At 49.7% G+C, this 144,179-nt stretch overlaps 1 protein-coding gene across 2 annotated transcripts; it reads right to left on the reverse strand.

Moving 5' to 3' along the window:
• Window positions 1-63,176: 63,176 nt before the first annotated feature.
• LOC142276364 (large ribosomal subunit protein uL1) lies at window positions 63,177-107,074 on the reverse strand. Of its 2 annotated transcripts, XM_075332603.1 has the most exons (6): window positions 106,989-107,074; window positions 100,109-100,183; window positions 89,030-89,110; window positions 87,436-87,584; window positions 87,012-87,184; window positions 63,177-63,384 (listed from the first exon to the last, which is right to left on the reverse strand). In XM_075332603.1, the coding sequence occupies exons 1-6, from the start codon at window positions 106,991-106,993 to the stop codon at window positions 63,214-63,216; spliced, it is 654 nt and encodes a 217-aa protein (XP_075188718.1). In that variant the 5' UTR covers window positions 106,994-107,074; the 3' UTR covers window positions 63,177-63,213. The 2 variants fall into 2 exon arrangements, with proteins under 2 accessions (XP_075188718.1, XP_075188719.1); XM_075332604.1 differs by lacking the exons at window positions 89,030-89,110; window positions 100,109-100,183; window positions 106,989-107,074 and adding an exon at window positions 88,824-88,968.
• Window positions 107,075-144,179: the final 37,105 nt, after the last annotated feature.

The following is a 144,179-nucleotide window of genomic DNA, read 5'->3' on the forward strand; positions in this document are numbered from 1 at the left end:
TGGACCACGTTTGGGAGTGCGCAGCATGGCGGATGGACCACGTTTGGGAGTGCGCAGCATGGCGGATGGAGCACGTTTGGGAGTGCGCAGCATGGCGGATGGAGCACGTTTGGGAGTGCGCAGCATGGCGGATGGAGCACGTTTGGGAGTGCGCAGCATGGCGGATGGAGCACGTTTGGGAGTGCGCAGCATGGCGGATGGAGCACGTTTGGGAGTGCGCAGCATGGCGGATGGAGCACGTTTGGGAGTGCGCAGCATGCCGGATGGTGCACGATGGGGAGTGCGCAGTATGGCGGATGGAGCACGTTTGGGAGTGTGCAGTATGGCGGATGGAGCACGTTTGGGAGTGCGCAGCATGGCGGATGGAGCACGTTTGGGAGTGCGCAGCATGGCGGATGGACCACGTTTGGGAGTGCGCAGCATGGCGGATGGAGCACGTTTGGGAGTGCGCAGCATGGCGGATGGAGCACGTTTGGGAGTGCGCAGCATGGCGGGTGGAGCACGTTTGGGAGTGCGCAGCATGGCGGATGGAGCATGATAGGGGGTGCGCAGCATGGCGGATGGAGCACGTTTGGGAGTGCGCAGCATGGCGGATGGAGCACGTTTGGGAGTGTGCAGCATGGCGGATAGAGCACGATGGGGAAGTGCGCAGCATGGCGGATGGAGCACGTTTGGGAGTGCGCAGCATGGGGGATGCAGCACGATGGGGAGTGCGCAGTATGGCGGATGGAGCACGTTTGGGAGTGCGCAGCATGGCGGATGGACCACGTTTGGGAGTGCGCAGCATGGCGGATGGAGCACGTTTGGGAGTGCGCAGCATGGGGGATGCAGCACGATGGGGGGTGCGCAGCATGGGGGATGGAGCACGATGGGAGGTGCACACCTCCCCCCAACACACACACACACGCGCACTGCACAACACACACACACACACACACACACACTAGGAATCACAAACAACGCCCTACACAGACACCCACACACACAGACAACGCTGCACACACAAATATACGCACATACCGCACAACACACACATTGCTCAAAACATACCTCCCCCAAAACACACCACACACACAAACCGCACAACACACACACACACACAACGCTACAGACACACAGCGCTCCACAAACAACGCAACACACGCAACACACATACAACACCGCTCTCACCCCCCGCGACACTCAGAACATGTACAGCGCCCTACACAAACACTTGGTAACTACACACAACAACATCTATATATATATATATATATATATATATATATATATATATATATATATAACAAAAATCATACATGAACTACACAATACGTAAATTCTAGAATACCCGATGCGTAGAATCGGGCCACCTTCTAGTAGTATATATAAGAAGGAATGATAGTCTGTACTACTGTAAGAATGTATGTATTATAATAGTATATATAAGAAGGAATGATAGTCTGTACTACTGTAAGAATGTATGTACTATAATAGTGTATATAAGAAGGAATGATAGTCTGTACTACTGTAAGGATGTATGTACTATAATAGTGTATATAAGAAGGAATGATAGTCTGTACTACTGTAAGAATGCATGTACTATAATAGTGTATATAAGAAGGAATGATGGTCTGTACTACTGTAAGAATGTGTGTACTATAATAGTGTATATAAGAAGGAATGATAGTCTGTACTACTGTAAGAATGTATGTACTATAATAGTGTATATAAGAAGGAATGATAGTCTGTACTACTGTAAGAATGTATGTACTATAATAGTGTATATAAGAAGGAATGATAGTCTGTACTACTGTAAGAATGTATGTATTATAATAGTGTATATAAGAAGGAATGATAGTCTGTACTACTGTAAGAATGTATGTACTATAATAGTGTATATAAGTAGGAATGATAGTCTGTACTACTGTAAGAATGTATGTCCTATAATAGTATATATAATAAGGAATGATAGTCTGTACTACTGTAAGAATGTATGTACTATAATAGTGTATATAAGAAGGAATGATAGTCTGTACTACTGTAAGAATGTATGTCCTATAATAGTATATAAGATGGAATGATAGTCTGTACTACTGTAAGAATGTATGTACTATAATAGTGTATATAAGAAGGAATGATAGTCTGTACTACTGTAAGAATGTATGTACTATAATAGTGTATATAAGTAGGAATGATAGTCTGTACTACTGTAAGAATGTATGTACTATAATAGTATATATAAGAAGGAATGATAGTCTGTACTACTGTAAGAATGTATGTACTATAATAGTGTATATAAGAAGGAATGATAGTCTGTACTACTGTAAGAATGTATGTACTATAATAGTGTATATAATAAGGAATGATAGTCTGTACTACTGTAAGAATGTATGTACTATAATAGTGTATATAATAAGGAATGATAGTCTGTACTACTGTAAGAATGTATGTACTATAATAGTGTATATAAGAAGGAATGATAGTCTGTACTACTGTAAGAATGTATGTACTATAATAGTGTATATAAGAAGGAATGATAGTCTGTACTACTGTAAGAATGTATGTACTATAATAGTGTATATAATAAGGAATGATAGTCTGTACTACTGTAAGAATGTATGTACTATAATAGTGTATATAAGAAGGAATGATAGTCTGTACTACTGTAAGAATGTATGTACTATAATAGTGTATATAAGAAGGAATGATAGTCTGTACTACTGTAAGAATGTATGTACTATAATAGTGTATATAAGAAGGAATGATAGTCTGTACTACTGTAAGAATGTATGTACTATAATAGTGTATATAAGAAGGAATGATAGTCTGTACTACTGTAAGAATGTATGTACTATAATAGTGTATATAAGAAGGAATGATAGTCTGTAGTACTGTAAGAATGTATGTACTATAATAGTGTATATAAGAAGGAATGATAGTCTGTACTACTGTAAGAATGTATGTACTATAATAGTGTATATAAGAAGGAATGATAGTCTGTACTACTGTAAGAATGTATGTCCTATAATAGTGTATATAAGAAGGAATGATAGTCTGTACTACTGTAAGAATGTATGTACTATAATAGTAAATATAAGAAGGAATGATAGTCTGTACTACTGTAAGAATGTATGTACTATAATAGTATATATAAGAAGGAATGATAGTCTGTACTACTGTAAGAATGTATGTACTATAATAGTGTATATAAGAAGGAATGATAGTCTGTACTACTGTAAGAATGTATGTACTATAATAGTATATATAAGAAGGAATGATAGTCTGTACTACTGTAAGAATGTATGTACTATAATAGTGTATATAAGAAGGAATGATAGTCTGTACTACTGTAAGAATGTATGTACTATAATAGTGTATATAAGAAGGAATGATAGTCTGTACTACTGTAAGAATGTATGTACTATAATAGTGTATATAAGAAGGAATGATAGTCTGTTCTACTGTAAGGATGTATGTACTATAATAGTATATATATAAGAAGGAATGATAGTCTGTACTACTGTAAGAATGTATGTACTATAATAGTGTATATAAGAAGGAATGATAGTCTGTACTACTGTAAGAATGTATGTACTATAATAGTATATATAAGAAGGAATGATAGTCTGTACTACTGTAAGAATGTATGTACTATAATAGTGTATATAAGAAGGAATGATAGTCTGTACTACTGTAAGAATGTATGTACTATAATAGTGTATATAAGAAGGAATGATAGTCTGTACTACTGTAAGAATGTATGTACTATAATAGTGTATATAAGAAGGAATGATAGTCTGTTCTACTGTAAGGATGTATGTACTATAATAGTATATATAAGAAGGAATGATAGTCTGTTCTACTGTAAGGATGTATGTACTATAATAGTATATATAAGAAGGAATGATAGTCTGTTCTACTGTAAGGATGTATGTACTATAATAGTATATATAAGAAGGAATGATAGTCTGTACTACTGTAAGAATGTATGTACTATAATAGTGTATATAAGAAGGAATGATAGTCTGTACTACTGTAAGAATGTATGTACTATAATAGTGTATATAAGAAGGAATGATAGTCTGTACTACTGTAAGAATGTATGTACTATAATAGTATATATAAGAAGGAATGATAGTCTGTTCTACTGTAAGGATGTATGTACTATAATAGTATATATAAGAAGGAATGATAGTCTGTACTACTGTAAGAATGTATGTACTATAATAGTGTATATAAGAAGGAATGATAGTCTGTACTACTGTAAGAATGTATGTACTATAATAGTGTATATAAGAAGGAATGATAGTCTGTACTACTGTAAGAATGTATGTACTATAATAGTGTATATAAGAAGGAATGATAGTCTGTACTACTGTAAGAATGTATGTACTATAATAGAGTATATATAAGAAGGAATGATAGTCTGTACTACTGTAAGAATGTATGTCCTATAATAGTGTATATAAGAAGGAATGATAGTCTGTACTACTGTAAGAATGTATGTCCTATAATAGTGTATATAAGAAGGAATGATAGTCTGTACTACTGTAAGAATGTATGTACTATAATAGTGTATATAAGAAGGAATGATAGTCTGTACTACTGTAAGAATGGCAGGCACGATACTGCTTAAGGAACGTGCCTCTGACTGTGGAGCCCACCTGACCAATCCTAAAGGAAGCAAGGGTCGTGCCCATATCCCCTCTTTCCACCATTCCCTAGGTGAGCCACTAATTGGGATGCCCAGCTGACCAACGGGATCACAAGGGAGAGGGGGGTCCAGCCACACCTACAGGGGTTAAATTCAGTGCCCGGGGTCAGTGATTTCCTCTTTCCCTCTGGCTGCCCCCCTAGGAGCTTTTGTTCGTCACTTCGCTTCTTGCGCGGTCGCAGTTATGAACGGGCCTACCCTCCTCTTCCAGGCCTAGCGTCCTGGCTCCGCCCACCATGAAGCGTCATTCCCGGGCACCGCCCACTCCCCTGTTGCAATGCCAGCAGGCTAGCACCTCCCCTCCTACAAGCTCCGCCCCTCCAGCAGGCTCCGGTGTGATGCCTACACAGGAAGCGGAGATCACCAGTGTAATGTCCACAGCTGCGGGTTCCTCTGCTCGGTCTCTCCTGACTGATCAGAGCTCCCTGCAGCAGGGCTATAACGTTACACACAGTGCACCAATCACCACTGACACACACACAACATCCCCACTAACAGCCCCCCCTCACACAGCCCTTACCAGACATACAATGCCCCCTATACTCCCACTCCTGCCCCCCAGCAATGCTCAGCACACCAGTAACCACGTAATCCCCACTAACTCTCCACATTCAGTGCACATCCCAACATTAACCAGCGGAAACCACTTAGTTACTGCACATAACCCGCCCTGCGAAACGATTAGTACACGTTATAATGTCCCCTCGGTCGCCCCCCAGCGCACCCATAGCCAGAGCAAGCATAGGCATAAGCGTGGCAGGTCCTCCCCAACCTCCTCCGACGAGTCCCGACGCCATTCCCCACATCCCTCTAAAAGGCGATCCCCACATTACCATCGGAGACACAGCTCCCATAGGAGCCGCCACAGATCGCAGTCCTCTAGATGGCGTTCCCCATCATCATCATCACAATGGTCCGACAAATCCGAGAGTCCCAACAGACTAGCCCGGCCTCTCGACCGACGCCAGCGGTCACGAGCCGCATCCATGGCTGTCAGCCAGGGAGACCGGTCATCTCCCAGGGCGCCCGGCGAAATTTACCAGACCATCATCCAAGCAGGAGTCCCTCCACCACCCGGAGTCGCTCCTCCAGCCATCATCCTAGCGGGAGCCGGAGTCCCTCCACCACCCGGAGTCGCTCCTCTAGCCATCATCCCAGCGGGAGCCGGAGTCCCTCCACCACCCGGAGTCGCTCCTCTAGCCATCATCCCAGCGGGAGCCGGAGTCCCTCCACCACCCGGAGTCGCTCCTCTAGCCATCATCCCAGCGGGAGCCGGAGTCCCTCCACCACCCGGAGTCGCTCCTCTAGCCATCATCCCAGCGGGAGCCGGAGTCCCTCCACCACCCGGAGTCGCTCCTCCAGCCATCATCCTAGCGGGAGTCGGAGTCCCTCCATCACCTGGAGTCGCTCCTCCGTCCGTCAATCGAGTGGGAGCCGGAGTCCCTCCATCACATGGAGTCGCTCTTCCTGCATCACACAGCGGTGAGTTCTCCGAGGCCAATGCACACGACACTGTACATAATATCGGGCATAACGCAGTGGGGAACGAGCTAGCGTCAACCATCAAGGCATTAATTCAACAGCTGACGCGCTCTAGCGCTACACCAGAAGATAAAGCTACACCTCAGCTAGCGAGCCTTCACAAGGACGCGTTCTTCTGCGGAATTAGCTCCCTAGGTGCGCACATAGATCAGGAGACAAGAGACAAAATCTGGAATAATGACTATATTGATATATGGTCCTTATTATCCCCCGACCAACTGACTATAGATAAAGAAAGGAGGACAAACGACCGTTCATACGACAGAAATAGACCGAAATTAGCGCAGACGATGAATAATTGGCTACAGGCTTTCGCAGTCTTAGGCTGTATTATAAGCCAGAAGCATCCGGAACGTTGCTCCGAGCTCTATATATATCAGGATCTGATATATAACTCATACAAGGCCCATGGCGGGTCAGCCTGGTGGCGGTATGACGAGGAGTTCCGCAGGCGGCTGGCCCTGCAACCCAGCCTAGGCTGGGGAGTTAAAGCGACAGACGTATGGTTACGAATGATGCTGTCACAGAAGCAGCCCCCCTTTTCATCTACGACCACTAGCTACCCTGCAGCCCAACACTCCGTGGTTGTACGAAAAAACGGGCCCTGCTGGCTATTTAATGAGGGAAATTGCCGTTTCCACGCGTCGTGCAGATACAGACACGACTGCTCTGCTTGTGGAGGAGGACACCCAGCAGCAAGGTGTACCCGTCCAGCAATCAGGGTGCCTACAAGGCAGAACCCCGGTGAGCGTAACCGCAATGGCCCCCTGGTTAAACCTCTACCCTAATAAAGAAGCTGCAAGGCAATTGCACTCCGGCTTTACACACTGTTTTATTATCCCCTTCAAACCTAATAGAACACCAACCCTGGCACATAACCTAAAATCCGCTCGCGAATTCCCCGACATCTTGAAACAAAAAATTCAAAATGAAGTAAACCTAGGCCGAATGGCGGACCCCTTTGAATCAATCCCTTTCCAAAATATCAGGATATCCCCGCTAGGCATTATCCCAAAAAAGGAACCCGGGAAGTATCGTCTAATCCATCATCTGTCCCACCCAAAAGGCGCATCGGTTAACGACGGAATCCCCCCAGAGGAAGCATCGGTAACATACGCGTCCTTTGACAAAGCAGTAGAATTAGTCCGCGCAGCGGGGCCCGGTGCACTGCTAGCTAAATCTGACATAGAGTCGGCATTCCGCCTATTACCCGTGCATCCTGACTGCTTCCACCTGCTAGGCTGCAAGGTGAACGAACACTATTATTACGATATGTGTCTGCCAATGGGATGTTCCATTTCATGTCACTACTTTGAGCTGTTCAGTTCATTCCTGGACTGGGTAGTCCGTTACGAAACAGGCAGCAATTCCCTGATCCATTACCTCGACGATTTTTTATTCGTCGGCCCCGTAAACTCTAAACTCTGCTCCCTCCTCCTCACAAAATTTAAATTTATAGCTCAGCGCTTCGGTGTCCCGCTATCACCCGAAAAAACAGTCGGCCCCTGTAACGTCTTACCTTTCCTCGGCATCGAGATAGACACTAACGCAATTGTTTTTCGCCTGCCAGCAGAGAAAATTCAGAAAACACTGCATATACTGGAGGGTTTCTGTGAGGCGAAAAAGGTTACCCTCCAGCAGATGCAGTCCTTGCTGGGTCTGCTGACATTCGCCAGCCACGTAATGCCCATCCGCAGGGCCTTCTCTCGGAGATTATCACTAGCAACAAAGGGCATTTCCCAACCAGGCCATAGAATCAGGCTCACTCGCTCGCTGAAGGCAGACTTACTAGTCTGGAAGACTTTCCTTCAATCCTTCAATGGCCATACCTGCGTCATGGCTAAAGTGACGTCAAGCACAGACCTAGGGCTCACTGTAGGAGGACGTAATAAAAAGAGCTTTGCGGCAATCTACAAGAACCAGTGGTGTACCGGCAGCTGGCCGGATCTGTGGGCCACATCAAGCTGGGGGAGTGATCCAGCCCTGCTAGAAATATTCACAATAGTATTGTCCATGGAGTTATGGGGTCATCAGCTGGAAAACTCAAACATTCGATTTCCAACAAAAAATCCAATAACGGCGAAGAGCTTAAATCACATGTCGTCTGCGTCACTGCCCTTACTGGCTCTGCTACGCAGGCTCGCCCTTCTATGCCTGAGACACATCTGGTGCCGAGCTCAAATAACGGCGGACATAGACGATAACCTTGTTAACTCTCTTTTATGTTCCGATTGGCAGGCCTTCACAGACCATCTCCCAATGGCGCATCCAGAGGGTATCCCGTGTCCTCCATCGCTATGGGACACTGTAGCCAATCACTAATGCCTCTAATCCGTGCCTCCGTTACACCGGCTACCTGGCAGGTCTATGGTAAGGCTTGGGAGGAGTGGTGTTCACTAATCCAGGGTAGGCCCGTTCATAACTGCGACCGCGCAAGAAGCGAAGTGACGACGGAATTTTTGCTTCGGCTCAAAGAACAAGGGGCGTCGGGCACGTCGGCACAACGGCATTTATCGGGGATAGCCTTCTTTTTTCAATTAGCAGGGTGGGTGGATGTGACGAAGTTCTTTGTCATTAAGCAAGCCATTAAAGGCTGGAAAAGGCTTCAACCGAGTCAGGAATGTCGTCGCCCCATGTCATTGAAATTACTACACGACATGATTGCAATATCCCCCTCAATATGCAAGTCTCCATACGAGGCGTTCCTCATATCAGCAGCCTTCGCTATCGTTTTTTTCGGCGCGCTGCGCATTGGTGAATTGTTACCACGCTCAAAAACAGCATCTGAAGGCGGGTTACTCAACGAGGATTTAGTCATATGCAGCAACGCTCTGCGCATTCGCGTGCGTAAATCCAAATGCAACCCCACCGGGAGGGGCACGTGGGTCCTGGTTAACTCAGCAGACGGCCCAGTGTGCCCACTAAAAATAGTCAAACAGTACGCGCTGATCAGACACGCAAGCAGATTTTTTTTCTTTCCCATACGGACGGGTCCCCGCTTACCAAGTATCAATTTCAAGCAATGTTTAAGCAGTGCTTAGCGAAAGCTGGGGAGAATCCGAAGGAATACGGGACGCATTCTTTCCGAATAGGGGCAGCCACTGAGGCAGCGAGGGCAGGAGTAACGGAGGCTGAAGTGCAGAGAATGGGTCGATAGGAGTCCGCTTGCTTTGCCAGATATATAAGACCGGATTTGCTGAAATAACACGTTTATATATTATAGGCGACTGCAGACCGGCAGTCTGGGTAGTTGGTCATTCTTATATTTACTGGGCAGAAAAAAAAGCCATGAATCGACCAGGAGGAAAGAACCTTGGCTTCAGAAACGTTGAGGTCAATTGGAGAGGCATCAGAGGGCTAAGATGGCAAAAAGTTTTCCCGGAGATGGTGGACATCTCCAGGTCGGCCACAGGGCCGTTGGTAGTGGTGATTCATGCTGGTGGCAATGATTTGGTGAAACACAGTACGGTCGAACTACTAACAGTGATGAAGACGGACATCGAACGTTTGACCTACCTCTTCCCGGATACAGTATGGGTGTGGTCAGAGATAGTACCACGAGCGGTATAGCACGGAGCAAAAAATGCAAATGGCATAGAGCGGTCAAGGAGAAAGATCAATGCGAGAATGGCAAAATTCATGAGAGAAAGATGTGGTATCGTGGTGCGTCACCACCAGTTGGAAGGCGATAACTCCGCACTGTTGAGAGCAGACGGCGTGCACCTTACGGACATTGGTCAAGACATTTTGTTGTCCGGGATACAGGACGGAGTGGATCAGGCCCTGAAGGTGATGGGTGGGGTCGGAGTCCTGTGTAGGCGGTACACATGATCCTCCGTGGCGGAAAAAGGCGGAGAGGGGGCCAAGGTCGTAACCGCTCGTTGGCTGCACGCCGGTCGGTCGCAGACAAGGTTGCGGCGACGAGCTCGTAATGACATGGAAGGCCCCTTCTCTACCTATGAACTTAATAAACTGTGACCGACCTGTTTCACCCCATCTAGCCCTGTCTGTGTTTTCATTTGGGGACTGGGGGGAAGAGGGGAGGGCACCGCTTCAGACATACGGGTCTCCACAGTCTAAGAAGGAATGATGGTCTGTACTACTGTAAGAATGTATGTACTATAATAGTGTATATAAGAAGGAATGATAGTCTGTACTACTGTAAGAATGCATGTACTATAATAGTATATATAAGAAGGAATGAAACATTCTTACAGTAGTACAGACTATCATTCCTTCTTATATATATACTATTATAGTACATACATTTTTACAGTAGTAGACTATCATTCCTTCTTATATACACTATTATAGTACATACATTCTTACAGTAGTACAGACTATCATTCCTTCTTATATACACTATTATAGTACATACATTCTTACAGTAGTACAGACCATCATTCCTTCTTATATACACTATTATAGTACATACATTCTTACAGTAGTACAGACTATCATTCCTTCTTATATATATACTATTATAGTACATACATTTTTACAGTAGTAGACTATCATTCCTTCTTATATACACTATTATAGTACATACATTCTTACAGTAGTACAGACTATCATTCCTTCTTATATACACTATTATAGTACATACATTCTTACAGTAGTACAGACCATCATTCCTTCTTATATACACTATTATAGTACATACATTCTTACAGTAGTACAGACTATCATTCCTTCTTATATACACTATTATAGAACATACATTCTTACAGTAGTACAGACTATCATTCCTTCTTATATATACTATTATAGTACATACATTCTTACAGTAGTACAGACTATCATTCCTTCTTATATATACTATTATAGTACATACATTCTTACAGTAGTACAGACTATCATTCCTTCTTATATACACTAGTATAGTACATACATTCTTACAGTAGTACAGACTATCATTCCTTCTTATATATACTATTATAGTACATACATTGTTACAGTAGTACAGACTATCATTCCTTCTTATATACACTATTATAGTACATACATTCTTACAGTAGTACAGACTATCATTCCTTCTTATATACACTATTATAGTACATACATTCTTACAGTAGTACAGACCATCATTCCTTCTTATATATACTATTATAGTACATACATTCTTACAGTAGTACAGACTATCATTCCTTCTTATATACACTATTATAGTACATACATTCTTACAGTAGTACAGACTATCATTCCTTCTTATATATACTATTATAGTACATACATTCTTACAGTAGTACAGACTATCATTCCTTCTTATATACACTATTATAGTACATACATTCTTACAGTAGTACAGACCATCATTCCTTCTTATATATGCTATCATAGTACATACATTCTTACAGTAGTACAGACTATCATTCCTTCTTATATATACTATTATAGTACATACATTCTTACAGTAGTACAGACTATCATTCCTTCTTATATACACTATTATAGTACATACATTCTTACAGTAGTACAGACTATCATTCCTTCTTATATATACTATTATAGTACATACATTCTTACAGTAGTACAGGCTATCATTCCTTCTTATATACTCTATTATAGTACATACATTCTTACAGTAGTACAGACTATCATTCCTTCTTATATATACTATTATAGTACATACATTCTTACAGTAGTACAGACTATCATTCCTTCTTATATACACTATTATAGTACATACATTCTTACAGTAGTACAGACTATCATTCCTTCTTATATATACTGTCATAGTACATACATTCTTACAGTAGTACAGACCATCATTCCTTCTTATATACACTATTATAGTACATAGCCTGTACTACTGTAAGAATGTATGTACTATAATAGTGTATATAAGAAGGAATGATAGTCTGTACTACTGTAAAAATGTATGTACTATAATAGTATATATAAGAAGGAATGATAGTCTGTACTACTGTAAGAATGTATGTACTATAATCTATATATATAATTGCCTTATTCTGTGTCTCTCATGCTCCAAAATTGTGTCCTTACGGTGACACAAAGCTGATTGGCCGCTGGGCTCGCCATGGCCCCGCCCCCCCCACACGGATTGGCCTCTCGCCCCGGCTCTCTGCAGGCCCCGCCCCCCTCACGCAATGCACGCTCGCTCTGGCCCAACTGACACGGAGCTCCGACTCCCAGGTGAGTACACACACACACATCAGATCACACTCACTCTCACACACACCTCACACATCACATCCACACACTCACAACATCCTGGGATATCGCTTGCTTCTACACCGGCTCCGTCACGATCCCAGCAGCGCCAGACATAACCTTGCGATGCTGGGATCTTGACGGAGGCCGTGAACGCTGGTAACCATTATACACATCGGGTAACTAAGGTCCCTTAGTTACCCGATGTGTATCATAGTTACCAGTGTACACCGGCTCCCGGTACACATGTGCAGGGAGCCGGCATTATACTCCTCTCCCCCCAGGACTACTCCTCCTATTACAGTCCTCCTATTATACTCCTCTCTGAGTATAATAGGAGAACTATTATAGCAGGGGGGATGTAGCACGATGGGGGGTGCGCAGCATGGGGGATGTAGCACAATGGAGTGCGCAGCATGGGGGATGTAGCACAATGGGGAGTGCGCAGCATGGGGGATGTAGCACGATGGGGGTGCGCAGCATGGGGGATGGAGCACGATGGGGGGTGCGCAGCATGGGGGATGGAGCACGATGGGGAGTGCGCAGCATGGGGGATGGAGCACGATGGGGAGTGCGCAGCATGGGGGATGGAGCACGATGGGGAGTGCGCAGCATGGGGGATGGAGCACGATGGGGAGTGCGCAGCATGGGGGATGGAGCACGATGGGGAGTGCGCAGCATGGGGGATGGAGCACGATGGGGGGTGCGCAGCATGGGGGGGGATGTAGCACGATGGGGAGTGCGCAGCATGGGGGGGATGTAGCACGATGGGGAGTGCGCAGCATGGGGGATGTAGCACGATGGTGAGTGCGCAGCATGGGGGATGTAGCACGATGGTGAGTGCGCAGCATGGGGGATGTAGCACGATGGGGAGTGCGCAGCATGGGGGATGTAGCACGATGGGGAGGTGCACAGCATGGGGGATGTAGCACGATGGGGAGGTGCGCAGCATGGGGGATGGCGCACGATGGGGAGTGCGCAGCATGGGGGATGGCGCACGATGGGGAGTGCGCAGCATGGGGGATGGCGCACGATGGGGAGTGCGCAGCATGGGGGATGGAGCACGATGGGGAGTGCGCAGCATAGGGGATGGGGCACGATGGGGGGTGTGCAGCATGGGGGATGGAGCACGATGGGAGGTGCACACCTCCCCCCAACACACACAGGGAACCACAAACACCGCCATACACAGACACCCACACACACAACGCTGCACACACACAACACCCAACACACAAACACCGCGGCATACATAAATATACGCACATACTGCACAACACACACATTGCACAAAACATACTTCCCCCCAAAACACACCACACCCACACAAACCACGCAACACACATACAACACCGCTCTCACCCCCGCCACACCCAAACACCCAGAACATGTACAGCGCCTACACAAACACTTGGTAACTACACACAACATCTATATCTAATATATATATATATATCTATATCTATAACAAAAAATCATACATGAAGTACACAATACGTAAATTCTAGAATACCCGATGCGTGGAATCGGGCCACCTTCTAGTAGTATATATAAGAAGGAATGATAGTCTGTACTACTGTAAGAATGTATGTACTATAATAGTGTATATAAGAAGGAATGATAGTCTGTACTACTGTAAGAATGTATGTACTATAATAGTGTATATAAGAAGGAATGATAGTCTGTACTACTGTAAGAATGTATGTACTATAATAGTGTATATAAGAAGGAATGATAGTCTGTACTACTGTAAGAATGTATGTACTATAATAGTGTATATAAGGAATGATAGTCTGTACTACTGTAAGAATGTATGTACTATAATAGTATATATAAGAAGGAATGATAGTCTGTTCTACTGTAAGAATGTATGTACTATAATAGTGTATATAAGAAGGAATGATAGTCTGTACTACTGTAAGAATGTATGTACTATAATAGTGTATATAAGAAGGAATGATAGTCTGTTCTACTGTAAGAATGTATGTACTATAATAGTGTATATAAGAAGGAATGATAGTCTGTACTACTGTAAGAATGTATGTACTATAATAGTGTATATAAGAAGGAATGATAGTCTGTACTACTGTAAGAATGTATGTACTATAATAGTGTATATAAGAAGGAATGATAGTCTGTACTACTGTAAGAATGTATGTACTATAATAGTGTATATAAGAAGGAATGATAGTCTGTACTACTGTAAGAATGTATGTACTATAATAGTGTATATAAGAAGGAATGATAGTCTGTACTACTGTAAGTATGTATGTACTATAATAGTATATATAAGAAGGAATTATAGTCTGTACTACTGTAAGAATGTATGTACTATAATAGTGTATATAAGAAGGAATGATAGTCTGTACTACTGTAAGAATGTATGTACTATAATAGTATATATAATAAGGAATGATAGTCTGTACTACTGTAAGAATGTATGTACTATAATAGAGTATATAAGGAATGATAGTCTGTACTACTGTAAGAATGTATGTACTATAATAGTGTATATAAGAAGGATTGATAGTCTGTACTACTGTAAGAATGTATGTACTATAATAGTATATATAATAAGGAATGATAGTCTGTACTACTGTAAGAATGTATGTACTATAATAGTATATATAAGAAGGAATGATAGTCTGTACTACTGTAAGAATGTATGTACTATAATAGAGTATATAAGAAGGAATGATAGTCTGTACTACTGTAAGAATGTATGTACTATAATAGTGTATATAAGAAGGAATGATAGTCTGTTCTACTGTAAGAATGTATGTATTATAATAGTATATATAATAAGGAATGATAGTCTGTACTACTGTAAGAATGTATGTACTATAATAGTATATATAAGAAGGAATGATAGCCTGTACTACTGTAAGAATGTATGTACTATAATAGTATATATAAGAAGGAATGATAGTCTGTACTACTGTAAGAATGTATGTACTATAATAGTATATATAAGAAGGAATGATAGTCTGTACTACTGTAAGAATGTATGTACTATAATAGTATATATAAGAAGGAATGATAGTCTGTACTACTGTAAGAATGTATGTACTATAATAGTATATATAAGAAGGAATGATAGTCTGTACTACTGTAAGAATGTATGTACTATAATAGTATATATAAGAAGGAATGATAGTCTGTACTACTGTAAGAATGTATGTACTATAATAGTGTATATAAGAAGGAATGATAGTCTGTACTACTGTAAGAATGTATGTACTATGATAGTGTATATAAGAAGGAATGATAGTCTGTACTACTGTAAGAATGTATGTACTATAATAGTATATATAAGAAGGAATGAGTCTGTACTACTGTAAGAATGTATGTACTATAATAGTATATATAAGAAGGAATGAGTCTGTACTACTGTAAGAATGTATGTACTATAATAGTATATATAAGAAGGAATGATAGTCTGTACTACTGTAAGAATGTGTGTACTATAATAGTGTATATAAGAAGGAATGATAGTCTGTACTACTGTAAGAATGTATGTACTATAATAGTGTATATAAGAAGGAATGATAGTCTGTACTACTGTAAGAATGTATGTACTATAATAGTGTATATAATAAGGAATGATAGTCTGTACTACTGTAAGAATGTATGTACTATAATAGTGTATATAAGAAGGAATGAGTCTGTACTACTGTAAGAATGTATGTACTATAATAGTATATATATATATATATATATATATAAAAGAAGGAATGATGGTCTGTACTACTGTAAGAATGTATGTACTATAATAGTGTATATAAGAAGGAATGATGGTCTGTACTACTGTAAGAATGTATGTACTATAATAGTATATATAAGAAGGAATGATAGTCTGTACTACTGTAACAATGTATGTACTATAATAGTGTATATAAGAAGGAATGATAGTCTGTACTACTGTAAGAATGTATGTACTATAATAGTGTATATAAGACGGAATGATAGTCTGTACTACTGTATGAATGTATGTACTATAATAGTGTATATAAGAAGGAATGATAGTCTGCACTACTGTAAGAATGTATGTACTATAATAGTGTATATAAGAAGGAATGATAGTCTGTACTACTGTATGAATGTATGTACTATAATAGTGTATATAAGAAGGAATGATAGTCTGTACTACTGTAAGAATGTATGTACTATAATAGTGTATATAAGAAGGAATGATAGTCTGTTCTACTGTAAGAATGTATGTACTATAATAGTGTATATAAGAAGGAATGATGGTCTGTACTACTGTAATAATGTATGTACTATAATAGTGTATATAAGAAGGAATGATAGTCTGTACTACTGTAACAATGTATGTACTATAATAGTGTATATAAGAAGGAATGATAGTCTGTACTACTGTAAGAATGTATGTACTATAATAGTGTATATAAGAAGGAGAGATAGTCTGTACTACTGTAAGACTGTATGTACTATAAAAGTGTATATAAGAAGGAATGATAGTCTGTACTACTGTAAGAATGTATGTACTATAATAGTGTATATAAGAAGGAATGATAGTCTGTACTACTGTAAGAATGTATGTACTATAATAGTATATATAAGAAGGAATGATAGTCTGTACTACTGTAAGAATGTATGTACTATAATAGTATATATAAGAAGGAATGATAGTCTGTACTACTGTAAGAATGTATGTACTATAATAGTATATATAAGAAGGAATGATAGTCTGTACTACTGTAAGAATGTATGTACTATAATAGTATATATAAGAAGGAATGAGTCTGTACTACTGTAAGAATGTATGTACTATAATAGTATATATAAGAAGGAATGAGTCTGTACTACTGTAAGAATGTATGTACTATAATAGTGTATATAATAAGGAATGATAGTCTGTACTACTGTAAGAATGTATGTACTATAATAGTGTATATAAGAAGGAATGAGTCTGTACTACTGTAAGAATGTATGTACTATAATAGTATATATAAGAAGGAATGATAGTCTGTACTACTGTAAGAATGTATGTACTATAATAGTATATATAAGAAGGAATGAGTCTGTACTACTGTAAGAATGTATGTACTATAATAGTATATATAAGAAGGAATGATAGTCTGTACTACTGTAAGAATGTATGTACTATAATAGTGTATATAATAAGGAATGATAGTCTGTACTACTGTAAGAATGTATGTACTATAATAGTGTATATAATAAGGAATGATAGTCTGTACTACTGTAAGAATGTATGTACTATAATAGTGTATATAAGGAATGATAGTCTGTACTACTGTAAGAATGTATGTACTATAATAGTGTATATAAGAAGGAATGAGTCTGTACTACTGTAAGAATGTATGTACTATAATAGTGTATATAAGAAGGAATGAGTCTGTACTACTGTAAGAATGTATGTACTATAATAGTATATATAAGAAGGAATGATAGTCTGTACTACTGTAAGAATGTATGTACTATAATAGTATATATAAGAAGGAATGAGTCTGTACTACTGTAAGAATGTATGTACTATAATAGTATATATAAGAAGGAATGATAGTCTGTACTACTGTAAGAATGTATGTACTATAATAGTGTATATAATAAGGAATGATAGTCTGTACTACTGTAAGAATGTATGTACTATAATAGTGTATATAATAAGGAATGATAGTCTGTACTACTGTAAGAATGTATGTACTATAATAGTGTATATAAGAAGGAATGAGTCTGTACTACTGTAAGAATGTATGTACTATAATAGTATATATATATATATATATATATATATATAAAAGAAGGAATGATGGTCTGTACTACTGTAAGAATGTATGTATTATAATAGTATATATAAGAAGGAATGATAGTCTGTACTACTGTAAGAATGTATGTACTATAATAGTATATATAAGAAGGAATGATAGTCTGTACTACTGTAAGAATGTATGTACTATGATAGTATATATAAGAAGGAATGATAGTCTGTACTACTGTAAGAATGTATGTACTATAATAGTGTATATAAGAAGGAATGATGGTCTGTACTACTGTAAGAATGTATGTACTATAATAGTATATATAAGAAGGAATGATAGTCTGTACTACTGTAAGAATGTATGTACTATAATAGTATATATATAAGAAGGAATGATAGTCTGTACTACTGTAAGAATGTATGCACTATAATAGTGTATATAAGAAGGAATGATAGTCTGTACTACTGTAAGAATGTATGTACTATAATAGTATATATAAGAAGGAATGATAGTCTGTACTACTGTAAGAATGTATGTACTATAATAGTGTATATAAGACGGAATGATAGTCTGTACTACTGTAAGAATGTATGTACTATAATAGTATATATAAGAAGGAATGATAGCCTGTACTACTGTAAGAATGTATGTACTATGATAGTATATATAAGAAGGAATGATAGCCTGTACTACTGTAAGAATGTATGTACTATAATAGTATATATAAGAAGGAATGATAGTCTGTACTACTGTAAGAATGCATGTACTATAATAGTAATATATAAGAAGGAATGATAGTCTGTACTACTGTAAGAATGTATGTACTATAAGGCTATGTGTCATTGAATTGGTCGGTGGTTGACCTCCACCTTGCTATGCACCCCAATTTGGGATGTATTCCACCTGTCTAGATTTTGGCGGTTGGTGACTGTTCACATTAAGTCATCAGGCCCTGTCCACAGGCTTGTTACTTCATGCAGCATTTGCTTGGACCTGTCCCGCCCACAGCCATGACTCAGTCATGGGTACGGGATTGAACTAGACCAGGTGAGTGCTGCTAAGAGCAGTTCTACTATTCATATGTGAGGCCGTATGGCACATTTTATAAAAATATTTTAGTGTAGGACTGCCTCAAATGAGATTTGCCATGACGTGGCAGCTCAAGAAATTCCAATTTTTTGCCAAAAATCTCAAAGAAGGGAATTTTGTTTACTTACCGTAAATTCCTTTTCTTCTAGCTCCTATTGGGAGACCCAGACAATTGGGTGTATAGCTTCTGCCTCCGGAGGCCACACAAAGTATTACACTTAAAAGTGTAAACCCCTCCCCTCTGCCTATACACCCCCCCGTGCATCACGGGCTCCTCAGTTTTGGTGCAAAAGCAGGAAGGAGGAAACTTATAAATTGGTCTAAGGTAAATTCAATCCGAAGGATGTTCGGAGAACTGAAAACCATGAACCAAGAACAATTCAACATGAACAACATGTGTACACAAAAGAACAACAGCCCGAAGGGAACAGGGGCGGGTGCTGGGTCTCCCAATAGGAGCTAGAAGAAAAGGAATTTACGGTAAGTAAACAAAATTCCCTTCTTCTTTGTCGCTCCATTGGGAGACCCAGACAATTGGGACGTCCAAAAGCAGTCCCTGGGTGGGTAAAAGAATACCTCGGTAAAAGAGCCGTAAAACGGCCCCTTCCTACAGGTGGGCAACCGCCGCCTGAAGGACTCGCTTACCTAGGCTGGCATCTGCCGAAGCGTAGGTATGCACCTGATAGTGTTTCGTGAAAGTGTGCAGACTCGACCAGGTAGCCGCCTGACACACCTGCTGAGCCGTAGCCTGGTGCCACAATGCCCAGGACGCCCCCACAGCTCTGGTAGAATGGGCTTTCAGCCCTGAAGGAACCGGAAGCCCGGAAGAACGGTAGGCTTCAAGAATTGGTTCCTTGATCCACCGAGCCAAGGTTGACTTGGAAGCTTGCGACCCTTTACGCTGGCCAGCGACAAGGACAAAGAGCTCATCCGAGCGGCGCCGTACGAGAAATGTAGAGTCTGAGTGCTCTCACAAGATCTAACAAGTGCAAATCCTTTTCACATTGGTGAACTGGATGAGGGCAAAAGGAAGGTAAGGAGATATCCTGATTGAGATGAAAAGGGGATACCACCTTAGGGAGAAATTCTGGAACCGGACGCAGAACCACCTTGTCCTGGTGAACCACCAGGAAGGGGGCTTTGCATGACAGTGCAGCTAGCTCAGACACTCTCCGAAGTGATGTGACTGCCACTAGGAAGACCACCTTCTGCGAAAGGCGTGAAAGAGAAATATCCCTCATTGGCTCGAAAGGTGGTTTCTGAAGAGCCGTTAGCACCCTGTTCAGATCCCAGGGTTCTAGCGGACGCTTGTAAGGAGGGACTATGTGGCAAACCCCCTGCAGGAACGTGCGTACCTGTGGAAGCCTGGCTAGACGCTTTTGAAAAAAATCTTAATTACTCACCGGTAATGGGATTTTCAATAGCCCATGACAGCACCACATGAGAGATAGGTTCCGCCCACATCAGGACAGGAAACCCACTGATAAAAAGGCGGTACCTCTCCTCCACATCAGCAGGTTTTCAGAGCCAGAGAGGACCAACAAAACACAAGAAACAGATTAATCATACCACCACCCAAGGAAAAACACCCATAACTAACACTCCCCGAAGGGTGCCCACAACCAGTGAATAGGGGGGGAACTAAGGGTGCTGTCATGGGCTATTGAAAATCCCATTACCGGTGAGTAATTAAGATTTTTCCCTGCCGCCCATGACAGCACCACATGAGAGATTTAAATAGACCAACCACCTTAGGGAGGGACCACCGCCTGCAAGACCCGTCTCCCAAAGGAAAGGTCAGTTGTGGAGGACAAGTCCAGCCTATAGTGCCGAAAGAAAGTCCCAGGAGACGACCGAGTAGCCGCCCGACAGATCTGGTCAAGAGAGGCATCCGCCCTCTCCGCCCAAGACGTAGACACCGCTCTAGTGGAGTGCGCCCTTATGCCCAGAGGAGGAGTGGCGTCTTTAGCCGAGTACGCCAAACCGATGGCATCCCTGACCCATCTGGCCAAGGTAGCCTTAGAAGCCCCATGCCCCCTGGACTGCCCCTGAAAAGTGACAAACAGGACCTGAGACTTCCTCCATTCCCTAGTCCTATCTAGGGACGTGACTAAGGCCCTCCGGACATCCAACGTGTGTAACCTAGCCTCCTCCTCGTTCCGAGGGGGGTCACAGAGGGAACGGAGCACGATCTCTTGGGACCTATGAAAAGGTGTAGAAACCTTGGGCAAGTAGAAGGGATCAGTCCGCAACACTACCCTATCATCCAGAATCTGGGTATAAGGGTGAACCACAGACAAGGCTTGGAGATCCCCCACCCGCCTGGCCGAGGTGAGTGCGACGAGGAGAAAAACCTTAAGGGACAGCAGTTTGAGAGGGACTTCCCCTAAGGGCTCAAACGGAGGCCCTGTGAGGGCATCCAACACTAAATTAAGGTCCCATGGGGGAACCCTGGGAGCCTGAACAGGTACAGACCTGGACTTAGATTTAATGAACCGGCAAATCCATTCATTCTGCGCCAGACTACAATGAAACAGTGCCCCTAAGGCCGATACCTGCACCTTGAGCGTACTGGTGGAGAGCCCCAATTCCAACCCCCTCTGGAGGAATTCTAGAATAGCCGAGATAGGAGGGGGGCCCTCCGCCCGAGCCCCCGACTGAAGGAGAAAGCGCTTCCAGACCCTACCGTAAATGGCCGTGGTGACCACTTTCCTACTGCGAAGAAGAGTATCGATTAGGCAAGAGGAAAACCCCCGTCGAGCTAGCAGCCGCCGCTCAAACGCCAAGCCGTCAAATGGAGAGCCGGGTCGGGGGGGTGACGGACTGGGCCCTGGGACAGGAGATGAGGGGCGTCCGGGAGAACCCAAGGATCCACCAGAGACAGTGTCCGCAGCCAGTAAAACCACGCCCGTTTCGGCCAGAAGGGGGCGATGAGAATAACCTCTGCTCTGTCGGTCCGGATTTTCCGGAGAACCGAAGGCAACAGGATCAGGGGAGGAAACGCGTACAGGAGGCCGTGAGACCAAGACATCTGGAAGGCATCGAGGGCAACAGGATCGTCTCGGGGGTTGAGAGAGCAGAACCTGTCCACTTTCCGATTCGCCTTGGTAGCGAACAGGTCTAGAACAGGGACACCCCATAGAAGCGTGATCTTGCGAAAGACCTCCGGGTCCAAGGACCACTCCCCCTGACGGAGACAGTGCCGGCTGAGGAAGTCTGCCTCCTCGTTGTCCGTCCCCTTGATATGAAGAGCAGTCAAGGAGGAGAGATGTTGTTCGGCCAGCTGGAAGATGTGCATAGTCAGAGTCAGAAGAGAAGGGGATCTGGTGCCGCCCTGATGGTTGACGTACGCCACCGTCACCCTGTTGTCCGAAAGGATCCGAACATGGCGACCTCAAGAAGGGGAGGAACCCCTCTAGTGCCTTGAGAACCGCCATGAGCTCCCTGTAGTTGGAGGACTGTCTGACCAACCGAGCGTCCCAGGGACCCTGGAGCACCCGTTGGCGTAGATGGGCACCCCACCCCCAATGGCTGGCATCTGTGACTATTGTGTCCGTGACCGGGGAAAGCCAAGGAACCCCCATCCTGAGGTGAGAGGGGTCCTGCCACCAACCCAGGGAGTGCAAGGTGTCCGCAGACAGGGTCAATTGTTTCTCCAAACAGCCTCCAAACAGTCTCTGAAACTGAAGGACCTCCATCTGGAGGATTCTGGAACGCAGTTGGGCCCACCACACTCCCGGGATGCAAGAGGTAAGAGTCCCGACCAGCGACATAGCCTGCCGTAAGGACATGCTTGGGCAACTCCTTACGGAAGAGAGAAGGGACAAGATCCTGGCGACCTTGTCCTCTGGCAGGTGGCACAACTGTCTGGTAGAGTCCAAGACGAGACCCAGGAAGACTTGACACTGGAGAGGCTGGAGTCTGGACTTCTGCCGATTCACCACCCACCCCAGGCTTTCCAGGATGGTGATGACCCTGGTCACGTGAGCCGCACATAGAGACTCCGACTGACTCACTATCAGGAGGTCGTCCAGATACGGAATGATCAATATGTCCTGTTCCCTGACATGTGCCATGACCTCCGCGAGGACTTTGGTGAAGATCCGTGGGGCCATGGAAAGCCCGAATGGCAGTGCTGCGAATTGGAAGTGTCTCAGCCTCCCGGAGACGTGTAGTGCGAACCTGAGAAACCGCCGGTGAGACGGAAAAATAGGGATGTGATAATAGGCGTCCTTTAAGTCGAGGACCGCCATAAAACACTCTGGATACAACAGCCTGACAGTTGACTTCATGGTCTCCATTTTGAAGGCTCGCTGCACCAGATGCAAATTCAAGTTCCTCAGGTTGAAGATGGTGCGGAAGGTGGAGTCCGGCTTCCGAACCAGAAAGAGAGTGGAGTAAAAGCCGTCCCCTTCTTGTACTATGGGGACCTCCTGAACGACTTTCCTCGAGAGGAGAGTTAGCACTTCCACTTCCAAGGCCATCTGCCGCTCTGGGGACTGCAAGGAGGTTATCATGAGAGACCCCCGAGGGGGTGAACGGAAGTCCAATTTTAACCCTTCCTCCACAATCTGAAGGAGCCACCTGTTGGAGGAGATTGCCTGCCATGCATGGAGGAAGAGGGACAGCCGACCCCCTACCTGATGATAGGCGTCATTGAGAGGGCTTGGGCTTATTATCGGAGTGCTTGCCAAAGAGAAAGCCCGAGGTAGTCTTTCTACGGTCCTTCCACTGATCTTGCGGTTTTTGAGACTTCTTTGCGAAAAATTGACGTCTCCGAAAGGGCCGGCTGCGAGAGGACGCCACCGGAAAAACTGGAAACCCCTGTTATCGGATGCCTTAGTGAGGAGGTCGTCCAGGCCAGAGCCAAAAAGACAGGCACCTTCACAAGGCATGCTGCATAGTCGCCCCTTGGATTGGACATCACCCTTCCAAGTTTTCAGCCAGAGGGCCCGACGCGCGGAATTGGAAAGCGCCGCCGACCTGGCAAATAGTCTTAAAGAATCAACCGAGGCATCAGCCATAAAGGCAGCAGCACCCTGTATTAAGGGCAAGGACGAGATAATATCTTTCCTAAGAGTGTCATTGCGCAACTGGTCTTCCAACTGCTGAAGCCACACCATTAAAGACCGGGCAACACAGGCGCTGGTCACGGCCGGGCGCAAGCCACCTGCCGTAGACTCCCATGTCCCTCTCAGAAAACCATCAGCCTTCCTATCCAGCTGATCCTTAAGGGACCCCAAGTCCTCAAAAGGCAAGGTAGTGGAACGAGACGCCTTGGCAATAGCGACATCAATTTTTGGGGTTCTATCCCAAGAGGTAGATGCTTCCTCATCCACGGGGTACTTCCTTTTAAGGGAAGAGCTAAGATTCAACCTTTTGTCCACTTTTTTCCACTGGTCAGTAATGAGACTTTGAACCTTCTGGGGAATGGGAAACCCCTTACGCTTCCTGGAATCCAAGCCCCCAAACATGACATCCTGGGTAGATTCGGGCCCCCTGGGGTCCACTATACCCATGGTCGAACGTACTGCCTTCACCAAAGGTCCGACGTCTGCTGTAGGGAAACAAGGGCGACCACCTTCATCGGAAGAGGAAGAGGAGCCAGAATCGGAGGGGAAGGATCCCGAGGATCCCGACGACCGAGAGCCCTGAGCCGAACCCGCCGAGGTATCAGGAGTAGACAGCTTATGATGACGGGACTTCTTGCGCCTCTTGCCCCCCTTAAGGGATTTAAGGGACTCCTGTACTTCCGCTCTGATAATGGAACGTAATTCAGATGAGAACCCCGGCCCCTCTTTGAGTAGGGTCTGTTGGATACAGCCTGCACACAGGGCCTTGGTGTAATCCGAAGACAGGGAGGATTGGCATATGGCACATTCCTTGTGACGCTGCTTGGAGGCACATTTTTTCGGTACCTAACAAGAGAGGGGACACGGAAACGGGGACTTAGAAACATGGAAGACCACGAAGTCCACTCACCCCCACGACTCCAGGCAATACCGGATCAGGAGGCGGATTCTTATCTCCCTTGGACCTCTTGGGACCCACCGACCGAACGCTGCCCGGACTGGATACAGCCTTCCGGGAACGATCCGCAGAGCCGCGTTCCGAGCCCCGCTGTGGCGACTCCTTGCGCTGCTCCTTGCTGCGGGGTGAATCTCCTGCCATAATGGTAACAATGGAGGAGAAAAAACCCACCAGTCCCAAGCGCCGGTCACATTTGTCTCGTTACATGGGCGCCGCCATCTTGGATCCTAGTGCGCATGCGCACACCAGTCACTTCCTGGTCGCATTGCGCACGTCACCCTGGAATCGCGTCACTTCCGGTCGGAGCTCCAGCTTCACTCCAGCGTGCTGCACAGCAGGGACAAGCCTTCCAGCGGCCGCCGTGAGTGCGCACATCCCTGGAGCGACGCCGGGCCGAGCTCCCACTCCAGGCCCGCGCCTCACCGCCGCAGAGGTCTGAGACCGAGGGGGGGTGCATCCAGGCCCGAGCACCGGCTTCAGGTAAGTACCAGGCTTCCACACCGGGTCGGACCTGGGACAGCAATGGGTTGTCCATACCAGGACAGGAAACCAAACTGATGTGGAGGAGAGGTACCGCCTTTTTATCAGTGGGTTTCCTGTCCTGATGTGGGCGGAACCTATCTCTCATGTGGTGCTGTCATGGGCGGCAGGGAAAACACAGAGCGCGCCGAGACTTGTCCCTTAAGAGAGCCGAGAGACAAACCCTTTTCCATTCCGGATTGAAGGAAGGACAGAAAAGTGGGCAAGGCAAATGGCCAGGGAGTAAAACCCTGATCAGAGCACCAGGATAAGAAGATCCTCCACGTCCTGTGGTAGATCTTGGCGGACGTTGGTTTCCTGGCCTGTCTCATAGTGGCAATGACCTCTTGAGATAACCCTGAAGACGCTAGGATCCAGGACTCAATGGCCACACAGTCAGGTTGAGGGCCGCAGAATTCAGATGGAAAAATGGCCCTTGAGACAGCAAGTCTGGTCGGTCTGGTAGTGCCCACGGTTGGCCCACCGTGAGATGCGACAGATCTGGGTACCACGACCTCCTCGGCCAGTCTGGGGCGATGAGGATGGCGCGGCGGCAGTCGGACCTGATCTTGCGTAACACTCTGGGCAGCAGTGCCAGAGGAGGAAATACATAAGGCAGTCGAAACTGCGACCAATCCTGAACTAATGCGTCTGCCGCCAGAGCTCTGTGATCTTGAGACCGTGCCATGAATGCCGGTACCTTGTTGTTGTGCCGGGACGCCATTAGGTCGACGTCCGGCTTCCCCCAGCGGCAACAGATCTCTTGAAACACGTCCGGGTGAAGAGACCATTCCCCTGCGTCCATGCCCTGGCGACTGAGAAAGTCTGCTTCCCAGTTTTCTACGCCCGGGATGTGAACTGCGGAGATGGTGGAGGCTGTGGCTTCCACCCACAGCAGAATCCGCCGAACTTCCTGGAAGGCTTGCCGACTGCGTGTGCCGCCTTGGTGGTTGATGTATGCCACCGCCGTGGCGTTGTCCGACTGAATTCGGATCTGCCTGCCTTCCAGCCACGGCTGGAACGCCTTTAGGGCTAGATACACTGCCCTTATCTCCAGAACATTGATCTGAAGGGAGGACTCTGGCTGAGTCCAGGTACCCTGAGCCCTGTGGTGGAGGAAGACGGCTCCCCACCCTGACAGACTCGCGTCCGTCGTGACCACAGCCCAGGATGGGGGCAGGAAGGATTTCCCCTTCGACAACGAAGTGGGAAGAAGCCACCACTGAAGGGAGGCCTTGGCTGCCCGAGAAAGGGAGACGTTCCTGTCGAGGGACGTCGACTTCCTGTCCCATTTGCGGAGAATGTCCCATTGAAGTGGACGCAGATTAAACTGCGCAAATGGAACTGCCTCCATTGCTGCCACCATCTTCCCTAGGAAGTGCATGAGGCGCCTCAAGGGGTGCGACTGGGCTCGAAGGAGAGATTGCACCCCTGTCTGTAGTGAACGCTGTTTGTCCAGCGGAAGTTTCACTATCGCTGAGAGAGTATGAAACTCCATGCCGAGATATGTCAGCGATTGGGTCGGTGTCAAGTTTGACTTTGGGAAATTGATGATCCACCCGAATCTCTGGAGAGTCTCCAGAGCAATGTTCAGGCTGTGTTGGCATGCCACCCGAGAGGGGGCCTTGACAAGAAGATCGTCTAAGTAAGGGATCACCGAGTGTCCCTGAGAGTGTAGGACTGCTACCACTGTTGCCATGACCTTGGTGAAGACCCGTGGGGCTGTCGCCAGGCCGAAAGGCAGTGCCACGAACTGAAGGTGTTCGTCCCCGATGGCGAAACGCAGGAAGCGCTGATGCTCTGGTGCAATCGGCACGTGGAGATAAGCATCCCTGATGTTGATTGATGCTAGGAAGTCTCCTTGGGACATCGAGGCGATGACGGAGCGGAGAGATTCCATCCGGAACCGCCTGGTTTTCACGTGTCTGTTGAGCAGTTTGAGGTCCAGAACGGGACGGAAAGATCCGTCCTTTTTTGGCACCACAAACAAGTTGGAGTAAAAACCGTGACCCCATTGCTGAAGGTGTTACGGGGGCTGTCTGATTATAAAAACCAAAGAGATATCAGACAGTCAGGGTCCACCGTGCAGAGACTCTGCTGCAGACTATGGCAGAGTGCAATACCTCTGTTAACTCACAGAAGGATATAATAAGTAAGTAAAGCAATTCCTCCCTTACTTGGAGGGTGTGTGGAATGATCTCTGTTAATAATCACAGAGACAAAGGCAATGTGTGCGAAATGGCACCTACCTAGGTCCGCTCTTCTAGTGGTGCAAAAGAGACGAACAGCAGCGTAAGCCGCACAAAGCTCCTACCTCTGTTCGCTCCCCTAGTGTGCGAGGATACGAACAACTGCCAGACGCAGTATAAGGAACGTTACCCTAGCGGCAACGTCCACCTACGAGTCGAATCACAAGGCCCAGCCAGACCATGTGCCTCAGGCACCTGCCTATGTCCGCTCCCCTAAGAGGTAAGGATACGGACAGCAGCCGAAGCTGTAAGGTATAAGAACGCTACCCTGCCGGTAGCGCTCACCTAGCATAGACAGAGAGATGCCTAGAGGAACGTGCACAGAGCGTCTACTCTCATGCATGAACCAAGAGGACTGAGCACCATGCGGCGTGTGTCAGGGTCTTATATAGACTCTGTGCCTCATCCAAGATGGAGGACACCAAAGCCAATCCGCTGCCAGAACGACAGGAGTGACGTCATGCTGGCCTATCACCGAGCAAGGCGTCACAAGCACATGACCAGCGACCAATCGGCATAGAAGGTGTCAGAGACATGTGACCTCGTGTCAGCGATGATGTCACCCGCACATGTGCAATGGCAAGAAATCTGGACTTAGTCTCCAGCGCTCGCACATGTGCAGTAGCAAGAAATCTGGACTTAGTCTCCAGCGCTCGCACATGTGCAGTAGCAAGAAATCTGGACATAGTCTCCAGTGCTCGCAGCAACCGTAACAGTACCTCCCCCTCAAGGGCCCCCCTCCCGGCGACGCAGTTAATCGGCAACTAAGTCGGGAGCATGGACAGCCTCCTCAGGCTCCCAAGAGCGATGTTCCGGGCCATAGCCCTCCCAATCTATCAAGAAGAACCTGCGCCCTCTAACCATCTTAGAACCAACTATGGCTCGTACCTCATAGCTAGAGCGAGAGGAATCAGAGGCAGGAGAGTGCACTTCACGAGCGTGAGGTAAAATAGCCGGCTTTAGCAGTGAGACATGGAATTTGTCATGAATCCTAAGATGGACAGGTAACTTCAATTGGTAGACTACAGGATTTACCTGTCGAAGAACCTCATAAGGACCCAGGAAGCGAGGAGCAAATTTGACAGAGCTCACTCTAAGTCTCACATGTTTTGCAGAGAGCCACACAAAGTCCCCTGGAGAAAAGACAGGAGCCGGGCGACGAAACCGATCGGACACAGTCTTCATACGGTCCTTAGCTGCTTGGATCGACTCTTGAGTCCGATCCCAAACCTCTCTGGCATTAGTTGCCCAGTCGGCCACAAGAGGAGGAGGTGCAGCAGCGGGAAACGGTACCGGTACCCTAGGGTGTTGCCCATTATTGAGTACGAACGGTGTCTGCCCAGTGGCCTCAGCCAGCGAATTGTTAAGGGCAAATTCTGCCCAGGGTAGAAGGGAGGACCAGTTATCGTGATTCTCAGCAACAAAGTGTTGAAGGTATATAATCATAGATTGATTGGTACGTTCAACCAAACCATTGGTCTCCGGATGGTATGCCGAAGAGAGATTCAACTCAATTTGCAGAAGGCTACAAAGATCTCGCCAGAAACGGGAAGTAAATTGCGGGCCTCTATCACAAATGATACGATCTGGCATCCCGTGAAGCCTAAAGACATGCTTGAGGAATAGTTTGGCTAGTACCCTGGAAGATGGGATTCTCGATAACGGTACGAGATGAACCATCCGGGAGAAATGGTCCGTAATGACCCACACAAATCTATGTCCCTGTGAACATGGAAGATCACCCACAAAGTCCATGCCTACCACCTCCCATGGTCTATCTGGCACTGGTAAAGGATGCAAGAGCCCAGCCGGTCTCTGCCGTAATGGACGGTTGCGAGCACACGAGTAGCAGGAACCGACATATCTCTTGACGTGGCTGGCTAAGTGTGGCCACCAATACCACCTCTCCAGTAACTCTCGTGTCCGCCTAATACCAAAATGCCCACCCACCTTTGAGGTGTGGGCCCATGACAGTATATCATTCTGTTGATCAGGCGGAACAAAGGTCTTGCCCGGTGGGATTTGGTCTAACGTCACAGGAGAGAGCGTATGAAAAACCCTGGAGGGAAGGATAAGACGAGGTTCGTCAATCTCTTCCTGGGTAGAAAGCATAGAGCGAGACAGGGCGTCTGCCTTGTTATTCTTACTCCCAGACAGATAGTTGATGGAGAAGTGAAAGCGGGAGAAAAACAAGGACCAGCGGGCTTGGCGAGGATTCAGACGCTGAGCGGTTTGTAAGTACGTCAGATTCTTATGGTCTGTATAGACCTGGAAAGGATGTTTCGCTCCTTCCAGCAAGTGACGCCACTCCTCCAAGGCTAATCTCAAGGCGAGCAGTTCCCTATCCCCAATGGTATAGTTTCTCTCTGCCGGTGAAAAGGTTTTAGCAAAGAAGAAACACGGCCTTTTTCTACCTGCACCGTTCTTTTGATACAAGACCGCACCAGCACCCACTGAAGAGGCATCAACCTCTAAGAGGAAGGGCTTACTCTCATCGGGTCTTTGAAGAACGGGAGCAGTTGAAAAGTGTCTTTTTGCTGCCTCAAAAGCCTGAGATGTCTCAGTAGACCAGGCTTTGGGATTAGCACCTTTCTTAGTCAAGGCCACCAAAGGGGCCACCAAAGTAGAAAAATGGGGTATGAACTGCCTGTAATAATTTATGAATCCTAAGAAGCGTTGCACCGCCTTCAAGGAATGAGGTTCGGACCATTGCAGGACAGCAGAGAGCTTCGCAGGATCCATGGCCAGGCCCTCTTGTGAGATAATGTAACCCAAAAAAGGCAATGAGGACTGCTCGAATACACATTTCTCGAGTTTAGCAAACAATGAGTGCTCCCTTAAACGGGAAAGGACACGAACGACATCCTGACGATGAGTCTCCAGATCAGGAGAAAAAATCAGGATGTCGTCCAGATACACCACTACTGAGGATAACAGTAAATCCCTGAACACATCGTTTACGAAGTCCTGAAATACTGCGGGTGCATTACATAACCCAAAAGGCATGACGAGGTATTCATAGTGACCGTCTCGGGTGTTAAAAGCGGTCTTCCATTCGTCACCCTTTCGAATTCGTACCAAGTTATACGCACCCCGCAGATCCAACTTCGTAAAAACTTGAGCTCCTCTCAGTCTGTCAAAGAGCTCCGAAATTAAAGGTAATGGGTATTTGTTCTTTATTGTGATTGCGTTGAGACCCCTGTAATCTATGCAGGGACGCAAATCACCCTCTTTCTTCCGAACAAAGAAAAACCCAGCTCCCGCGGGAGAGACAGACTTACGAATGAACCCCTTCTCTAAACTCTCTCTTATATAGGTCGACATGGCCTCCGACTCAGGTATCGACAGGGGGTAAACCCTGCCTTTAGGTGGAACCGAACCTGGGATAAGGTCTATGGCACAGTCATACGGCCTATGGGGTGGAAGAACCTCAGCACCCTGTTTGGAGAACACGTCAGCGAAATCCAAATAGGGTGTAGGTATGGGAGAGAGATCAGTTGATGCAACCGCAACGACCTTAGGTGGTAAGGGAAGACATCGGGACTGACATTTCGAACCCCAACTAATAATGCTGTCAGACTCCCAGTCAATGTGAGGAGCATGAGTCCGAAGCCATGGAAGACCCAGAAGGACGTCGTCTATACCCTCAGGCAAAACAAGAAAAGAAATCTCCTCTATGTGACCCTGAGACAGGGAAAGGCGCAAGGGAACTGTCCTCAATGTAATGGAGTCAGACAACATAGTTCCATTAACAACACGGACAGGAATAGGCGCCTCTAACATGATAGAGGGAATATTGTGTCCCTTTACAAATCCTGAGGACACAAAAGTCCCGTCAGCTCCGGAATCCACAAAAGCCATAATAGGCCATGTATTCTCAGATAACGAGAGCTGACCTGGGATACAACACTTAGAGGGTGCAGAAGACATCTCTAGTAACCCCCCTCTAATGGTTACTAGGCCAGGGAGTTTCCCTGACGACTAGGACACTTGTTGGCATAGTGCCCAGCCTGACGACATACGTAACATATAGGAGGACCAGACTTGCGTAGTCTGGAGAACGTATGACCTAACTCCATAGGAGTGGGAGATGTTTCAGATGCTGAGGAAGATGGTAGTGGACCCTCAACAACTGGAATAGCCCGATGCTTAGGGCGTGAGGAAGAGACCTCGAGTCTACGTTCCTTATGGCGTACATCGATCCTCGTTGCTACTGTGATCAAGTCCTCCAGAGAAGCAGGGACCTCACGAGTAGCAAGAGCATCCTTGACATAGCCTGCCAACCCTCTCCAGAAGATAGGAATCAACACCTTCTCTGGCCAATCTAGTTCTGCCACCAGAGTTCTAAAAGCAATGGCATAAGAACTAGTGGATAACGAACCCTGAGATAGATCTAACAGTCTCAGGGCCGCATCATGGGTAACCTGCGGACCCATGAATACCGCCTTAAGAGCATCAAGAAAGTCTTGATGTCTCAGAGTAACCACATCAGAGCGCTCCCATAAGGGAGTCGCCCATTCTAAGGCTTTGTCCTGAAGTAAGGAGATGATAAAGCCTACTCTGGACCTCTCCGTAGAGAAGCGAGAAGAGTTGACCTCTAGGTGTATCTGACACTGACTAATGAAACCACGACATGATCTGGCATCGCCAGAATATCTGTTTGGCAGAGCAAGTCGAGGATCATGTGCAGATGTCACCATGGTCTGAGGTTTATCCTCTATACTCTTGAGCCGTGACTCAAGTACTTGTATGTAACGATGTAACTGCTGATATTCTGCCATAACTGCCAGACCCTTGGCTCAGTCCTAATGTTACGGGGGCTGTCTGATTATAAAAACCAAAGAGATATCAGACAGTCAGGGTCCACCGTGCAGAGACTCTGCTGCAGACTATGGCAGAGTGCAATACCTCTGTTAACTCACAGAAGGATATAATAAGTAAGTAAAGCAATTCCTCCCTTACTTGGAGGGTGTGTGGAATGATCTCTGTTAATAATCACAGAGACAAAGGCAATGTGTGCGAAATGGCACCTACCTAGGTCCGCTCTTCTAGTGGTGCAAAAGAGACGAACAGCAGCGTAAGCCGCACAAAGCTCCTACCTGCGTTCGCTCCACTAGTGTGCGAGGAAACGAACCACTAGATATGGCACCTGCCTAGGTCCGCTCTTCTAGTGGTGCAAAAGAGACGAACAGCAGCGTAAGCCGCACAAAGCTCCTACCTCTGTTCGCTCCCCTAGTGTGCGAGGATACGAACAACTGCCAGACGCAGTATAAGGAACGTTACCCTAGCGGCAACGTCCACCTACGAGTCGAATCACAAGGCCCAGCCAGACCATGTGCCTCAGGCACCTGCCTATGTCCGCTCCCCTAAGAGGTAAGGATACGGACAGCAGCCGAAGCTGTAAGGTATAAGAACGCTACCCTGCCGGTAGCGCTCACCTAGCATAGACAGAGAGATGCCTAGAGGAACGTGCACAGAGCGTCTACTCTCATGCATGAACCAAGAGGACTGAGCACCATGCGGCGTGTGTCAGGGTCTTATATAGACTCTGTGCCTCATCCAAGATGGAGGACACCAGAGCCAATCCGCTGCCAGAACGACAGGAGTGACGTCATGCTGGCCTATCACCGAGCAAGGCGTCACAAGCACATGACCAGCGACCAATCGGCATAGAAGGTGTCAGAGACATGTGACCTCGTGTCAGCGATGATGTCACCCGCACATGTGCAATGGCAAGAAATCTGGACTTAGTCTCCAGCGCTCGCACATGTGCAGTAGCAAGAAATCTGGACTTAGTCTCCAGCGCTCGCACATGTGCAGTAGCAAGAAATCTGGACATAGTCTCCAGTGCTCGCAGCAACCGTAACAGAAGGGGAACAGGGATCACCACTCCTTCTGCCTTCAGAGTGTTCACCGCCTGAAGAAGAGCATCGGCTCGCTCGGGGGGGCGGAGATGTTCTGAAGAAACGAGTCGGAGGACGAGAGCTGAACTCTATCCTGTAACCGTGAGACAGAATGTCTCTCACCCATCGGTCTTGGACATGTGGCAACCAGGCGCCGCAAAAGCGGGAGAGCCTGCCACCGACCGAGGATGCGGTTTGGGGAGGCCGAAAGTCATGAGGAGGCCGCTTTGGGAGCAGTTCCTCCGGCGGTCTTTTTAGGACATGACTTAGACCGCCATGAATCAGAGTTCCTCCGACCCTTCTGTGGCCTGTTGGACAAGGAGAATTGAGACCTGGCTGAGGGCCGAAAGGACCGAAACCTCGATTGTACCTTCCGTTGTTGAGGTCTGTTTGGTTTGGACTGGGGTAAGGACGAGTCCTTTCCCTTGGATTGTTTAATGATTTCATCCAATTGCTCGCCAAACAGGCGGTCGCCAGAAAATGGCAAACCGGTTAAGAACTTTTTGGAAGCAGAGTCTGCCTTCCATTCACGTAGCCACATGGCCCTGCGGACTGCCACTGAATTAGCAGATGCTACCGCCGTACGGCTCGCAGAGTCCAGGACAGCATTCATGGCGTAGGACGCAAAAGCCGACGCCTGAGAGGTTAAAGACACAACGTGCGGAGTAGAGGCACGTGTGACTGCATTAATCTCAGACTGACAAGCTGAGATAGCTTGGAGTGCCCATACGGCTGCGAATGCCGGAGCAAAAGAAGGGAATTTTGTTACTTACCGTAAATTCCTTTTCTTCTAGCTCTTATTGGGAGACCCAGACGATTGGGTGTATAGCACTGCCTCCGGAGGCCACACAAAGCAATTACACTAAAAAGTATAAGGCCCCTCCCCTTCTGGCTATACACCCCCAGTGGGATCACTGGCTCACCAGTTTTAGTGCAAAAGCAAGAAGGAGGAAAGCCAATAACTGGTTTAAACAAATTCACTCCGAGAAACATCGGAGAACTGAAAACCGTTCAACATGAACAACATGTGTACCCGCAAACAAACCAAAAATCCCGAAGGACAACAGGGCGGGTGCTGGGTCTCCCAATAAGAGCTAGAAGAAAAGGAATTTACGGTAAGTAACAAAATTCCCTTCTTCTTCGGCGCTCTATTGGGAGACCCAGACGATTGGGACGTCCAAAAGCTGTCCCTGGGTGGGTAAAGAAATACCTCATGTTAGAGCTGCAAGACAGCCCTCCCCTACGGGGAGGCAACTGCCGCCTGCAGGACTCTTCTACCTAGGCTGGCGTCCGCCGAAGCATAGGTATGCACCTGATAATGTTTGGTGAAAGTGTGCAGACTCGACCAGGTAGCTGCCTGGCACACCTGTTGAGCCGTAGCCTGGTGTCGCAATGCCCAGGACGCACCCACGGCTCTGGTAGAATGGGCCTTTAGCCCTGACGGAACCTGAAGCCCCGCAGAACGGTAGGCTTCAAGAATTGGTTCTTTGATCCATCGAGCCAGGGTGGCCTTAGAAGCCTGCGACCCCTTGCGCTTACCAGCGACAAGGACAAAGAGTGCATCCGAACGGCGCAGGGGCGCTGTGCGGGAAATGTAGATTCTGAGTGCTCTCACCAGATCTAACAAATGTAAATCCTTCTCATACCGATGAACTGCATGAGGACAAAACGAAGGCAAAGAGATATCCTGATTAAGATGAAAAGAGGATACCACCTTCGGGAGAAACTCCTGAATGGGGCGCAGCACTACCTTGTCCTGGTGGAAGACCAGGAAGGGGGCCTTGGATGTCAGCGCTGCCAGCTCAGACACTCTCCGAAGAGATGTGATCGCTACCAGAAAAACCACTTTCTGTGATAGCCTAGAAAGTGAAACCTCCCTCAGAGGCTCGAAGGGCGGCTTCTGGAGGGCAACTAGTACCCTGTTCAGATCCCATGGATCTAACGGTCGCTTGTACGGGGGTACGATATGACAAACCCCCTGCAGGAACGTGCGCACCTTGGAAAGTCGTGCTAGACGCTTCTGAAAAAAGACGGATAGCGCCGAGACTTGCCCTTTAAGGGAGCCGAGCGACAAACCTTTTTCTAACCCAGATTGGAGGAAAGAAAGAAGGATAGGTAATGCAAATGGCCAGGGAGACACTCCCTGAGCAGAGCACCAGGATAAGAATATCCTCCACGTTCTGTGGTAGATCTTAGCAGACGTGGGCTTCCTAGCCTGTCTCATGGTGGCAACGACCCCTTGGGATAAGCCTGAAGACTCTAGGATCCAGGACTCAATGGCCACGCAGTCAGGTTGAGGGCCGCAGAATTCCGATGGAAAAACGGCCCTTGGGACAGTAAGTCTGGTCGGTCTGGCAGCGCCCACGGTTGGCCGACCGTGAGATGCCACAGATCTGGATACCACGCCCTCCTCGGCCAGTCTGGAGCGACGAGTATGACGCGGCTGCAGTCGGATCTGATCTTGCGTAGCACTCTGGGCAAGAGTGCCAGAGGTGGAAACACATAAGGGAGCCGGAACTGCGACCAATCTTGCACTAGGGCGTCTGCTGCTAGAGCTCTTTGATCGCGAGACCGTGCCATGAAGGTTGGGACCTTGTTGTTGTGCCGAGACGCCATTAGATCGACGTCCGGCCTTCCCCATCGGCGACAGATTTCCTGAAACACGTCCGGGTGAAGGGACCATTCCCCTGCGTCCATGCCCTGGCGACTGAGGAAGTCTGCTTCCCAGTTTTCTACGCCGGGGATGTGAACTGCGGATATGGTGGAGGCCGTGGCTTCCACCCACATCATAATGCGCCGGACTTCCTGGAAGGCTTGCCGACTGCGAGTCCCGCCCTGGTGATTGATGTATGCCACCGCTGTGGAGTTGTCCGATTGAATTCGGATCTGCTTCCCTTCCAGCCACTGCTGGAAGGCTAGCAGGGCAAGAAACACCGCTCTGATTTCCAGAACATTGATCTGAAGGCTGGACTCCTGCTGAGTCCACGTACCCTGAGCCCTGTGGTGAAGAAACACTGCTCCCCACCCTGACAGACTCGCGTCTGTCGTGACCACCGCCCAGGACGGTGGTAGGAAGGATCTTCCCTGTGATAATGAGGTGGGAAGAAGCCACCACTGCAGAGAGTCCTTGGCCGTCTGGGAAAGGGAGACTTTCCTGTCCAGGGATTTTGACTTCCCGTCCCATTGGCGGAGAATGTCCCATTGAAGTGGACGCAGATGAAACTGCGCAAACGGAACCGCCTCCATTGCCGCCACCATCTTCCCGAGGAAGTGCATGAGGCGTCTTAAGGAGTGCGACTGACTCTGAAGGAGAGCCTGCACCCCCGTCTGTAGTGACCTCTGCTTGCTCAGCGGAAGCTTCACTATCGCTGAGAGAGTATGAAACTCCATGCCAAGATACGTTAGTGATTGGGTCGGTGACAGATTTGACTTTGGGAAGTTGATGATCCACCCGAACGCCTGGAGAGTCTCCAGTGCAAAATTCAGGCTGAGTTGGCATGCCTCCTGAGAGGGTGCCTTGACCAGTAGATCGTCCAAGTAAGGGATCACAGAGTGTCCGTGAGAGTGCAAGACTGCTACCACTGCTGCCATGATCTTGGTGAACACCCGGGGGGCTGTCGCCAGACCAAATGGCAGAGCCACGAACTGAAGATGTTCGTCTCCTATCACGAAGCGCAGAAAGCGTTGGTGCTCCGTAGCAATCGGCACGTGAAGATAAGCATCTTTGATGTCTATTGACGCTAGGAAATCTCCTTGGGACATTGAGGCAATGACTGAGCGGAGGGATTCCATCCGGAACCGCCTGGCGTTCACATGCTTGTTGAGCAGTTTTAGGTCCAGAACGGGACGGAAGGAGCCGTCCTTTTTTGGAACCACAAAGAGGTTGGAGTAAAATCCTCGGCCCCGTTCCAGAGGGGGGACAGGGATCACGACTCCTTCTGCTCTTAGAGAGTCCACCGCCTGCAGCAGGGCATCTGCTCGGTTGGGGTGTGGGGAGGTTCTGAAGAACCGAAGTGGAGGCCGAGAACTGAACTCGATTCTGTACCCGCGAGACAAAATGTCTGTTACCCACCGGTCCTTGACCTGTGACAGCCAAATGTCGCAAAAGCGGGAGAGCCTGCCACCGACCGAGGATGCGGAGGGAGGAGGCCGAAAGTCATGAGGCAGCCGCCTTGGAAGCGGTTCCTCCATTTGCTTTCCTGGGGCGTGAGTGAGCCCGCCAGGAATCTGAGCTCCCTTGTCCTTTCTGAGTCCCTTTGGACGAGGAGAATTGGGGCTTGCCCGAGCCTCGAAAGGACCGAAACCTCGACTGCCACTTTTTCTGTTGAGGTTTACTTGCTCTGGGCTGTGGTAAGGAAGAGTCCTTACCCTTGGACTGTTTTATGATTTCAGCCAATGGCTCACCAAACAGTCTGTCTCTAGATAATGGCAAGCTGGTTAAGCATTTTTTGGAACCAGCATCTGCTTTCCAGTCCTTTAACCATAAGGCTCTGCGCAAAACCACAGAATTGGCGGCCGCCATAGAGGTACGGCTCGTAGACTCTAGGACAGCATTGATAGCATAGGTCGCAAACGCAGACATTTGCGAAGTTAGGGACGCCACCTGTGGCACTGCTGGATGCATGATAGCATCCACCTGTGCTAAACCCGCTGAAATAGCCTGTAGTGCCCACACGGCCGCAAATGCTGGAGCAAACGACGCGCCGATAGCTTCATAGACAGATTTCAACCAAAGGTCCATCTGTCTGTCATTGGCATCTTTAAGTGAAGCGCCATCTTCTACTGCGACTATGGATCTAGCCGCCAGCTTGGAAATTGGGGGATCCACCTTTGGGCACTGGGTCCAGCGTTTGGCCACTTCAGGGGGAAAAGGATAACGGGTATCCTTAGAACGTTTAGAGAAACGCTTGTCTGGATGAGCGTCGTGCTTTTGGATTGATTCTCTGAAGTCAGAGTGGTCCAAAAAAGCACTTAATTTACGCTTGGGATACAGGAAATGGAACTTCTCCTGCTGTGCAGCTGCCTCCTCTGCAGAAGGGGCTGGGGGAGAAATATCCAACAGCCTATTAATCGCCGATATAAGGTCATTAACCATGGCGTCACCATCAGGGGCATCCAGATTGAGAGGGGCCTCAGGATTAGACTCCTGATCACCGTCCTCAGTCTCATCACAGAGAGACTCTTCTCGCTGAGACCCTGAGCAGTGTGATGACGTCGAGGGTCTTTCCCAGCGAGCACGCTTAGGCTGCCTGGGACTGTCATCTGAGTCAGAGACTTCAGCCTGTGATGCTTGAGACCCCCTTGAAGTACGGATTAGTTCCAACTGAGGGGGACCAGTGAGCATAGCCACAGCAGTGTCCATAGTCTGAGGAACTGGCCTGGCCTGCAAGGTCTCCAGGATCCTTGTCATAGCCTCAGACATTTTATCAGCAAACACTGCAAAGTCTGTCCCCGTCACCGGGGCAGGGTTCACAGGCGTCTCTGCCTGGGCTACCACCACAATAGGCTCTGGCTGGCGAAGTGCCACTGGGACTGAACATTGCACACAATGTGAATCATTGGAGCCTGCTGGTAGATTAGCCCCACATGCAGTACAAACAGTGTACACAGCCCGTGCCTTGGCAGCCTTGCGTTTTGCGGATGACATGTTGCTGCGTCCTCAGAGCAGTACAGAGTGTCCAGCCAGAAGCGACCTTACAGTGCACTATATAAAAATATATATATATATATATATGGTACCAATAAAGAAGTACACTAATATATCACTGAGGCACTAGTGGGGCCTGCACTACTGTGCAGCTTACCACCCGCTGAGGAGCGGTGTGTGGTCGCCAGAAATCCCTCTAGTCTGGGTCTCCCAGAGCCTGCTGCCTCCTTCCAGCCAGATCGCATGTGTAATGGCTGCCGGCGTCCTTGTGGAGAGGGGGGGCGGGCCCTGGGCGTACACCGACGAAGAGCGGGAAGTCTGCTTCCCCTTGTGCCTAGTGAGAGGGCTGGAGCATGTAAATAAGGCTCCAGCCCTCGGCGCAGCCATTGAGCAGCGTCTCTCCCCTACCCTGATTGACAGGGTGGGGGCGGGAACGAAGCGGCGCTAGGCCGCAGAAGCCGGGGGCTAAAGTTAAAAACGCCGCCGCCGTACAAGCGCGGTCGGCGCCAAGCCCCCGGCGCACTACAAGTCGCAGCTGCGCCGCCGCTCCAGGAGCGGTCGGCGCAGTAGTTCCCAACACACAACGTCACTCAGCAAAGCTGCAGTGACCTAACCCCCAGCGTACAGCGCCACTGTCCCCGGCGCACTACAACGCTCAGCAAGCCCTGAGAGTGTCCGTGCCTGCCGGGGACACAGAGTACCTGAAGTTGCAGGGCCATGTCCCTGAACGGCACTCCCGCTCCCAATCCAGCAGGTTCTATGGGTCTGTGGATGGAGCCCGGCCCCAGGGCTTGGGGGCCGGCAGGATCCCACTTCCACAGAGCCCCTCAGGGGGATGTGGAAGGAAAACAGCATGTGGGCTCCAGCCTCCGTACCAGCAATAGGTACCTCAACCTTACAAGCACCATCACGGGTGAGAAGGGAGCATGCTGGGGGCCCTATATGGGCCCTCTTTTCTTCCATCCGATAGAGCCAGCAGCTACTGCTGACTACAAACAGTGGAGCTATGCGTGGATGTCTGACCTCCTTCGCACAAAGCAGAAAACTGGTGAGCCAGTGATCCCACTGGGGGTGTATAGCCAGAAGGGGAGGGGCCTTACACTTTTTAGTGTAATTGCTTTGTGTGGCCTCCGGAGGCAGTGCTATACACCCAATCGTCTGGGTCTCCCAATAGAGCGCCGAAGAAGAAGCGCCTATAGCTTCATAGATGGATTTCATCAGGAGCTCTGCCTGTCAGTGGCATCCTTGAGTGATGAACCATCTGCCACTGCAACTATGGAGCTAGCCGCCAGTCTAGAGACTGGAGGATCCACCTTGGGACACTGAGCCCAACCCTTGACTACGTCAGGGGGGGGAAGGGATAACGTGTGTCATTAAGGCGCTTAGTAAAGCGCTTATCCGGAAAAGCTCGGTGTTTCTGGACTGTATCTCTGAAGTTGGAGTGATCAAGAAACGCACTCCGTGTACGTTTGGGAAACCTAAATTGGAATTTCTCCTGCTGAGAAGCTGACTCCTCAATCGGAGGAGTTGGAGGAGAAAGTTCTAACACCTGATTGATGGACGCTATAAGGTCGTTTACTATGGCGTCCCCCTTCAGGTGTATCAAGGTTGAGAGCGGCGTCAGGATCAGAGCCCTGATCTGCCACCTCCGCTTCATCCTCCAGAGAGTCCTCCTGCTGAGACCCTGAGCAGTGTGATAAAGTCGAGGGAAGCTCCCAGCGAGCCCGCTTAGCCGGTCTGGGACTGCGGTCCGTGTCGGAGTCCTCACCGTGGGACCTATGAGTCGCCCCAGGAGCACTTTGCTGCTCCAACCGAGGGGGGCCTGGGGGCAATGATTCAACAGTGCCCGGGGCCTGTGTTACCGGTCTGGACTGCAAAGCTTCTAGTATCTTAGCAGACCATTTATCCATAGACTCAGACAGTTTGTCAGCAAATACTGCAAACTCTGTCCCTGTCACCTGGACAGTGGCAGCAGGTGGTTCCACCGGGGCCGAGGGTCCCACCAGTGGCTGAGGCTCCGGCTGAGTGAGTGTCACAGGGGCCGAGCATTGCACACAATGAGGGTAGGTGGAACCTGCAGGGAGCATAGCCGCACATGAGGTACAGGATGCAAAATAAGCCTGTGCCTTGGCACCCTTGCTTTTTGCGGACGACATGCTGTTGTCTCCTCTTAGAGCAATCAGTGAGGGTATATAGCCAAAAGCAAATAGTGCGGCCGTACAGAGTAAATGTATACAATATAAGCATATAAATATAACACTTCGGCACCCAGGGGGGCCAGCACCTAGTAACAGGTGCGGCTTACCGACCGCCCTCAGCGGTTGTGTGACCACCAGATTCCCTGTCTGGGCCTCCCAGAGCTGTGGAGCTCGGTGTTGTCTCCCCTCTGAAGTTCTCCAGCGTCAGAAGTGCTGATAGGAATGGCTGCCAGCGTTCTGAGAGGAGGAGGGAGCAGTGGGCGTGCCTCAGAAAGTGCGGGAATCTGGTGCCCCGCAGTGCTCAGTGAGGGGGGAGGAGGATACCTCAGTATGCTCCAGCCCTCACCGCTGACATGCAGTCTAGCGTCCCGCCCTCACCCCTGACTGGCAGGCCCGGGGGCGGGAGTTTGCGGTACTAGGCCGCAAAAGCCGGGGACTAAATTTATTAGCGCGGCCGGCAAACAAGCGCGGTCGGCGCGGTAGTCCCGGCGACGCAAAACACCCGGCAGGTGCTGCAGCGTCCGTTACACAGGCGCTCTATGCGCCGTCCCCAAGGGGACACAGAGTACCTCAGAGGAGCAGGGCCTGTCCCTGACGATACCCGGTCTCCTATCCAGCAGATTCCCTCAGGGGCTGCGGAGGGAGCACGGTCCCAGTGCCTGGTGACCGGTTAGGATCCCACTTCACCCAGAGCCCCTAAGGGATGGGGAAGGAAAACAGCATGTGGCTCCAGCCTTTGTACCCGCAATGGGTACCTCAACCTTACAGCACCGCCGACCAGAGTGGGGTGAGAAGGGAGCATGCCGGGGGCCCTGTTATGGGCCCTCTTTTCTTCCATCCGATATAGTCAGCAGCTGCTGCTGACTAAATTGTGGAGCTTGCGTGCATGTGTGCCTCCTTCAACACAAAGCATAAAAACTGAGGAGCCCGTGATGCACGGGGGGGTGTATAGGCAGAGGGGAGGGGTGTACACTTTTAAGTGTTATACTTTGTGTGGCCTCCGGAGGCAGAAGCTATACACCCAATTGTCTGGGTCTCCCAATGGAGCGACAAAGAAATTTTTATAAGTACAGTTTGGAATTTTTATTGCTGGAGTGCACATTTAGTGCTGGCTTTTTGTTTTTCTTTCCTGTAAGAATGTATGTACTATAAGACTATGTGCGCACTAGGCAGTTTTACCTGTGGTTTTACCTGCGGTTTTGCTGCAGAAATTTCTTGAGAAATGTTTGAAATCTTTCTGCAGACATTTCCCAGCAAAACATATGGGAAAAAAAATAGTTGTGCGCATGCTGCGTTTTTTTCTCAAAAAAGAAGGGAATTTTGTTACTTACCGTAAATTCCTTTTCTTCTAGCTCCTATTGGGAGACCCAGACGATTGGGTGTATAGCTACTGCCTCCGGAGGCCACACAAAGCATTACACTAAAAAGTGTAAGGCCCCTCCCCTTCTGACTATACACCCCCAGTGGGATCACTGGCTCACCAGTTTTAGTGCAAAAGCAAGGAGGAGGAAAGCCAATAACTTGGTTAAACAAATTCACTCCGAGTAACATCGGAGAACTGAAAAACCGTTCAACATGAACAACATGTGTACCCGAAAAAACCCAAAAATCCCGAAGGACAACAGGGCGGGTGCTGGGTCTCCCAATAGGAGCTAGAAGAAAAGGAATTTACGGTAAGTAACAAAATTCCCTTCTTCGTCGCTCCATTGGGAGACCCAGACGATTGGGACGTCCAAAAGCTGTCCCTGGGTGGGTAAAGAAATACCTTATGTTAGAGCTGCGAAGACAGCCCTCCCCTACGGGGAGGCAACTGCCGCCTGCAGGACTCTTCTACCTAGGCTGGCGTCTGCCGAAGCATAGGTATGCACCTGATAATGTTTGGTGAAGGTGTGCAGACTCGACCAGGTAGCCGCCTGGCACACCTGTTGAGCCGTAGCCTGGTGTCGCAATGCCCAGGACGCACCCACGGCTCTGGTAGAATGGGCCTTCAGCCCTGATGGAACCGGAAGCCCAGCAGAACGGTAGGCTTCAAGAATTGGTTCTTTGATCCATCGAGCCAGGGTGGCTTTGGAAGCCTGCGACCCTTTGCGCTTACCAGCGACAAGGACAAAGAGTGCATCCGAGCGGCGCAGGGGCGCCGTGCGGGAAATGTAGATTCTGAGTGCTCTCACCAGATCTAACAAATGTAAATTCTTCTCATACCGATGAACTGCATGAGGACAAAAAGAAGGCAAAGAGATATCCTGATTAAGATGAAAAGAGGATACCACCTTCGGGAGAAACTCCTGAATGGGGCGCAGCACTACCTTGTCCTGGTGGAAGACCAGGAAAGGAGCCTTGGATGACAGCGCTGCTAGCTCAGACACTCTCCGAAGAGATGTGATCGCTACCAGAAAAGCCACTTTCTGTGATAGTCTAGAAAGTGAAACCTCCCTCAGAGGCTCGAAGGGCGTCTTCTGGAGGGCAACTAGTACCCTGTTCAGATCCCATGGATCTAACGGCCGCTTGTACGGGGGTACAATATGACAAACCCCCTGCAGGAACGTGCGCACCTTAGGAAGTTGTGCTAGACGCTTTTGAAAAAAGATGGATAGCGCCGAGACTTGCCCTTTAAGGGAGCCGAGCGACAAACCTTTTTCTAACCCAGATTGCAGGAAAGAAAGAAAGGTAGGCAATGCAAAAGGCCAGGGAGACACTCCCTGAGCAGAGCACCAGGATAAGAATATCCTCCACGTTCTGTGGTAGATCTTAGCGGACGTGGGCTTCCTAGCCTGTCTCATGGTGGCAACGACCCCTTGGGATAATCCTGAAGACCCTAGGATCCAGGACTCAATGGCCACACAGTCAGGTTCAGGGCCGCAGAATTCCGATGGAAAAACGGCCCTTGGGACAGTAAGTCTGGTCGGTCTGGTAGTGCCGACGGTTGGCCGACCGTGAGATGCCACAGATCCGGATACCACGCCCTCCTTGGCCAGTCTGGGGCGACGAGTATGACGCGGCTGCAGTCGGATCTGATCTTGCGTAGCACTCTGGGCAAGAGTGCCAGAGGTGGAAACACATAAGGGAGCCGGAACTGCGACCAATCTTGCACTAAGGCGTCTGCCGCCAGAGTTCCGTGATCGCGAGACCGTGCTATGAAGGTTGGGACCTTGTTGTTGTGCCTGGACGCCATTAGGTCGACGTCCGGCCTTCCCCAGCGGCTACAGATTTCCTGAAACACGTCCGGGTGAAGGGACCATTCCCCTGCGTCCATGCCCTGGCGGCTGAGGAAGTCTGCTTCCCAGTTTTCTACGCCGGGGATGTGAACTGCGGATACGGTGGAGGCCGTGGCTTCCACCCACGTCAGAATCCGCCGGACTTCCTGGAAGGCTTGCCGACTGCGTGTCCCCCCTTGGTGATTGATGTATGCCACCGCTGTGGAGTTGTCCGACTGAATTCGGATCTGCTTTCCTTCCAGCCACTGCTGGAAGGCTAGTAGGGCAAGATACACTGCTCTGATTTCCAGAACATGGATCTGAAGGGTGGACTCCTGCTGAGTCCACGTACCCTGAGCCCTGTGGTGGAGAAAAACTGCTCCCCACCCTGACAGACTCGCGTCTGTCGTGACTACCGCCCAAGACGGTGGTAGGAAGGATCTTCCCTGTGATAATGAGGTGGGAAGAAGCCACCATTGCAGAGAGTCCTTCTGTGAAAAGGATACTTTCCTGTTCAGGGATGTTGACTTCCCGTCCCATTGGCGGAGAATGTCCCAATAAGAGGACGCAGATGAAACTGCGCAAACGGAACCGCCTCCATTGCCGCCACCATCTTCCCGAGGAAGTGCATGAGGCGTCTTAAGGAGTGCGACTGACCTTGACGGAGAGTCTGCACCCCAGTCTGTAGTGACCGCTGCTTGTCCAGCGGAAGCTTCACTAGCGCTGAGAGGGTATGAAACTCCATGCCAAGATACGTTAGTGATTGGGTCGGTGACAGGTTTGACTTTGAGAAGTCGATGATCCACCCGAACGTCTGGAGAGTCTCCAGCGCAACATTCAGGCTGAGTTGGCATGCCTCTTGAGAGGGTGCCTTGCAAGTAGATCGTCCAAGTAAGGGATCACAGAGTGTCCCTGTGAGTGCAAGACTGCTACCACTGCCGCCATGACCTTGGTGAACACCCGTGGGGTTGTCGCCAGACCGAATGGCAGAGCTACGAACTGAAGATGGTCGTCTCCCATCACGAAACGTGGAAAACATTGGTGCTCTGTAGCAATCGGCACGTGGAGATAAGCATCTTTGATGTCTATTGATGCTAGGAAATATCCTTGAGACATTGAGGCAATGACGGAGCGGAGGGTTTCATCCGGAACCGCCTGGCCTCCACGTGCTTGTTGAGCAGTTTTAGGTCCAGAACGGAACGGAAAGAGCCATCCTTTTTTGGCACCACAACCAGATTGGAGGAAAACCATGTCTTGTTCCTGAAGAGGAACAGGGATTACCACTCCTTCTGCGTGCAGAAGAGCATCGGCTCGGTGGGGAGGTGGGGACGTTCTGAAGAATCGAGTCGGAGGACGAGAACAGAACTCTGTCCTGTGCACGTGGGCACAATGTCCCTCACCCACCGGTCTGTGACCTGTGGCAGCTAAATGTCGCCAAAGGCGAACGAGTCTGCCATCAACCGCGGATGCGGAGAGATGAGAGAGCTGAGAGTCATGAGGAGACCGCCTTGGTAGCGGTTCCTCCGGCTGCCTTCCTTGGGCGTGATTGAGCCCCCGGAAACTGAGCCCCTCTGAGGCTTTTCAGCTCTTTTGGACGAGGACAATTGGGACCTGCCCGAGCTTGGGAAGGACCGAAACCTCGACTGTCCTTCCAGGACAGCATTAATAGGGTAAGTCGCAATGCAGACATTGCGAGGTTACGGACGCCCCTGCGGCACAAATGTACATATGCTCAAGACCAGCTGTGTAAGAACAGCTGAAAAGCTTAGGGTGCCCATACGGCTGTAAATGCCGGAGCAACCGACACGCCGATAGCCTCATAGACAGATTTCAACCAGAGTCCATCTGTCTGGCATCTTTAAGTGAAGTCCCATCTCCACTGCAACTATAGCTCTAGCCGCAAGCCTGGAGATTGGAGGATCCACCTTTGGACCCTGGGTCCCGCGCTTGACCACGTCAGGGGGAAAAGGATAACGTGTCTCCTTAATACGTTTGGAGAAAACGCTTATCTGGTAAGCGTGGTGTTCCTGGACTGCTTCTCTGAAGTCAGCGTGGCCAGAAAAATACTCAATATACGTTTGAGCTACTGAAATGGGACTTCTCCTGCTGTGAAGCTGACTCCTCCACTGGGGGAGCTGAGGGAGAAAGATCCAACATTCCATTGATGGACGCTATAGGATCATTCCTTATGGCGTCACCATCCGGTGTATCCGGATTGAGAGCGTTGTCAGGATCAAAGTCCTGATGAGCTACGTCTGCCTCATCATACAGAGAGCCTCCTGGGACCCCCCCCCCCGGAGCAGCGATTTTATTCCCAATGAGGGTGGCCAGGGAGCAATGATCCAGATTGCCCATGGCCTGTCCGGACTGCAAGTCTCTATCCCATTGCAACTCCATCCCTGTCCTTGGACAGGGTTGACAGGTGGTTCCTTTGGCCACGTCTAGTAGAGACCCCGGCTGACCAAGTGCTCCAGGGGAGCATTGCACACAATGGGGTTCAGTGCCGTGGAACAGTATCACATGCAGTAACAACAGCATCGAAAGCCTGTGTTGCTTATATGCTGCTGCCGACTAGCCATCTAGGACATAGAGCTAAGAATGGCGACCGTACAATGCAATGTATAGCATACAAGCATAAAGTACAATGAACACTGCAGCACATGCAATACAAGCAGCATAGAAAGCCTGTGCCTTGGCACCCCTGCTTTTCTGCTGCTGTAGACTAGCCATCTAGGGGAATATAGCCCAGAATATCGACCATACAGTGCAATGTATAGCATACAAGCATAAGTACAATGAACACTGCAACCCCTGCAATACAAGCAGCATAGAAAAAACCTGTGCCTCAGCACCCCTGCTTTTCTGCTGCTGTAGTCTAGTCATTCTAGGCGAAAATAGCCCAGACTAGCGACTGTACAGTGCAGTGTATAGCATTCAAGCATAAATACACATGAACACTTCAGTACATGCAATACAAGCAGCATAGAAAGCCTGTGCCTTAGCACCCCTGCTTTCCTGCTGCTGATGTGTCGCCATCTAAGAGGGCATATAGCCAAAAATAGCGACCTATGCAGTGTAAGCATAAAAATACAAATGGACAACTGCGGTATTTAGTGGGGTCAGCACTTCATGTGCCGCTTACCGCCCGCCTATAAGCGGGTGTGTGGTCGCCCTAGTCCTGTGCCTGGTTGCCCAGAGTCCGATGTCTCAGCTCGGACTGCAGGAATGGCTGCCGGCGTCCTTCTCCAGCTCGTGTGAGTAGGGGCGGGCCGTGGGCGTGCCCCCAAGTCAGAGCGGGAAACCGGCGTCCCACAGTGTCCAGTGAGAGGGCTGGAGCATGTAAATAAGGCTCCAGCCCTCGGCGCTGCTGATTGTACAGCGTCTCTCCCCTACCCTGATTGACAGGGTGGGGGCGGGAACGAAGCGGAGCTAGGCCGCAAAAGCCGGGGACTGGATTTATAAGCGCCGCCGCCGTAGTAAAAGCGCGGTCGGCGCTAAGTCCCCGGCGCACTACAAGTCCCAGCCGCGCCGCCGCTCCCGGAGCGTCCGGCGCGGTAGTTCCCCATACATAAAGTCACTCAGCTAGGCTGTAGTGACTGTAACCCTTTACTGTCCCCGGCGCACTAGCACACCCAGCAAGTCTGGAGTGTGCTGTGCCTGTGTGTACGGGGACACAGAGTACCTGAATGGTGCAGGGCCATGTCCCTGAACGGTACCCAGCTCCGTATCCAGCAGGTTCAATGGGTCTGTGGATGGAGCCCAGCCTCAGGGCTTTGGGGCCGGTAAGATCCCACTTCCTCAGAGCCCCTCAGGGGGATGTGGAAGGAAAGCAGCATGTGGGCTCCAGCCGCCGTACCAGCAATAGGTACCTCAACCTTACAAACCACCAGTGGGGTGAGAAGGGAGCATGCTGGGGGCCCTATATGGGCCCTCTTTTCTTCCATCCGATATAGTCAGCAGCTACTGCTGACTAAACAGTGGAGCTATGCGTGGATGTCTGACCTCCTTCGCACAAAGCAGAAAACTGGTGAGCCAGTGATCCCACTGGGGGTGTATAGTCAGAAGGGGAGGGGCCTTACACTTTTTAGTGTAATGCTTTGTGTGGCCTCCGGAGGCAGTAGCTATACACCCAATCGTCTGGGTCTCCCAATGGAGCGACGAAGAAATTCTGTGTAGACTTTCTTGAGAAAATGTGCATGTCACTTCTTTTCCGCAGCTACCTGCGGAATACCACCGGTATTTCCCTCCATTCACTAATGTAATCGCGAAATACCGGGGGTATACCGCAGGTACCAAATGATGTGCGGTATACCCCCGGTATTTCGCGGTTTACCTGCGGTAATGCTCATCGCTGCCTTCGGTTTTGCAGGTAGTGATGTCATTATGACAGAAGAAGAAGCGGAACAGATTTAACACACACATCACACTCCCTGGACGCCGCACAGAAGCACTTCCGTGTGACCTCCGGCGGGTGCCCGTGCAGTCTGTGTCCCATTCTGGCCCCGCGGCTGCCCACCCTGCAGTGTGTCAGTGTCTGCCCGCAGTGTCAGCAGCTTGTTAGGCTGCAGCGCAGGCAGACACTGACACACTGCAGTGCGTGCAGCCACGGGGATGACGAGCGCTGCTGTCAGGAGGTGAGATGAGATCATTACCTGCTGTGACGATCTCCTGCCTCCTGACGTCACCGCTGTCACTGCCGTCTATGCCCGCGGCCCGAGACTGTCACTAGCGGTGACGTCACGGGCTCTCGCGATACTGTTGAGAACGCGGCATAGACGTCAGTGACAGCGCTGATGGCAGGAGATCATCACAGCAGGTAATGATCTCATCTAACCTCCTGACAGCAGCGCTCCTCATCCCCTGCAGTGACCTGAGCTGACCTATTGATGTTAGCTCAGGTCACATGTCTACTCTCCCAGCCAATGGAAAGAAGGGAATTTTGTTACTTACCGTAAATTCCTTTTCTTCTAGCTCTTATTGGGAGACCCAGACGATTGGGGTGTATAGCACTGCCTCCGGAGGCCACACAAAGCAATTACACTAAAAAGTGTAAGGCCCCTCCCCTTCTGGCTATACACCCCCAGTGGGATCACTGGCTCACCAGTTTTAGTGCAAAAGCAAGAAGGAGGAAAGCCAATGAAGGGAATTTTGTTACTTACCGTAAATTCCTTTTCTTCTAGCTCTTATTGGGAGACCCAGACGATTGGGGTATAGCTACTGCCCTCCGGAGGCCACACAAAGCACTACACTAAAAAGTGCAAGGCCCCTCCCCTTCTGGCTATACCCCCCCGTGGTATCACGGGTTCTCCAGTTTTAGTGCCAAAGCAAGAAGGAGGAAGCCAATAACTGGTTTAAACAAATTAACTCCGAATAACGTCGGAGAACTGAAAAACCGTTCAACATGAACAACATGTGTACCCGCAAACAACAAAAAAATCCCGAAGGACAACAGGGCGGGTGCTGGGTCTCCCAATAAGAGCTAGAAGAAAAGGAATTTACGGTAAGTAACAAAATTCCCTTCTTCTTCAGCGCTCTATTGGGAGACCCAGACGATTGGGACGTCCAAAAGCTGTCCCTGGGTGGGTAAAGAGATACCTCATGTTAGAGCTGCAAAACAGCCCTCCCCTACGGGGATGTCACTGCCGCCTGCAGGACTCTTCTACCTAAGCTGGCATCCGCCGAAGCATAGGTATGCACCTGATAATGTTTGGTGAAAGTGTGCAGACTCGACCAGGTAGCTGCCTGGCACACCTGTTGAGCCGAAGCCTGGTGTCGCAAAGCCCAGTACGCACCCACAGCTCTGGTTGAGTGGGCTTTCAGCCCTGAAGGAACCGGAAGCCCAGCAGAACGGTAGGCTTCCAGAATTGGTTCTTTGATCCATCGAGCCAGGGTGGCTTTAGAAGCCTGCGACCCCTTGCGCTGGCCAGCGACAAGGACAAAAAGTGCATCTGAACGGCGGATAGGCGCCGTGCGAGAAATATAGATTCTGAGTGCTCTCACCAGATCTAGCAAACGTAAGTCTTTCTCATACCGGTGAACCGGCTGAGGACAAAAGGAAGGCAAGGATATATCCTGATTAAGATGAAACGAGGATACGACCTTAGGGAGAAACTCCGGAATGGGGCGCAGCACTACCTTGTCCTGGTGGAACACCAGGAAGGGAGCCTTGGATGACAGAGCTGCCAGCTCAGACACTCGCCGAAGCGATGTGATCGCAACAAGAAACGCCACTTTCTGTGACAGGCGAGAAAAGGAAACGTCCTTTAGAGGCTCGAAGGGCGGCTTTTGCAGAGCAACTAGTACTCTGTTCAGATCCCATGGATCTAACGGCCGCTTGTACGGGGGCACAATATGACAGAACCCCTGTAGGAACGTGCGCACCTTAGGAAGACGTGCTAGACGCTTCTGAAAAAACACAGATAGTGCCGAGACTTGCCCTTTAAGGGAGCTGAGCGACAAGCCCTTTTCCAACCCCGATTGCAGGAAGGAAAGAAAGGTGGGCAATGCAAATGGCCAAGGGGATACTCTCTGTGCAGAGCACCAGGATAAGAAAATCTTCCACGTTCTGTGGTAGATCTTAGCAGACGTTGACTTCCTAGCTTGTCTCATTGTGGCTACGACTCCTTGAGATAATCCTGCGGACGCTAGGATCCAGGACTCAATGGCCACACAGTCAGGTTCAGGGCCGCAGAATTCTGATGGAAAAACGGCCCTTGGGACAGTAAGTCTGGTCGGTCTGGCAGTGACCACGGTCGACCGACCGTGAGATGCCACAGATCCGGATACCACGATCTCCTCGGCCAGTCTGGGGCGACGAGTATGACGCGGCTGCAATCGGATCTGATCTTGCGTAACACTCTGGGCAAGAGTGCCAGAGGTGGGAAGACGTATGGGAGCCGGAACTGCGACCAATCTTGAACTAATGCGTCTGCCGCCAGAGCTCTTTGATCGCGCGACCTCGCCATGAATGCCGGGACCTTGTTGTTGTGCCGGGACGCCATTAGGTCGACGTCCGGCACTCCCCATCGGCGACAGATTTCCTGAAACACGTCCGGGTGAAGGGACCATTCCCCTGCGTCCATGCCCTGGCGACTGAGGAAGTCTGCTTCCCAATTTTCTACGCCTGGGATGTGAACCGCGGATATGGTGGATGCTGTGTCCTCCACCCACATTAGAATGCGCCGGACTTCTTGGAATGCTTGCCGACTGCGCGTCCCTCCTTGGTGGTTGATGTATGCCACCGCTGTGGAGTTGTCCGACTGGATTCGGATCTGCTTTCCTTCCAGCCACTGTTGGAAGGCCAGTAGGGCAAGATACACTGCCCTGATTTCCAGAACATTGATCTGAAGGGTGGACTCCTGCGGAGTCCACGTCCCCTGGGCCCTGTGGTGGAGAAACACTGCTCCCCACCCTGACAGACTCGCATCTGTCGTGACCACTGCCCAGGATGGGGGCAGGAAGGATCTTCCCTGAGACAAGGAGGTGGGAAGGAGCCACCATTGTAGAGAGTCCGTGGCCGTCTGGGAAAGAGAGACTTTCCTGTCCAGGGACGTTGACTTCCCGTCCCATTGGCGGAGAATGTCCCATTGAAGTGGGCGCAGATGAAACTGCGCAAAGGGAACTGCTTCCATGGCTGCCACCATCTTCCCGAGGAAGTGCATGAGGCGCCGTAAGGGGTGCGACTGGCCTTGAAGGAGGGATTGCACCCCTGTCTGTAGGGACCGCTGCTTGTTCAGCGGAAGCTTCACTCTCGCTGCTCGAGTATGAAACTCCATGCCAAGATACGTTAGCGACTGTGACGGTGACAGATTCGACTTTGGAAAGTTGATGATCCATCCGAACGTCTGTAGAGTCTCCAGCGTAGCATGTAGACTGAGTTGGCATGCCTCTTGAGAGGGTGCCTTGACAAGTAGATCGTCTAGGTAAGGGATCACCGAGTGTCCCTGAGAGTGCAAGACTGCTACCACCGCCGCCATGACCTTGGTGAAGACCCGGGGGGCTGTCGCCAGACCGAATGGCAGAGCTACGAACTGAAGATGGTCGTTTCCTATCACAAAACGTAGAAAACGTTGATGTTCTGTAGCAATTGGCACGTGGAGATAAGCATCTTTGATGTCTATTGAGGCAAGGAAGTCTCCTTGAGACATTGAGGCAACGACAGAGCGGAGGGTTTCCATCCGGAACCGTCTGGCGTGCACATGTTTGTTGAGCAGCTTTAGATCCAGAACAGGACGGAACGAGCCGTCCTTTTTTGGAACCACAAAGAGATTGGAGTAAAACCCTCGCCCTTGTTCCTGAGGCGGTACAGGAACCACTACTCCTTCCGCTCTTAGGGAGTCCACCGCCTGCAGCAGGGCATCTGCTCGGTCTGGATGTGGGGAGGTTCTGAAGAACCGAGCTGGAGGACGAGAACTGAACTCGATTCTGTACCCGCGAGACAAAATGTTTGTCACCCACCGGTCTTTGACCTGTGACATCCAAATGTCGGAAAAGCGGGAGAGCCTGCCCCCGACCGGAGATGCGGAGGGGGGGGGCTGGAAGTCATGAGGTAGCCGCTTTGGAAGCGGTTCCTCCATTTGCTTTCTTGGGGCGTGCGTGAGCCCGCCAGGAATCTGAGACTCTTTGCGTCCTCTGAGTCCCTTTGGACGAGGAGAATTGTGTCTTGCCCGAACCTCGAAAGGACTGAAACCTCTGCTGCCATTTTTTCTGCTGAGGTTTGCTTGTTCTGGGCTGGGGTAAAGAAGAGTCTTTACCCTTGGACTGTTTAATGATGTCAGCCAATGGCTCGCCAAACAGTCTATCTCTAGATAAAGGCAAGCTGGTTAAACATTTTTTGGAACCAGCATCTGCTTTCCAGTCCTTTAACCACAAGGCTCTGCGCAAAACTACCGAATTGGCGGACGCCATTGAGGTGCGGCTGGTAGATTCTAGGACCGCATTGATAGCGTAAGACGCAAACGCAGACATCTGCGAGGTAAGGGACGCCACTTGCGGCACCGCTGGATGTATGATAGCATCCACTTTTGCTAAACCAGCTGAAATAGCTTGGAGTGCCCATACGGCTGCGAATGCTGGAGCAAACGACGCGCCGATAGCTTCATAGACAGATTTTAACCAAAGGTCCATCTGTCTGTCATTGGCATCCTTAAGTGAAGCGCCATCCTCCACTGCAACTATGGATCTAGCTGCAAGTTTGGAAATCGGGGGGTCTACTTTTGGACACTGGGTCCAGCGCTTGACCACATCAGGGGGGAAAGGAAAACGTGTATCCTTAGAACGTTTAGAGAAACGCCTTTCTGGATGAGCGTCGTGTTTCTGGATTGACTCTCTGAAGTCAGAGTGATCCAAGAAAGCACTCAATTTACGCTTGGGATAGAGGAAACGAAACTTCTCCTGCTCTGCAGCTGCCTCCTCTGCAGAAGGAGCTGGGGGAGAAATATCCAACAGTCTATTGATGGCTGAGATAAGCTCGTTTACCATGGCGTCCCCATCCGGGGTATCCAGATTGAGAGAGGTTCCAGGATAAGACTCCTGATCACTCTCTTCAGACGCATCACAGGGCGACTGATTGCGCTGAGACCCTGAGCAGTGTGATGACGTTGAGGGTCTTTCCCAGCGAGCTCGCTTAGGGTGGCTGGGGCTATCATCTGAGTCATAATACTCAGCCTGGGAAGCCGGGGACCCCCTTGCAGTCTGGATTAATTCCAACTGAGGGGGATTAGAGGACAGAGACCTCGCCGTGTCCATAGACTGAGCCCCAGTCATGGATTGCAAAGTTTCAAGGATTTTTGCCATAGTCACAGACATTTCATCAGCAAAAACTGCAAAGTCTGTCCCTGACACCGGGGCAGGACTTACAAGCGTCTCAGCCTGGGTCACTACCCCTCCGGACTCCGGCTGGCGAAGCAGCACCGGATCTGAGCATTGCACACAATGGGGGTCTTTGGAACCTGCTGGTAGAGCAGCCCCACATGCAGCACACGCAGTGTACACAGCCCTAGCCTTGGCAGCCTTGCGTTTTGTGGATGACATGTTGCTGCCTCCTCAGAGCGATCTGGGGTATCCAGCCAGGAAGCGACCTCACAGTGCAAGAAATAAATAAATATATATATCTGGTGACACAGTACACCAATGCACACTGAGGCACTAGAGGGGCCAGCTGAAATGCCGCTTACCGCCCGCTTAAGAGCGGGTGTGTGGTCTCCAAAAGCCCCCTAGTCCAGGTCTCCCAGAGCCTTGCGTCCCTCCTCTAGCCAGACTGCATGTAATGGCTGCCGGCGTCCTGGGAGAGGAGGGGGGGGCGGGCCCTGGGCGTTCCTGACTAAGAGCGGGAAGCCTGCTTCCCTCTGTGCCTAGTGAGAGGGCTGGAGCATGTAAATCAGGCTCCAGCCCTCGTCGCTGCTGCGAAACAGCGTCTCTCCCCTACCCTGATTGACAGGGTGGGGGCGGGAACGAAGCGGAGCTAGGCCGCAAAAGCCGGGGACTGGATTTATAAACGCCGCCGCCGTAAAAGCGCGGTCGGCGTGTCCCCGGCGCACTACAAGTCACAGCAGCGCCGCCGGTCCAGTGGGGGTCGGCGCTGCGTTCCCACAACACAAAAGTCCCCCAGTAAACTGCAGGAACACCAACTCAATCGTTACGGTCCCCGGCGCACTACAACACCCAGCCAGCCCGGAGTGTGTCTGTGCCTGCCGGGGACACAGAGTACCTGTATGATGCAGGGCCTTGTCCCTGATTGTACTCCTGCTCCGTATCCATCAGGTGCTATGGGTCTGTGGATGGAGCCCGGCGTCAGAGCTTAGAAGCCGGCAGGATCCCACTTCCACAGAGCCCTACAAGGGGATGTGGAAGGAAAACAGCATGTGGGGCTCCAGCCCCTGTACCAGCAATAGGTACCTCAACCTTACAACACCATCCACGGGTGAGAAGGGAGCATGCTGGGGGCCCTATATGGGCCCTCTTTTCTTCCATCCGAAATAGTCAGCAGCTACTGCTGACTAAAATCTGTGGAGCCATGCATGGATGTCTGACCTCCTTCGCACAAAGCTTGAAAACTGGAGAACCCGTGATACCACGGGGGGGTATAGCCAGAAGGGGAGGGGCCTTGCACTTTTTAGTGTAGTGCTTTGTGTGGCCTCCGGAGGGCAGTAGCTATACCCCAATCGTCTGGGTCTCCCAATAGAGCGCTGAAGAAAACTGGTTTAAACAAATTCACTCCGAGTAACATCGGAGAACTGAAAACCGTTCAACATGAACAACATGTGTACCCGCAAACAAACCAAAAATCCCGAAGGACAACAGGGCGGGTGCTGGGTCTCCCAATAAGAGCTAGAAGAAAAGGAATTTACGGTAAGTAACAAAATTCCCTTCTTCGGCGCTCTATTGGGAGACCCAGACGATTGGGACGTCCAAAAGCTGTCCCAGGGTGGGTAAAGAAATACCTCATGTTAGAGCTGCAAGACAGCCCTCCCCTACGGGGAGGCAACTGCCGCCTGCAGGACTCTTCTACCTAGGCTGGCGTCCGCCGAAGCATAGGTATGCACCTGATAATGTTTGGTGAAAGTGTGCAGACTCGACCAGGTAGCTGCCTGGCACACCTGTTGAGCCGTACCCTGGTGTCGCAATGCCCAGGACGCACCCACGGCTCTGGTAGAATGGGCCTTTAGCCCTGATGGAACCTGAAGCCCCGCAGAACGGTAGGCTTCAAGAATTGGTTCTTTGATCCATCGAGCCAGGGTGGCCTTAGAAGCCTGCGACCCCTTGCGCTTACCAGCGACAAGGACAAAAAGTGCATCCGAACGGCGCAGGGGCGCTGTGCGGGAAATGTAGATTCTGAGTGCTCTCACCAGATCTAACAAATGTAAATCCTTCTCATACCGATGAACTGCATGAGGACAAAACGAAGGCAAAAAGATATCCTGATTAAGATGAAAAGAGGATACCACCTTCGGGAGAAACTCCTGAATGGGGCGCAGCACTACCTTGTCCTGGTGGAAGACCAGGAAGGGAGCCTTGGAAGACAACGCTGCTAGCTCAGACACTCTCCGAAGAGATGTGATCGCTACCAGAAAAGCCACTTTCTGTGATAGTCTAGAAAGTGAAACCTCCTTCAGAGGCTCGAAGGGCGGCTTCTGGAGGGCAACTAGTACCCTGTTCAGATCCCATGGATCTAACGGCCGCTTGTACGGGGGAACTATATGGCAAACCCCCTGTAGGAACGTGCGCACCTTAGGAAGTCGTACTAGACGCTTCTGAAAAAAGACGGATAGCGCCGAGACTTGCCCTTTAAGGGAGCCGAGCGACAAACCTTTTTCTAACCCAGATTGGAGGAAAGAAAGAAGGGTAGGTAATGCAAATGGCCAGGGAGACACTCTCTGAGCAGAGCACCAGGATAAGAATATCCTCCACGTTCTGTGGTAGATCTTAGCAGACGTGGGCTTCCTAGCCTGTCTCATGGTGGCAACGACCCCTTGGGATAAGCCTGAAGACGCTAGGATCCAGGACTCAATGGCCACGCAGTCAGGTTGAGGGCCGCAGAATTCCGATGGAAAAACGGCCCTTGGGACAGTAAGTCTGGTCGGTCTGGTAGTGCCCACGGTTGGCCGACCGTGAGATGCCACAGATCCGGATACCACGCCCTCCTCGGCCAGTCTGGAGCGACTAGTATGACGCGGCTGCATTCGGATCTGATCTTGCGTAGCACTCTGGGCAAGAGTGCCAGAGGTGGAAACACATAAGGGAGCCGGAACTGCGACCAATCTTGCACTAGGGCGTCTGCCGCCAGCGCTCTTTGATCGCGAGACCGTGCCATGAATGTTGGGACCTTGTTGTTGTGCCGGGACGCCATTAGATCGACGTCCGGCCTTCCCCATCGGTGACAGATTTCCTGAAACACGTCCGGGTGAAGGGACCATTCCCCTGCGTCCATGCCCTGGCGACTGAGGAAGTCTGCTTCCCAGTTTTCTACGCCGGGGATGTGAACTGCGGATATGGTGGAGGCCGTGGCTTCCACCCACATCATAATGCGCCGGACTTCCTGGAAGGCTTGCCGACTGCGAGTCCCTCCTTGGTGATTGATGTATGCCACCGCTGTGGAGTTGTCCGATTGAATTCGGATCTGCTTCCCTTCCAGCCACTGCTGGAAGGCTAGTAGGGCAAGAAACACTGCTCTGATTTCCAGAACATTGATCTGAAGGCTGGACTCCTGCTGAGTCCACGTACCCTGAGCCCTGTGGTGGAGAAACACTGCTCCCCACCCTGACAGACTCGCGTCTGTCGTGACCACCGCCCAGGACGGTGGTAGGAAGGATCTTCCCTGTGATAACGAGGTGGAAAGGAGCCACCACTGCAGAGAGTCCTTGGCCGTCCGGGAAAGGGAGACTTTCCTGTCCAGGGATGTCGACTTCCCGTCCCATTGGCGGAGAATGTCCCATTGAAGTGGACGCAGATGAAACTGCGCAAACGGAACCGCCTCTATTGCCGCCACCATCTTCCCGAGGAAGTGCATGAGGCGTCTTAAGGAGTGCGACTGACCTTGAAGGAGAGCCTGCACCCCTGTCTGTAGTGACCGCTGCTTGCTCAGCGGAAGCTTCACTATCGCTGAGAGAGTATGAAACTCCATGCCAAGATACGTTAGTGATTGGGTCGGTGACAGATTTGACTTTGGGAAGTTGATGATCCACCCGAACGCCTGGAGAGTCTCCAGTGCAAAATTCAGGCTGAGTTGGCATGCCTCCTGAGAGGGTGCCTTGACCAGTAGATCGTCCAAGTAAGGGATCACAGAGTGTCCGTGAGAGTGCAAGACTGCTACCACTGCTGCCATGATCTTGGTGAACACCCGGGGGGCTGTCGCCAGACCAAATGGCAGAGCCACGAACTGAAGATGTTCGTCTCCTATCACGAAGCGCAGAAAGCGTTGGTGCTCCGTAGCAATCGGCACGTGGAGATAAGCATCTTTGATGTCTATTGATGCTAGGAAATCTCCTTGGGACATTGAGGCAATGACTGAGCGGAGGGATTCCATCCGGAACCGCCTGGCGTTCACATGCTTGTTGAGCAGTTTTAGGTCCAGAACGGGACGGAAGGAGCCGTCCTTTTTTGGAACCACAAAGAGATTGGAGTAAAATCCTCGCCCCTGTTCCAGAGGGGGAACAGTGATCACGACTCCTTCTGCTCTTAGAGAGTCCACCGCCTGCAGCAGGGCATCTGCTCGGTTGGGGTGTGGGGAGGTTCTGAAGAACCGAAGTGGAGGCCGAGAACTGAACTCGATTCTGTACCCGCGAGACAAAATGTCTGTTACCCACCGGTCTTTGACCTGTGACAGCCAAATGTCGCAAAAGCGGGAGAGCCTGCCACCGACCGAGGATGCGGAGGGAGGAGGCCGAAAGTCATGAGGTAGCCGCCTTGGAAGCGGTTCCTCCATTTGCTTTCCTGGGGCGTGAGTGAGCCCGCCAGGAATCTGAGCTCCCTTGTCCTTTCTGAGTCCCTTTGGACGAGGAGAATTGGGGTTTGCCCGAGCCTCGAAAGGACCGAAACCTCGACTGCCACTTTTTCTGTTGAGGTTTACTTGCTCTGGGCTGTGGCAAGGAAGAGTCCTTACCCTTGGACTGTTTTATGATTTCAGCCAATGGCTCACCAAACAGTCTGTCCCTAGATAATGGCAAGCTGGTTAAGCATTTTTTGGAACCAGCATCTGCTTTCCAGTCCTTTAACCATAAGGCTCTGCGCAAAACCACAGAATTGGCGGCCGCCATAGAGGTACGGCTCGTAGATTCTAGGACAGCATTGATAGCATAGGTCGCAAACGCAGACATTTGCGAGGTTAGGGACGCCACCTGCGGCACTGCTGGATGCATGATAGCATCCACCTGTGCTAAACCAGCTGAAATAGCTTGTAGTGCCCACACGGCCGCGAATGCTGGAGCAAAGGACGCGCCGATAGCTTCATAGACAGATTTCAACCAAAGGTCCATCTGTCTGTCGTTGGCATCTTTAAGTGAAGCGCCATCCTCTACTGCGACTATGGATCTAGCCGCAAGCTTGGAAATTGGGGGATCCACCTTTGGGCACTGGGTCCAGCGTTTGGCCACTTCAGCGGGAAAAGGATAACTGGTATCCTTAGAACGCTTAGAGAAACGCTTGTCTGGATGAGCGTCGTGCTTCTGGATTGATTCTCTGAAGTCAGAGTGGTCCAAAAAAGCACTTAATTTACGCTTGGGATACAGGAAATGGAACTTCTCCTGCTGTGCAGCTGCCTCCTCTGCAGAAGGGGCTGGGGGAGAAATATCCAACAGCCTATTAATCGCCGATATAAGGTCATTAACCATGGCGTCACCATCAGGGGCATCCAGATTGAGAGGGGCCTCAGGATTAGAATCCTGATCACCGTCCTCAGTCTCATCACAGAGAGATTCTTCTCGCTGAGACCCTGAGCAGTGTGATGACGTCGAGGGTCTTTCCCAGCGAGCTCGCTTAGGCTGCCTGGGACTGTCATCTGAGTCAGAGACTTCAGCTTGTGATGCTTGAGACCCCCTTGAAGTACGGACTAGTTCCAACTGAGGGGGACCAGAGAGCATAGCCACAGCGGTGTCCATGGTCTGAGGAACTGGCCTGGCCTGCAAGGTCTCCAGGATTTTTGTCATAGCCTCAGACATTTTATCAGCAAACACTGCAAAGTCTGTCCCCGTCACCGGGGCAGGGTTCACAGGCGTCTCTGCCTGGGCTACCACCACCATAGGCTCTGGCTGACGAAGTGCCACTGGGACTGAACATTGCACACAATGTGGATCATTGGAGCCTGCCGGTAGATCAGCCCCACATGCAGTACAAACAGTGTACACAGCCCGTGCCTTGGCAGCCTTGCGTTTTGCGGATGACATGTTGCTGCCTCCTCAGAGCAGTACAGGGTGTCCAGCCAAGAAGCGACCTTACAGTGCAACTATATATATATATGGTACCAAGAAAAAAGTACACTAATATATCACTGAGGCACTAGTGGGGCCAGCACTACTGTGCAGCTTACCGCCCGCTTAGGAGCGGTGTGTGGTCGCCAGAAATCCCTCTAGTCTGGGTCTCCCAGAGCCTGCTGCCTCTCCCCAGCCAGATCGCATGTGTAATGGCTGCCGGCGTCCTTGTGGAGAGGGGGGGCGGGCCCTGGGCGTACACCGACGAAGAGCGGGAAGTCTGCTTCCCCTTGTGCCTAGTGAGAGGGCTGGAGCATGTAAATAAGGCTCCAGCCCTCGGCGCTGCCATTGAGCAGCGTCTCTCCCCTACCCTGATTGACAGGGTGGGGGCGGGAACGAAGCGGCGCTAGGCCGCAGAAGCCGGGGGCTAAAGTTAAAAGCGCCGCCGCCGTAAAAGCGCGGTCGGCGCAAAGCCCCCGGCGCACCACAAGTCGCAGCTGCGCCGCCGCTCCAGGAGCGGTCGGCGCAGTAGTTCCCAACACACAACGTCACTCAGCAAAGCTGCAGTGACCTAACCCCCAGCGTACAGCGCCACTGTCCCCGGCGCACTACAACGCTCAGCAAGCCCTGAGCGTGTCCGTGCCTGCTGGGGACACAGAGTACCTGAAAGTTGCAGGGCCTTGTCCCTGAACGGCACTCCCGCTCCCAATCCAGCAGGTTCTATGGGTCTGTGGATGGAGCCCGGCCCCAGGGCTTGGGGGCCGGCAAGATCCCACTTCCACAGAGCCCTCCAGGGGATGTGGAAGGAAAACAGCATGTGGGCTCCAGCCTCTGTACCAGCAATAGGTACCTCAACCTTACAAGCACCAACCGCGGGTGAGAAGGGAGCATGCTGGGGGCCCTATATGGGCCCTCTTTTCTTCCATCCGATAGAGCCAGCAGCTACTGCTGACTACAAACAGTGGAGCTATGCGTGGATGTCTGACCTCCTTCGCACAAAGCCGAAAACTGGTGAGCCAGTGATCCCACTGGGGGTGTATAGCCAGAAGGGGAGGGGCCTTACACTTTTTAGTGTAATTGCTTTGTGTGGCCTCCGGAGGCAGTGCTATACACCCCAATCGTCTGGGTCTCCCAATAGAGCGCCGAAGAAACATTCTGTTCTTCACTTACTGGGACAGTGACTATGGTATGGATCGTCGTGAGACCCCCCCCCCCTTATTGGATTATGCTGGACCCGGATTTGATTGTTCTTGTCAATAAATTGGTGAAAGAGGCAATATTTTGGGGAGTGTTTTTTCAAATATAAACTTTTCTGTTGTCTATTTTTTATTTCTTACTGACTGGGTTGGTGAAGTCAGGTATCTGATAGACGCGTGACATCACTAACCCCAGGGCTTGATGCCAGGTGACATTACACATCTGGCATCAACCTCATATTACCCAGTTTGCCACAGCACCAGGGAAATGGGATGAGTTGGGGCAAAACACCAGGATTGGCACGTCTAATGGATGCGACACTTCTGGGGCGGCTGCGGCCTGCTATTTTTAGGCTGGGGAGTGTCCAATAACAGTGGACCTCCCTAGTCTGAGAATATCAGACCCCAGCTGTCCGCTTTACCTTGGCTGGTGATCCAATTTGGGGGGGGGACCCCACGTTTTTCGTTTTAAATTATTTAATGTAAAATAACAGCGTGGGGTGCCCTCTGTTTTGGATTACCAGCCAAGGTGAAGCTGCCAGCTGTGGTCTGCAGGCTGCAGCAGTCTGCTTTACCATAGCTGGCTACAAAAGATGGGGGGACCTCACGTCTTTTTTTTTTTTTAATTTATTTATTTGTTGGCTAAATACAAGGCTAGGCACCCTTTAGTGCCACATAAAAGTCACTAAAGGTGCCAGCTTAGAATATGCAGGGGGGTGGATTATATATAGGTCTTACTCATCCATCTTTCCCTCTATCCATTATCTGTCTATCGATTATCTATATTTAATGCAGTTCAGCATAAAAAAACCGCAGGGACCAACCTGCGTAAAAACCGCATGCGTTTTTCCCACGGTTTGGGTGCGTTTTTTTTACCGCAGGTGCGGTAATCTTAACTCCCAGAAGTTTCTCAAGAAATGTTCTTGAGAAAAATCACTTTTCTAGTGCGCACAGAGCCTTACAAGGACTATTTTGGATTGTGCAGCAGGAACACTATCTCATAGAACGCACTGCACTGTACCAAAATACCTTGAATAACCCATTATTCGCCAGATACCGAATAGTGGCAAATATATTCGCTCACACAAGCACATTGAGGCCACAACCAGAGAAAACTTTATTGTTAGAAATTAGTACAGGCGCTGTGGTTTTCCCATGGTGCTCTTAATATAAAGAGCCCTCACATTCTGCCAATTCTTTTTCAACAAAGACACCAAAAAGTTGATTGCCAGGTGAATGTTGTAGACCAGCTCCTCCTCAGACATTTTCACATGGCCAACAGCAACAGCCAGACACAGGACCTAAAGAGAACAAAAGATTTGCTTTATTTTTGAGTGGTACCATGCTAATCTCTACATCATGATCAATAGGCACAGAGGGCATGTGCACACATAGCTAGCAGCAGACAATCTTGAAACAATGTCTTGTGGGTTGCTATTTTCCTTTTATCTGGATGGGTGAAAAACACAAACAATTGAAACTGCTTCTAAAGAAAAAGCAGCATCTCTTCCCATATTTCCTCAGAGGGAAAGCTTGCGAGTAGGGTACTCACTCCTCTTAAGGCCCAGTCACACTAAACAACTTACCAGCGATCCCAACAACGATACAACCTGATAGGGATCGCTGGTAAGTTGCTAGGAGGTCGCTGGTGAGATGTCACACTAAGCGATGCTCCGGCGATCCCACCAGCAACCTGACCTGGCAGGGATCGCTGGAGCGTTGCTACATGGGTTGCTGGTGAGCTGTCACACAGGCAGATCTCACCAGCAACCAGTGACCAGCCCCCAGCCAGCAGCGACGCACTGAAGCGATGCTGCGCTTGGTAACTAAAGTAAATATCGGGTAACCAACGTGATGTTTACCTTGGTTACCAGCGCACATCACTTAGCGCTGGCTCCCGGCACTCCTAGCCAGAGTACAATTACCCGATGTGTACTCTGCTACGTGTGCAGGCAGCAGGAGCCGGCTTCTGCGGACGCTGGTAACCACGGTAAACATCGGGTAACCAAGAAGCCATTACCTTGGTTACCCGCGTCCGCCGCTCTCAGCTGCCAGTGCCGGCTCCCTGTTCTCTGCACACCTAGCCACAGTACACATCGGGTTAATTACCCAATGTGTAGTCTGGCTATGTGTGCAGAGAGCAGGGAGCCGGCACTGACAGCTGAGAGCGGCGGACGCTCATAACGAAGGAAAGGGCTTCTTGGTTACCCGATATTTACCTTCGTTACCAGCGTCCGCAGAAGCCGGCTCCTGCTGCCTGCACATTTAGTTGTTGCTCTGTCGCTGTCACACACAGCGATCTGTGCTTCACAGCGGGACAGCAACAACTAAAAAAATGGCCCAGGACATTCAGCAACAACCAACGACCTCACAGCAGGGGCCAGGTTGTTGCTGGATGTCACACACAGCGACATCGCTAGCAACGTCACCAAAGTTGTTCCTTAGCAGCGATGTTGCCTAGTGTGACGTGGCCTTTAGTATCTGAATTGTGTTACTCTGTTGACTCATTGTCTGTATATGTCCGCTTTGTATTGTGAAATGCTGCAGATTATGTTGGCACTATTAAAATAAAAAATGATTAATGGGCTGTCTTGTTCCCCAGCCATTTAAATGATGTGGTCGCTAATAAATTGCACATTTTAAGGGTTAAACTGCCATGATCAGCACTAGCAGCTAACCTTCCAGTTGCAGAAGTTTGCTACCTGTATTAACCCCCACTCCTCCAAATGCAGACTCCACTTCTGAACTCAAAACAGGACTACTGTTAGGAGACATCCAGTTCTAGACCGTGTCATTCCTCTTGCAGAGATGCTAGTTTTCTCCACAGGAGAGAGCACAGCGTCCGTGCTCTCAGTCAGGATTCTGGGGCATCAGATTTTTGGTGTGGTCTCCTCCTGAGAACACTTGCATTTCCACAAGCATAAATTGACAAGCTGCAGCTCAGGAAGCAGCGCCACATCTCAGTTCACACTGCATGTAAGAAGCAGAGGGCAGGAGATTTCTACAAATCCTATCCACTGTGAAATGCAGCCTTTTGGAACCAGCGAAAACACACAGTCCAAAAAGCTACTAAACTGATTGTGGGAACATACCCTAAAAGGGAACTAAACATCAGGATTTTTGTATATAAGGTGCAGCCAGTGCAGTACTGGCACTATCAGGCACAGGCTGTACATACTATTAGGGGGCAGCTCGGATGTTTAGGCTTTGAAACCAAAGTTTGTTAAGTTTAAAAATTCATCTTTTTGACTGACAGTTGCACCTCTGCTGATAATATCCGGGCGTGTTATGCACATGGATCCCCCCCCCCTGTTCCTCCCTCGCTCTGGCTCTATGCAAATTTTTCTTTTCAGTAACACTGCGTCAGAGTTGGCGCCTGCGCATAGTGCCCATCTCCGGCACCATGTTTTTGAAGCCCACATTACCTAGTCTTGTGCCTGAGACAGCAGCACATGTGTCCTCGCTTCTTCAGATCTTGTCGTGACCGCGGGAGCGTGCGCGGTCACAACAGGACTGGAGAATAGCTGATCTTACTGATTAGCTGCAGCAGACTGTATCGTAGCAGACGTCTGCGGCAGCTAATCAGTAAGATCAGCTGTTCTCCAGTCCTGTTGTGACTGCGCACGCAGGAACAGGGGGGGGGATCCATGTGCATAACACGCCCGGATATTATCAGCAGAGGTGCAACTGTCAGTCAAAAGAAGGGAATTTTGTTTACTTACCGTAAATTCCTTTTCTTCTAGCTCCAATTGGGAGACCCAGACAATTGGGTGTATAGCTTCTGCCTCCGGAGGCCACACAAAGTATTACACTAAAAGTGTAAAGCCCCTCCCCTTCTGCCTATACACCCCCCGTGCCTCACGGGCTCCTCAGTTTTGGTGCAAAAGCAAGAAGGAGGAAAAGTTATAAATTGGTTTAAAGTAAATTCAGTCCGAAGGAATTTCGGAGAACTGAAACCATTCAACATGAACAACATGTGTACACAAAGAACAACAGCCCGAAAAGAACAGGGGCGGGTGCTGGGTCTCCCAATTGGAGCTAGAAGAAAAGGAATTTACGGTAAGTAAACAAAATTCCCTTCTTTGTCGCTCCATTGGGAGACCCTGACAATTGGGACGTCCAAAAGCAGTCCCTGGGTGGGTAAAATAATACCTCGTAATAGAGCCGTAAAACGGCCCTTTCCTACAGGTGGGCAACCGCCGCCTGAAGGACTTGCCTACCTAGGCTGGCATCCGCCGAAGCATAGGTATGCACCTGATAGTGTTTCGTGAAAGTGTGCAGGCTCGACCAGGTAGCCGCCTGACACACCTGCTGAGCCGTAGCCTGGTGCCGCAAAGCCCAGGACGCACCCACGGCTCTGGTAGAATGGGCTTTCAGCCCTGAGGGAACCGGAAGCCCAGAAGATCGGTAAGCTTCAAGAATTGGTTCCTTGATCCACCGAGCCAGGGTGGATTTGGAAGCTTGTGACCCTTTACGCTGGCCAGCGACAAGGACAAAGAGTGCATCCGAGCGGCGCAGGGGCGCCGTACGAGAAATGTAGAGTCTGAGTGCTCTCACCAGATCTAACGAGTGCAAATCCTTTTCACACTGATGAACTGGATGAGGACAAAAAGAGGGTAAGGAGATATCCTGATTGAGATGAAAGGGGGATACCACCTTAGGGAGAAATTCCGGAACTGGACGCAGAACCACCTTGTCCTGGTGAAACACCAGGAAAGGGGCTTTGCATGACAGCGCTGCTAGCTCAGACACTCTCCGAAGTGATGTGACTGCCACTAGGAAGGCCACTTTCTGCGAAAGGCGTGAGAGAGAAATATCACTCATTGGCTCGAAAGGTGGCTTCTGAAAAACCATCAGCACCCTGTTCAGATCCCAGGGTTCTAACGGCCGCTTGTAAGGAGGGACTATGTGACAAACCCCCTGCAGGAACGTGCGTACCTGTGGAAGTCTGGCTAGGCGCTTCTGAAAAAACACAGAGCGCTGAGACTTGTCCCTTAAGAGAGCCGAGCGACAACCCTTTTTCCAATCCGGATTGAAGGAAGGAAAGAAAAGTGGGCAAGGCAAATGGCCAGGGAGAAACACCCTGATCAGAGCACCAAGATAGGAAAATCCTCCACGTCCTGTGGTAGATCTTGGCGGACGTTGGTTTCCTAGCCTGTCTCATAGTGGCAATGACGTCTTGAGATAACCCTGAAGACGCTAGGATCCAGGACTCAATGGCCACACAGTCAGGTTGAGGGCCGCAGAATTCAGATGGAAAAACAGCCCTTGAGACAGCAAGTCTGGTCGGTCTGGTAGTGCCCACGGTTGGCCCACCGTGAGATGCCACAGATCCGGGTACCACGACCTCCTCGGCCAGTCTGGCGCGACGAGGATGGCGCGGCGGCAGTCGGACCTGATCTTGCGTAACACTCTGGGCAACAGTGCCAGAGGAGGAAACACATAAGGAAGTTGAAACTGCGACCAATCCTGAACTAAGGCGTCTGCCGCCAGAGCTCTGTGATCTAGAGACCGTGCCATGAATGTTGGGACCTTGTTGTGCCGGGACGCCATTAGGTCGACGTCCGGCATCCCCCAGCGGCAACAGATCTCCTGAAACACGTTCGGGTGAAGGGACCATTCCCCTGCGTCCATGCCCTGGCGACTGAGAAAAAGTCTGCTTCCCAGTTTTCTACGCCCGGGATGTGAACTGCGGATATGGTGGAGGCCGTGGCTTCCACCCACATCAGAATCCGCCGGACTTCCTGGAAGGCTTGCCGACTGCGTGTTCCCCCTTGGTGGTTGATCTATGCCACCGCTGTGGAGTTGTCCGACTGTATGCGGATCTGCCTGCCCTCCAGCCACGGCTGGAACGCCTTTAGGGCAAGATACACTGCCCTTATCTCCAGAACATTGATCTGAGGAGAGGACTCTGTCGGAGTCCAGGTTCCCTGAGCCCTGTGGTGGAGAAAGACCGCTCCCCACCCTGACAGGCTCGCGTCCGTCGTGACCACAGCCCATGATGGGGGAAGGAAGGATTTCCCCTTCGACAGAGAAGTGGGAAGAAGCCACCACTGAAGGGAAGCCTTGGCTGCCCGTGAAAGGGAGACGTTCCTGTCGAGGGACGTCGACTTCCTGTCCCATTTGCGGAGAATGTCCCATTGAAGTGGACGCAGATGAAACTGCGCAAAAGGAACTGCCTCCATTGCTGCTACCATCTTCCCTAGGAAGTGCATGAGGCGCCTCAGGGGGTGTGACTGGCCTTGAAGGAGAGATTGCACCCCTGTTTGTAGTGAACGCTGCTTGTCCAGCGGAAGCTTCACTATCGCTGAGAGTATGAAACTCCATGCCAAGATATGTCAGTGATTGGGCCGGTGTCAGATTTGACTTTGGAAAATTGATGATCCACCCGAAACTCTGGAGAGTCTCCAGAGCGACGTCCAGGCTGCGTTGGCATGCCACTTGAGAGGGTGCCTTGACCAGCAGATCATCTAAGTAAGGGATCACCGAGTGTCCCTGAGAGTGTAGGACTGCTACCACTGCTGCCATGACCTTGGTGAAGACCCGTGGTGCTGTCGCCAGGCCGAAAGGCAGTGCCACGAACTGAAGGTGTTCGTCCCCTATGGCGAAACGCAGGAAGCGCTGATTCTCTGGTGCAATCGGTACGTGGAGATAAGCATCTTTGATGTCGATTGATGCCAGGAAGTCTCCTTGGGACATTGAGGCGATGACGGAGCGGAGCGATTCCATCCGGAACCGCCTGGTTTTTACGTGTTTGTTGAGCAGTTTTAGGTCCAGAACAGGCTGGAAGGATCCGTCCTTTTTCGGTACCACAAACAAGTTGGAGTAAAAACCGTGATCCTGTTGCTGAAGAGGAACAGGGATCACCACTCCTTCCGCCTTCAGAGTGCACACCGCCTGAAGAAAAGCATCGGCTCTCTCGGGGGGCGGAGATGTTCTGAAAAATCGAGTCGGAGGACGAGAGCTGAACTCTATCCTGTAACCGTGGGATAGAATGTCTCTCACCCATCGGTCTTTGACCTGTGGCAGCCAGGTGTCGCAAAAGCGGGAAAGCCTGCCACCGACCGAGGATGCGGTGTGAGGAGGCCGAAAGTCATGAGGAGGCCGCCTTGGGAGCGGTTCCTCCGGCGGTCTTTTTAGGACGTGACTTAGACCGCCATGAATCGGAGTTCCTCTGATCCTTTTGAGGCCTTTTGGACGAGGAGAACTGAGACCTTCCCGCGGGCCGAAAGGACCGAAACCTCGATTGTACCTTCCGTGGTTGAGGTCTGTTTGGTTTGGACTGGGGTAAGGATGAGTCCTTTCCCTTGGATTGCTTAATGATTTCGTCCAATCGTTCACCAAACAGGCGGTCGCCAGAAAATGGCAAACCGGTTAAGAACTTTTTGGAAGCGGAGTCTGCCTTCCATTCACGTAACCACATGGCCCTGCGGACTGCCACCGAATTGGCGGATGCTACCGCCGTACGGCTCGTAGAGTCCAGGACAGCATTAATGGCGTAGGACGCAAACGCCGACGCCTGAGAGGTTAAGGACACCACCTGCGGAGCAGATGTACGTGTGACTGCATTAATCTGCGCATGACAAGCTGAGATAGCTTGGAGTGCCCATACGGCTGCGAATGCTGGAGCAAAGGACGCGCCGATAGCTTCATAGATGGATTTCAACCATAGTTCCATCTGTCTGTCAGTGGCATCTTTGAGTGAAGCCCCATCTTCCACTGCAACTATGGATCTAGCCGCCAGTCTGGAGACAGGAGGATCCACCTTAGGACACTGAGCCCAGCCCTTGACAACGTCAGGGGGGAAGGGATAACGTGTATCCTTAAGGCGCTTGGAAAAACGCTTATCTGGACAAGCTCATCTGGACAAGCTCGGTGTTTCTGGACTGCCTCTCTGAAGTCGGAGTGATCCAGAAACATACTCAATGGACGCTTGGGAGATCTGAAACGGAATTTCTCCTGCTGAGAAGCTGACTCCTCAATTGTAGGAGCTGGTGGATATCCAACACCTGATTGATGGTTGCTATAAGGTCATTCACTATGGCGTCACCATCAGGTGTATCCAGGTTGAGCGCGGTCTCAGGGTCAGAATCCTGATCTGCTACCTCCGCATCATCATCCAGAGAGTCCTCCTGCTGAGACCCTGAACAATGTGATGAAGTCGAGGGAATTTCCCAGCGACCCCGCTTAGGCGGCCTGGGACTGCGGTCCATGTCAGAGACCTCACCCTGGGACCCATGGTTCACCCCAGGAGCACTTTGCAGCTCCAAATGAGGGGGGCCTGGGGTCAATGATTGAACAGTGCCCGGGGCCTGAGTTACCGGTCTGGACTGTAAGGCTTCTAGTATCCTAGCAGACCATTTATCCATAGTCTCAGACAGTTTGTCAGCAAATACTGCAAACTCCGTCCCTGTCACCTGGACAGTGGTAGCAGGTGGTTCCACCTGGGCCACTAGTAGCAGAGGCTCCGGCTGAGTAAGTGCCACAGGGGCCGAGCATTGCACACAATGAGGGTCAGTGGAACCTGCCGGCAGTATAGCCGCACATGAGGTACAGGTTGCAAAGTAAGCCTGTGCTTTGGCACCCTTGCCATTTGCGGACGACATGCTGTTGTCTCCTCTGAGTACAATCCAGGAGGGTATATAGCCAAAAATCAACAGTGCGACCGTACAGTGTAGATGTATAGCATATAAGCATATATATATATATATATATATATATATATATATATATGTACACTCTGGCACTCAGTGGGGCCAGCACCGCAGGTGCTGCTTACCGACCGCTCAAAGCGGTTGTGTGATCACCAGCTTCCCTGCCTGGGCCTCCCAGAGCTTTCTCTCCTCTCCAGCGTCAGAAGAGCTGACAGGAATGGCTGCCGGCGTTCTGTGGGGAGGAGGGGGCCGAGGGCGTGCCCTAGAAAGTGCGGGAATCTGGAGCCCCACTGAGCTGAATGAGGGGGGAGGAGGATACAGAGTATGCTCCAGCCCTCAGCGCTGACGTTCTGTGCAGCGTCCCGCCCTTCCCCTGACTGACAGGCCTGGGGGCGGGAATAAGCGCTACTAGGCCGCAAAAGCCGGGGACTAAAGTTATAAGCGCGGCCGGCGCGGTAGTCCCCGGCGCACTAACACACCCAGCAGTGCTGCAGTGTATATGGCACCAGCGCTCCATGCGCGGTCCCCACGGGGACACAGAGTACCTCACAGTAGCAGGGCCTTGTCCCTGACGATACTCGGCTCCTGTCCAGCAGATTCCCCAGGGGCTGCGGAGGGAGCACGGCCTCAGTGCCTGGAGACCGAATAGGATCCCACTTCACCCAGAGCCCATTAAGGGATGGGGAAGGAAAACAGCATGTGGCTCCTGCCTATGTACCCGCAATGGGTACCTCAACCTTAACAGCACCGCCGACCAGAGTGGGGTGAGAAGGGAGCATGCTGGGGGCCCTATATGGGCCCTCTTTTCTTCCATCCGACATAGTCAGCAGCTGCTGCTGACTAAGATGTGGAGCTATGCGTGGATGTCAGCCTCCTTCGCACAAAGCATAAAAACTGAGGAGCCCGTGATGCACGGGGGGTGTATAGGCAGAAGGGGAGGGGCTTTACACTTTTAAGTGTAATACTTTGTGTGGCCTCCGGAGGCAGAAGCTATACACCCAATTGTCTGGGTCTCCCAATGGAGCGACAAAGAAAGGATGAATTTTTAAACTTCACAAACTTGGATTTCGCTGCCTAAACACCCGAGCTGCCCCCTAATCGTATGTACAGATTGTGCCTGTTAGTGCCAGCGCAGTACTGGCACTATGTTATGCACGAAAATCCTGATGTTTGGTTCCCTTTAAAGGGAATCTCAGCAGGTTTTTGCTATGTAATCTGAAAACAGGAAAATCAGGACTAGTGATGAGCAAACTCCTGGATATTCAAGTTTGCCAAACCGCACGGACAATCAAGTGTAGCAGACGAACTTGACCCCGGACAATCAACCCCATAAAAGTCATTGAGGAGCCCAAGTTCAGGGATGTAAAATGGTCATAGTAACGGCTAGTGGACGCCATAGACCACCTATTTAAAGGGAACCTGTCACCACTTTTTTGGACTAAACATTCTAACATGCTGTATATAAGAGCCCAGGCCGCTGTAACAACATAAAAAGCACTTTAGAATACTTACCTAACGGTCAAATAGGGCCTAATGGGCGTCTCTGTTGTCCAGTGCCGGAGCCACCTCTTTCGGCCATCTTTGTTCTCCTTTTCTAGCCGCGGTGCATGATGGGTCCGACGTCATCCACACTTGCCTGCATTCTGGTCTTAAGCAGGTGCACTTTGATCTGCCCTGAGCAGGGCATATAAAAACATTGTAGTGCGCCTGCGCAGGACTGGCCAGTATGTATGACGTAGCCGCATCATGCACACAGGCTTCAGAAAGAGGACGAAGATGGCCGAAAGGGGAGGTGCCCGCACCAGACAACGGAGATGCCCATTAGGCCCTATTCCATCGCAGAGCGACCATAAGGTAAGTGTTTTTTATGTTGTCACAGTGGCCTGGGCTCCTATATACAGCATGTTAGAATGCTGTATATAAAAGAGCTTGGTGGTGGTGGCCGCAGCTTATAGTCCAAAAAAGTGGTGACAGGTTCCCTTTAAATAGAGGGCCCTTACAGAGCCTAGATTCCCAGTTAACCCAAACAGCTAAAATAGACTAAGTTGCTCTATAGCGCAACAATTTTAAAAAGTCCCATAAGTAGTTAATCCACAGAACTGGGGAATTTCAAGCCTTAAACAGCCGAGTCTCAGAACAGCCTGTTCCTGTGGAGGAGGTGGACGAATCTGAGTAATAGTAGGAGAAAACACAGAAGCACAAATCCTCAGTAGTGTTCGTACTAAAACAGTTTCCACCTAATTCTAAGGACACACATCCGGCTTTTCTTCAGTTTGTCGTATCCGGCGCGCTCCTGTACACTGTATACAGTACAGTGGCTGCGCTGCAACTTCCTGGTCACATGCTCCGGTCACATGACCGCACGTGACCGGAGCATGTTGCACAGCCACTGTACTGTATACGCTGTACGGGAGCGCGCCGGATCCGAGAAACAGGAGAAAAGCCGGATGTGTGTCCTTAGCCTAAAGGTGCCATCCCCATTAAACCCAATTGACCCAGTTTCCACTTTTCACCATCACAGCCAAGATTTGGAAGGGTACCCTCACAGAATAACTTTTCCTGAGAGAGCCTGTCTTCCAAGTTCAGACTACAAGAGCCCAATTTTCCATTCCATTGGCATACAGCATAGCATCGAGCTGGTGGGGTGCAGTAGCTGGACATGCTAGTGACAGTCACAGCCCTTTACACTTGAAGTCGCTCACCTACGCTTCTAAATGTCTATCCTGGGAATACAAAGCATTTACTTTGAAACATTATTCAAAGCATGGACCCACTGCTTAACAAGAAAGCTGGGAATAATGGAATAAAACTTACAATTTGTGTTGGGTTTCTGCTGTCCGTACTGCAACTTCATCTCCACTATTGGCTGCTGCTGTTCGCTCCACCTTGTTGCTATATCACATGAGGTGGGGAGCATAATGGCTGAAGCAACCATTCAGCTCAGACAGGCAAGCAGAGCAGCATCAGGGTGAGAGCGCCCAATGTGCGCACAGATGGCTTACACTTTCCGCACAAGCTCTGACATGTTGGTAAATTTTGAGGAAGCTCTGCACCACCTAATTCAGCAGATGCACCAGGAAAAGGATGTGTCAAGCCACCTAAGCCCAGAGCTGTGAGGAGATTGCGTTACTCGGGAACTGACAAAGAACTGCCTGTAGCATGCAGCTTTGCTGCACTACGCAAATATGAGTGATGCAACGCTCTATGGTTTCATAGCTACACAGTAAGGCACATTGGACACTATTAAAGGGAACCCGTCATCAGAAATTTGGCTTTCAGCCTAAATGTTCCCCCCTCTGAAGCTCCTGGGCTGCATTCTAGTGAGGTTTCTATACTTTTTGTGCCCCCTTTTAAACCAAAATAAATACTTTATAAAACTGTACCTTTCGGTTTGAAAATCTTGTAAATCGTCCATGGGGGCGGGCTCTCTGGCGTCCGTTGCTGTATCTTACGCCGTCCCCCATGCTCCAAATCATCCCTCAGGACGCCGCCCACTGCGCCTGAGGTCCCGTGCACGCCGGGACACCTAGTGACGTGGTCGCAGGCACGAGAGTATGGGCGGTGCTGTGATTGCATCGCAAGTGCCCGTCCATACTCTCGTGGGCGCCCTCTCCCCTCTGTACGTCGCTCAGATCCTTTCTGCTTCTCCTGTGGTGGCCTGCTCCGCTCCTCCCATCTATTTCCTGCTGCAGGGTACGATGGGAAGGAGGTGATGTCGGGCCGGCGCAGAACGCTGGAGGCAGTGGGGAAAGGGCGGGCACGAGAGTATGGGCGGGCACTTGCGATGCACACCCCACCTATTGTCTCCTCCCCATAATCCTATAGAATGTAAGCCCGCAAGGGTAGGGCCCTCTTCCCTCTGTACTAGTCTGTCTACTGTAACTTGTATACGTATTTTGTATGTAACCCCCTTCTCATGTACAGCACCATGGAATTAATGGTGCTCTATAAATAAATAATAATAATAATAAATAAATAATAATAATCACAGCGCCGCCCATACTCATGCCTGCGACCACGTCACTAGGTGTCCCGGCGTGCACGGGACCTCTGGCGCAGTGGGCGGCGTTGTGAGGGATGATTTGGAGCATGGGGGGACGGCGTAAGATACAGCAACGGACGCCACACGGCCCGCCCCCATGGACGATTTACAAGATTTTCAAATTGAAAAAGGTACAGTTTTATAAAGTATTTGTTTTGGTTTAAAAGGGGGCACAAAAAGTATAGAAACCTTGCTAGAATGCAGCCCAGGAGCTGCAGAGGGGGAAACATTTAGGTTGAAAGCCAAATTTCTGATGACAGGTTCCCTTTAAGTGCATATATTACACCACTTCAACCCTTCCGTTTAGCATCACTCTGCAGAGCTGCGTGATGCTACAAGCAACTCATCACTTGGAGGTGAACTCACCTCAGATGCTATTTCAGCAGTGTCAACACTGGCTCTTCCAGAAAAGGAAGGAAGGACAGGAAGCTGTCACTTCCTCCATATGTCAATTACGTCCAAAGGAGGGGACAACGTAACAGTCACTGAATGGCAACACATCACATGAAAACTGCAGTCAGCACTGAAACCGTACCAGAGGCGAGTACATGTTATTGTGCAAGGAGAACACCCATGTTTGAGAAGGGGTTGTCCAAGTAGTGGATAACATTAAAGGGAACCAATCATCAGGATTTTGGTGTATAAGCTGCAGCCAGTGCAGCACTGGCACTATCATGCACAGTGTGTACATACCATTGGGGTGCAGCTCGGGTGTTTAGGCAGTGAAATTCATCTTTATAAAGTTTGAAATTTCGTGCACTTTTTGATTGACGTGTGCACCTCTGCAGATAATGTCCGGGCGGGTTATGCAGGAGTTCCCCGCCCCCCACCAGCCTGTTCCTCCCTCTCTCCTGATGTCCGGGCGGGTTATGCACGTGTTCCCCGCCCCCCCCGCGCTGCCTGTTCCTCCCTCCCTCCGGCTGAATGTAAAATGCTAATCTTCAGAAACATGGCGCCGGAGTGGGCCTCAGCGCATAGCGCTTATCTCCGGCGCCATGTTTCTGAAGCCCGCATTACACAGCTTGGTGTCTGCAGAACAGCTGATCGGAGGACGCGATCAGCTGTAGCTATGATGACGTGCCGCCTCAGGACACCGGGCCAGGACAGGAGCCTGCCAGCGACATCGGGGGTCAGGTGAGGTAAGTTCACAATGGACTCACATGACCCCGTGACGGCAGTGCTGCGAGACCCGGTCACGGTAGTGATATCGGGCGGCACTGTCTTCACGGGGTCAGGTGAATGAAATTACTAGCACCTGTGATGTCATTGCCCCAGCAGGCACGCACACATTATACACACACATACACACACTATATATATATATATATATATATACACACACACCCACACTGCTGTGTGTGCGCCCCTGCGTTGACCTGGGCTCACCTTCTCAGTTCCAGGTCACTGCAGGAAAGCACTCACAGCTGTGTGTGTGTATAATGTGTGTATGCGCGTGTGTATAATGTGTGTATGCGCGTGTGTATAATGTGTGTATGCGCGTACGCGTGTATAATGTGTGTGCGCGCGCGTGTATAATGTGTGTGCGCGCGCGTGTATAATGTGTGTGCGCGCGCGTGTATAATGTGCGTGCGCGCGCGCGTGTATAATGTGCGTGCGCGCGTGTATAATGTGCGCGCGCGTGTGTATAATGTGCGCGCGCGTGTGTATAATGTGCGTGCGCGCGCGCGTGTATAATGTGCGTGCGCGCGCGCGTGTATAATGTGTGTGCGCGCGCGTGTATAATGTGTGTGCGCGCGCGTGTATAATGTGTGTGCGCGCGCGCGCGCGCGTGTATAATGTGTGTGCGCGCGCGCGTGTATAATGTGTGTGCGCGCGCGCGCGTATAATGTGTGTGTGCGCGCGTGTATAATGTGTGTGCGCGCACGCGTGTATATTGTGTGTGCGCGCACGCGTGTATGTGTAGTGTGTGCGCGCACGCGTGTATGTGTAGTGTGCGCGCGCACGCGTGTATGTGTAGTGTGTGTGTGTATAGTATGTGTGTATAGTGTGTGTGTATAGTGTGTGTGTATAGTGTGTGTGTGTGTATAGTGTGTGTGTATAGTGTGTGTGTGTATAGTGTGTGTGTGTATAGTGTGTGTGTGTGTGTATAGTGTGTGTGTGTGTGTATAGTGTGTGTATAGTGTGTGTGTGCGCGCGTGTGTGTATAATGTGTGTGCGCGCGCGTGTGTATAATGTGTGTGTGCGCGTATAATATGTGTGTGTGTGTGTGTGCGCGCGCGCGCCTCTCTGCTGGGGCAATGACGTCACAGGTGGAAGTGAGGGGCTGCTCTCACAATCAATGGGGGACTTTTAGTTCTGCATTAAAGGGGTGGTTCACCCATTTTTTTTTTTCCCCCCAATGATCAGATGATATTGGATCCGGATTGGACGGCGCGGGACCCTAACCCAGGATTACTGCGGAGGGGGGTTTATTTCAATAAAGATGGAGTCACTAATTGTGTTGTGTTTTATTTCTAATAAAAATATTTTTCTGTGTGTTGTGTATTATTTTTTTTTTTTATCATTACTAGAAAATCATGGTGGCCATGTCTAATTTTGGCGTGACACCATGAATTTCGGGCTTAGGGCTAGCTGATAATATACAGCTAGCCCTAACTCCATTATTACCTGGCTAGCCACCCGGCATCAGGGCAGCTGGAAGAGTTGGATACAGCGCCAGAAGATGGCGCTTCTATGAAAGCGCCATTTTCTGGGGTGGCTGCGGACTGCAATTCGCAGTGGGGGTGCCCAGAAAGCATGGGCACCCTGCACTGTGGATTCCAATCCCCAGCTGCCTAGTTGTACCCGGCTGGACACCAAAATTAGGCGAAGCTCACGTCATTTTTTTATTTATTATTTCATGAAATTCATGAAATAATTAAAAAAAAAAAAAAAAAAAAAAAAAGGGCTTCTCTATATTTTTGGTTCCCAGCTGGGTACAAATAGGCAGCTGGGGGTTGGGGGCAGCCCGTACCTGCCTGCTGTACCCGGCTAGCATACAAAAATATGGCGAAGCCCACGTCATTTTTTTTTTCTTTTTTGGCAAAAAACTGCATACAGTCCGGGATGGAGTATGCTGAGGCTTGTAGTTCTGCAGCTGCTGTCTTCTCTCCTGTATACACTAGTGAATGGAGGATGCTGAGCCTTGTAGTTCTGCAGCTGCTGTCTGCTCTCATGCATACACTAGTGAATGGAGGATGCTGAGCCTTGTAGTTCTGCTCCCCCTGCCTCTCCCTCCAGCATACAGTCCTGGATAGAGCATGCTGAGCCCTGTAGTTCTGCAGCTGTATGCTCTCCTGCATACACTAGTGGAGAATGAAGAACATATTGAAGAAGGAAATTACTTCAGACCTTTTTTATTTTTTTTTTTCTTTCAACAATCTTTCTCTGATAAAAAAAAGCATAAAAACACAGAGCAAAAAACGCACCAAAACCCGGTAAAAACGCGTCTGTTGTTTGCCACGTATGGTTTTTTGGGGTTTTTTGACGCAAAAAAACGCACAAAAACACCGCTTAAATAAAACGACGCAGTGTGTGAACTTAGCCAAAATCCACACTGTTACTTGTCATGCATGGGACTACAAGGCTCAGCATCCTCCATCCAGGACTGTATGCAGTTTTTTACCCAAAAAGAAAAAAAAAATGACATGGGCTTCGCCATATTTTTGTATGCTAGCCGGGTACAGCAGGCAGGTACGGGCTGCCCCCAACCCCCAGCTGCCTATTTGTACCCGGCTGGGAACCAAAAATATAGAGAAGCCCTTTTTTTTTTTTATTTTATTTCATGAATTTCATGAAATAATTTTAAAAAAAAAATGACGTGAGCTTCGCCTAATTTTGGTGTCCAGCCGGGTACAACTAGGCAGCTGGGGATTGGAATCCACAGTGAAGGGTGCCCAAGCTTTCTGGGCACCCCCACTGCGAATTGCAGTCCGCAGCCACCCCAGAAAATGGCGCTTTCATAGAAGCGCCATCTTCTGGCGCTGTATCCAACTCTTCCAGCTGCCCTGATGCCGGGTGGCTAGCCGGGTAATAATGGAGTTAGGGCTAGCTGTATATTATCAGCTAGCCCTAAGCCCGAAATTCATGGTGTCACGCCAATATTAGACATGGCCACCATGAATTTCTAGTAATGATAGATAAAAAAAAAATACACAACACACAGAAAAATATTTTTATTAGAAAGAAGGGAATTTTGTTTACTTACCGTAAATTCCTTTTCTTCTAGCTCCAATTGGGAGACCCAGACAATTGGGGTGTATAGCTATTGCCTCTGGAGGCCACACAAAGTATTACACTTAAAAGTGTAAGGCCCCTCCCCTTCTGGCTATACACCCCCAGTGGGATCACTGGCTCACCAGTTTTAGTGCCAAAGCAAGAAGGAGGAAAGCCAATAACTGGTTTAAAGACCAATTCAATCCGAGGAAACATCGGAGAACTGAACCATACCACATGAACAACATGTGTACCCGAAAAAACAGAAAAACCCCGAGAAAACAGGGCGGGTGCTGGGTCTCCCAATTGGAGCTAGAAGAAAAGGAATTTACGGTAAGTAAACAAAATTCCCTTCTTCTTTGTCGCTCCATTGGGAGACCCAGACAATTGGGATGTCCAAAAGCAATCCCTGGGTGGGTAAAAGAATACCTCATGATAGGGCCGTCAAACGGCCCTCTCCTACAGGTGGCCAACCGCCGCCTGAATGACTTATCTACCTAGGCTGGCGTCTGCCGAAGCGTAGGTATGCATCTGATAATGCTTGGTAAAAGTAAGTAGACTCGACCAGGTGGGTGCCTGACACACCTGCTGAGCCGTAGCCTGGTGCCGTAATGCCCAGGATGCACCCACGGCTCTGGTAGAATGGGCCTTCGGCCTTGAGAGAACCAGAAGCCCAGTAGAACTGTAGGTTTCAAGAATTGGTTCCTCGAGCCCCCGAGCAAGGGTGGATCTGGAAGCTTGCGACTGTTTACGCCGACCAGCGACAAGGACAAAGAGTGCATCCGGGTGGCGCAGGAGCGCCATGCGGGAAGTAGAACCTGAGTGCTCTCACCAGAACCAACAGATGCAAATCTTTCTGAAATTGATGGACTGGACGAGGACACAAAGAAGGTGAGGTGATATCCTGATTGATATGAAAATGGGATACCACCTTAGGGAGAAATTCCGGAACCGGACGCAGAACTACCCTGTCCTGGTGAAGGACCAGGAAGGGAGTTTGTATGAGAGCGTTGCTAGCTCGGAAACTCTCCTAAGAGACGAGACCGTTACTAGAAGGCCACTTCCCGTGAAAAACGGGAAGGGAGACATCCTTCAAAGGCTCGAAAGGCGGCATCTGGAGAGCAATTAGAACCTTGTTCAGATCTCAGGGCTCTAACGGCCGCTTGTACGGAGTGCTGAGAAGACAAACTCCCCGTAGGAACGTGCGTACCTGAGGAAGTCGTCGTTTCTGAAAAAATACAGATAGCGCTGAGACTTGTCCCTAAAGGGAACTGAGCGACAACCCATTTTCCTACCTAGATTGCAGGAAGGAAGGAAACATAGACGATGCAACCGGCCAGGGAGAAACACCCTGCGCCGAGCACCGAGATAAGAACATCTTCCACGTCCTGTGGTCAATCTTGGCGGACGTTGGTATGGCAGCCTGTCTCATGGTGGCAACCACGTCCTGAGGTAATCCTGACGACACTAGGTTCCAGGACTCAATGCCACACCATCCGGTTGAGGGCCGTAGAATTCAAATGGAAGAATGGCCCTTGAGACAGCCAGTCTGATTGGTCTGGTACCACAACATCCTCGGCCAATTTGTAGCGACGAGGATGGCGCGGCCGCAGTCGGTCTTGATCTAGCGCAGTACTCTGGGCAACAATGCCAGAGGTGGCACCTAAGGTAGCTGGAACTGCGACCAATGCTGAACTAAGGCGTTTGCCGCCAGAGCTCGATGATTGTGAAACCGTGCCATGAAGCTGGCACATTGTTGTTGTGCCGTGACGCCATTAGATCGACGTCCGGCCTCTGTCAGCGGCGCCAGATCTCCTGAAACCCGTCCGGGTGAGGAGACCATACTCTTTCGGCCACACCTCAGCGACTTAGGAAGTCAGCTTCCTAGTTTCCACACTTGGGATGTGAATTGTGGATATGGTGGATGCCGTGTCTTCCACCCACATCAGAACCTGCCGGACTTCCTGGAAGGCTTGCCGGTTGCGCGTTCTTCCTTGGTGGTTGATGTATGCCACCGCTGTGGAGCTGTCCGACTGAAGTCGGATATGCTTGCTTTCCAGCCGCTGTTGGAAGGATTGTAGGGCAAGATACACTGCTCTGTGTTCAAGAACATTGATCTGAAGAGTGGACTCTTGCTGAGTCCACGTACCCTGAGCGCTGTAGTGGAGAAAAACTGCTCCCCACCCTGATAGACTCGCGTCTGTCGTAACTATCGCCCAGGACGGGGATAGGAAGGACCTTCTTTTTGACCAAGAGGTGAGAAGAAGCCACCACCGTAGAGATTCCTTGGCCGCCTGAGAAAGAACGACGACTCTGTTGAGGGACGTCGACTCCTCGTCCCATTGGCGGAGAATGTCCCATTGTAGTGGACGCAGTAAAACTGCGCGAAAGGAACTGCCTCCATTGCTACCATCTTACGTAGGAAGTGCATGAGGCGTCTCAATGTGTGCGACTGGTTCTTAAAGAAGAGCTTGCAGCCCGTAGTGAATGCTGTTTGTCTAGCGGCAGCTTCACTATCGCTGAGAGAGTAAGAAACTCTATGCCTAGATATGTTATCGATAGGGTCGGGGTCGGATCTGACTTTAAAAAGTTGATGATCCACCCAAAACTCTAGAGAGTCTCCAGCGCAACGTTCGGGCAGTGTTGGCATGTTTCCTAAGAGAGTGCCTTGACAAGTAGATCGTCTAAATACGGGACCACAGAGTGACCCTGAGAGTGCAGGACTGTGACTACTGCTGCCCTGACCTTGGCGAAGACCAGTTGGACTGTCGCTAGCCGGAAGGTAGAGCTACGAACAGAGGGTGTTCGTCTCCTATAACGAAGCGTAGAAACGCTAGTGCTCTGGATCAATCGGCACGTGTGGATAAGCATCCTTGATGCCTAATGATGCTAGGAAATATCCTTGGGACCTTGAGGCGATGACATGGCGGAGGGATTCCATCCGGAACCGCCTGGTGTCCACGAGCTTGCTGAGCATTTTTAGATCCAGAACGGGACGGAACGGCCCGTTGTTATAGGTACCGCAAAGAATTTGGGGTAAAAACCGTGACCTTGTTCCTGAAGAGGAACGGGGGTCATCACTCTTTCTGCCTATAGAGTGCACCCTGTTTGCAGAAGAGCAGCGGCCCGGCCGGGAGGTGGAGAAATTCTGAAGAATCGAGTTGGAGGACGAGAAGTGAGCTCTATCCTGTACCCGTGAGACAGAATGTCTCACACTCAATGGTCATTGACCTATGGCAGCTAAATATCGCCAAGGCGGGAGAGCCTGCTACCGACCGAGGCCGCAAGTCATGAGGAAGCCGCCTTGGAAGCGGGTTTTCAGACTGTCGCTTTTTTGGGCGAGACTGAGCCCGCTAAGAATCTTAGCTCCTCTGATCCTTTTGAGTCCACATTGGACGAGGAAAAATGGGACCTGCCCGAGCCTCGAAAAGGCCGAAAACCCCGACTGCCTCTTGCTCTGTTGGGGTTTGTTGTGTCCGGGCTGAGGAAAGGATGAATCCTTACCCCTGGACTGTTTGATGGTTACATCCAACGCTCACCAAACAGTCGGTCAGCAGAAAAAGGCAACTGGTTAGGCAACCTTTTTTGGAAGCAGAATCTGCCTTCCATTCACTTAACGAGCAGACCAGGCTCTGCTTAAAAACACGGAGTAGCGGAGGCTACCGCCGCACGGTTCGCAGAGTCCAGGACAACCTGAATCGCGTAAGAAACAAATGCAGACATTTGAGAGGTTAAGGATGCCACCTGCGGCACAGATGTACGTGTAACCGTGTCAATCTGTGTAAGACAAGCTGAAATAGCTTGGAGTGCCCCAAGGGAGAGAATGCCGGAGCCAACGGTGCGCCGACAGCCTCATAGATGGCTTTCGACCAGAGATCCATCTGTCTGTCAGTGGCATCTTTGAGTTTGCAGTTCCATCTCCCACTGCAACTATGGATCTAGCTACAAGCCTGGAGATTGGAGGATGCCGCTCGGGACATTGGGTCCAGTCCTTGACCAAGTCAGGGGACAGGGATAACGTGTATCCTAAGCCGTTTGGAGAAGCGCATATCTGGATAAGCGTGGTGTTCCTGGACTGCCTCTCTGAAGGCAGAGTGGTCCAGAAAAATACGTGAAGCTGACTCCTCCACTGGAGGAGCTGTGAGAAGTAACCAACATTCTATAGATGGACGCTATAAGATTATTTACTATGGCGTCACGATCAGGTGTATCCAGATTGAGAGCGGTCTCAGGATCAGAATCCTGAGCCGCTACTTCCGCCTCATTACACAGCGAGTCCTTCTGTTAGGACCCTGATGAAACCGAGGCCGCTCATAGCGAGCCCACTTAGGCTGTCTGGGACTGACGTCCGTGCAGAGCCGTGACTCTGGGATGCGTGTGACATTCCCGGAGCTGTTAGTTATTCACACTGAGGGGGGCCATGGATCAATGATTCAACAGTGCCCATATTGTGAGAGACATGTCCGGACTGCTAGGCTTCTAGTATCATAGCCATAGTCTCAGAAAAACTGTCAGTAAATACTGCAGACACCGTCCTCATCCCCTGGCCATTAGTGCATACAGTGGGAGTCTATGTACCTGCCGGCCGTATAGCCGTACATGCTGTACCAGCTGTATAGAAAAACATGTGGTTCTGCACCTTTGTTTTACACAGAGAATATGCTGATAACTCCTCCGCATAATCCAGGAGGGTATATACAACGTGCGGCCAAACAGTGCAATGTATATAGTACAAGCATATCTATAAGTGCACTTCTGCACTAGTGGGGTTAGCACCACAGGTGCTGCTTAACGCCTGTTACAGCGATTGTGTGACTATCAGAATGCCAGGGTCTTCCACACTTGTCTCTGTATCGTACAGAAACTGACACTAATGGCTGCCGGTGTCCTTGTAGAGAAGGAAGCCGTGGGCGTGCCAGAGAAAGTGCGGGAATCCGGATTCACAGTGCACACAGTGAGAGGGGTGGAGTATGCAAAACATACTCCAGCTCTCAGCTCTGCTCTATGCAGCGTCACGCCCCTACCCTGACTGTCAGGGCTGTGGGCGGTAACGAAGGGAGACTAGGCCCAGAAGCCGGGGACTCGAGTTAACAGCGCGGCCGCCGTAAAAGCGCGGGCCGCGCTGAAGTCCCCGGCGCACCACAAGTGCCAGCCGCGCCGCAGTTCCAGCGGCCGGCGCGACCGATTCATAGAAGTGGCCAGCGTCCCGCCCCTCTCCTGACTGGCAGGTCTGGGGGCGGGAACGAACGGAAGCAGGCCGCAAAAGCCGGGGACTCTAGTTATCAGCGCGGCCGCCGTAAAAGCGCGGGCCGCGCTGAAGTCCCCGGCGCACCACAAGTGCCAGCCGCGCCGCTGCCAGCGGCCGGCGCGACCGATTCCTGGAAGTGGCCAGCGTCCCGCCCCTCTCCTGACTGGCAGGTCTGGGGGCGGGAACGAACGGAAGCAGGCCGCAAAAGCCGGGGACTCTAGTTATCAGCGCGGCCGCCGTAAAAGCGCAGGCCGCGCTGAAGTCCCCGGCGCACTACAAGTGCCAGCCGCGCCGCAGTCCCAGCGGCCGGCGCGACCAATTCCCATAAGTGAGCCTGCTTCAGCAAAGCTGAATGAGGCCATGGCACAGGCGCCGCAGCGCTGATGTCCCCCGGCGCACTACAACACCCAGCATGCTGCGGTGTGAGCGCCAAATGCACGGGGACACAGAGTACCTTGAGGAAGCAGGACCATGTCCCTGATGTACTCCGCTCCATCCAGCATCTTCTCCAGGGGCTGTAGATGGAGCACGGTCTCAGTGCCTGGAGACCGGTAAATCCCACTTCACCCAGAGCCCTGTAAAAAGGGATGGGGAAGGAATCAGCATGTGGGCTCCTGCCGCCGTACCCGCAATGGGTACCTCAACCTTACAAACACCTCCGACATACAGTGGGGTGAGAAGGGAGCATGCTGGGGACACTATATGTGTCCTCTTTTCTTCCATCCGACATAGTCAGCAGCTGCTGCTGACTAAAAAGTGGAGCTATGCGTGGATGTGTTGCCTCCTTCGCACAAAGCACAAAACTGGTGAGCCAGTGATCCCACTGGGGGTGTATAGCCAGAAGGGGAGGGGCCTTACACTTTTAAGTGTAATACTTTGTGTGGCCTCCAGAGGCAATAGCTATACACCCCAATTGTCTGGGTCTCCCAATGGAGCGACAAAGAAAAAAACACAACACAATTAGTGACTCCATCTTTATTGAAATAAACACCCCTCCGCAGTAATCCTGGGTTAGGGTCCCGCGCCGTCCAATCCGGATCCAATATCATCTGATCATTGGGGAAAAAAAAAAAAATGGGTGAACCACCCCTTTAATGCAGAACTAAAAGTCCCCCATTGATTGTGAGAGCAGCCCCTGTGACGTCATTGCCCCAGCAGAGTGGCGCGCGCGCGCGCACACACACACACACATTATACGCGCGCACACACACACATATTATACGCGCGCACACACATTATACACACGCGCGCACACACATTATACACACGCGCGCACACACACCATACACACGCGCGCACACACACCATACACACACGCGCACACACACCATACACACACGCGCACACACACACCATACACACACGCGCACACACACACCATACACACACGCGCGCGCACACACACCATACACACACGCGCGCGCGCGCACACACACCATACACACACGCGCGCGCACACACACCATATACACACACACACTATATACACACACACACTATATACACACACACACTATATACACACACACACACTATATACACACACACACACTATATACACACACACACACTATATACACACACTACACTATACACACACACTACACTATACACACACTATACACTATACACCACACACACACTATACACACACACACACACTATACACACACACACTATACACTATACACACACACACACACACACACACACACACTATACACACACACACACGCGTGCGCGCACACACACGCGTGCGCGCACACACATTATACACGCGTGCGCGCACACACATTATACACGCGTGTGCGCACACACATTATACACGCGTGTGCGCACACACATTATACACGCGCGCACGCACACATTATACACGTGCGCACGCACACATTATACACGCGCGCACGCACACACACATTATACACACACACAGCTGTGAGTGCTTTCCTGCAGTGACCTGGAACTGAGAAGGTGAGCCCAGGTCAACGCAGGGGCGCACACACAGCAGTGTGGGTGTGTGTGTATATATATAGTGTGTGTATGTGTGTATAATGTGTGCGTGCCTGCTGGGGCAATGACATCACAGGTGCTAGTAATTTCATTCACCTGACCCCGTGAAGACAGTGCCGCCCGATATCACTACCGTGACCGGGTCTCGCAGCACTGCCGTCACGGGGTCATGTGAGTCCATTGTGAACTTACCTCACCTGACCCCCGATGTCGCTGGCAGGCTCCTGTCCTGGCCCGGTGTCCTGAGGCGGCACGTCATCATAGCTACAGCTGATCGCGTCCTCCGATCAGCTGTTCTGCAGACACCAAGCTGTGTAATGCGGGCTTCAGAAACATGGCGCCGGAGATAAGCACTATGTATGCGCTGAGGCCCACTCCGGCGCCATGTTTCTGAAGATTAGATATTTACATACAGCCAGAGAGAGGGAGGAACAGGCAGCGCGGGGGGGGCGGGGAACACGTGCATAACCCGCCCGGACATCAGGAGAGAGGGAGGAACAGGCTGGTGGGGGGCGGGGAACTCCTGCATAACCCGCCCGGACATTATCTGCAGAGGTGCACACGTCAATCAAAAAGTGCACGAAATTTCAAACTTTATAAAGTTGGATTTCGCTGCCTAAACACCCGAGCTGCCCCCTGATGGTATGTACACACTGTGCATGATAGTGCCAGTACTGCACTGGCTGCAGCTTATACTCGAAAATCCTGATGATTGGTTCCCTTTAACCATCACCAAGCCCAACAGCAAAACCAACCTACCTTTTTCATCTGGAATTTGATGGTGGACTTTACTTCATCAACTTTTGCGACCATGTTTTCATTGTGCGTCAGCAAGGAGGGAAACTTTCCAGCCTTGTTCAAACCGGGTCCCAAGATACGAGGAATCTGTTTGATCAGTGACTCAGAGGCTAAAAATGCATCATATTTTTTAGCTGTGGAGAAAGAGTTTTATATCCTTTAAGTCTTGATGAGCCATATCTGTTTTAACTTTAATCAATCAATGACAATTACTTGGAATATAAAATATGTGGTAGGATTGTAGCCGAGTAATTTGATATTTAGATAATAAAATCACTTGCACTGTAAGTGCAGAAGTTACAAAGGTCAGAGCAAATTACTGAAAAAAATAAAAAAATAGGTAAAAAAAAAAACCAAAACCCCCCAAACACTTCTAGCTACACACCCAGCTTCTTCACCAGCTTCTTGTTCTTGTTTAGCTTCTTCAGGGCTTCTATGTCCATGTGGGGCAGGTCAACTGCTTTTGCCTCATCACAGTGTTGCTGGTCTCCCAAAACACACACTGAAAATTTGGGTCTTGGTGTAGACTTTAGCCTAAAAGGTACAGAGTAAAAAAGGTTAGAGAACACAATAGTTTAAAGGGAACCTGTCATCAGAAATTTAGCTTTAAACCTAAGCGTTTCCCCCTGTGCAGCTCATGGGCTGCTTCTAGCAGGTTCCTGTACTTTTTGTGGCCCCTTTTAAACCAAATTAAATACTTTATAAACTTGTACCTTTTGCTATGTAAATTTTGTAAATCGTCCATGGGGGCGGGCTCTCTGGTGACCGTTGCTGTTCCTCCAGCAGATTTACACCGCCCCCCCAACGCTGAATTTCATATCTCAGGACGCCGCCCCTGGTCCCGCGCATGCGCTGTGCGATTGTAGCGGGACAGTGCACTGTATGCACGTGTGACATTTTGCGCAGGCACGAGGTTATGGGCGGCGCTGTGTCATCAGCAAGTGCCGCCCATAACCTCGTGACCAGGGGCGTGTGAACATGCTAAGAGGGAAGATTTTTCTGGGGAAACCAACATCCCATTAACTAGTCAAAAGCTTTGTTAGCATATTAAAAACAGTTTCTGAAGACTTCTGGAAAAAGCAATTAAATGTCAGGCAGTATAACGAACTGGTTAGGCATGGTATTTACAAATATATAGGTGCTAGTGGGTGGGATGGCGTAAGGTTTCCCTTATTAAAAAAAAAACAACAACACACAATAAGGGAACAGTTATGCTACTTTCACACATCCAGTTTTTGCAGTGCGGCTCAATCCAGCTGTGAAACCTATGCAAGGGATGCGGCGAAAACACTGCATCCTTTGCATACAGTTTTACATGCGGCCCGTCTGTTTTTTTCCGATTGCGGCACGCTACTGAGCATGCGCAGTGGAAGAAACTGCATGCGGTTTTTGCCGCATCCGGCGTCCACAGGCATGCATTGAAAAATGAGCCGCAGCGGCCGGACACGCAACGATGTAGTTTTTTTGCCGGAGCAAAAAACGTGCCAGGGAAAGTTCCATCCGGCCTCCGCATGCGGCAAAAACTGGATGGAACGCAAGTTCATGCAGCACAATGCGGCGCCAATGCTGGAAAAAACAAAACCGGCGGCAAAAAAAAACCTTGATTTTTTCAGCAGAGCGCCGGATTGTGCCGCACTGTTACAGCCGGATGTGTGAAAGTAGCCTTAGCATGTCAAAAGTTTGTTTAACAAAAAAAATAAAAAAACCACAAACCAAAACAGTACTAGCAATTCGTGATGCAAAAAAAAAAAAAAATTACATCTAGGAACAAACCTTGCATAATACCAAAGTATTATTCGGTGGGTATTGGAAGACCAAACCACACCTCCCCTCATATTTTAAGACCCAGGGTGAGGGTCCGTTCAGTCAGCCTTATCACGGTAACTGAACTACCCATATTTGCCACAAGGATTCCACTCCTGCTTTTTTACGTTGTGGAGGGATATGCAAGGCAAAATCTGGGTGAGAAGTGTCCAAACCTGACTGTTCCAGAGAAACGCTTGTCTTTCTGTGGGTCGTAGTTTTTAAGGCTGATCTGGAGCTCCACAGTTTGCAGAAACCTAAAAAGTGAAAGCAGAAATGTAATCATCAACAATTCGGTATTGTCCACAGCACATGTCAATCATCACAGGACCAAACCATCAGAGAACTGTCTGTCATCTTTGGTATTTCAAACTACTACAAAGTATCAACAGTAATAAGTGTGTGTGCGCGCATTAATGTAGCCCCTCATGGTACAGGATGCCAAGACAGACAACCAGAGATAATGATCACAGAACCAGGGCTGTGGAGTTGCTACATTCACACACAGCGTTTTTCCTGCGTTTTTTGAGGATACGTTTTTCAGCTGCAAAATGCTGATCAGCCTTTTAAAAAACCGCATCACCTGAAAGGTTTCTGAGCTCATAGATAATGCTTTCAATAGCAAAAGCAGATTAGAAAAAGGTCACAAACTGACTGCTCATTCTTTGTGAGGATCTGTTTTTGAGCCCAAAATCGGATCCACAAAACGCGGTGTCTGAATGTCCTTTCTTGTCACCCATTGCCTTTGCTGGATGCCGGAGTCACTGCATTCCACTGAATTATTTTGCCATCAATGTTCGATATGTTTGTGACAAGAAAGAAATTGTTAGCAAGACACTGGCAGTAACAGATACTAAAGCCCATCACAGCAGCCAGTTTCTCCAGGCCTTCGTGGAAAAAGTTCTGCAAGATTAGAAACGCAAAAAAGAACAGGTTCTTGCTATTGTAGCGGACAATGCTTCACACATAAGTACAATGAAACTGATGAATGAGAGTAATGAACAGCTAGAAGAACATTTAGGATTCAGTATGTGTGAGATGGAGCCACAGCGCTGCTCATGTAACTGAGGAACAAACAGATATTACAACAGAAGAACAGCAAAATGATACTTTAGAATTAGATCTTGTTGAAGCTGCTTCAAAACACTTTCCTATTCATCACATGCGCTGTGTTGTGCACACACTGCAGCTGGCAATAAGAGATAACCTTAAACCTAGTCTCATGATTATAATCTTTGATACCAGTGCCTTATCTGACCAAAATACCCGTGTGTGTTTGAATTAGAGGCATATTTTCCGTCCTTCTATAAGGTGTGTCTTCCTGTCTATTTTAATATTTATATATTTGATTGCTCAATAAAGTTTTGGGTTTTATCCAAAAAAAAAGCTTATTGATTTTTCTATTTTGCATCGATACACTCTGGGTATCTCGAGTATAATCATGAGACTAGGTTTAAGGTTGTCTAAGTGGACTGATGCTCCTTGATTTAAAGTTGGGACAAATTTGCTAATTAACTAGCAATAAGAGATAGTCTGCAAGAGGGACATGCTGGAAATTGATTGGAAAAGGGAGGAAATTGGTTATTGCTGCCAGAACCCCTAAAATTGATTCCATCTTGAAGAGACGTGCTGGGAAAGGGGCAATTGTTGATCAAGCCACTCGGTGGAGCAGCACTTATTTAATGACTGAGCAATTGCTTGAACCAAGACAGTTACTTATAGATATGGTGAACCCGCAGGCAACTTTAAATGAAGGTTAATGGACACAGGTGGCTGAATTGAAGGAATTGCTTAATTACCCATTTACCATGACTAAAAAAATTACAAGCTGAGGATTTAACTCCTGGCATTTTCATAAGGGAGTGGAAGAACTTGCTATTTTGCCTGTCCCAAAAAGGAGGTCTAATTGCAGATTGCATTTCTGCTTCAATGAAGCGGAGTGAGACACAGCTATTGGAAAATAAAATTCTTCTGGCAGCTGTTTATGTGAACCCAAGTCATCGTATACTGCTTGATGATCAACAGCTTACTAAAGGAAAAGAAGCTGTGACTGAGGTAGCAGTTAGGATGAGCGGCTACAGGACTGCCAGGCGCAAGAGGACTTGGGGCCTGACAGTGCTACTGCTGCCATATCTTCATCCTCATCAGATGAGGAGTTTACCTTTGACAAGTATTTGGATGACACTGAGTAAGCAGTGTTCTTGCGTGTTCAAGCGTGTTCTTGTGTTCGAATACGGAGCTCAGGTGAGATTAAACCGATGTATATCAATGGGCAATCACATGTGGCATAATAGATGACATGGGTGGTATGACATGAAATGTACTCCTTAATTTGAAAGGTACGAGAACCATCGGCAGAGGAAAAGGAGTTCCCCCTGCCGATGTTAACACATGCCACACAGTGTCCGCATGAGACACAACCCCTCCTGGGTGTAGTAACACCAAAAAAGTTTGAAGGGGCTGGTACATAGTGGCTACGCACTAAAAAGTCACATAGGTTTCTGGATCTCCTAGGAGTCATGGAAGGGGCGTCCGGGAGCCAACCTATAAGGTCTCCAGGCTGAACCAGCTATGTTACACTATATATATATAGCCTTTATCATATAAGTGCATATCAGATATAGAATACCCAGTGTCTTGCCTAAGCTTACAAAATGCTTTGACTCTTTTTGGCCTTTTTAAATTTGAGTCCTACTATATTAATTCTTAATAAATGCTGATATACTGTGGTGTACGGGACCTAGGTGTTTAATTCCCTAACCTTGCGCTTGATACGTCCTTTATTCTATTCTTATTTATTGAGATTGAAATAAATTTTCTATATTTGCACTAAAACTCTTTGTGCTCTTGTTTATTATATGCTATTTGGAGTGTGCTGTCTCGTGGCCACACTGGAGGGTCAATGTATACCCTTCCTAGTGTGACCTATACGAGACCTTAAGGTTATAACCATGAGGCTTTTTGTTCGGATATATTATATTATATTACATATATAATACATACACACACACGTAATCTACTGTATATTACAGTGTATTACATATTTACAGTTTTAGGTGGTCTAAAGTTGTATTCCAATAAATATATTTTATGTTCTAAATATCTTGATTATTGTATCATAACTGATAAAATGTCTGATGTTCACATTGCACTACAATAATTTTTTCACTTAAATATAAGCAATATATGTGGGAGTTGGAGTCATGGGGTCTGAGTCGGAGCAAGGGAAATTGAGGAGTCGGAGTCAAAGGTTTGGCTTACTGACTCCACAGCCCTGCACAGAATAATCACACTGATAAAATGTTAGTCGTGTCAAGATTGAGTTCAACCAAACTCCTACACAATGTGAGGGGTCAATTTAAGAACATACAGCATGTGTGAACAGTTAGGCCTAAGTCACACGGTGAGAAAAACTGTGCGAGAAGAGATTGATTAAACATCGCATTCCACTCGGACCAATTTTAGCCTGTGTGTCAGCGCACGAGCGATTTTCTCAGCCCTAATCGGACCGAGAAAACTATCGCAGCATGCTGCAGGTGTAATGCGAGACTTTCTCTCGCACCCATTAAAATGTATGGGACGAGAGAAGAAAAAAAACACAAAAAAACGCACTGCACTCGCATTACACCGGTGTACCGTGCGTGCAGTGAGAGAATGGCAATAGCCTGCTACAGAGGAGAGAGGGAGATAAATCCCACCCTCCCCTCCTCAGCTGAGGTCCGCTCACACGATCAGACCTCAGTTGCAGTGACACTAGCATGACACTCGGCTCTGCTGTACTGCCAGCGTGAGCCGAGTGTCATGCAAGGGGACGCAGTAATCCCTGTGTAGCCCCTGCCTTACTTAACCACTTCACGACCAATGCTGTACCTGCAAGTCATTGGTCGCGTATGGCCCTTTTAGAGCCTGCATTATTCCCCAATCATGTCTGCTGATCAGCAAACGTGCAGCTGACAGGTGTGGGTGGATCTGAGATCTACCTGCGCCTGTTAACCTTTATATTACTCTATTAAACTGACAGCAAGATCTAAAGCGCTTTAGCAGCGATCAGTGGCCCTGTGACACGATCATGGGGTGCCAATGGCAGCATGGGGTCAGATGATGACACCTATCACTATGATGCGTTTCCTGTGATTGCCATCAGAGCAGCATTTCTCCTGATCAGAGTAATGCTGAAGCGATCGGATAGAACAGGCATACAGTCCCTTAGGGGGGACTAGTAAAATCAATAAAGTATATACTGTATGCATGTATGTATTTTAAAAAAAAAAAAAACCAAAAAAACCCAAAACATTGGACATTTCTGAACTCTGATGCCACATCAAAATATAAAATCAATTAATTTAATTAAATAAACTTTATTTCAAGAATTGCATTGTATTTTTTTCTGCTTATATAGCTGTAAAGGGATTTTTTGCAGGATGAGTGAAAGAAGGGAATTTTGTTACTTACCGTAAATTCCTTTTCTTCTAGCTCCAATTGGGAGACCCAGACGATTGGGTGTATAGCTACTGCCTCCGGAGGCCACACAAAGCATTACACTAAAAAGTGTAAGGCCCCTCCCCTTCTGGCTATACACCCCCCGTGGGATCACGGGCTGCTCAGTTTTAGTGCTAAAGCAAGAAGGAGGAAAGCCAATAACTGGTTTAAACAAATTCAATCCGAAGGAACCTCGGAGAACTGAAACCGTTCAACATGAACAACATGTATACCCGAAAAAAACAAAAATCCCGAAGGAAACAGGGCGGGTGCTGGGTCTCCCAATTGGAGCTAGAAGAAAAGGAATTTACGGTAAGTAACAAAATTCCCTTCTTCTTCGGCGCTCCATTGGGAGACCCAGACGATTGGGACGTCCAAAAGCAGTCCCTGGGTGGATAAATTAATACCTCAAGATACCGCTGCAAAACAGCCCTCCTCTACGAGGAGGCAACTGCCGCCTGCAGGACTCTTCTACCTAGGCTGGCGTCCGCCGCCGCGTAGGTATGCACCTGATAATGTTTGGTGAAAGTGTGCAGACTCGACCAGGTAGCTGCCTGGCACACCTGTTGAGCCGTAGCCTGGTGTCGTAACGCCCAGGACGCACCCACGGCTCTGGTAGAATGGGCCTTCAGCCCTGATGGAACCGGAAGCCCAGCAGAACGGTAGGCTTCAAGAATTGGCTCTTTGATCCATCGAGCCAGGGTGGATTTGGAAGCCTGCGACCCTTTGCGCTTTCCAGCGACAAGGACAAAGAGTGCATCTGAGCGGCGCAGTGGCGCCGTGCGGGAAATGTAGATTCTGAGTGCTCTCACCAGATCTAACAAATGCAAATCCTTCTCATACCGATAAACCGGATGAGGACAAAAGGAAGGTAAGGAGATATCCTGATTGAGGTGAAAGGAGGATACCACCTTAGGGAGAAACTCCTGAATCGGGCGCAGCACCACCTTGTCCTGGTGAAACACCAGGAAGGGAGCTTTGGACGACAGCGCTGCCAGTTCGGACACCCTCCGAAGAGACGTAACCGCTACTAGAAAGGCCACTTTCTGTGAGAGTCGAGAAAGTGAAACATCCTTCAGAGGCTCGAAGGGCGGCTTCTGTAGAGCTATGAGAACCCTGTTCAGATCCCATGGATCTAACGGCCGTTTGTACGGCGGGACAATGTGACAAACCCCCTGCAGGAACGTGCGTACCTGAGGAAGTCGTGCTAGGCGCTTCTGAAAGAATACCGATAGCGCTGAGACTTGCCCTTTAAGGGAGCCGAGCGATAAGCCTTTTTCCAAACCAGAATGCAGAAAGGAAAGAAAGGTAGGCAATGCAAATGGCCAGGGGGACACTCCCTGAGCCGAGCACCAGGATAAAAAAATCTTCCACGTCCTGTGATAGATCTTAGCAGACGTGGGTTTCCTAGCTTGTCTCATGGTGGCAACGACCCCTTGAGACAATCTTGAAGACGCTAGGATCCAGGACTCAATGGCCACACAGTCAGGTTCAGGGCCGCAGAATTCAGGTGGAAAAACGGCCCTTGTGACAGTAAGTCTGGCCGGTCTGGTAGCGCCCACGGTTCGCCGACCGTGAGATGCCACAGGTCCGGGTACCACAACCTCCTCGGCCAGTCTGGGGCGACGAGGATGGCGCGGCGGCAATCGGATCTGATCTTGCGTAGCACTCTGGGCAAGAGTGCCAGAGGGGGAAACACATAGGGTAGCTGGAACTGCGACCAATCTTGCACTAAGGCGTCTGCCGCTAGAGCTCTTTGATCGCGAGACCGCGCCATGAAGGTTGGGACCTTGTTGTTGTGCCGAGACGCCATTAAAGTGCTATGGAATTAATAGCGCTATATAAATGAATAAAATTATTATTATTATTATTATTAGGTCTACGTCCGGCATTCCCCAGCGGCGACAGATCTCCTGAAACACGTCCGGGTGAAGGGACCATTCCCCTGCGTCCATGCCCTGGCGACTGAGGAAGTCTGCTTCCCAATTGTCTACGCCCGGGATGTGAACTGCGGATATGGTGGAGGCCGTGGCTTCCACCCACATCAGAATCCGCCGGACTTCCTGGAAGGCTTGCCGGCTGCGTGTCCCGCCTTGGTGGTTGATGTATGCCACCGCTGTGGAGTTGTCCGACTGAACTCGGATCTGCTTGCCTTCCAGCCACTGCTGGAAGGCTAGTAGGGCTAGATACACTGCCCTGATTTCCAGAACATTGATCTGAAGGGTGGACTCCTGCTGAGTCCAGGTACCCTGAGCCCTGTGGTGGAGAAAAACTGCTCCCCACCCTGACAGACTCGCATCTGTCGTGACCACCTCCCAGGATGGGGGTAGGAAGGACCTCCCCTGTGATAAAGAGGTGGGAAGAAGCCACCACTGAAGAGTCCTTGGCCGTCTGGGAAAGGGAGACTTTCTTGTCTAAGGACGTCGACTTCCCGTCCCATTGGCGGAGAATGTCCCATTGAAGCGGGCGCAGATGAAACTGCGCAAACGGGACTGCCTCCATTGCTGCCACCATCTTCCCTAGGAAGTGCATGAGGCGTCTTAAGGGGTGCGACTGGCCTTGAAGGAGAGAATGCACCCCCGTCTGTAGTGAACGCTGTTTGTCCATCGGAAGCTTCACTATCGCTGAGAGAGTATGAAACTCCATGCCAAGATACGTTAGTGATTGTGTCGGTGACAGATTTGACTTTGAAAAGTTGATGATCCACCCGAAAGTCTGGAGAGTCTCCAGCGCAACGTTCAGGCTGTGTTGGCATGCCTCCTGAGAGGGTGCCTTGACAAGTAGATCGTCCAGGTAAGGGATCACCGAGTGTCCCTGCGAGTGTAGGACTGCTACCACTGCTGCCATGACCTTGGTGAAAACCCGTGGGGCTGTCGCCAGACCGAATGGCAGGGCTACGAACTGAAAATGTTCGTCTTCTATCACGAAGCGTAGAAAACGCTGGTGTTCTGGCGCAATCGGCACGTGGAGATAGGCATCTTTGATGTCTATTGATGCCAAGAAATCTCCTTGAGACATTGAGGCAATGACGGAGCGGAGGGATTCCATCCGGAACCGTCTGGTTTTCACGTGCTTGTTGAGCAGTTTTAGGTCCAGAACAGGACGGAAAGAGCCGTCCTTTTTTGGTACCACAAAGAGATTGGAGTAAAAACCTTGACCTTGTTCCTGAAGGGGAACAGGGATCACCACTCCTTCTGCCCTTAGAGAGCCCACCGCCTGCAGAAGAGCATCGGCTCGGTCGGGATGTGGAACAGTTCTGAAGAACCGCGACAGAGGACGAGAACAGAACTCTATCTTGTACCCGTGGGACAAAATGTCTGTTACCCACCGGTCTTTGACCTGTGGCAGCCAAATGTCGCAAAAGCGGGAGAGCCTGCCACCGACCGAGGATGCGGAGGGAGGAGGCCGAAAGTCATGAGGTCGCCGCTTTGGAAGCGGTACCTCCGGCTGCTTTCTTTGGGCGTGAGAGAGCCCGCCAGGAATCTGAGTTCCTCTGCTCCTTCTGAGTCCCTTTGGACGAGGAGAATTGGCCCCTGCCCGAGCCTCGAAAGGATCGAAACCTCGACTGTCCCCTCCTCTGTTGAGGCTTGTTTGATCTGGGCTGAGGTAAGGAGGAATCCTTACCTTTGGACTGTTTAATGATTTCAGCCAATTGCTCACCAAACAGTCTGTCTCCAGATAATGGTAAACTGGTTAAGCATTTTTTGGAAGCAGAATCTGCTTTCCATTCCTTTAGCCACAAGGCTCTGCGTAACACCACAGGGTGTGGACAATCATAAATATATATATATAGTATTAGCTACACCCAACAGACATATTCACAAGAAGTTCTGACCACTGTACAGTTGAGTGCCTCTTTATGGTGCACAGGCTTGTTTGAAGTCTGAAGGAATAAGTCATATAAGAACTGCAATGGATACCTTGACTTTCTTGCCTTCGATATTCAGAGACTTGACCGTAAAGTCCACCCCAATAGTGTTCTGGTGTTTGTCACTGAAGACTCCAGACTGAGGAGTCCATTGAGGTACGGCTCGCAGAGTCCAGGACAGCATTGATAGCATAAGTTGCAAATGCAGACATCTGTGAAGTTAAGGACGCCACTTGCGGCACTGATGGACGTATGACAGAGTCCACCTGCGCCAGACCAGCTGAAATAGCTTGGAGCGCCCACACGGCTGCGAATGCTGGAGCAAACGACGCGCCGATAGCTTCGTAGACAGATTTCAACCAAAAGTCCATCTGCCTGTCATTGGCATCTTTAAGTGAAGCCCCATCTTCCACCGCAACAATGGATCTAGCCGCAAGCTTGGAGATTGGGGGATCCACCTTTGGACACTGGGTCCAGCGTTTGACCACGTCAGGGGGAAAGGGATAACGTGTATCCTTAAGACGTTTGGAGAAGCGCTTATCTGGATAAGCATTGTGTTTCTGGACTGCTTCTCTGAAGTCAGAGTGGTCCAGAAAAGTGCTCAATCTACGCTTAGGATACCTGAAGTGGAATTTCTCCTGCTCTGCAGCTGCCTCCTCCGCTGGAGGAGCCGGGGGAGAAATATCCAACAGTTTATTGATGGCCGCTATAAGGTCATTTACCATAGCGTCACCATCAGGGGTATCCGGATTGAAAGCGGTCTCAGGGCTAGACTCCTGATTACCTGCCTCTGTCTCATCATACAGAGAATCTTCTCGCTGAGACCCTGACCAGCGTGATGACGCCGAGGGTCTCTCCCAGCGAGCTCGCTTAGGCTGCCTGGGACTGTCGTCCGAGTCCGAGCCTTCAGCCTGTGATGTCGGGGACCCCCTTGAAGCACGAATAAGTTCCAAGTGAGGGGGACCAAGGGCCAATGAATCAACAGTGCCCATGGTCTGAGTGACCGGCCTGGACTGCAAAGATTCCAGAATTTTTGTCATAGTCACAGACATCTTATCAGCAAAAACAGCAAACTCTGTCCCCGTCACCGGGGCAGGGATCACAGGCGTCTCTGCCTGGGCCACTACTAGCATAGACTCCGGCTGACGAAGTGCCACAGGGACCGAACATTGCACACAATGGGGGTCAGTGGAGCCTGTCGGTAGATCAGCCCCACATGCGGTACAGGCAGCATATGAAGCCCGTGCCTTGGCACCCTTGCTTTTTGCGGATGACATGCTGTTGTCTCCTCAGAGCAATCTAGGGTATAAAGCCAAGAAGCGACCTACAGTGCAATATATATATATATATATATATATATATATATATATATATATATATATATATATATATATATATATATATATATATATATATATATATATATATATATATATATATATATATATATATATATATAGGTACCTCCAAAAAGTACACAAAATAACACTGTGGCACTAGTGGGGTCAGCACATATGTGCTGCTTACCGCCCGCTTAAGAGCGGTTGTGTGGTCGCCAGAATCCCCTGTCTGGGTCTCCCAGGGCTATGTCCGTTCTCCAGCCAGACTGCTTGCAGGAATGGCCGCCGGCGTCCTGTGAAGAGGGACGGCCCGTGGGCGTGTTCAGACCAAGAGCGGGAAACTGGCGTCCCACTGTGCCCAGTGAGAGGGCTGGAGTATGTAAATAAGACTCCAGCCCTCGGCGCTGATCATTGGATCGCGTTTCTCCCCTTCCCTGAATGACAGGGTTGGGGGCGGGAACGAACCGTAACTAGGCCGCAAAAGCCGGGGACTAGATTTATGAGCGCTGCCGTCGTAAAAGCACGGCCGGCGCGAAGTCCCCGGCGCACCACAGGTCTCAGCCGCGCCGCAGCTTTCAGTGGCCGTCGGCGCGGTAGTTCCCCACAATAATGCCACTCAGCAAAGCTGTAGTGCATATAACCCCAGCGAACAGCGCTACTGTCCCCGGCGCACTAGAACACCCAGCAACTCTGGCGTGTTCTGTGCCTGTCTGTAGGGGACACAGAGTACCTGAATGTTGCAGGGCCGTGTCCCTGATGGTATCCAGCTCCGTATCCAGCAGGATCTCCGGGTCTGTGGATGGAGCCCGGCCTCAGAGTCTGGAGGCCGGTAAGATCCCACTTCACCAGAGCCCTTCAGGGGGATGGGGAAGGAAAGCAGCATGTGGGCTCCAGCCTCCGTACCCGCAATGGGTACCTCAACCTTAACAAACACCCGACAAGAGTGGGGTGAGAAGGGAGCATGCTGGGGGCCCTAGTATGGGCCCTCTTTTCTTCCATCCGACATAGTCAGCAGCTACTGCTGACTAAACAGTGGAGCTATGCGTGGATGTCTGACCTCCTTCGCACAAAGCTTGAAAACTGAGCAGCCCGTGATCCCACGGGGGGTGTATAGCCAGAAGGGGAGGGGCCTTACACTTTTTAGTGTAATGCTTTGTGTGGCCTCCGGAGGCAGTAGCTATACACCCAATCGTCTGGGTCTCCCAATGGAGCGCCGAAGAAAACATGGTAAAAAAAAAATATGGAAAAAGTGGACTTGAACTCACGATCATATGACTACTTGAATTACAATAATGCAGTATATATCACACATCAGTGCTGAAACCCAGGCTGACCTTCAATTACACTCCCTCGTGGCAAACCAGAGTCTTCAGTAGTTCCCCTAATGTTATTACGGTTAGCACCGGTCAGACGTTACCAGTGGGCAGAGCACAGCACCACTCACAGACAGATGATGGCTTTGCATCAGTTATCTGACTACCATGATGCAGGCTCAGCTCTTGGGCTTGCATCTGATGACAGGTCAGCATGGGAGTAGTGTAACACATAACAGAGACCATATGACTTACTTTCTTTTCTTATTCTTTGCTCCGATCAATACTTCCCTCACGCCTTCATAAAGCGTATCACGAGAAACTTTACTACTAAAAAAAAACAAAACACAAACACTCATCAGTAAACATGTTTGAGTACTCCCACTTCAGAAAACTACACAGAATCTGACTGCTACTTATACTAAAGCGGGCTTTACACGGTAGCGATATTGCTAGCAATTTCTAGCGATATCGAGCGTGTAAGTACCCACCCCCGTCGCGCATGCAATTGTTTGTGATCGCTGCCGCAGTGAACATTATCGCTACGGCAGCGTCACACGCACTTACCTGGTTGGCGTCGTCGCTGTGACTGCTGAACAATCCCTCCTTCAAGGGGGAGGGACGTTCGGCATCACAGCGACGTCACTAAGCGGCTGGCCAATCAAAGCGAAGGGGCGGAGATGAGCGGGACGTCACATCCCGCCCACCTCCTTCCTTCCGCATTGTGGCCGGCGGCAGGTAAGGAGACGGTCCTCGCTCCTGCGGGGTCACACACAGCGATGTGTGCTGCTGCATGAGCGATGAACCACCTGGATAATCAACCATTACCGGTTTTTGAGTTTGGGACGATCTCTCCACGGTGAACGATTGTCACCATTTTTGAGGTCGCTGGTAAGTGTCACACGCTGCGATATCGTTAATGACGCCAGATGTGCGTCACTAACAACGTGACCCCGACGACAAAACATAGTAAAGCCCCCTTAAGACTCAGCACTCACCACAGTCTGCAGTGCTGACATCTCCTCACTGCAGCCAGGACATCAGCGTTAAAACGTCAGGGCTGCAGACCGACCAAGGCCTGGACAAAGCATAGGAGAGGCAGGCAACTGTAGGGCGCTACCTCTCATCACATAGGGCGGGGGAATCAATTTGGGAGATTATAGAAAAAGGTATTTTGACAGCCATGGCATTAAGCGTAGCTGACATTTCTACCTCTACCAGTCAGATAACCGTTGTCGATACCTGACTAATAAATACTACTGCCATATTCTGTCAACCAAGAAAGCCTGCTGCTGTACCATCTGTAGTGCTCCACTGTGCATTTAGCATTGATATGCAAGCACGCCAGTGAGCACTAAGCAGGAGTTACAAGTAGGGATGAACTGGTTACACCAAACACTAAATGTCTGGGTCCAAGACACAAACAGATTTATACCCGTATGTCCAGTTCCTGTGTCATTCGAATAAAGCTTGATGAAAGGTTGCAGAGCAGCCAATCCGCAAGCTTTTCTGGTGTGGGCAAAGAAAAAAAAAAAATGACTTAGTTCCCATCCTATTTTGATAGGAAGTGCAGGTAAAACAGCTACAGGCTGCAACCTTCAACATTAAGCCTTAGCATGGCTGGATAGCAAAATAAAGGGGAACCTATGCTTTTTTTTTAAATTAAAAAAAAAAAAAAAAAAAAAGGCGTAGAATCTGCCCCATTTTTTTCCCCCGGTGTTTTTATTTCTTTTCACTTGCAGTAGTTAGTAATGGGGTTGTTGTAGATTCTTTTCACTCCTAATTCAGGGCTTGATACTGCCATTTTTTGACAAATCACAACTGTCATTAACCCCTTATATTACCCCAATTGCCCCCACACCAGGGCACTGGGGATGAGCCAGGTAAAGCACCAGGATTAGCACATCTAATATGATGTGCCAATTCCAGGCAGCTGTGGGGTTGTATTTAAGCTGGGGGGGGGCCCAATCGCAATACAACTGCTGCAATGACACCCATCGGATCGGTCAGATTTGCATAAAGCTCGGGAGCCATTCAAAACGTTTCTTGGGGCTATATGGCGAGGGGATCAGGACATGATTACAACTTTTCCCAATGCAGCAGAGGTGCTGACTAAGGTGGTGATATTAGCTCATACATAAGTGAACTGGTGACAGGTTCCCTTTAACCATTTTGTGAGGTGTGAGTAAAGGGATAAGCGTTCAAAGTTTGAACATAAGTTTTTATAAAGTTGCAAATTCTGATATTTCTATAAAATCAATGCAAAATATATCTAAATTTACCAGTATAAAAAAAAAAGTCATGAAATCTCAATCACTGGATACTGAAATATTAAGGTGCGTTTGCCACAAAGGGACATTTCAATTTTGACTGTCGCTAAGGGGTTAGTATAAAAAAAAAAAAAAAGCAAAGATTCTTAAAGAACTGGACATGCTGCAGAGTTAAAAAAGTTGCAGTTATATTAAACACAGTAAAGAAAAAAAAAAAGAAAAAAAAGTGCCCGAGTTGTGAGACCTGGCAGGTTTTGAGGAAGCTTACAAAGACTTGTTTAGAAAACAAGAGTGCAAACGTATCCTTAGGCCTTGTGCGCACAGTGGGTTTTTTTCTTCATTTTTTTGGGTGCATTTTAAGGCTATATGTGCACGCTGCGTTTTTGCTCGTGTTTTTTGGGTGCAGTTTTGGTCTGAAAACTGCATGCATTTCCTTCCCCAGCAAAGTCAGATTTTATTTTGGCTGTCCGCACATTGTGGTGACCACAAAGATTCAGCATGTTAAAGGGGTGGTTCGCCCATTTTTTTTTTTTATTTTCTCTATGAGTTCTACTTACTATTATAGATCTTTTCTCCATTGGCTTCTATTTCCATTTCTGGCACTGAGCGGCGCTATCCTGCACGCTCAGTGCCTGTCACATGACCCCCTGGTGCTGTGGCCGTCAGGATCCTCTTACATCCCGTCAATTCCAGGCTCTCAAACTAGACGGGTACGTCAGAGGATGCTGGCGCCACTCACAGTGATTGACAGGGCTGTGACTACCGCACGTCACAGCCCAGCATCGAGGGGAGGATCCGGAGGACGGCACAGTGTGGAGCGGTGGCGTCCGGCAGATTGTGAGGCACGGGGCGCCAGTGTCTGGAGTACAGGGGTGGGGGTTCTTCAGCTGAAATCCCCGTCACATAAGTATCTGATCTCACTATCCACCCGCCCGCTCTGCTGCGATGTCAGGAGAGCGGGCGGTGTGATCATGTGCGCTCCTCCCAGCAGCACTACAGGACGCAGCAAGACACTGACAAGCTGGTCCCATGCAGCACCGCATGTGTCAGAGCAGAGCATGTCACCGTTCTGCTCTGCCATCTGTCCTGCTGCATGGGACCAACTGTCTGCACTGTCACCTGCACCACAAGTCACAGAGTGGAGCAAGTTGGTGACAGAGCACCTCTTTTCCCCCAGGCTCTCGCTCTCTCTTCCCCCAGGCTCTCGCTCTCTCTTCCCCCAGGCTCTCGCTCTCTCTTCCCCCAGGCTCTCGCTCTCTCTTCCCCCAGGCTCTCGCTCTCTCTTCCCCCAGGCTCTCGCTCTCTCTTCCCCCAGGCTCTCGCTCTCTCTTCCCCCAGGCTCTCGCTCTCTCTTCCCCCAGGCTCTCGCTCTCTCTTCCCCCTGGCTCTCGCTCTCTCTTCCCCCTGGCTCTCGCTCTCTCTTCCCCCTGGCTCTCGCTCTCTCTTCCCCCTGGCTCTCGCTCTCTCTTCCCCCTGGCTCTCGCTCTCTCTTCCCCCTGGCTCTCGCTCTCTCTTCCCCCTGGCTCTCGCTCTCTCTTCCCCCTGGCTCTCGCTCTCTCTTCCCCCTGGCTCTCGCTCTCTCTTCCCCCTGGCTCTCGCTCTCTCTTCCCCCTGGCTCGCTCTCTTTTCCCCCTGGCTCGCTCTCTTTTCCCCCTGGCTCGCTCTCTTTTCCCCCTGGCTCGCTCTCTTTTCCCCCTGGCTCGCTCTCTTTTCCCCCTGGCTCGCTCTCTTTTCCCTCTGGCTCTCTCCTGGCATGGTCAGTACAGAAATCTCTCTATCGTGGAGGGGTGAGAGGGAGTAATAAACATGGAGTCTCTAATGTGTCTGTGTATTTATTTCTATTTCTTTTTTTTTAACCCTTTATTGGAAATTAATGGCCGGGTCAAACTTGGCCTGACATTAAGAATCTCGGGCTTTATACCAGCTGGTAAAAGATAGCTGGTATTAACCCCTTATTACCCAGCGAGCCACCATCACCAGGGCCACTGGAAGAGTTGGATACAGCGCCAGATGATGGCGCTTCTATGAGAGCACCATTTTCTGGGGCGGCTGTGGACTGCTATTCACAGCAGAGGCGCCCAGAAACCTCGGGCTAACCTGTGCTGCGGATTACAATCCCCAGCTGCCTAGTTGTACCCGGCTGGACACAAAGCTATGGTGAAGGCTACGTCATTTGTTTTTTTTAATTATTTCCTGAAATAAGTGAAATTAAAAAATACAGGCTTCCCTATATTTTTGGTTCTCAGCCGGGTACAAATAGGTAGCTGGGGGTTGGGGGCAGCCCGTAGCTGCCTGCTGTACCTGGGCTAGCATACAAAAAATATGGCGAAGCCCACGTAATTTTTTTTTAAAAGTTTTTAGGCAAATATATATATATATATGAAAAAAAACCTGCAACGTGCGGACAGCAATAATTAAATCTCAGACTTTGCAGGGAGAAGGAAATTCATGCACTTTTGGAAAGAAAAAAAAAAAAAAACACGAGGCAAAACACGCAGGATACATTCACGCCACTATAAGGGTATGTGCGCACTAGGCGTTTGTCTTTTTTTGCGTTTTCACCGCGTTTTTAATCAGTGAACAATGCCATTAAAGATTGTTGATGGGGAAAAAGCAGCTACGGGCTGACCCCAACCTCCAGCTGCCTATTTGTACCCGTCTGGCAATCAAAAATATAGGGAAGCCCCCCCTTTTTTTTTTCATCATGAATTTCAAGAAATTATTAAAAAAAAAAAAAAAAATGACATAGGCTTCGCTCAATTTTTGAGTCCAGCCAGGTACAACTAGGCAGCTGGGGATTGGAATCCGCAGTGCAGAGTGCCCAAGCCTTGTGGGCACCCCTGCTGCGAATTGCAGTTTGCAGCCACCCCAGAAAATAGCGCTTTCATAGAAACGCCATCTTCTGGCGCTGTATCCAACTCTTCCAGCTGCCCTGATGCCGGGGTAGCTCGCTTGGTAATAATGGGGTTAAGGCTAGCTGTATATTATCAGCTGGCCCTAAGCCCGAAATTCATGGTGTCACGCCAATATTGGACATGGCCACCATGAATTTCTAGTAATGATAAAAAAAAAAACAAAAATATTTTTCTTCTAAATTAAACACCACAATTAGTGACTCCATCTTTACTGAAATAAAGACCCCCCCCCCCTCCTCCGCAGTAATCCTGGGTCAAGGGTCCCACACTGTCCATCCGGATCCAATATCATCTGATCGGTTTGCTGGAAGGCAAAGCGATCAGATGATGTGTCAGGTTCAAGGGCCTGAATCACATCACACATCAGCTGATTGTATAATCGGCTTTTATACAATCAGCTGATGCATCGGTGCAAAAAAAAAAAAAAAAATACTGAGTCACGTCCGTGCTGATTACCGGCAGCTCCAGGAGCGATCGGATGAGAGTCTGATCCTGTCCCATCGCTGCAGGAGCTGCCGGTAATCAGGGATGAAGTCTCCTGACGAAAGGATCAGCTGATAAGTTAAGCCGGTCGGGCGCTAAAAAGCCGGCGAAACCGTGAGAATTACGATCAGCTGATGCGTCAGGTGACCGAATCAGGTGATCAGCGCCAGGTCCTGCATCCATCGAACGTGCCCAGGGAGACTGCACACAGCCAGAGCGGCGGTACCGGGACAGGAGCTGGGAGCGGGCATGGCACCGGGAGTCTGCAGACAGGTGAGTGTGAATTTTTTTTCTACTGTTCACTTTTGTTTTCGCCGCTGCCTCCACCTCCTGCCCAGACATGGCGCCGCACGGAGCTGACATGGCACCTGGGAAGTTGTGGAAGCAGCGGTGACGGTACCGGGAGGATTCATGCTTCTGTGTTTACCAACAGAAGGAATCCTCTTCCTGTACACGTCACTTTACTATCCACCCCTTGCGTTTATAGCTGCGTTTTTAGTCATAGAAACGCACTAAAACGCAGCTATAGTTGCAATTTGCGTTTTTCATTGCGTTTTGAACATCTCATTGAACGCAATGGGTGCAAAACGCAGAATTAGGCTATGTGCGCAGTGCGTTTTTCGTGGCGTTTTTGCGCGTTTTTCGGGAGAGTTTTTGGCCTCAAAACTGCAGGACTTTGCTTCCCCAGCAAAGTCTATGAGTTTTCATTTTTGCTGTCCGCACACATCTGTTTTTTTTTTACCTGCGTTTGAGTAAAAAAAAAAAAAATGGACATGTCAGTTCTTTCCTGCGTTTTCCCCCCATGCAATGCATTGGAAAAACGCAGCAAAACGCAGAGATCAAAAACGCAGCAAAACGCACCAAAACGCGGCAAAAACGCATGCGTTTTTTGATGAGTTTTTTCGACGCAGGTGCGTTTTTAGCGGCCAAAAACGCAGCGTCAAAAAGACGCAGTGTGCGAACCTAGCCATAATTGACATGCTGCGTTTTTATGGTCAACACAAAAACGCAGCTACAAAAAAAAACGCTGTGTGCAGACAGCAAAAATCAAAACTCAGACATTGCTGGGGAAGCAAAGTCACAGCTTTTCTGCCCAAAAAACGCCACTAAAAACGCTGCAAAAACGTCTAGTGCGCACAGGGCTTAACTATAGCAAGGTTATTCCTACTGCGAGGAGCCTACAGATAGGCCAGGACGAACATCCTGCCGTGCGCGGGGTCACCCTGCCAACAGCCGCAGGAGCGGCACATGACCGGACTACTACAGCCCCTGCACCGGCCGGCAAAGCACGCCGCTAATGGAGCGCAGGCCTACACACTCCCGACTACAGACCGCGCAGCTGCACTCCTCACACAACAGTGACAGACGGATCATAAGCGCTCCTTCCACTACATAGGAAAGACGTGTGTGGAAATGGAAGCACCAGAACCCACGGATGACGGACGATTCTCTCACACAGCCGCATACCTCATGATGGACACAGAGAAGACTCAGCGACGAAAGGGGCGGACACTTCCGTGCTTGCGCTTAAGAAGCACGTAATCTCGCGCTAGTTGTTTGCCGCCATATTTGTGGAGTCCGAGATTACAGTCTGCAACAGCAGAAATACCTCTAGGGCACAAACACGTCAGCGGTATTCTGCCGGATCCGGCGTAAGGGCAGTACAGTACCTACAGTTCACAGACGGTCGGTGCGGCAAGCCCCGGTCAGCCTGCTTTCACACATCCGGCTTGAGCTGTGCGGCTCAATCCGGCTGTGCAAGCTATGCAACGGATGCGGTGAAAACACCGCACCCTTTGGCTGCTTTCACACCTCCGGTTTCTGCAATCCGGCACACTCCGGCACTTTGCAGGAAAATCGCAACCGGTTTTTTTTGCTGCCGGTTGCGTTTTTTCTGCATAGACATTAATTAGTGCCGCATGGCCTTGCGTTCCATCCGGTTTTTGCCGCATGCAGCAGATTTAGGGTACTTTCACACATCCGGATTTTTGCTCTGCGGCACAATACGGCGTTCTGCAGAAAAACCGCAACCGGCTTTTGTAACGCCGATTGCGGTTTTTTTTGCATTGACTTACATTAGTGCCGCATTGTGCCGTAGGGGCTTGCGTTCGGTCCGGTTTTTGCCGCATGCGGCAGATTTAGCCGATGCGGCGGCCGGATCGAACGTACCCTGCAACGTTTTTTGCTCCGGCAAAAAACACCGCATCGCGCCGCATCCGGCCGCTGCGGCGCATTTTTCAATGCATCCCTATGGAGGCCGGATGCGGCGCGATGCGGAAAAAACCGCATCCGGTCGCCGCATGCGGTATTTTCCACTGCGCATGCTCAGTAGCATGCCGCAACCGGAAAAAACCGGACCGGCCGCATGTAAAAACTGATGCAAAGGATGCGGTGTTTTCACCGCATCCGTTGCATAGTTTTCACAGCCGGATTGAGCCGCAGGGCTCAAACCGGATGTGTGAAAGTAGCCTTAGCCGATGCGGCGGCCGGATGGAACGTTGCCTAGCACGTTTTTTCGTGCGGCAAAAAAAACCGCATCGCGCCGCATTCGGCCGATGCGGCGCATTTTTCAATGCATGCCTATGGCAGCCGGATGCGGCAAAAACCGCATCCGGCCACCACATGCTGTTTTTGCCATTGCGCATGCTCAGTAGCATGCCGCAAGCGGCAAAAACCGGACGGGCCGCATGGGAAAAACTTATGCAAAGGATGCGGTGTTTTCACCGCATCCGTTGCATAGCTTGCACAGCCGGATTGAGAGGCAGAGCTCAAACCGGATGTGTGAAAGCAGCCTTAGGCTACTTTCACACATCCGGTTTTTGCTCTGCGGCACAATCCGGCGCTCTGCAGAAAAACCGCAACCTTTCTTTTGCCGCCGGTTGCGGTTTTTCTTGCATAGACTTACATTAGTGCCGTATTGTGCCGCATGGGCTTGCGTTCGGTCCGGTTTTTGCCGCATGCGGCAGATTTAGCCGATGCCGCGGCTGGATGGAACGTTGCCTGCAACATTTTTTGCTCCAGCAAAAAAAAACGCATCGATGCATGCCTATGGACGCCGGATGCGGTGCGATGCGGAAAAAAAACGCATTTGGCCGCCGCATGCGGTTTCTTCCACTGCGCATGCTCAGTAGCGTGCCGCAACCGGAAAAAAACGGACAGGCCGCATGTAAAAACGTATGCAAAGGATGCGGTGTTTTCGCCGCATCCGTTGCATAGGTTTCACAGCCGGATTGAGCCGCAGTGCTCAAACCGGATGTGTGAAAGTAGCCTAAATCTGCCGCATGCGGCAAAAACCGGACCGAACGCAAGCCCATGCGGCACAATACGGCACTAATGTAAGTATGCAAAAAATACCGCAACCGGCGGCAAAAAAAACGGTTGCGGTTTTTCTGCAGAGCGCCGTATTATGCCGCAGAGCAAAAACCGGATGTGTGAAAGTAGCTTTACATTAGTGCCGTATTGTGCCGCATGGGCTTGCGTTTGGTCCGGTTTTTGCCGCATGCGGCAGATTTAGCCGATGCCGCGGCCGGATGGAACGTTGCCTGCAACGTTTTTTGCTCCTGCAAAAAAACTGCATCGCGCCGCATCCGGCCGCTGCGGTGCATTTTTCAATGCATGCCTATGGACGCCGGATGCGGCGTGATGCAGAAAAAAACGCATCCGGCCGCCGCATGCGGTTTCTTCTACTGCGCATGCTCATTAGCATGCCACAACCGGAAAAAAACGGACGGGCCGCATGTAAAAACTTATGCAAAGGATGCGGTGTTTTTGCCACATCCGTTGCATAGGTTTCACAGCCGGATTGAGCCGCACTGCTAAAACCGGATGTGTGAAAGTAGCCTCACATGCTGTCACATGCTCCGGTCACATGACCGCATGTGCCCGGAGCTTGCCAGTGAACTTTAATGTACTGTACTGTCCTTGTGCCCGATCTGCGAGTGCGGCAGGAAAACGCTGATCTGTTTGTGCCAAGGCTATGTGCGCACTAGAAAAGTGATTTTTTTTTTGCAGCGGTTTTTCCGCAGGTTGGTCCCTGTGTTTTTTTTATACTGTAACTGCAATAAATAATATAGATAATAGATATTTGAGAGATAGACAGACAGATAATGGATAGAGGGAAAGATGGATAGATGAATAGATAGATGAGAAAGACCTATATAATGTCCCACCCCCCTGCATATTCTAAGCTGGCACCCTTTAGTGACTTTCATGTGGCAATAAAGGGTGCCTAGCCTTGTATTTAGCCAAAAAAAAAAAATGACGTGAGGTCCCCCTATCTTTTGTAGCCAGCTAGGATAAAGCAGACGGCTGCAGCCTGCAGACCACAGCTGGCAGCTTCACCTTGGCTGGTAATCCAAAACAGAGGGCACCCCCCGCTGTTATTTTACATTAAATAAATAATTTAAAACAAAAAACGTGGGGTCCCCCCCAAATTGGATCACCAGCCAAGGTAAAGCGGACAGCTGGGGTCTAGTATTCTCAGACTAGGGAGGTCCACGGTTATTGGACACTCCCCAGCCTAAAAATAGCAGGCCACAGCCGCCCCAGAAGTGGCGCATCCATTAGACGCAACAATTCTGGCGCTTTGCGCCAACTCATCCCATTGCCCTGGTGCGGTGGCAAACAAGGTAATATATGGGGTTGATGCCAGATGTGTAATGTCACCTGGCATCAGGCCCTGGGGTTAGTGATGTCACGCGTCTATCAGATACCTGACATCACCAACCCAGTCAGTAAGAAATAAAAAATAGACAAAAAAACATTTTTTTTTTAAAAAACACTGCCCAAAACATTTTCACCAATATTTATTGAAAAGAACAATCAATTCCAGGTCCGGCGTAATCCAATAATCGTCCCACGACGATCCATACCATAGTCATTGTCCCAGTAACTGAAGAACAGAATGTTCCCCATTGGCTGGGAGAGCAGTGCAGTGACCTGAGCCAACATCATGAGGTCAGCCCAGGTCACTGCAGGGGATGACGAGCGCTGCTGTCAGGAGGTTAGATGAGATCATTACCTGCTGTGACGATCTCCTGCTCTCCTGACGTCAGCGCTGTCACTACCTTCTATGCCGCGTTCTCAGCAGCATCGCGAGAGCCCGTGACGTCACCGCTAGTGACAGTCTCGGGCCGCCCGCGAGACGGGCATAGAAGGCAGTGACAGCGGTGACGTGAGGAGAGCAGGAGATCGTCACAGCAGGTAATGATCTCATCTAACCTCCTGACAGCAGCGCTCGTCCTCCCCGCGGGTGCACGCACTGCAGTGTGAGAAGCTGCTGATACTGCAGAGCGGGCAGACACTGACACTGCAGGGCAGGCAGCCGCAGGGCTGGAGCGGGACACAGACTGCACGGGCACCCGACAGAAGTGCTTCTGTGCGGCATCCAGGGAGTGTGACGTGTGTGTTTACTCTGCTCCGCTTCCTCTTCTGTCATAATGACATACAGTTAGGTCCAGAGATATTTGGACAGTGACACAATTTTTGCGAGTTGGGCTCTGCATGCCACCACATTGGATTTGAAATGAAATCTCTACAACAGAATTCAAGTGCAGATTGGAACGTTTAATTTGAAGGTTTGAACAAAAATATCTGATAGAAATTGTAGGAATTGTCACATTTCTTTACAAACACTCCACATTTTAGGAGGTCAAAAGTAATTGGACAAATAAACCAAACCCAAACAAAATATTTGTATTTTCAATATTTTGTTGCGAATCCTTTGGAGGCAATCACTGCCTTAAGTCTGGAACCCATGGACATCACCAAACGCTGGGTTTCCTCCTTCTTAATGCTTTGCCAGGCCTTCACAGCCGCAGCCTTCAGGTCTTGCTTGTTTGTGGGTCTTTCCGTCTTAAGTCTGGATTTGAGCAAGTGAAATGAATGCTCAATTGGGTTAAGATCTGGTGATTGACTTGGCCATTGCAGAATGTTCCACTTTTTTGCACTCATGAACTCCTGGGTAGCTTTGGCTGTATGCTTGGGGTCATTGTCCATCTGTACTATGAAGCGCCGTCTGATCAACTTTGCAGCATTTGGCTGAATCTGGGCTGAAAGTATATCCCGGTACACTTCAGAATTCATCCGGCTACTCTTGTCTGCTGTTATGTCATCAATAAACACAAGTGACCCAGTGCCATTGAAAGCCATGCATGCCCATGCCATCACGTTGCCTCCACCATGTTTTACAGAGGATGTGGTGTGCCTTGGATCATGTGCCGTTCCCTTTCTTCTCCAAACTTTTTTCTTCCCATCATTCTGGTACAGGTTGATCTTTGTCTCATCTGTCTATAGAATACTTTTCCAGAACTGAGCTGGCTTCATGAGGTGTTTTTTAGCAAATGTAACTCTGGCCTGTCTATTTTTGGAATTGATGAATGGTTTGCATCTAGATGTGAACCCTTTGTATTTACTTTCATGGAGTCTTCTCTTTACTGTTGACTTAGAGACAGATACACCTACTTCACTGAGAGTGTTCTGGACTTCAGTTGATGTTGTGAACGGGTTCTTCTTTACCAAAGAAAGTATGCGGCGATCATCCACCACTGTTGTCATCCGTGGACGCCCAGGCCTTTTTGAGTTCCCAAGCTCACCAGTCAATTCCTTTTTTCTCAGAATGTACCCGACTATTGATTTTGCTACTCCAAGCATGTCTGCTATCTCTCTGATGGATTTTTTCTTTTTTTTCAGCCTCAGGATGTTCTGCTTCACCTCAATTGAGAGTTCCTTAGACCGCATGTTGTCTGGTCACAGCAACTGCTTCCAAATGCAAAACCACACACCTGTAATCAACCCCAGACCTTTTAACTACTTCATTGATTACAGGTTAACGAGGGAGATGCCTTCAGAGTTAATTGCAGCCCTTAGAGTCCCTTGTCCAATTACTTTTGGTCCCTTGAAAAAGAGGAGGCTATGCATTACAGAGCTATGATTCCTAAACCCTTTCTCCGATTTGGATGTGAAAACTCTCATATTGCAGCTGGGAGTGTGCACTTTCAGCCCATATTATATATAGAATTGTATTTCTGAACATGCTTTTGTAAACAGCTAAAATAACAAAACTTGTGTCACTGTCCAAATATTTCTGGCCCTGACTGTAACTCCCTGCAAAACCGCAGGCAGCGATGAACATTACCGCAGGTAAACCGCGGCTATACCGAGGATATACCACACATCATTTGCTACCTGCGGTATACCCGCGGTATTTCGCGATTACATTACAGTGAATGGAATGAAATACCACAGCTACCTGCGGAAAAGAAGTGACATGCACATTCTCTCAAGAAATTTTCTCAAGAAACTCTGCAGAAAGAATTATCTTGAGAAAAAAAACGCAGCGTGCGCACAGCTATTTTTTTTCCCATAGGTTTTGCTGGGAAATGCCTGCAGAAAGATCACAAGCATTTCTCAAGAAATTTCTGCAGCAAAACCGCGGGTAAAAACGCAGTTGAATTGGAGTTGAACGCATGCAAACGCAAGTGTTATTTACTGGATCCTGTGACTTGCAGTTTGAGTCATGTGGTCGGGAATGAGCTGAATGGGGATGGGCGGGCATTAAAGTCATGATCGGGAGTGAGCTGAATCTGCCATGACAGCGTGGATGCAGCTCTGGATGAGAGAGAGAGTGTGAGTGAGTGTTAGAGTGTGCGTGTGACAGTGTGCATGTGAGTGAGTGTAAGTGTGAGAGTGTGCGTGTGACTGAGTGTGAATGTGCATGTGAGTGAGAGTGTATGAGTGTGAGTGAGAGTGTGTGTGAGAGTGAGTGTGAGAGAGTGAGTGAGTGTCACTGACTCATTCACTCACTCTCACCCGATCACCGGAGCGGCGCAGCACGGCTCTCACACTTCTCTGACGGCTTCTCCTGATTTGAAAATGCCGGCCGCCCATTATTCAATCTGGTATTCCCTGCTTCCCCCTACCCACCGGCGCCTATGATTGGTTGCAGTCAGACACGCCCCCACACTGAGTGACAGCTGTCTCACTGCAACCAATCACAGCCGCCGGTGGGCGGGTCTATATCTTGCAATAAAATAAGTAAATAAATAATTAAAAAAAAAAACGGCGTGCAGTTCCCCCCAATTTTGATACCAGCCAAGATAAAGCCACACTGGTATTCTCAGGATGGGGAGCTCCACGTTATGGGGAGCCCCCCAGCCTAACGATATCATCCAGCAGCCACCCGGAATTGCCGCATCCATTAGATGCGACAGTCCCGGGACTCTACCCGGCTCACCCCGAATTGCCCGGGTGCGGTGGCAATCGGGGTAATAAGGGGTTAATCATGGCAGGTGTTTATGAGACACCCCCAATGATTAACCTGTTAACCTGTAAGTGAAAGTAAATAAACACATACACCCGAAAAAATCCTTTATTTGGAATAAAAGACAAAAAAACACCCTCTTTCACCATTTTATTAAAACCCCCAAATACCCCTCCAGGTCCGACGTAATCCACGAGGTCCCATGACGCTATCAGCTCGGCTACATGAAGCTTACAGGAGCGGCACTAGAACACCGCAGCTCCCGGGAGCTCCATGCAGCAACTGAAGGGAGTCGCGATGTCAGCGGGGACGTCACTGAGGTAATGCCTGCGTGTGCGGTGATGATGGGGGCTGTAGTGCCGGTGTTTGTGCGGTGATGATGCGTGCGGTAGTGCCGGTGTTTGTGCGGTGATGATGCGTGCGGTGTGAGTGTGGGAGTGAGTGAGTGAGAGTGTGTGAGAGAGTGATATTCAGGCCATGTTCTGTACAGCAAACAGGATCCTTCCTGCAGCATACAACCGCAACTGTTAAGCCCGCTTTACATGCTGCAATATATCTTACAATGTGTCGGCGGGGTCACGTCGTAACTGACGCACATCCGGCTTCGTAAGGTACATTGCAGTGTGTGACAGGTACGTGCTATTGCGATTGAACGGTAAAACGTTCATCGCACGCACATCGTTCATTTCTCTAGAATTGAACGTCAGATTGTTCATCGTACCCGGGGTAGCGCACATCGCAGTGTGTGACACCCTGGGAACGATGAACAGATCTTACCTGCGTCCTGCAGCTCCCGGCCAGAAATGCAGAAGGAAGGAGGTGGGCGGGATGTTTACGTCTCGCTCAGCTCCGCCCCTCCGCTTCTATTGGCCAGCTGCCGCGTGACGTCGATGTGACGCCGAACGTCCCTCCCACTCCAGGAAGTGGACGTTCGCCGCCCACATCGAGGTCGTATGGAAGGTAAGTATGTGTGACGGGGGTTAATCGTTTGTGCGGCACGTTCAACAAATTGAACGTGCTGCACATACGATGGAGGCGTTGCAAATCCCATACGATATCGTATGCGAAATTGCAACGTGTAAAGCAGGCTTTAAAACCAGATCCGGGGCCCATTAAAATACATTGCAGCTACTGCCGCAATGTACAGGATCCGGTGAGTTGCAGTTTTTGGACGGAGGTGAAAAACGCAACAAGTTGCGTTTTTGATAAAAGGTAAAAAACCGCAACTCACCGGATCCTGACACTACCGCACGCAAACGCATGTTGCTGCAAGTCCATTGACATTGCAGTGAGCAGATAACGGATCCTGTAAGATGCGTTTTGTGTTTTTTTGCCGACCGGCAAAAAAACGCTGATGTGAAACCAGCCTTATAATCATTCATACAATTTCGTCTAGCTTTGAGTAATTTCTGTGAGACACGGTTTCCAGCATCTATTACTAGACAAACCACTAGTGAGGTAACTGGAATAGAGCTTCTATAGTGAGGGTCTCCCTGCAATTACTCCACTCCGGACAGTTCAGTGCTGAGGTGACTAGAATGGAGCTTCTATAGTGAGGGTCTCCCTGCAGTTACTCCACTCCGGACAGTTCAGTGCTGAGGTGACTAGAGTGGAGCTTCTATAGTGAGGATCTCCCTGCAGTTACTCCACTCCGGACAGTTCAGTGCTGAGGTGACTAGAATGGAGCTTCTATAATGAGGGTCTCCCTGCAGTTACTCTACTCCGGACAGTTCAGTGCTGAGGTGACTAGAATGGAGCTTCTATAATGAGGGTCTCCCTGCAGTTACTCTACTCCGGACAGTTCAGTGCTGAGGTGACTAGAATGGAGCTTCTATAGTGAGGGTCTCCCTGCAGTTACTCTACTCCGGATAGTTCAGTGCTGAGGTGACTAGAATGGAGCTTCTATAGTGAGGGTCTCCCTGCAGTTACTCCACTCCGGACAGTTCAGTGCTGAGGTGACTAGAATGGAGCTTCTATAATGAGGGTCTCCCTGCAGTTACTCCACTCCGGACAGTTCAGTGCTGAGGTGACTAGAGTGGAGCTTCTATAGTGAGGGTCTCCCTGCAGTTACTCCACTCCAGACACTTCAGTGCTGAGGTGACTAGAATGGAGCTTCTATAGTGAGGGTCTCCCTGCAGTTACTCCACTCCGGACAGTTCAGTGCTGAGGTGACTGAAATAGAGCTTCTATAGTGAGGGTCTTCCTGCAGTTACTCCACTCCGGACAGTTCAGTGCTGAGGTGACTAGAATGGAGCTTCTATAGTGAGGGTCTCCCTGCAGTTACTCCACTCTGGACAGTTCAGTGCTGAGGTGACTAGAATGGAGCTTCTATAGTGAGGGTCTCCCTGCAGTTACTCCACTCCGGACACTTCAGTGCTGAGGTGACTAGAATGGAGCTTCTATAGTGAACGTCTCCCTGCAGTTACTCCACTCCGGACAGTTCAGTGCTGAGGTGACTAGAGTGGAGTTCTATAGTGAGGGTCTCCTGCAGTTACTCCACTCCGGACAGTTCAGTGCTGAGGTGACTAGAGTGGAGCTTCTATAGTGAGGGTCTCCCTGCAGTTACTCCACTCCAGACAGTTCAGTGCTGAGGTGACTAGAGTGGAGTTCTATAGTGAGGGTCTCCTGCAGTTACTCCACTCCGGACAGTTCAGTGCTGAGGTGACTAGAGTGGAGTTCTATAGAGAGGGTCTCCCTGCAGTTACTCCACTCCGGACAGTTCAGTGCTGAGGTGACTAGAATGGAGCTTCTATAGTGAGGGTCTCCCTGCAGTTACTCCACTCCGGACAGTTCAGTGCTGAGGTGACTAGAGTGGAGCTTCTATAGTGAGGGTCTCCCTGCAGTTACTCCACTCCAGACAGTTCAGTGCTGAGGTGACTAGAGTGGAGCTTCTATAGTGAGGGTCTCCCTGCAGTTACTCCACTCCGGACAGTTCAGTGCTGAGGTGACTGGAATGAAGCTCCTATAGTGAGGGTCTTCCTGCAGTTACTCCACTCCGGACAGTTCAGTGCTGAGGTGACTGGAATGAAGCTTCTATAGTGAGGGTCCCCCTGCAGTTACTCCACTCCGGACCGTTCAGTGCTGAGGTGACTAGAGTGGAGCTTCTATAGTGAGGGTCTCCCTGCAGTTACTCCACTCCAGATAGTTCAGTGCTGAGGTGACTAGAGTGGAGCTTCTATAGTGAGGGTCTCCCTGCAGTTACTAAACTCCGGACAGTTCAGTGCTGAGGTGACTAGAATGGAGCTTCTATAATGAGGGTCTTCCTGCAGTTACTCCACTCCAGACAGTTCAGTGCTGAGGTGATTAGAGTGGAGTGGAGCTTCTATAGTGAACGTCTTACTGCAGTTACTCCACTCCAGACAGTTCAGTACTGAGGTGACTAGAGTGGAGCTTCTATAGTGAGGGTCTCCCTGCAGTTACTCCACTCCGGGCAGTTCAGTACTGAGGTGACTAGAATGGAGCTTCTATAGTGAGGGTCTTTCTACAGTTACTCCACTCCAGACAGTTCAGTGCGGAGGTGACTAGAATGGAGCTTCTATAGTGAGGGTCTCCCTGCAGTTACTGCACTCCGGACAGTTCAGTGCTGAGGTGACTGTGCCGCCCCCGTGCCAGCAGCCGGCGCTGCTCGGATCCGGACCCGCTGCATGGCTCGGGGGTTCTTCCGGACCCGGGGGTCACGCGGACAAGCCGAATGAAAAGGGGGACGTAGTTGTACGGCCTTGACCGTATTCGGTTCGTGACGCCACCCACGGTGTGTGGTGAAGTGGGACACCACCGCTGCTGTTGTGGGATACCCGGGGGAGATGTAATGGCAGTCGGATGTTAACCCCTCTGTGGGTAGGGATGGTTGCCCCGGGGCCCAGTGTCACTGTGCAAAGTATGGCGATGGCAGGGGCTTGCGCGCCCGGACGGACCAGGGGATGTTTGGTCACTCACAAGTAAAAGAATCACACGAGTCTTTTGGTAAACCAAGGTGCTGGTGGCCGGCCGCCGCGGCCGGTTGTACTCTGGTCCTTCACCCGGGCTGGTGGTCGCCATCTCTTTCTCTGCACTAGTTGTGGTTGTGTGTTTGGACCTCCCGGTATAGAACACAGGAGTCCGCTCCCGGCTTTCTGTGTGCCTGAGGAGCTGTGCCCGCTGACGCTGACTCGTGGGATCTATGGGCCTTGGCGGTTGCCATATCCCTTTCTGTGGGTGGTTGTCTGCTTTTGGGACTTTGGTTGGGACAGGACCTATAATCCTGCCCTCAATCGGTTGATTAGCTAGGCCCTGGCTTCAGGGTCAGAGTACCCCCCTCTGTGCATGATTTCCGGTCGGGTCTCCGGTGTCGGTACCGGCGGGCTCCAACCCTGCTCCGGTCCTCCTCGGATCTGCCGAGCCGTCTTCCCGTCTCCTGCTGATGGAGACCACTGTCTGCCACCTAGCCAAGGTACCAGGGCTCCGACTCTGGCACCGTTCAACTTGAACTTCTCCTCCGCTGGAGTTACACCTAGCTCCAGCCCACACTCCTCTCAACTTGAACTACTAACTTGAACTAACTTGTTTTCTCGCCCTGTGCTGTCTAGACCCCTAGGTGGGCGTTTCCTAACCGCCTGGTCCTGCCCACTGGTGTGTCTGTCTTGCCCTGAGGGGGATGACTAGGGTTTCAGGTCGGCTGTATGTAACCTAGGTGAGGGATGGTGTTATGCGGGGGCCTATTGTGTGACTACCTGGTTTTGCCAGGGCGTCACATGACTAGAATGGAGCTTCTTTAGTGAGGGTCTCCCTGCAGCTACTCCTCTCTGGACAGTTCAGTGCTGAGGTGACTAGAGTGGAGCTTCTATAGTGAGGGTCTCCCTGCAGTTACTCCACTCCGGACAGTTCAGTGCTGAGGTGACTAGAGTGGAGCTTCTATAGTGAGGGTCTTCCTGCAGTTACTCCACTCCAGACAGTTCAGTGCTGAGGTGACTATAATGGAGCTACTGTAGTGAGGGTCTCCCTGCAGCTACTCCACTCCAGACAGTTCAGTGCTGAGGTGACTAGAGTGGAGCTACTGTAGTAAGGGTCTCCCTGCAGTTACTCCACTCCGGACAGTTCAGTGATGATTTGACTAGAATGGAGCTTCTATAGTGAGGGTCTTCCTGCAGTTACTCCACTCCGGACAGTTCAGTGATGATTTGACTAGAATGGAGCTTTTATAGTGAGGGTCTTCCTGCAGTTACTCCATTCCGGACAATTCAGTGCTGAGGTGACTAGAGTGGAGCTTCTATAGTGAGGGTCTCCCTGCAGTTACTCCATTCCGGACAATTCAGTGCTGAGGTGACTAGAATGGAGCTTCTATAGTGAGGATCTCCCTGCAGTTACTCCACTCCGGACAGTTCAGTGATGATTTGACTAGAATGGAGCTACTGTAGTAAGGGTCTCCCTGCAGTTACTCCACTCCGGACAGTTCAGTATTGATTTGACTAGAATGGAGCTTTTATAGTGAGGGTCTCCCTGCAGTTACTCCACTCCGGACAGTTCAGTGCTGAGGTGACTAGAGTGGAGCTTCTATAGTGAGGGTCTCCCTGCAGTTACTCCACTCCAGATAGTTCAGTGCTGAGGTGACTAGAGTGGAGCTTCTATAGTGAGGGTCTCCCTGCAGTTACTAAACTCCGGACAGTTCAGTGCTGAGGTGACTAGAATGGAGCTTCTATAGTGAGGGTCTCCCTGCAGTTACTCCACTCCGGACAATTCAGTGCTGAGGGGACTAGAATGGAGCTACTGTATTGAAGGTCTCCCTGCAGCTACTCCACTCCAGACCGTTCAGTGCTGAGGTGACTATAGGCCACGTCACACTAAGCAACATCGCTAGCAACATCGCTGCTAAGGAACAACTTTTGTGACGTAGCAGCGATGTTGCTAGTGATGTCGCTGTGTGTGACATCCAGCAACAACCCGGCCCCTGCTGTGAGGTCGTTGGTTGTTGCTGAATGTCCTGGACAATTAGTTTAGTTGTTGCTCTCCCGCTGTGAAGCACAGATCGCTGTGTGTGTGACAGCGACAAAGCAACAACTAAATGTGCAGGCAGCAGGAGCCGACTTCTGCGGAGGCTGGTAACCACAGTAAACATCGGGTAACCAAGAAGCCCTTCCCTTGGTTACCCGATATTTACTTTCGTTACCAGTTTCCGCTGCTCTCAGCTGTCAGTGCCGGCTCACTGCTCTCTGCACACATAGCCAGACTACACATCGGGTAATTAACCCGATGTGTACTGTGGCTAGGAGTGCAGGGAACAGGGACTGACAGCGTGAGAGCGGCGGACGCTGGTAACGAAGGTAAATATCGGGTAACCAAGGTAAGGGATTCTTGGTTACCCGATGTTTACCGTGGTTACCAGCGTCCGCAGAAGCCAGCTCCTGCTGCCTGCACACGTAGCAGAGTACACATCGGGTAATTAACCCGATGTGTACTGTGGCTAGGTGTGCAGGGAGCCAGCGCTAAGCGGTGTGCGCTGGTAACCAAGGTAAATATCGGGTTGGTTACCCGATATTTACCTTAGTTACCAAGCGCAGCATCGCTTCCATGCGTCGCTGCTGGATGGGGGCTGGTCACTGGTTGCTGGTGAGATCTGCCTGTGTGACAGCTCACCAGCAACACGTGTAGCAACGCTCCAGCGATCCCTGCCAGGTCAGGTTGCTGGTGGGATCGCCGGAGCGTCGCTTAGTGTGACATCTCACCAGCGACCTCCTAGCAACTTACCAGCGATCCCTATCAGGTTGTATCATTGTTGGGATCGCTGGTAAGTTGTTTAGTGTGACTGGGCCTTGTAATGGAGCTACTGTAGTGAGGGTCTCCCTGCAGCTACTCCACCACGGAGAGTTCAGTGCTGAGGTGACTAGAATGGAGCTTCTATAATGAGGGTCTCCCTCCAGCTACTCCACTCCAGACATTTCAGTGCTGATGTGACTATAATGGAGCTACTGTAGTGAGGGTCTCCCTGCAGCTAGTCCACTCCAGACAGTTCAGTGCTGAGGTGAGTAGAATGGAGCTACTGTAGTGAGGGTCTCCCTCCAGCTACTCCACTCCAGACAGTTCAGTGCTGAGGTGACTAGAATGAAGCTACTGTAGTGAGGGTCTCCCTGCAGCTACTCCACTCCAGACATTTCAGTGCTGAGGTGACTATAATGGAGCTACTGTAGTGAGGGTCTCCCTGCAGCTACTCCACTCCAGATAGTTCAGTGCTGAGGTGAGTAGAATGGAGCTTCTATAGTGAGGGTCTCCCTGCAGTTACTCCACTCCGGACAGTTCAGTGCTGAGGTGACTAGAATGGAGCTTCTATAGTGAGGGTCTCCCTGCAGCTACTCCACTCCAGACATTTCAGTGCTGAGGTGACTATAATGGAGCTTCTATAGTGAGGGTCTCCCTGCAGCTACTCCACTCCAGACAGTTCAGTGCTGAGGTGACTATAATGGAACTTCTATAGTGAGGGTCTCCCTCCAGCTACTCCACTCCAGACATTTCAGTGCTGAGGTGACTATAATGGAACTTCTATAGTGAGGGTCTCCCTCCAGCTACTCCACTCCAGACATTTCAGTGCTGAGGTGACTATAATGGAGCTACTGTAGTGAGGGTCTCCCTGCAGCTACTCCACTCCAGATAGTTCAGTGCTGAGGTGAGTAGAATGGAGCTTCTGTAGTGAGGGTCTCCCTCCAGCTATGTTAGAGGAGTGGGAGGGTGCAACGGCAGTCGTGGCAAGGACTACCATCTTGCTGCTTAGATCACTTTTTGCACCGCCACCACCTTTCCAATGCAGGGGAAGGGTTGCTGGGACACTTACATTAAGGCCAGAGGCCAGGAATAGTTCTCGCTTCTTTATGGTTCACTTCCCAGCTGTCGACTGCAGCAGGCCCCAGTGTCCCCAAACACACTCACAGACACATGCTTTCTTCAACAACAACTCTTTCCTCAACGGCTTCTTATAGAGGTTCATAACATGCCAGCAGTGGGCACATCTACTTTCCGCTACAGGGTGTCACAACAGTATTTACCCACACTTCTTCCGCCGTCCGCTCCGGTACCCCAATGGGGGCGTCCATAGCGACCAGAGTCACATTTAATTTGCCGTCCAGCCACTTCCTTGGTACTAGTGCCTTTCGAGCCCTCACTCATATATCATATATTCCTTCAGGGGTCCATCTCCCACCCACAGGGATTAGCTATAAGCCGTGACGGGGGTCCCTGGGGACAGCACTCTTCTGTTCCGGTTCATCAGGACTTCCCTCCCAACCATCCCGGATACAGCGGGACTGTACCGGTTTTGAGCGGGTGTCCCGGTGTCACGGCCGTGAGCCATGTGTCCCGTGGCTCCGCCCACCCACTCTCTCCCCGTCTCACTTTCTCCCCCTCCTATCCACATGAGCAGAGCCGAGCGCTACTTCACTGCTCTGGCTCTGTGCTGCTGCTATATGGTATGGGTTGGCGGCAGCAGCACTTCCCTGACTGCCGGCGCTTTAAACTCGGCACCTGCAGCCCAGCGTACACTGCTCTCAGCTGGGCTGCTTGTGTATGGAAGTTCATCTGTGGGTGGAGCTACCGCCGACATGCTGAGCTCTGTCCACAGATGAAGAGACTGGGGGGAGAGGTGCCGCAGCACCAAGAAAAGATGTATGTGACCCCCCCACCTACCCAGAGCTGTATGCTCCAGCCCCCTCCTCACCAGAACTATATGCCTCCAGCCACCCCCCCGTCACCAGATCTGTATGCCCCCCCAGCCCCCACACCAGATCTTTATGCCCCCCAGCCCCCTCACCAGATCTGTATGCCCCCAGCCCCCTCACCAGATCTGTATGCCCCCCAGCCCCCTCCACCAGATATGTATGCCCCCAGCCTCCTCACCAGATCTTTATGCCCCCCAGCCCCCTCACCAGATCTGTATGCCCCCAGCCCCCTCACCAGATCTGTATGTCCCCCAGCCCCCTCACCAGATCTGTATGCCCCCCAGCCCCCTCCACCAGATATGTATGCCCCCAGCCTCCTCACCAGATATGTATGCCCCCAGCCTCCTCACCAGATCTGTATGCCACCCAGCCACCCACCAGATCTGAATGCCCCCCAGCCCCCTCACCAGATCTGTATGCCCCCAGCCCCCCCACAGATCTGTATGCCCCCAACCCCCCCACAGATCTGTATGCCCCCAGCCCCCTCACCAGAGCTGTATGCGCACCCCTGCCACTGTCGAGGGCGGGGGCCAGCTTTCCCCGTCGCGGGGGCTGCTTGGGGAGATCGCGCTCGGATCCGGTGCCTTCTCCTCGGTGGCTCGAGCGGGCCGGACCCGGGGCCCGAGCAGCGCTCCTCGCCCACGAGTGAAAAGGGAGGGGAGTTGGATAGAGTGTTCGTGACGCCACCCATGGGTTGTGGTGACGGTGGGCACCACCGCTGCTGGTGACGGGGTTCCCGGGAGCAGCTAGGTGTTGGCCCCTCCGTGGGTAGGGGCTGTTGGTCCCAGGGCCCGGTGAGGGAGAGAGAGAGAGAGAGAGAGGGAGAGTCCCGTAGCAGGGGTTTGCAGGGTGCAGTCTTGCGGTGCAGCATGGCACTGGTGTAGTCACTCAGACACAGATGAACATAGTCTCTGGTAATCCAAACGGCTGGATGGATGGGGCCCGCAGCCGGCTGCGGTGTTCTCCCTAGACGGGTTGATGGTGGCTGTCGCTCCCTGCACCTGTGTTTTGTGTGTTGACTCCAATGCCTGGGCACCGAGAGTCCGCTTCCCGACATATATGTGCCGGAGGAGCCCGTTTGCCCGCAGACGCTGGCCCTTTGGATCTCTGGCCCTTGGCGGTGGAACTTATCCGGTACGGTTGGGCTGTTGCCTTCAATCGGGACTTGGGTGGGAATGAACCCCTGAGGTCCAGACCACAATCAGAGAATTTGACTAGAGGTTGGCTTTAAGCCTAGTCGGGGTATGAGTACCCTGCCTGGTGCTTGGCTCCAATCTTCTCCCCGGTTCGGTAGTGGCAGGCCACTGCCCGACCCCGGTCCTACGGTTCCGCTGACCTTCGCTAACTCCTGCAGACGGCCACCACCGTCTGCCGACCTTGCTGAATGTGCCTGGGTTTCGACCCAGAAACCAACAGTTTTCACTCCTCACTAACTACAGACCACAACAGGACTGACTACTGTGTTTCTCCCGCCTCCAAGCTGTGAACTCCTCAGTGGGTGGGGCCAACAGCATGGCTCCGCCCCACCTGGTGTGGACATCAACCCTGGAGGGTGGCAACAAGGATTTAATGTTTGACTGGTGTGCCCTGTCCAGGGAAGGGGGGTGTCTGGTGTTGTGTCCGTGACCACCTGGCTAGGCCAGGGCGTCACACCACCAGAGCTGTATGGGCACTCCCCCATCAGAGCTGTATGTGACCCCAGAGCTGTATGAGCCCCAACAGCAGAGCTATATGCCCCCTAGTAACATCTATGCTACCAGTAATTTGTATGCCCCACAGTAAAGTGTATTTCCCCCAGTTATGTATATACCCCTTATTAACGTGTATGCCCCTTAATGAAAAATATAGATGTTATTCACTGACGTGTTAAACACGCATATGTCCCTTCATACTCCGTGATTCACGGCACACAGTGGTTGTCCATGTGCAATCTGTGATATGTGATCCGTACTCAGTGATTGCACATGGACATTTACTCACCTGTCCCCGTTCCTGCTGTCCATGGTGGTGAACAGTCCTGCGATTCAGCATCCAGCCACCGCTCTCTCTCACCTCTGCAGCTACTTCCGGGTCGGCTCTGCTGCATAAATGAATATGCATGCCATAATGAGCCGGCCAGGAAGAAGCAGAGGGCAGCTGCCGAACACAGCATCACTAAAGACTGGTGAGTTGAAAAAGCTTTTTATCTTCAATGTCCATGTTTTTCTGGTACGTGCTTCACGGATCACACCATAGTGTGGTCTGTGGGACATCAGTGATGCCAGAAAAAACGGACATGTCTCTGTGCGGCAATCACGGATATGCATGTACGCCGCACGGAGACATGGTCAGTGAAAAATCACTGATGTGTGTGCAAACCCATTGATTATAATGGGACTGCATAGGTCAGTGATTCTGGTACGTATAAAAACTAGCACGTACGTACCAGAATCACTGACGTCTGAAACAGGCCTAATATGTATGCCCCCTCAAGTACTGTCTATACCCCAAGACCCTCTGTGATATACTGTAGCCCCAGCCCCTCCTGTGATGTATATACTGTAGCCCCAGCCCATCCTGTGATATATATATATATATATATATATATATATATATATATATATATATATATATATATATATATATATATATATATATATATATATATATATATATATATATATATATATATATATATATATATAGCCCCCAGCCTCCCTTGTGATAAATATACAGCAGTGTCAGTGTGCGCGACTAGGTCTGTTAAAGTGATGCCAATCACATGCTGAGGAGGAGTGGACAGGAGACAAGCGGGGGAGGTGAGTGAGGCTGCTGCCGGCTTCCACATATTATTACCTCTAATGTGTGTATATGTATGATGTATATATCTATGTATGTCAGTGTATATGACTGTGTGTATAGATTTGTCTGTTTAAATGTATTTTAGGGAATTTGTCTTCAAATATGTACCGTATATGTACATATGCCTGTTTGTGTACGTATCTGTTTATGTGCGTTTCTGTGTGTGCGTGGGGGCCAGAGTCTTTTTCGTCTTGGTGTCCTTCTCCAGGAAGTGTTTTCTCCCAAAAATGGTGCACAACAGATCACACGGTGACTCCACCTGCACCATTAGGCCATGTGCCCACAGGACTACGTACCAGTGGAATTTGCCGCGGAAAACCTGCGGATTTATCTTGATTTTCTAGATAAATCCGCAGGTTTTAGCAAGTACAGACACTCCCCATCTTATCCTATGGGACATGGGAAGTGTCTTTGTCCATGCTGTGGTATGCGCGGCTGCGGTAAATGCTGTGGATGTCCCGCAGCCGCACATAACTGCATGTCAATTATTCCTGCGGAAATACCTGAGGATGTCCCGGCCCTCCACTATGGAGATACAGGCCGGGACTTCCGCAGGTAAGTCGCACGAATGTCCGCAGGTTTACCGCAGATATTTCGCTGTAATCCCGCAGCTATGGATAGCTGCGGATTCCGGGGAGCAGCTTTGGTGAACCTGCGGACATACCTGCGAATATATCCACGGGTACATAGTCCCGTGGGCACATAGCCTTATAGTAAATGGCCCTGTCAGTGCATATGTTCAAAACCCGTTCTGCAGGGGGTTCAGACCGAAGGCCCTAAGGGACCACTGACCGGAGACTGAAACGCAGCGTGAAAGTGGCATCTCATGATTTCAGCAGCCAAACAGAACAATAAGGCTCTGTGCACACTAGAAAAAGGATTTTTCTTAAGAAATTTCTTGAGAGTGAAGGATTAGCGCACCTGCATTAAAAAAACGCACCGAAAAACGAATGCGTTTTTACCGCGTTTTGGTGCGTTTTTTTGCAGGTTGGTCCCTGCGTTTTTTAATGCTTTAACAGCAATAAATAATATAGATAATAGCTAATTGATAGATAAATAGATGGATAGACAGATAGATAGATAGATAATGGATAGATAGAAAGATGGATAGATGAATTAAAAAAAAAAAAAAAAAAAAGACGACGTGGGGTTCCCCATATCTTTTGTAGCCAGCTAGGGTAAAGCAGCTTTCAGACCACAGCTGGCAGCTTTACCTTGGCTGTAAATCCAAAACAGAGGGCACCCCACGCTGTTATTTTACATTAAATAAATAATTTAAAATAAAAACCGTGGGGTACCCCCCAAATTGGATGACCAGCCAAGGTAAGGCGAACAGCTGTGGTCTGGTATTCTCAGACTAGGGAGGTCCACCGTTATTGGACACTCCCCAGCCTAAAAATAGCAGGCCATAGCCACCCCAGAATTGGCGCATCCATTAGATGTGCCAATCCTGGCGCTTTTCCCCAACTCATCCCATTGCCCTGGTGCGGTGGCAAACGGGGTAATAAATGGGGTTGATACCAGATGTGTAATATCACCTGTCATCAAGCCCTGGGGTTAGTGATGTCACGCGTCTATCAGATACCTGACATCACCAACCCAGTCAGTAAGAAATAAAAAATAGACAACAAAAAAAGTTTTATTTGAAAAAACACTCCCCAAAACGTTCCCTCCTTCACCATTTTATTGAAAAAAACAATCAAATCCGGGTCTGGCGTAATCCAATAAGGGGGTCCCATGACGATCCATACCATAATCACTGTCCCAATCAATGAAGAACAGAATGTTCCCCATTGGCTGGGAGAGTAGTGCAGTGACCTGAGCTAACATCAATAGGTCAGCCCAGGTCACTGCAGGGGATGACGAGCGCTGCTGTCAGTGTGGCGCCCCTGACCTGGTCAGGCACCACTGAGTACTGCACCCATGCTGGGGACAGTACAAACAGGTAATCCAGAAGGCTGACCGAGGTGTGACTACACAGGCGCATAGTGATCAGGTCTCACACATGTACCTTTGAGAGGACCCCTGGGGATCCCAGGAGGGGGCAAAGCCTTCACCTCCACTGGAATAGTGGAGGGGGCCAAAAGCCTCCATCTCCACTCAAGGGGTGTGGTAAGAGAGCCTGGTTGCTAGGTGGCGTAGGCAAGAACAGGAGAGGAGGAGCAGTGAGTCAGTTTAGTGCAGAGTCCAGGGAGCTCAGAGAAGAGCAGACCCCTGGGGCTGTTGCAGTCTGACAGCGCCCGCGCAGTGGCTACCGACGGGGGAGAACGGTCACCTAGGAGTGCTACCCGAAATCCATCTTCAGCTAAAGAGAGAGCACGGAGTGGGAAGTAAGGAGACTGCTAGGGAGTTACCAGGCCCAAACGGGTAGTAGGTCCCAGTGCAGGGATAGATCCAACTTTCCTTGCCAAACCTGCTTGAGGGGGCACTTCACACCCCCAAGATCACACTACAAAGTCCGCAGCCACGTCGCCACAGTTAGGGCCCATAGTTCACAGGAGGCAAGCAGCCGGAGTGTCCTGGTCCAGGCTACAAGCAAACGGACAAAACGAAGGGGAGAGAGGCTACAGCAACTTCCCTGGGTGACCCCCATAGGGACTAAAAGTCGGGGTTACCCCAAAACGCAAAGGGCTAAGGAAGGCGAGTCGGTAGTCACCCTCACCAGTCAGCCTGAAGGACACCTGGTTCCAGCCTGGTTCATCCCAGCTACGCCCGGGTTACTCACCCTGCCATCAACTGTGAGTAAAACCCCTGAAAGACATTCTGCTTGTGTGGAGTTATTCTGCGCCTTGTGGTTCTACACACCTACACAGGGCCCTGGGGCTTGCCTCACTCTCAGGAGGCTATTACAACCGACTGCACCCACCATCAGCCCCAGGCATCCCTTAATCTGCAGTGGCGGTCCCCACTGACCGCAATTCTGAGAGTGGCGTCACGACAAATAGAAGATTTCCTACCTGTGACAAGATCCAGCCGAGTGGAGTCCCTGAAGGTAATGCACCGACACAACACTGGAGGGGCTTCACATCAGGAGGTTAGATGAGATCATTACCTGCTGTGACGATCTCCTGCTCTCCTGACGTCAGCGCTGTGAGAACGCGGCGAGCAATGGAAGGCAGTGACAGCGCTGACGTCAGGAGATCGTCACAGCAGGTAATGATCTCATCTAACCTCCTGACAGCAGCGCTCGTTATCCCCGCGGCTTCCCGCACTGCAGTGTGAGAAGCTGCTGATACTGCAATACGAGCAGCCGCGGGGCTGGCAGGGAGCGGGACACAGACTGCATGGGCACCCGACGGAGGTCACGCGGAAGTGCTTCCGTGCGGCGTCCAGGGATTGAGTGTCATATGTCTGTGTTTACTCTTGCTTCCTCTTCCTGTCATAATGACATCACTTCCCTGCAAAACGCATCGCAGCGTGTGACACCTATGAGCGACCTTAAACGATCGCAAAAGAGGTAAAAATCGTTGGTCTGTAACAGGTTGTTCATTTACCAAAAATCGTTGTCTGGTTAGTAGCGAGGTTGTTTGTCGTTCCTGTGGCAGCATACATCGCTATGTGTGACACCGCAGGAACGAGGAACCTCACCGTACCTGCGGCCGCCGGCAATGAGGAAGGAAGGAGGTGGGCAGGATGTTCGGCCCGCTCATCTCCGCCCCTCCGCTTCTATTGGGCGGCCGCTTAGTGACGTCGCTATGACGCCAAATGAACCGCCCCCCCCTTAGAAAGGAGGCGGCTCGCCGGTCACAGCGACGTCGCTAGGCAGGTAAGTACGTGTGACGGGTGTAAGCGATGTTGTGTGCCACGGAAGAGATTTGCCCGTGACGCACAACCGACGGGGGTGGGTACGCTCGCTAGCAATATCAATACCGATATCGCAGCGTGTAAAGTACCCTTTAGTCTACAGTATTCTCTAATTGCTTCTATTTACCAGAAGCACAATATTATTAAAGATATTTTATCTAACAGAGTAAACCAGATAGGTAATGTGCAGCTTTTACACAGTGCAGATTTAGGGGTCAGATCTGATTTAAAATAGAATTTTGTACTTTAAAATATTCAAATTTAAAAGAAATACAAGAAATACTACAAAGTTTGCATTAAGAATATAATTCAGTACTGTAGATATTTTTTCTGTTTACATTTATTGTTTATAAGGGTATGTGCCCACGATCAGGACTCACTGTGTCCTAGACGCATTGGGTCCTGACCTGCGGGGCTGTAAGTTTCCTCCGCAGGAGACTGTAGCTGCCTGTGCCCACGATCAGGACTCAGTGTCCTGGATGCAGCGGGTACTGACCTGCGGGCCGTCGGGAAGCCCTAAACAGGGGTCTCAAACTCTGCTGAGTGTAAGGGCCGCAAATAGAAAAAAAAATATTTGGGGGGCCGCATTTTTTGCTCGTTTATTATAATAAATGTGCACTTTTTATGTCAGTATATATTTAAAATACTTGTTATAGGAAAAAAAAATCTTTATTTTGATTTTTTTTTTTTTTACATTTTATCCCCTTCTTGTAAGTAATATCAATTTACAATTACCACTATATAATAATTTTGGCCAACATTTTATAGTTATATTCCATCCTGGGCCTCATCTTTTAGTAATGTGCCTACATTGTGCCCTTGTACTAATGTGCCCACATTGTCCCCTGTGATAATGTGCTCATATTGTCCCCATCTTGTAGTAATGTGCCTACATTGTGCCCTTGTACTAATGTGCCCACATTGTCCCCTGTAGTAATGTGCTCATATTGTCCCCATCTTGTAGTAATGTGCCCACATTGTGCTCTTGAAGTAATGTGTCCATATTGACCACATCTTGTAGTAATGTGCCCACATTGTGCTCTTGTAGTAATGTGCCCATATTGTTCCCATCTTATAGTAATGTGCCCATATTGTTCCCATCTTGTAGTAATATGCCCATATTGTTCCCATCTTATAGTAATGTGCTCAAATTGTCTCCATCTTGTAGTAATGTGCTCATATTGTTTCCATCTGGTAGTAATGTGCCCACATTGTCCCCATCTTGTAGTAATGTGCCCACATTGTGCCCTTGTAGTGCTTAATTTGAGTATCGAGCACTCGAGCATTTTACTGCTCGCTCATCACTAGTTATTATGGTCAGGACTAGTAATATTAGGAACACATACAGAGATGGATGGAGCAGTTTCATGTTTAGTGCTTGAGCCCCAGTTGTGACATCACACGTGTAGCTGCTCCCTGTGATGTCACTGTCAGGTTCTTATTGTGATGTCACGGAATGTTCGGTGATATTGAGTGACGACACCGAGTGAGGCTTTGTCTGGAGTGGCTCATTGTGGATAACACAACAGGCAATAATCCTCCAGGCTCAAAATGCTACTACTGCGACTACTCCTCATTGTGAGTGTGCTCCTAGCATGTGTGGAAGGCGCGCCCATCTATTCCCGCAGCCTTCATTCAGTGACTGAGAAGACCATCCCTACAGGTAAGTGTATTATCACACACACACAGACATTTATCAACAACTGTTTTAAGTTGTTCCTCTTTAAAACATAAATCCTCCTCTAGTTTTGAAATTAAAGTGATCTTAATCTAGAGGAGGGTTTTGCTGGATTAATCCTTTCCTCCTCAAGGAGGATATTCATCAACCTCAAGGAAGAGGCAACAATCTCTTATTCCCACTTCTCAATCAGAGAGGTAGAGCGACACCTCGGGGCAGGTACAGTGTTAATCCTTAGACCTTTTGGTACCATGTTCTGCTTAATGTATCCTTCCAGTGACTGAACCTCCCACCACAATTTTATATGTTCTTTATTTGCCTCCAACAACGTTCAAAGGAAGGGGGGGGGGGGGGGGGGCTCAGTCGCCAGAGGTCCCTCACCTTCTACGTCAGAGGACACTTCCCTAGCATCATCCATTTTTTAGTCTCAACTGGTCCAGACCAAAATCCAGCTACCTTTGCAGGATATTAAATGTTGCCCAATTGAAGCAATACAAATTCTGACTCCCAAAATGAACATAATAATATGGAAACAATACAACATAAACAATTTTCTCGACCTAATAGAAAATAACAAAATCTTGCCCTTCAAAAACATACAAAGTAAATTCAAAATCACAAATAAAGAGAAAAAAATTTGGTACCGTATAGAAAAGTTTCTTACAAACAAAAACCTAGATTTGAGCTTCCTAAACCCCTAATACATTTATTGAATAATCCACTAACCCAAATTATTTGGAAAACCAGTAATATATAGTATATATATTCCTTGCTAAATGAAGATTATGAATTTGAGAAAAAGCTAAGCCTAAATAATTGGGAGAAAGATTTGCACAAGGAATTCCCTATAAGTCCATGGAAACAACTTATGCAACTGCAACCTGTGCTTCTCTTCAGGAGACATGTTATACAGTGTTTTCCAGATGCTACTATACCCCTCTAAAGTTGTGCAAATTTTCTGCTGAAAACTCACCACTATGTTGGAGCGGTTGCGGGAAAAATGGATCCTTTATTTCACATTTTCTGGGGATGTCCTTTACTTAAACCCTTATGGAAGGAAGTCAGAGACCTCTTAAAGCAATTAAGAACAAAAGATATAAATCTTACTCCAGAATTGGTTATTCTTTCCATAGGGTTACAAGAATACGAGAAGAAATATAGATACATTGTCACATTTTCTTAGTTATTAAGAATTTATTAGCATCCAACTGGAGAGAAGTAAGAATACCATCTATTTCAGAAGTGACGGACAGGGTTTCAGCTCATAATGTATGAGTATAATATTGCGTTAAAAGGAAAAAAACTATCAAATATATAAAATAAGATGGTCTCTTTGGTCCCAGATGGACAGGTACATGCCAAACCTTGTTTTGACTTCGTTCCTTGACATTATCTAAATAATATAACTGTACTATGTTATTTCCAAATGTGTTTATTTACTGTGCTAAATGAATATCAGAGTTTATAATCTTGCTTGACTTTGAAACTTAAAGAATTGCCTCAACCTCTTCCTCCTTCCCTTCCTGCTCCCCTTTATATTCCCTCCCCCCTTCCATTCCCACCTCCCCTCCAATACCCCTTCCCCCATCCACTTTTAGCCTACCCTTTCTTCCCTTCCTCTTCCCCTGCTTTGTTCTTTCAACAATATTTTTAAGAATGCATATTAAATACTTGAATTACCTCCTCCTCTGTTATTGTCAACCCCTTAAAATTTAATAAAGCATACAAAATCCAGCCATACCATACTATTACAATGGTTTATTATAATAAATTTGCACTTTTTATTATGTCAGTGTATATTAAAATAACTTTTTATACGAAAAAAAATATTCTTTATTTTGATTTTTTTATATATTTTATCCCCTTCTTGTAAGTAATAAAGTTTTAAATATATCGTAATTTTGGCCAACATTTTGTAGTTATATTCCATCCAGGTCCTCATCTTGTAGTAATGTGCCCACATTGTGCTCTTGTAGTAATGGGCCCACATTGTCCCCATCTTGTAGTAATGTGCCCAGATAGTGCCCTTGTAGTGCTTAATTTGAGTATCGAGCATTTTACTGCTCGCTCATCACTAGTTATTATGGTCAGGACTAGTAATATTAGGAAAACATACAGAGATGGATGGAGCAGTTTCATGTTTAGTGCTTGAGCCCCAGTTGTGACGTCACACGTGTAGCTGCTCCCTGTGATGTCACTGTCAGGTTCTTATTGTGATGTCACGGAATGTTCGGTGATATTGAGTGACGACACAGAGTGAGGCTTTGTCTGGAGCGGCTCATTGTGGATAACACAACAGGCAATATTCCTCCAGGCTCAAAATGCTACTACTGCGACTACTCCTCATTGTGAGTGTGCTCCTAGCATGTGTGGAAGGCGCGCCCATCTATTCCCGCAGCCTTCATTCAGTGACTGAGAAGACCATCCCTACAGGTAAGTGTATTATCACACAGACACAGACATTTATCAACAGCTGTTTTAAGTTGTTCCTCTTTAAAACATAAATCCTCCTCTGGTTTTGAAATTAAAGTGATCTTAATCTAGAGGAGGGTTTTGCTGGATTAATCCTTTCCTCCTCAAGGAGGATATTCATCAACCTCAAGGAAGAGGCAACAATCTCTTATTCCCACTTCTCAATCAATCAGAGAGGTAGAGCGACACCTCGGGGCAGGTACAGTGTTAATCCTTAGACCTTTTTGGTACAATGTTCTGCTTAATATATCCTTCCAGTGACTGAACCTCCCACCACAATTTTATATGTTCTTTATTTGCCTCCAACAACGTTCAAAAAGGGGGGGGGGGCTCAGTCGCCAGAGGTCCCTCACCTTCTACGTCAGAGAAGCTCAGTCGCCAGAGGTCCCTCACCTTCTACGTCAGAGAAGCTCAGTCGCCAGAGGTCCCTCACCTTCTACGTCAGAGAACACTTCTCTAGCTTCATCCATTTTTTAGTCTCAACTGGTCCAGACCAAAATCCAGCTGCCTTTGCAGGATATTAAATGTTGCCCAATTGAAGCAATACAAATTCTGACTGCCAAAATGAACATAATAAAATGGAAACAATACAACATAAACAATTTTCTCGACCTAATAGAAAATAACAAAATCTTGCCCTTCAAAAACATACAAAGTAAATTCAACATCCCAAATAAAGAGAAAAAATATTGGTACCGTATAGAAAATGTTCTTACAAACAAAAACCTAGATTTGAGCTTCCTAACCCCCTAATAGATTTATTGAATAATCCACTAACCTAAATTATTTGGAAACCAGTAATATATATTCCTTGCTAAATGAAGATTATGAATTTGAGAAAAAGCTAAACCTAAATAATTGGGAGAAAGATTTGCACAAGGAATTCCCTATAAGTCCATGGAAACAACTTATGCAACTGCAACCTGTGCTTCTCTTCAGGAGACATGTTATACAGTGTTTTCCAGATGCTACTATACCCCTCTAAAGTTGTGCAAATTTTCTGCTGAAAACTCACCTCTATGTTGGAGCGGTTGCGGGAAAAATGGATCCTTTATTTCACATTTTGTAAGGATGTCCTTTATGTAAACCCTTATGGAAGGAAGACAGAGACCTCTTAAAGCAAATAACTACAAAAGATATAAATCTTACTCCAGAATTGGTTATTCTTTCCATAGGGTTAGAAGAATACGAGAAGAAATATAGATACATTGTCACATTTTCTTAGTCATTAAGAATGTATTAGCATCCAACTGGAGAGAAGAAAGAATACCATCTATTTCAGAAGTGACGGACAGGGTTTCAGCTCATAATGTATGAGTATAATATTGCGTTAAAAGGAAAAAAACTATCAAAAGATATAAAATAAGATGGTCTCTTTGGTCCCAGATGTAGATGCCAAACCTTGTTTTGACTTAGTTCCTTGACATTATCTAAATAATATAACTGTACTATGTTATTTCCGAATGTGTTTATTTACTGTGCTAAATGAATATCAGAGTTTATAATGTTGCTTGACTTTGAAACTTAAAGAATTGCCTCAACCTCTTCCTCCTTCCCTTTCTCCTCCCCTTTATATTCCCTCCCCCCTTCCATTCCCACCTCCCCTCCAATACCCCTTCCCCCATCCACTTTTAGTCTACCCTTTCTTCCCTTCCTCTTCCCCTTCTTTGTTCTTTCAACAATATTTTTAAGAATGCATTTTGAAATACTTCAATTACCTCCTCCCCTGTTATTGTCAACCCCTTAAAATTTAATAAAGCATACAAAATCCAGCCATACCATACTATTACAATGGTTTATTATAATAAATTTGCACTTTTTTTTATGTCAGTGTATATTAAAATAACTTTTTATACGAAAAAAAATTATTCTTTATTTTGATTTTTTTTATATATTTTATCCCCTTCTTGTAAGTAATAAAGTTTTAAATATATCGTAATTTTGGCCAACATTTTGTAGTTATATTCCATCCAGGTCCTCATCTTGTAGTAATGTAACCATATTGTTCATATCTTGTAGTAATCTGCCCCTATTGTTCATATCTTGTAGTAATGTGCCCCTATTGTACCCTTGTAGAAATGTCAGGGTAGTATCTACCATTAGGCACCGGAGGTTAATTTTCCTCCCCTCCCAAGACTCCAATCGGAGTCTTTCCAGGGGGAGGGTGGATGGGATAGTTAGTGGTCCCGTAATAAATTTGTATTTGTTTCTTTAGGACGCTAACAGAAATCAGCTCCATGACCTGGCCACCTTACTGATAACGTCACAGGCAGTGCAATGTGTTTACCTCACCGCTGCCAACATGTCTGCAAAGTGCCGCTGAAGAGGAGAGGAGAACTCACCGGAAAAGTGTAAGCGCTGTAGAGCCGAAGATAGCGGTGGGTGTAATGTCTATGGGCCGGGGGTGCATGGAGGGAAAACTCTATGGGGCAGTAGGAGGAGGAGGAAGAAAAGGAGAAGGAGGTGGAGGTGATGGAGGAGGAGGAAGTGATGGAGGAGGAGGAGGTGATGGAGGAAGTGATGGAAAAGGAGAAGGAAGAGGTGATGGAGGACGAGGAGGAGGAGCTGATGGAGGAGGACGAGGAGGTGAAGGAGGAGGTGGTGATGGAGGGGAAAGAGATGATGGAGGAGAAGGTGATGGAGGAGAAGGCGGAGGAGGTGATAGAGGAGATGGTGGTGGAGGAGGAGGATATGATGGAGGAGGACGAGGAGGTGAAGGAGGAGGTGATGGAGGAGGAGGTGGTGATGGAGGGGAAAGAGGTGATGGAGAAGAAGGTGATGGAGGAGGAGAAGGTGGAGGAGGTGATAGAGGAGATGATGGTGGTGGAGGAGGAGGAGATGGTGGTGGGGGAGAAGGAGGAGGTGATGGAGATGATGGAGGAGGTGGTGAAGGAAGAGGTGGTAGAGGAGGAAAAGGAGGAGTAGATGAAGTAGGAAGAGGAGGAGGTGATGGAGGAGGAGAAGGATGAGGAGGTGATGGAGGAAGTGTTGATGGTGGTGGTGGAGTAGGTGGTGATGGTGGAGGAGGTGATGGAGGAGGTGAAGAAGGTGGTGGTGGAAGAGGAGAAGGAAGAGGTGGTGTGGGTGGTGGTGATGGAGGAAGTGGAGGAGGTGGTGGTGAAGGTGGTGGCGGAGGAGGAGGTGGAGAAGGTGGTGGAAGAGGAGAAGGAAGAGGTGGTGTGGATGGTGGTGGTGGAGGAAGTGGAGGAGGTGGGGAAGGTGGTGGAGGAGGAGAAGGTGGTGGAGGAGGAGGAAATGGTGGTGGTGGTGATGGAGGAGGAGAAGGCGGAGGAGGAGTGGGTGATGGAGGAGTTGGTGGTGGAGGAGATGGTGGTGGTGGAGGAGGTGGTGATGGAGGAAGTGGTGATGGTGGAGGTGGAGAAGGTGGTGGAGGAGAAGAAGGTGGAGGTGGAGAAGATGGAGGAGGAGGTGGGGCAGGAGGAAATAGTGGTGGTGGTGATGGATGAGGAGGAGGTGATGGAGGAAAAAAAAAAGGTGAAAGAGGAGAAAGAGCAGGTGATGGAGATGATGGAAGAGGTGGAAGAAGAGGAAAAGGAGGAGGAGATGAAGTAGGAAGAGGAGAAGGAGGAGGTGATGGAGGAGGTGGTGGTGGTGGAGTAGAAGGTGATGGTGGAGGAGGTGATGGAGGAGGTGGGGAAGGTGGTGGTGGAATAGGAGGAGGAGGAGGTGGTGATGGAGGAAGTGGTGATGGTGGAGGTGGAGAAGGTGGTGGAGGAGAAGAAGGTGGAGGTGGAGAAGATGGAGGAGGAGGTGGGGCAGGAGGAAATAGTGGTGGTGGTGATGGATGAGGAGGAGGTGATGGAGGAAAAAAAAAGGTGAAAGAGGAGAAAGAGCAGGTGATGGAGATGATGGAAGAGGTGGAAGAAGAGGAAAAGGAGGAGGAGATGAAGTAGGAAGAGGAGAAGGAGGAGGTGATGGAGGAGGTGGTGGTGGTGGAGTAGATGGTGATGGTGGAGGAGGTGATGGAGGAGGTGGGGAAGGTGGTGGTGGAATAGGAGGAGGAGGAGGTGGTGATGGAGGAAGTGGTGATGGTGGAGGTGGAGAAGGTGGTGGAGAAGAAGAAGGTGGAGGTGGAGAAGATGGAGGAGGAGGTGGGGCAGGAGGAAATAGTGGTGGTGGTGATGGATGAGGAGGAGGTGATGGAGGAGGTAGAGGAGGAGGTGAGGGAGGAGGTAGAGGAGGAGAAGGTGAGGTGGGGGTGGAGGAGGAGGAAATAGTGGTGGTGGAGGAGGAGGTGGTGATGGAGGAGGAGAACGAGGAAGTGATGGAGGAGATGGAGAAGGTGGTGGTGGTAGTGATGGAGGAGGTGATGGAAGTGGTCATGGAGGAGGAGAGGAGGTGATGGAGGTAGAGGAGGAGGTGTTGGAGGAGAAAGAGAAGGTAATGGAGGAGGTGATGAAGGAGGTGGAGAAGGATGTGATGGAGATTGAGGAGGAAGCGGTCATGGAGGAGGAGGTAATGGAAGAGGTGTCGGTGATGGAGGAGGAGAAGAGGTGATGGAGGAGGAGGAGGTGATGGAGGAGGTGGAGGTGGAAGAGGAGAAGGTGGTGGTGGTGGGGGTGATGATTATGGAGGAGGAAAGGGTGGTGGTGATGGAGGAGGAGGTGGTGGTGGTGGAAAAGGAGGAGGACTTGGTGGTGGAAGAGGAGGAGGTGGAAGAGGAGGAGGAAGTGATCGAGATGAAGGAGGAGGAATAGGAGCTGATGGAGAAGGAGGAGTAAGAGGTGGTGATGGAGGAGGTGATGGAGGAGGTGGTGGTGAAGTAGGAGGAGACGGAGGAGATAGAGGAGGAAGTGGTGATGGAGGAGGAGGAGGAAGTGGTGATGGAGGAGGAGGTGATTAAGGAGGTGGTGGTGGTGATGATGGAGAAGGTATTGGTGGAGAAGGTGGTGGTGGAAGAGGAGATGGAGGAAAAGGTAGTCATGGAGGTGGAGAATGTGGTGGAAGAGGAAGAGGTGGAGGTGGTGGAAGAGGAGGGGGAGGAGAAGGTGGTGGTGATGGAGGAGGAGGAGAAGGAGAAGGTGATGGAGGAGGAGGAGGTGATGGTGGTGGTGGTGGTGGAGGGGGAGGTGGTGGAAGAAGAGGAGGAGGAAGAGGAGAAGGAAGAGGTGGTTTTGGGGGTGGTGGTTATGGATGAGAATGAGGAAAAGACGGTGGTGATGGAGGAGGAGGAGGTGGTGGTGGTGGAGGAGGTGGTGGTGGTGATGGAGGAGAAGGTGGTTGTGGAAAAGGAGGAGGAGGTGGGGTGGGCTTGGTGGTGATGGAGAAGAAGGAGAAGATGGTGGTGGAAGAGGAGGATGAGGCGGAGGAGGTGGTAGTGGAGGAGAAGGAGGAGTCGGAGGTGATGGAGGAGGAGTCGGAGGAGATGGGGGAGGAGTCGGATGAGATGGGGGAGGAGTCGGATGAGATGGGGGAGAAGTCGGAGGAGATGGGGGAGGAGATGGGGAGGAGATGGGGGAGGAGTCGGATGATATGGGGGAGGAGTCGGAGGAGATGGAGGAGGAGGGGGAGATGGAGGAGGAGATAATGGAGGAGGAGGAGGTGATGGAGGAGGTGGTGATGGTGGTGGTGGAGAAGGTGAAGAAGGTGGTGGTGGAAAAGGAGATGGAGGAAGAGGTGGTGGTGGAGGTGGTGATGGAGTAGGAGGTGATGGGGCAGAAGGAGGTGGGGGAGCAGGTGATCGAGATGGAGGAAGAGGAGATGGAGGAGGTGATCGAGATGGAGGAGGAGGAAGAGGAGGTGATGGAGGAGGAGGTGATTGAGATGGAGGAAGAAGAGGAGGAGGTGATCGAGATGGAGGAGGTGCTCAAGATGGAGGAGGAGGAGCTGGTGGTGGTAGTGATAGAGGAGAAGGAGGAGGAGGTGATGGAGAATTAGGAGGTGATGGAGGAGGAGATGGAGAAGGTGGTGGTGATGGAGGAGAAGGAAGAGATGTAGGAGGAGGTGGTGGTGGTAGTGGTGATGGTGGAGGTGGTCGTGGTGGAGGAGGTGATGGGGCAGGAGTAGGTGGAAGAGGAGGTGATGGGAGAGGAAAAGGAGGTGATGGGGAGGAGGAGGAGGAGATTGAGATGGAGGAGGAGGAAGAGGAGGTGATGGAGGAGGAGGTGATTGAGATGGAGGAAGAAGAGGAGGAGGTGATCGAGATGGAGGAGGTGCTCAAGATGGAGGAGGAGGAGCTGGTGGTGGTAGTGATAGAGGAGAAGGAGGAGGAGGTGATGGAGAATTAGGAGGTGATGGAGGAGGAGATGGAGAAGGTGGTGGTGATGGAGGAGAAGGAAGAGATGTAGGAGGAGGTGGTGGTGGTAGTGGTGATGGTGGAGGTGGTCGTGGTGGAGGAGGTGATGGGGCAGGAGTAGGTGGAAGAGGAGGTGATGGGAGAGGAAAAGGAGGTGATGGGGAGGAGGAGGAGGAGATTGAGATGGAGGAGGAGGAGGAAGAGGTGATCGAGATGGAGGAGGAGAAAGAGGAGGACGAGGAGGACTAGGAGGTGATGTAGGAGGAGGTGATCGATATCGAGGAGGTGATCAAGATGGAGGAGGAAGAGGGGGTGATCGAGATGGAGGGGGTGATCGAGATGGAAGAAGTGATCTAGCTAGAAGAAGTGGTGGGGGTGGTGGTGATGGAGGAGGAGGTGGAGTTGGTGGTGGTGGTGGTGATGGAGGAGGTGACTGTGATGGAGGAGGTTGTGAAAGTGGTGATAGAAGAGGAGGAGGTGGTTGTGGGGGTACTGGTGATAGAGGAGGAGGTGGTGGTGGTAATTGTGGAGGAGGAGAAGGTGGTGATGGAGGAGGAGATGGAGGAGGAGAAGGAAGAGGTGATGGAGGAAGTGGAGGTGGAGAAGGTGGTGGTGGAGGTGGAGATGGTGGTGATGGAAGAGGAGGAGGAGGAAGGGATGGTGATTAAGGAGGAAGTGATGGAGGAAAAGGAGGAGGTGATAGATGAGGTGCTGGTGATGGTGGTGGAGGAGGTGGTGGTGGAGGTGGAGAAGGTGGTGGTGATGGAGGAGGAGGAGATGGTGGTGGTGTTAGTGGTGGAGGAGGTGGAGGAGGAAGTGATGGGGAAGGAGGAGAAGAAGGAGGAGGAGGTGATCGAGATAGAGGAGATCGAGATGGAGATGGAGGAGGTGATCGAGATGGAGGAGGAGGTGGTGATCGGGATGGAGTAAGTGATCGAGATGGAGGAGGAGGAGGTGGTGGTGGTGATGGAGAAGGAGGAGGTGATGGAGAAGGTGGTGGCGGAAGAGGAGGTGGTGGGGGTGGTGGTGATGGAGGAGGAGTTGATGGAGTGGGAGGAGAAGGTGATGGAAAAGGTGGTGGAAGAGGAAGTTGTGATGATGGAGGAGGAAGAGGTGATGGAGGAGGACAATATGAAGGAGGAGGTGATGGATGAGGAAGTGGTGATGGAGGAGGTGATGGACTAGGTGATGGAGGAGGTGGAGAAGGAGGAGAATGTGGTGGTGATGGAGGTGGTGGTGAAGGTGGACAAAGTGGTGGTGGAAGGGAGGAGGTGGTGATGGGGCAGGAGGAGGTGGGTGAGGAGGTGATGGGGAGGAGGAGGATATGATCGAGATGGAGGAGGAGATGATTGAGGTGATCGAGATGGAGGAGGAGGTGATCGAGATGGAGGAGGAGAAGAAGGTGGTGGTGGGGGTGTTGGTGATGAAGGAGGAGGAAGAGGTGGTGGTGGGGAAGGAGGAGGTGATGGAAGAGGTGGTGGTGGTGGAGGTGGAGAAGGTGGTGGTGGAAGCCGAAGAGGAGGTGGTGGTGGGGGTGGTGGTGATAGAGGAGAAGGAGGAGGATGTGATGGGGGTGTTGGAGGGGGTGGTGGTGGAGGAGGAGGTAGTGGTGGAGAAGGTGGTGGAGGAGGAAAAGGAGGAGGTGGTGGTGGTGGAGATGGAGACGGTGGTGGTGGAGGTGGTGGTGGAAGAGGAGGTGGGGAGGGTGGTGATGAAGGAGGAGGTGACAGAGGAGGAAATGGAGGATGGAGCAGGTGGTGGTGGTGGTGATGGAGGAGGTGGTGGAGGTGGTGGAAGAGGAGGAGGTTGTGGTGGTGGTGGAAGAGGAGGTGGTGATGGTGGTAGTGTAGGAGGAGGAGGTGATGGGGAAGGAGGAGGTGATCGAGATTGAGGAGGAGGAGCAGGAGGAGATGGAGTAGGTGATCGAGATGAGAAGGAGGTGATCGAGATGGAGGAAGAGAAGGAAGTGATCGAGATGGAGGTGGCTATCGAGACAGAGGAGGAGGAGGTGATCGAGATGTAGGAGGAGGAGGTGGTGGTGTTGGTGATGGAGAAGGAAGAGGAGCAGGAAGAGGTGGTGGTGGGGGTGATAGAGAAGGAGGAGGCGGTGATGGTGGTGTCTGAGGAGGTGGTGGAGAAGGTGGTGGTGGAAGAGGAGGTGGTGGGAGTGAAGAAGGAGGAGGTGAAGGAGGAGGTAATGGAGGAGAAGGAGGTGGTGGTGGTAGTGGCAGAGGAGGTGGTGGTGGTGATGATGGAGGAAAAGGAGGAGAAGGAGGTGGTGATGAAGGAGGTAGAGGTGGAGAAGGGGGTGGTGTAAGAGGAGGTGGTGATGGAGGAGGAAGAGGAGATGGAAGAGAAGGAGGTTATCAAAATGGAGGAGGTGATAGATGAGGAGGAGGAGGTGGTGGTGGCAGAGTAGGTGGTGTTGGTAGTGGTGGTGATGGAGGAGGAGAAGCTGGATGTGGTGGTAGTAGTGATGGAGGTGGAAGAGGAGGTGAAGGAGAAGGTGGTGGTGAAACAAGAAGACTAGGAGATGGTGGTGGAGGTGGGTTGGAGGAGGCGGAGGTGATGGAGGAGAAGGAGGAGGAGCCAGTGATGGAGGAGAAGGAGGAGGGAGGAGGTGGTGGTGGAGGTGGAGAAGGTGGTGATGGAGGAGGAGGTGATGGAGAAGGTGGTGGTGGAAGAGGAGGAGGAGGAGGTTGTGGTGGTGGTGGTGGTGATGGAGGAGGAGGGGATGGAGGAGGTAATCAGACAGAGGATGAGGAAGAGGAGGAAATAGAGATGGAGATTAAGATGGAGGAGAAGGTAGAGATCGAGATGGAGGAGGAGCAGGAGGTGGAGGAGGTAATAGAGATGGATGAGGAGAAGGAGATTGAGATGGAGGAGAAATAGATCGAGATGAAGGATAAGGAGGAGAAGAGGAGGAAGAGGAGGAGGAGGAAATTAAGATGGAGGAGGTAATCAAGATAGAGGAGGAGGGGAAGGAAATGGAGATGGAAGAGGAGGAGATCAAGATGGAAGAGGAGGAGAAGGTGAACGAGATGGAGGAGGAGGGGATGGAGGAAAAGATGAAAGAGGAAAAGATGAAAGAGGAGGAGGAGGTGGTAGCGGAGGAGGAGACGACATGATGGAGAAGATCAAGATGGAGGAGATCGAGATGGAGACAGAGGAGGTGTACTTCCATCTCAATTTCTTCCTCCTCCTCCAACTCGATCTCCTCCTCCTCTTCCTCCTCCTCCTTCTCGATCTCTTCCTTCTCCTCCTCTTCCTTTATCTCTATATCTTCCTCCTCCTCATCCATCTCGATCTCCTCCTCCATCTCAATCTCTTCCTCCATCTCGATCTCCTTCTCCTCTTCCTTCTTCATCTCGATTTCCTTCTCGATCTCCTCCTCCATCTAAATCTCCTCCCCCTCCTCCATCTCGATTTTTCTTTTTTCTCCTCCTCCACATCCTCCATCTCCTTCTCCCTCATTTCGATCTCCTTCTCCTCCTCCTCCATGTCTCTCCTTCTCCTCCTCTTCCATCTCTATTACCTCTTCCACCTCCTCCTCCTCGATTTCCTCCTCCATCTCGATTTCCTTTTCCTCCTCCTTTTCCTCGTCTCCTCCTCCTCCATCATGTTGATCTCCTCCTCCATCTCTATCTCCTTTTCCTCCTCCTTCATCTTTATTACCTCCTCTACCTCCTTCTCCTCCATCTCGATCTCCTCTTCCATCTCTATTTCCTCTTCCATCTCGATCTCCTTCTTCTCATCGTTTTCCATCTCGTTCTCCTGCTCCTTCATCTCGATCTCCTTCTTCTCCTCCTCCTCTACTCCTCGAGGAGGGGGAGTAGATCGGGATGGATGAGGAGAAGGAGGAGAAGATGATGATCATGGAGATGGAAGAGGAGGAAGGAGGAGGAGATCGAGATGGAGGAGGAGGGGAGGAGATCGAGATGGAGGAGGAGGAGATCGAGAAGGAGGAGGAGGTGATTGAAGAGGAAGTGATGAAGGAGGAGGTGGAGGAGGAGGTGATGGAGAAGGTGATCGTGATGGAGGAAAAGGAAGAGGTGATCAAGATGGAGGAAGAGAAAGAGGTGATCGAGATGGAGGAGGAGGTGACTGAGATGAAGGAAGTGATGAAGATGAAGGAGGAGGAGGTGATCGAGATGGAGGAGATGATCGAGATGGAGGAAGAGGAGGAGGAGGTGGAGATCAATGAGGAGGTGGAGGAGATCGAGGAGGAGGTGAAGGAGGAGGAGGGGGTGATGTAGGAGGAGGTGGTGGAGATGGAGGAGGAGTAGGAGGAAGTGATGGAGGAGGAGAAAGAGGTGATGGAAAAGTTCATGGAGGAGGAAGTGTTGATGGGGAAGGAGGAGGAAGAGGTGGTGATGGAGGAGGAGGAGGTGGTAATGGAGAAGGAGGAGGAGAAGGAAGAGGTGAAAGAGATGAAGGAGAAGGTGATCGTGATGGAGGAAGAGGAAAAGGTGATCGAGATGGAGGAGGAGGTAAAGAAGGTAATCGAGATGGAGGAGGAATAGGAGGAAGAGGTGATCAAGAAGAAGGTGATCGTGATGGAGGAAGAGGTGATCGAGATGGAGGAGGCGGAAAAGGAGGTGATCGAGATGGAGGAGGAGGAAAAGGTGATCGAGATGGAGGAGGAATAGGAGGAAGAGGTGATCAAGAA

This window comes from Anomaloglossus baeobatrachus, unplaced genomic scaffold, assembly GCF_048569485.1.
Source record: "Anomaloglossus baeobatrachus isolate aAnoBae1 unplaced genomic scaffold, aAnoBae1.hap1 Scaffold_397, whole genome shotgun sequence".
Taxonomy (NCBI): Eukaryota; Metazoa; Chordata; class Amphibia; order Anura; family Aromobatidae; genus Anomaloglossus; species Anomaloglossus baeobatrachus.

What these genes read in the sequence shown, in the direction of transcription:
- LOC142276364 (XM_075332603.1), bottom strand. An exon ending in GCAAAGAATAAGAAAAGAAA is followed by an intron (nt 89,111 to 100,108) that starts GTAAGTCATATG and finishes TTCACTTTTTAG; the next exon opens with GTTTCTGCAAACTGTGGAGC. An exon ending in GAAGCTGGTGAAGAAGCTGG is followed by an intron (nt 87,185 to 87,435) that starts GTGTGTAGCTAG and finishes CTTTCTCCACAG; the next exon opens with CTAAAAAATATGATGCATTT.